Consider the following 144,179-nt stretch of genomic DNA (forward strand, 5'->3'; position numbering starts at 1 on the left):
CCAGCACCCCTGCCGTCACTGGTGAGCGTGACAGTTTAACCGAACCGGACAATGAATTAGCTGATGCCCCGCCTCCCCGCAGTAAATGCAAAGTCTCAGAGAAAACCGTCTGTTTCTCTCCGCCGGAGACAAACGATTTCGCCCCAACTGCATGGGCTCCTCACTCTGAGCTGCGGTGTGAGACCTAGTACTGAGAGTACATGACGGTGACTGCTGCCCGACCGCAACGGGTGGACCCAAAAACTCTCTCTGGTCCGCTACCCGAGACACACTCCTGCTTCGCTCCCGTTGCCTCTCCCGGAAGCGGTTGTCGAGGCGGATAGCCATGGTTATTAACTCCTGGAGCGAGTTAACTTCAAGACGCCCCACTAACCCGTCCTTAACTGCCTCACTTAACCCCTTAAGAAAAATCCCCTGTAGCGCCTGGTCGTCCCAACCCAACTCTATGGCTAGAGTTTGAAACTCGATAGAGTACTCTGCAACACTGAGCGCTCCCTGCCGTAGGCTGAGTAGCCGGTTACCGGAATCCTTGTTAGCAACCGGGTGGTCAAACACAGACGTCATAATGTCAGCAAACACTTTAAACTGAACATTATCATTACCAGGGTTATTCCAAAACGCAGTTCCCCATGTCCGTGCTCTGCCCGAGAGCAAACCCAAAACATACGCAATCTTAGCTCTGTCAGCGGCATATGTAAGAGGTTGCGTTTCAAACACGAGAGTGCACTGGAATAAAAAAGACTTACAGTCTCCAAGTTTACCACAAAACCTTTCGGGTGCCGGGACAAAGGGCTCACGAGGCTGAGTGGCGCTGGGGGTAGAAATCACAGGGTTAGAGGGCATAACCGGAGCTGCTTGGGCAGTGAGCAGCTGATTTTCCACGCGATTCAGGCTAGCGTAAATGACGTGGAGTGATTCTGAAAAACCCCGGAGAGTCTGGTCATGATGACCGAGCATAATTCCCTGCGAGGCTATCGCGTGACGCAACGTATTATTTTCAGTCTCTGACTCGGCTGGTTCCATGTTTTGGCCAGATTATTCTGTTAGGTTTAGAATAATGTAGAACCAAAAGCACAAGACAGAAACCGAAAATGAAAACGAAGGAACAATTTATTATACACGAGTGATCAAGAATACAAGAAATATAAGTGACTCTAAAGTGTAACATGAAACTATGTGACTCGAAGAATGTGTACAAGTTATTTAATGTGACAATCAACTGTGTAAGCAAAAACAATGTGACACTCAACTATGTGTGCATGAAATCTAAGTGACTCTAAATGTGCAACAACAAACTATGTGACACGAGGTGTACAAGGCACGCGTGAAGAAGCCAGATCAGACGAACAAGACGACGACGGAGTCAGGGACAGGAACGCAGGATTGGGAACACACAATGGAACAACAATAATCTGGCGCTGGCCTCCTGGCAGAAGCCAGCTTAAGTAACCCGGTTGATTGGATGAGCCACACCTGTGGACACTGATTGATAGTTAGTAGACACAGAGGGAGTGACAGACAGGAAAACAAAACACACACACGTGGGGAAGAGACACAAAACACCCAAACATGACATTATTTACCCACAACAAGACAGACAGACAGACAGACAGACAGACACTTTATTGATTCCGAGGGAAATTGAAGTTTAAAAATATATAATTTCCAGTAATAATATTTATTATTAGGCAAGCATAACATCTCTACCAATTCATACACACATTTGGAGAAGATGGGAACAATTTACGTCTTTTAATCATGTGACTGTCGGGAAGGCCTGGAAGACAAAAAAAAAACATAAGAAAGTAGCGGCCACCATGAACACTGTGGCGCTGCAGCACAGGCTTTTTAATTCACCATCTCTTCAAAATGAGACATTTTCCTCCCCTGGTCACTGCTGACAAACAGAGATAGATACAGTCGGGTTCACGTTAGACTTGGGGAAAATAATCCTTTCCCTAAACTGAATGAAATGAAATGAAAAAGTGCGTAATTTCCGACATTTGCGTTTGACAAGTTAATGTAATTAATCAGTACTAAACCTGCCTTTAAACTATTAATCCAACCTTTATGATTGCCCTTAAACAGTCTTACATTGTTTGGATTAAATGAGCAGAACCTCAAAGTAAGCTGTAGTCTACTGAAGTGCTGACGACAGACTAGTGTGGACTCACAGGTAACTAATCTCTGGGTGTATGACTTGCAGCCACAGTGTTCTCGTACTCAACTCTTTGCCTCTGTTGGGTAAAATATAAAACTTTAGATTTGTTTTTTATTTAGTTTATTTGTACACCCCTCTTTGATGTTATGGCAAGCAGAGTCAAAATGATACTTCAATACTGAGACTTTTATTAACAACCTGCTGCATGGTGTCAAAATGCAGACAAACTTAAGTAAATGGTTCCCAAACAAAGGCAAATAAGAGACATTTTACTGAGGGAAAAAGACAAGTTTCACAAAACATTTATACAATGATCTATAAAATCAATAATACAAAAATGACTCTAACCTTTCCAAAATGGAATACAAATATATACAACCAAGGACAGGACAGGATCAAGATCAGGACGGGCCTTTTGGCATCCAAGAGAGGGCTTAAATTGCCTGAGCTTAAAAATAATGACGTGACCTTGTTGTCCATGAAATAGTTATTGATCTGAGCTTAAAACTGACACAGACAGACCTTACTGACAAGAGACCAATAACAAAAAGGAATTGTTCTTATTAAAATTGAGCATTCAACTGTGATAGTACCGTTTTGTTTTCATGCATGTATTTCTTCTTGACTTCCTTTTTTTTTTCTTTGTATCCTTGTGTATTATATCGAGCCTTACTTCCTGCCATTTTTCAGTTACCACAATCTTTCTGTCAGATTGTCTTTGACTCTGTCTGTGTGTTCATGCTTTCAAGACTTGTTTTCCTGCACTGTTTGAACTTAGTTTGGATTTGTGGATTTGTCCAATAGGGCATCGATACCCACACCCCCATGTCTGACCTGTGCCACGGGTTCCACATAGACCACCACACCATGTTTGCCTATGGATTTTTTATTTCCCACATCTCCCCTCCCACTCTCCTAAACATAACCATCTCAAACCACCTGTCCACCCCTGCAGGACAAACCATCGGTACTGGGGAGACAGGGCCTTCTCCATTGCTTCTGGAACTCTGTCCCAAAAAACATTCTGAACTCCCTGACACTCATCTCCCTCAAGAAATCTTTAAAAGCTCACCTCTTCAACATTGCCTACAATGTCCCATCCCCAAACATTATCAGTTTGTTTAATGGTTTGTGATTGTTGTTTGCTTTCTGTCAAAATGTTTTTGGGTATTTAGAAAAGCACTATATAAAATGAATGTATTGTTATTATCGCCTTCATTATTCCCCAACTCCATCCATGCAGCCTCCCCCCTTAGAGCTCTTTTCAGTGATGAGGTTGGCACTAAGAGGACCTGTCGGGTTGGATCAGCCCTCATTGCCCAAACGCAACCTCAGACTGTGAGTTACAGTTGAAATCCATCATCTATCGGCGAGTGCCCTTCACCGTCTTGAGCTTGTGTGAGCTGAGACCTCTGCCTTCCCTTTGTTGGAAGATTTAGCAGATGGCTGTTCCGTCATGAGCCCGGGTCTGCTGAAGATTTCTGCCTGTTAAAAGGAAGTTTTTTCTTGCCACGCTATGACGGATTCAGCTGGGCTCTTGTAATATAGCCATCAGTAAGGTCCTTTACCTGCTTTTTGTAAACATAACAATGAGCATGGTCTTGTTACCTGCTCTTTTGTTAATGTTAACAGACAAACAGTAAGGTCCTTTACCTGCTTTTGTAAAGTGTCTCGAGATAACGCCTGTTATGAATTGACGCTATATAAATAAAGATTGATTGATAAAGATTGATTGATTGTTGCCTACTTAGCATCGCACACAGTCAATAACTGCACAGAGCACACACAGACATATTGCTTTACCCTGGGGATACACCATTTCATACTCTCCATCTCCAGTTTCACCACACTACCTGCAGTGGGATCTAGAGCGCCCTGCTGCAGAGCTTTGAGGCAATCACAAGCACTGGGGTGGAAAAACTTGACCATTAAGAATGGAGAATTGAAAGCAAAGCTGGAGCTCCTACTCCTCCAAGGCCTCTGTGACAGCACAGACCTCCAAGGGTCGCCCAAAACCACACAAACACCCACGTCCATTTCGGAAAAAAATGACTGGCTGCTGGAGGTAGAAAACACAAGCCAAAAGTGACTTTAACCTTTAGCCTCCCTTGATTCAAAGACTGGCTCAAACATGTTAAAAATTATCACATGAAAGATATACTCCAAAAACTCTCCCCACACCTTTTTTTGTTATTTAATCTATTTTTATTTTATCTTTAAAATTTAGAACATAAGCCTTTCGTTTGATTGGGTTTATAATATATGGTTTGGAATAAGTTCTGACCACAATAAAGCATAATATAGCAAGTACTTTTTTGGCTCACACATCTCACAGTGAACAATAGGGCTGGGGCGAGCATGAGTCAGGCAAACCCCTCTCCAGGCAGCCCGACCCCCAACCGGCAGTCTGTGGGCTGCTGCTGCGGCTGAAGCCACTGGAAAATGTATTGATAAAGCCTACCATCTAGTGGGCGATTGTTGTAACTGCGGGCACTTTCAGCCACAGTCATATTTTAAGGTTCATTTATTGCATGTACACAAATGAAGGGAAAGATGTAAAACTGTATTTGAGGCATCAGTTCCTTTTATTTAAATGTGTTTCCGCCTTTTATGTTTTTTGATTTTTTTTTCTTTTAATCGTTACATCAGTTGTTTTTTTTTTTATCGACAGTATTTCTGTTTGTTATTTAAACATGTTGAAAAGGAGGATAACGTGAACTTTAGCTGTGCGTGTAACCTGTTGTCCTGTTACCTGTCATTTAAGTTTGAAGGTTCAAGGTGTGTCCACTATTACCTACAAAGGTACATTTGTTTTGCAGACTGGAGGATCGTCATTCCAAAAACAAATAAAAACAATGACACATTTCCATTGATACAAATTCAGAGCACAACATAGAATAAATAAAGCGCATCATCTAACACTGTGGAATTTAGTTACATAGCAGCATACGTAAAAGCTCATTTCCCAGCTCAGGTCCCCATTTCATGTCTCCATGTCCGTCTGTTGTTTTTGTCTACAACTGCCGACTTTCACTTTTCTCTGCAAAGTTGTTGTTTTTATTAAGTCTGGCTATGAGCCACTTCTGATCATTAAATCATTAAGAGTAGAAATAAATGTACACACAGTGATGAATGTTTTTTATGACTCTGAGTCAGTGTTGTTCGACACTCACATTGTTAAGAAACCATGTCGTGAGATCCAGGTCCGCCAAAGTAGAGGTACAGGAACCTATATTTGACCTGTCAGCGATGTCTTTATCTGCTGTCGTCTGTTTGGGCTGAGTGATAAAATGTGAAGGATTTGTTTCTGGATAACATGAATGATTCTTTGCGTTCGGGGAAGGAGTCTGTTTATGCATCGATTTATTCAGTGTTATTTCTTCCACCTCTTTTTTAATGCCTCCTCAGGGTTATGTCTGATTGCAGGCATTTAAAGCTGCTCCATAAGCATTTTCACTTCAATACATCAGGGAGGGCAAAGTCTCTCGACCGCTACGACTGTAGCCAATATCGAGAACTACTGACGGGAATTGTGCAAGTTTGCTGTCACATAATTTACAGCTTTAAGAAGAGTCAGTAGCAATGAGAGGGAACTGCTGAGAAAACAAACGTGGACCATTAGAAGGTAATGAAATATTGAACTAAAGATACACTTCCCCAAGAAGAGCAAAAAACGATAGCCCTATTCAGGCTGCCCTTACAAGCCGTATTTGCCATATTTACCCCTTACTTCTGATGGATCGCCTTCAATCTGAATGTAGTTACAGAGGCTGGATGGTATCAGCTGAGCCCTCAGGGGAAGGCAGCACTGCGTCAGTGTGCATGTCCGACTGTGTGTGTATGTGGAGCGCTTGCTGTGACACAGGAAACCAACGAGCAGTCATGCAGCTTACAGTTCTTGTATTGTCCAAGCTTTTGAACAAAACAAAGAGAGTTGTCTGAGAGGTCCTGTGTTCGTGTCCATACTGCTGTGTAATAGAAGCCTCTGTATTTGGGTAGTGATGTGCGTTTTTGCTGGATGGGCTCAGGTTTTTCTGGGTTAGATCCTGGGGTCGGCCTGTGTGGCTCGAGTTCTACTTGAAAATCAGGTACTGTAACAAGCTGTTTTGGTTGGCTTGGTGTCATTTTAGTGACAAACTATGCTGTCATTGCACTGACTCTGTCCATGGTGCTGAATAACAGCCTTGCTCAACACACTATTCATTGTGGAGACGATCTCCAATTAACTCTGTGAACTCCTTTACATGAGGCTCCCTGCTATTCTCTGTTCGACTCTAACTACAATGATCTCACTTAGTAGACAGAAATGGATGAACAATGGTGTCAGGGCCTTGTTATTTTCCTTCTGTCAAACACAGATTCAGGTTGGTTTCAATCATCCCTGGTAGGGGTTCATTTTTTTGTGCTCTAACTCATTAATCATGAATCAAAACAGCAGGGGGTAGGATCTGAATTTGAGGCAAAGTCCACCTCCGTGCTTCTTCGGGGAGTTTGGACAGCAAAATGAGGAATATTTAACACAGTTTTTGCTTGAACCTGAAAGTGAGGGCTTTAAATTGATGATGTCATCTAAATGACAGCTCTGTGCTCCCCGCTGTGAGGACAAAATGAACCATGGCTGCAGCTGCAGCTGTCAGAGTGTCTTTTCATAATATTTTTTAAATGTCAAAAGATGTAATATGTTTTATTGCACATGTGTAAATCCCAGAGTAATTATCAGTCATCATACTTATTTGGATTTGTTTTTTTTCTTTGTAGCACAAAGTGTAAATTCGTTTGGATTATTTCCCAACCTTTTCATTTTATTCAATTAATCCAAATAAGAATCAAATCCTGGCAGCATATACTGTACGATTACACCAATAACAACGCGTCAGGTAAAAAAAAACGTTTTTTCTCAGCTTCTCATGTGTAAGAATAATGTGCCCTCTGTATTTTCTTAAGGTTTCTAAGTACTCTTCATCTGCTGATTATCATTGAAAACACACGTCTCTGTTCCACCTACGCTGTTTTTCTCAAACCAAGCTGGCTGATGATTCAACATCACTGATTTCTTTAAGGAGACACTTTTAACCAGATAAAAGTAGGGGACATGGTGTGATAGACAGTAGACATTACACAATACCAAAAGGGCATGAACATATAATCGCTTTTACAACTTTGCTTGCACGGATGAGAGTGCTTCTGCATTGGAAATCCAGAAAACCACCAAAAGTATCTATGTGGTTAAGTGACTTCATGCAGTTCATACAGTTGGAAAAGATAAAATACTCTCTCAGAGGTTCTAGAGATAAATTCTTCTCCACCTGGGATCCGGTGTTAACATATCTGGATAGACTTAAAGTTCTGCCTAATACAACCTAGCAGCAACTCCTGTACTCTTCCTCGTGCAAGTCTCAGAACACTGGGTATGAAATAAATTTTGTTCTCTTTTATTATTCCATATTTATGTTTTTTTCACCTTAATGGATTTTATGTTTGTTGGATATGCAAGTGTCAGATTTTGTATTCGCTATATGCTAATCTAGGTGAGTGTTCTCCATATTTATTTTTTTATTTTTTTCCAGGTAGGTACGAGGGTGGGATGGGTGGGCGGTTAAGTTCAATGTGTGTGTGTATATGTATAAAAAAAAGAAAATGGAAAGGTCAGGGACGGTACATACTTGTTATACTCTCATCTCTGTAATCATTTCTAAATAAAAACAATATTAAAAAAAAAAAAGTAGGGGACATGTATTTAAAAAAAAAATAGTTATCACAGGAGGGTTGGATTTGTTGGAACTACAGTTTTCAGAAGATAGACTACAAAAAGCTCATCTAAAAATGTTTCCCCTGTGCCTTCTTAGCGGCGAATAATCATAATAACCACGAGGTATGAATGAAAATAGAAGGTAGGATATAAGATACCAGGATCCTTCACTTTGATGGTTTTACAATCAATTGTGGGGCGGCACTTTCTTATCTCCTTTCGTAAAGGATGGTCCAGTGTTTCCTATGCTAAAGGAGGTTATAAAGGGAGCATTGAACCACCTTTCCTTAACTTTTAGAGAATTCAAACGGCTCTTATCATCGCCTTCTTCTGGAGTTAAGGAAAAAACTTGTGAAAGTGGATAGGAGGGACAATCTGAATGTACCCTCAGTCTTCCCCCCTCATTACCTTCCCTCCCCTTCACCTTGATGTAGTTGTGGTTGCCCTTCGACCTGTCCCCTCCCCCACACACTCATCAGAAACAACTTGTTTAATGCACCTGAGGTCATGTGCAGGTCTCTTGCTCCTGCATGTTGCAGTCATGTTTGGCGTTTCTGCTGGTATGTTCAACTTCAATGTTAGTTGTAACGTGCTTGTTTTAATGTTTAATAAGACTTTCCGGTTGAGATACGACTAGCTCGACCACTAAGCCATGGCCACGCCAAGAAGATTACAAGAAGTGAAGATTTTCAGCTTCTGGCATGGAGTCTTGACCTTATATGGAAACTCATCCCTCTGCTGCTGCTGATTGGCTCCAGTGCACCTGCAGCCTCGTTACACAAACCTTTGCACAAGGCATCCACTTCTGCATAAATATTTGAATGTATTGGTTTGTACATCTCAAGGTTGAAGTGAGTCAAAATGTATCTGAAGTGTCAGGGAGAAGGAGAGGCATGCTGATGTGTTTTCTGGGATGGTAAAAGACTTTGAGGTTTAATGTCAGAGATAGACTCTCTGACTCTCTCTCCGTCGTTGAGACAGAATTAGGCCTACGTGAAAATCCTGACAAAAAAGTTCTTTAAAACAAAAAAAAAGTCGAATGTTTGTTCAGATCAGAATCAAATGGTGAAACTCAGATTTTACACCCTTTATTAAACAATTAAAAGTCCTCACCCTTATAAGTATCAGAATACTCTTCTACTGTACCACAGTAGGTGAATGGCATCTCGTAACACCGAGCAGTTTGGCAGTATGTTGATCTACACTTTAGGGATATTGTTGTTTGTAGTCTGTGTCAGGTTAAACTGGCATCTCATCACTCGACTAGAGTGACGCATAACCAGCACAGGTGTGTGGACGTTAACATGAAAGAGCACCAAAGGCTTATGGAGCTGTTACTGCTAACACACTGTTTTCTTAACTTTAGCCTAGTACTGTAATATAGTCTGAACATTTGACTTGTATTTAACCTGTTTTGAAGTCAGTCACCTCGGAACACCCTTATTTTTATATAAGATTCCTTTCACAGCTCAGTAGGGGGGAAAAGCCTCAAAGGGATATGTACGGTGGGAATGTGAGAAATATGTTTTAGCCTCAGGCAGAGTCAGCAGGGCCTGTTGGCTGGAGGATTTAAAACACCATCATCTCGACCAGATGTATGAAATAATGGGAGACAGGAGAGAAGGACAGCAGACAGACAGACAATACGTTTTTTTGTTGTTGTTTTTTTTCTTTTCCAACATTTCTGGTAAAAACCATCAGCTGAAATGTTAAAGAGCAGCAGAATCTCTAACATGATAACTGACGTGTGATACGGCACATCCTATGCCCCGCCCACAGCATAGCAAAACAAACCTTTAACGAATGGATCATGCCGTATTGCCCAATTTCATATGAATGATGAGCATGCATACGTTTTCTGAGACTTTATTCTCGTTTTACACTCTGTTATCAAGAGCTGTGCCTCTCACACGTACAAACATACAGGAGGACTTACAGACATGCATTAATGGAGGTGCTGTCACAGCTGGCCTCTCGTGAGGATCTGATATTGGAAAAGAATGTAAAGTCTTAACATTTAATTTAGACTGTTGACATTTTAACGTTGTCATGTAGTGCTCTAATGAAATATGGATGCATGGTATGTGTCCCTGTTCTTGTTCAGCCTCCTGTACAGCCTCTTAAGTCCTCCATTATTAATATCAACATTGAAGAATCTCCCACTCTCGTGTGAGATCACGTCTCTCCCATACGCCAGCTCTCTCTGCTCTCTGCCATGTTAGATTAATCTTTTCCAAAACCTCATTCAACATCTGACATTTGACTATTGTCACTGAAGATGAGATCTTCAATAGAAGGTTCAACATTTCAAGGATGCCTTTGAAGTTATTGATATGAAACAATTTAAACATGTCTATCTTTCATTCCAGTTATTGTAGTGAGATCAGATCTGAGATGGGCTGCGAGACACCAGAGGATCTGACAGATAACATGTCGTTGTTCTGTAGCTACAAACCTGAAGAACCTCTAGAATAGTAATTTTAATATACAGTAAAACTGAATGAACCAGAGTACAGATAAATATGTATGTGAGATCATATAACCTCTTTGGAAGCTAATGGATGTGTCATGCTAGTAAATTGATTCAACAAATCTTCTCACCATTTACAGCGCATTCACACTCACACATGCATTCAAGAATACTGATGGCAGGGACGTCTGTACAGGATCATAAACACACACATGCACACGTGGTATTATAGAGCAATCATTTGAACTATGTTAGCAACTTTAAGAAGAAACTTCAGTCAACATTGCATAGTATTTATGTCTGTTTTTTCTGCTCTACAGAAACCAAAACGTTGTGTCACTCACCGTTCAGTGAATAAGTTATTCTATTTCCTCCCCTGATTCTGAATCAGACAGCTGAAACCGGTGCTGCTCAACTTTGTGACGTTTCGGGAGGGAGGAAGATGTCAATCAAATGATGGAAGATGTCAATCAAAGGAGGGAGGTGCCTTTGGTCTGGGATCGAATTTCAACTGGGTTTTCTTAAAGTAAAACACTTTGATTCCCTCAGATGTATGTATCAGATTACCTTCAACTGCACATCTCTGCATTTAAGGCTCGCTTGATGGAGCCTTGAAAAGCATTAACGGTTGCTTTTGCTCCCATAAGGTAACCCAGGAGGAGCAGGAGGCGCTTTTTTTTTTCCTTTGTTACTTTTCTATACCAATCGGGAGCTGTAGGATGCAGAGTGGAACCCTTTTTTTTTTTTTTGATCTTTGTAACTTTTTCAACTTATAAAAATTGCTAATTGAAATCACGCTGTAGCTGGCAGTAGTGATTTTGTTCAAGCAGGGAGCAAAATTGCTACCCCTGTGCTCACATTCACTTCTCAGACATCACTTACACTTTGCATTTATATTTAGGCTTTTGTCTGGATATCATTTACAACCTTGATGGTGGATGTTTCAGAATTGACTTCATTTTCACCAGGTCAGGTCAGACAGGATAATGTCCAAACAGTTTAGACCCAGACAACCTCAGGACTGCTAAACTGTCTATTCATACCAATCCATTGACATTAGAACAGACATTACAGAAAGTCAGATGCTGTGAAGTATCTGGGGTGGTGTCCTCCTCCTGAAATCAGACGGCTCCTTTAACCTCTGTGTGAAACCAGATGTATGTGCAGAAACAGCTCGTTTGCTGTAGGTCCACCAAACCACAACAGAGCCCTTGCTTTTTTGTATGAAATGAGTGGATTGAAGATTAAAGAGGACCATAAAGCCATACTGCTGCTGAGCAAACAAAGAATCCTGAAAGAGCAGCAATTCTCCACTGTCATTGATTGCGGTCAATCTAAAAAAAAATCAGTCATTAACAGCAGCCAATGAACTCCTCTGGAGCTGAATTCAGAAATAATCAACAATGAACAAAATATTCATGGTCAAATTTTTTCTCAGTGCTGAATTGGATTGTTGATGATTCTGAGAGTTTGATATCAATCCCTAACATGAATCATGTCAAAGCTGAAAATATACATTCAAGGATTAATCAAAACACGTCAGCTCAGTCATTCAACCAGTAAAAATTAATAATTTATTCCAGCTCCATGTGATTCATTTTGATCCATTTTTTATTTTTTTATTTACATGACATCTTGTCTGGTCACTGTGATCCTTTTAATGTACAATAACAGTGATGGGTTCCTCTTCCAGTCTGATAAAAAAGTGACGCCCTGAAGAAAGAAGGTGACGCTCACTTAAGCTGAGAGTCCTGTGTCCTGTGTTTGTGTGTAGTCATCTCAGGGATCTACATTATAGAAGCAGATATTCCCAGTGAGCAAAGATGTCCCTTGGTACAGAGGAAACTCCAACAGTGTCTGACAAGTTTTTAGTTATTTTTTACTTCAAATATTTTTGAGCGATTTTGTCTGTAATGGATAGAAGATCTAAAGAGAGATGGGAAATATTGCGTGGAGAGAGTTCTGACATGTAGCAAATGGCCAAGGCCGTACTATAGCCGTGGTAGATTGGGAGTGTAACGCAACAGTTAAGCCATGCAGTGACAGTGTGTCCAAAGGAGGTTCAAGATGGCAGGAGCGCTCACTCGAACTGAGCAAAAACAGTTAGTTAGTGGTGGAGTAACTCTTTGTGGGACTTTGAAAGCATAACCTGATCAGAGCACCAGCAACAAACAGCTTAATGGGAAATGCATTGCGAAAGATCAAGCAAACTGTTGTTTCAGACTCAAAGGCAGCATCCAGCAGCCTGAGGGCTTCTCATGTTATTGCTTTAGTAATAAAGGGAAAAAGATGTCAATATAAAGGCTTAAACTCTGCCGCTAAAAAATGTGCAAAAGTCCCATAGAGCACAGTTATATTTGTGGGTATTCATTTGATGCAGAGGCCTTTTGTTTCTGCTCTTACTGTTTAGTCACATTTAGGAATTCTTTATTATCAGATTAAGATCAGATTAAGATTAAGATTGTGGGGGGGGGGGGGGGGGGGGGGGTTCTGAGACAGACAGAAAACCATCTCCTCCTCAGGTTCTGATGTGTTGTGTGTCTGTGTAGCTGACCCTGCAGGGAGTTATTGAGATCAAACCATGAGACTCCACAGTGACAGGTCTGAGGACACCGTGTGTGTTCAACCCAAGGTTCACTCTCCTCATGTTGTTTGGCATCAGGCTCTGTTGTAATAAAGTCATGGAGTCAGGAGAGGCTCAAGAAGAGGATGTGTCCCCACAAAGAGGGGAAAAGAGGCCCAGCAGGCAGGAGGCCAGGAGAGAGCAATTGTTCAGGCAGGAAATATTTTTTGAGAGGCGTTTTAGCTTTTCGTCATTAGAGTGTGAAAAAGCACATGCAAAACAAAATGCTCAACATCTCTCAGCAACCCCTGCAGCTTTTGCTAACTCTGTACTCATTGTTGAACTTACATATTTATTCATTTGCCTACAGCAGGCCTTCAAAATGAGGCAGGGCTGTTGATCATGTTGTGAATAAGTGTTTACTCACAAGTATTTCCTTTGAGTGAGGACTTCACGGTCAAGTTTTTTTCTTAGTTGACCTTCAAGTATTCATGAAGATTAGTAATTTCTCAAGATGCTCAAGACAATTCTACAGTTACAGTTCTTTTACCTACAGTGGGACAGTGCATATTAATAAACAGCTGAAACAATTACAGCAGTAAAACATGCCAGATTATAGCAGAAATTTCCATCTGTTGTCCATAGGCAGGTAACAGAGAAAGACACTTTACAATTAAAATACAAACACAAAGGCACAAGTGACATGAGACAATAACAGAGGGTAAAGGTTAAAAGTGGTGTTCTTATATCCACTATTTGAGGTATGTTTTGAAGGTTGCACATGTTTGTGAGTCTCTTATTGTGAGTGGATGAGTATTCCAATATTTAGTTCCTTTGACTGACCGAACAGATTGTCCGAAGGTCGTGTGTCTGTGTCTGTGTGGGACCTCACCGTCTCCAGTTGAATCTTCTCAGAGGCTTCTCTCCAAAGTGATGCACATTTGAGAGGGAGAAGAACAAAAGCAAGAACACAGATGCCCACAGGCGGAGCACAGTGTAGAATAGAGGTTTTTCTTCATCATCAACATCATGAACAGCTTCATCACCGCTATCATCATCATATTCATAATCATCATCAATCTCACTGAGGTCGTGGGTGTTCATGAAAGAGCTAGGTCAATGCCTTTTCATAAAGATGGGACTCTGCAGATTGGAGGAAGGTTGGTATTTCATTCTACCACTTGGGGGCGACAGAGGAGAGGAGTCCAGCTCACCACTAAGGGCCCTGCTGTGAGGTTTGGTCCAGGCATCTTTACTTGGCAGAACGCAGTAGGTGGGAGGAACCTGATGAGGGAGTTCATGTTTGTTGCTGCATGCAGAGTTTTGACTTGATGGGAGGAGTAACTGGGAGCCAGTGGAGGGATACGAAGAGTGGAGTGATGTGCTGTTTCCAGAACAACGTCATTTTCGTCTTTCCATTGGAAGGCCAACAACGATTGATAAGTGGTCAGCAGCTGGACCAAAATCTTCTATTGCTGCTTGATGAAGCGTTTTGTCACAATTTCTGTTCTCTCAAGAACAAAGTAGGATGTAGCCTCTGTCACAATTTAAGTGGGTCTTTCTTCTACTTTTGTGTTTTACAAAGGGAATAACAACATTTCCTTCTCCATAATTCAGCTTGATTGTACTCATTAAAGGGATTTACTGAACTGCATGGCCTAAAAGCATACAAAATCAGGCTACATGAATCACTTCACTAAATAATAGTATTATGAATTTCTGCATTTACAGGGTAAATAAGTCTTTGTGTTTGACATTTTAAAGCAACACAAAATATCAGCTGTCAGATATTCCCAGAAAACTTGAGCGCTGAAAATGAAAAAGAATCGCTTCATTAGCAGCTTCGGTATTTCCTGAGAGTTTCATCAGTCTTCATTTCTTTCAGGCTGTTTCCATATCTGTGCTCTAATCACTCACTAACTCGATTTTCTCTACCTAAAGGTGGGGAACACATCTCACGACATGCCCATGTGACCTCAGAAATAAGAACGACAGCAAACATTTTTTATTGTATAAGCCAATGTGTTTTTCTTCTTTCCCTTCTTTCACTTGAATCAGAAAGGACAATAGCAGATCTGCCAGGACAGGAACTCAAACTCGTTTATGTTGGTCCTGTCATCAGCGGCATGTCTAGAGTCTAAATGGGAGGCCTTCCAACCAGCGTTCATCACCATTCCTCTCGGTCAGTGTCCCGATGCATAATCCTCTTAACTCTTTTTTTCCTCTTTGGAATAATAATTCCAATTTGTTTTTCTCTGTTGACTTTTATTGACGAACAGAAATAAAACATGCAGTGCTCAGCAGGGCAATAAGAATTTGGACTGTCAGATGAGGCCCCCTAAGGAAGGTATTTCAGAAGCAAAATGTGCATATTATTTTGTTAGTTTGTCAGCTGTCAGGGGTTTCTGATTGGTTTGAGGCTGCAAGCAGTTGCCTGCCAGGCCTGTTGACACGACCTAGTTGTTGTTCTTAACAAGTTTAAATGGACAAAATGTTCTGACCTTGTTGGAGCCAAAATGTTTCTTTTTATTGATCATTAAAAGAAACTCAGCACAACACTATCACATTGTATTTTAGACAGTGGGAGGAGTCAAAGCTTATTCTGTGCATAAAGCCAAGACTCCAGGTCATTAAATTCGTGTGTTTGGAAGCAGATTTTTGGACGATGTTAGGTCGTTGACTTGAGTTTAACCGTTTACATTTTATAACGTATAAGATGCAATGACACATTTACACACAGCATTGAATACTGATCATTAAATAAGCTCTTGTAAATAAACTCTTAAGACTATAGTTTGTTTCAACGCCAAGAGCAAACGTCAGGAAATAACTCCACACCTCAGTGGTGGCTATTATGGACAATAGTGGGTCTGTTTTAGAACTCAATTGTTAATTTTTATTATTCTGACTTTAACTTTGTACATTATGTTTGTTTTGTTCACTGTCTTATTTTTCTGATGTGTCATGTTTGTTTAATCATTATGTATAAGTCTTGCATTGTTTAACTTTCATTCCAGTCTGGTTTTCAGTATTTCATGTATTCCCTGTGTTTATTTTCATTTTATTGCCAAGTCTAATTTTCTAAATTTTCCTGTTTTATTTTGTACTTCTTTCCCCAGTGTTTCACACCTACTTTGACTTCCTGCCCTTGTGTGTTCTCCTTTCAGTTTGATTGCACCTCGTCACTTTCACCTGTACATTGTCTGCCACACCTGGTTTTGATTAGCCTATTAAGTCTCTGTGCTGCTTCACTTCCTGTTTGTTCTTTGACCTCCAGTCATGCTATTTCTTTGAATATATCTGTTTCTGCTTGTTTTGTTTTTTTTCTCTGTCGGAGTTTTTATTGGACATTTATTGATTTGTTGGACACCTGAACAAGTTTTGTTTTTCCTTTTACCTTTGTCTCAACACTCAGATCTGTGACAGATTGTCTCCATCCTCAACCTTCTTCTGTGCATCTTGAAATACAGGTAAATCACACAAGTTGTTACTGTGACTTTTCTTTAAATGATGCTCATGGAATAAAAAGGGTTGAGGGTTAATGTTAGTCTGAGGGTTACTCTTAAAACCGGAACCAAAAGATAAAGCCAGACTTTGAGATCACCTGAATGCTACTAAGGTTGGTGTAGGTATGCATTTGTGTTTTAAAGAATCTCTTCTATGAAACCTTGTAAACTTTACATGGCTTAGCATTCTCAAATCAGGTATAAGCAGGCAGCAGCTTTGGAGCAGGTCGTCATTATTCATGCACGCGGGTCAGATTTGGCCCTGATGTCACTATTTAAATGCTGGATAAGCAGCAGATTTAATTCTTCACAACAGTGTAGCTCATGCAGAACAGGCTGCTGTTGTGAGTGCAGAGAATTCTGTTGTGGGAGACAATGGTGCTATGAAATAACATTCTCCACCCAAGTGAAAATTCAGTTTTGTATTTTGGTTTTAATGTGCCCCCTGTGTGGTTGCCACTGGGGGAGTGTTATCTCAGTGTGAAAAGCTGTTATTTGTTTCTGACATGGATGTTGATTGTATCCCAGCCAGGTCGCTTCATTCTTAAACACTGCAGATAATTGTAAAACCGTTGCTTTCTGTGTTGTCGTCTTGAGTTAACATTTAGTACCCAAGTTTAAAATAAACTTTGCATTTAGATTCATTGGAAGATTTTTTTTTTTCTTTACTTTATTCTAATATTTATAGGCAGGGTTTCACAATTACACTGTACATCAGTGCTGGTTTTAAGCCTCTTGACAAACCGTTACATCGCGCCCACCTGTCAATCATGTCAGCTACACACCTAATTATGGTTAACACGTATAACTCATAAATCAAGACAGATGCATTATAAAAAGAGTGGAACTGATGAGACCAATAGTGTGTATCTGTGTATGTAAAAATGTAGGTATTGTGCAGCGAGCCTCTAGTGGTCCCTTGAAGAACTGCAGGCTGTTGCTTCTTGGTCAGAGTGTGGTATTTAACGCTTGAATAATGAAGGGCTCTGAGTGTCTTTATTAAATTAATGATATCCATTGATATTGCATTTTCAAAATAGTTAAGGTATCAGTTTAAAGTGTGAACAAAAAAAACACCAAGAAAAATGAAAACATCAGAATAAAAAAAGACAAGCAAAACCATGAAAGGAAGAGATTAAGTCCTGTAAGCTCCATGTTAGAGTCCTGGATGTCTGCGAGCTGCATGAAGAATGGAGCTGTGACAGTTTAATATAGTTAAAAGGTTTTTGCTGCAGAGCCTCAGATCTACACTACAGGCTGTCATGGTCAGACATCTATCAGAGCTTTACAAGACAGAAATGAGAGGGAGGAGGAGGAGAAGAGTGGACTGTAGGAGAGTCTGCCTGAGAGGAGGAAGATGGTTTTTCCACTTTAAACATGGTTGTAACTTTGTAGCGCTAACGTCAAGGGTATATACAAATGGCCAGGATAGTGAGCGACCAGAGAAAAGAAAAATAACATACTGTACTCACTGCTTATTTCAACATCACGGAAGCATTTTTAGATCATGGTCATTCTGTGTAAACTGACATGTACTGTGAAGCTACAAACAAAGTAAAGAGTGTTACCGTTAGCATGCTACCACAACAAAGAAGTTTGAGAAAAAGGATCTTGCGCTTAGCTGTTATTCAATTCAATTTAACTTTCTTTGTAAGGGACAATGCACAATTAAAACAGTTAATTAGTGACGGTCCAATTTGATAAGTCCTTTTTGCGACCCGAGTAGAAAGCGGTTGGAGGTTTGTCTCTGCAGGAGAGCAGAGGCTTCAGAATAGCGGAGTCAAACAGCGGTTGGTTTTGGTTTCATGCTGATGGTGACAGCCACTGGATCAAAAAGTCACACATTCTGCCTTTAAAGTGAAAGCATAATCAAACCTATTTGGTTCAGACTGAACATGGAGGCGACCCAGCACAGATCATGGTGTTCTGGCCTGAATATGGAGCCTCTCCAGTCTGGTAGACATCCTGTCATCAGTTTGAAATGACAGTTTTGATGCTGGGAAGGCTTGTTTGTGTCCATCAGGTTTTTCTCCACATGCAACTGGCATTTATTTTTAAGCATTAGCAGTCCACTAACATAAAATGTTCTCTTGAAGCAAATGTCTTTTGAGTTCTGTTTTAAAAATAAATGACATGGTTTTTTGATGTCCATTATTGCTTTTCCAATAACTGAAGACAAATAAAAAGTCCTAATTTAAGACTCAAACTTTCTGCTTCAGCTCTTTAGGAAGAGAAATGAAAAGTGGCTGATTTATTTTTGTTGGCAGACAATCTTCTCTTCTCTGAGCTCTGCTTGTACTTCAAATACGATCATCCCAGACTTTAATTGATTCACTCTGCTGTCGTCTTTTGTTCTCATCACTCACCAAAGTCCACGTAACATTTCCACAGGGTGTTTTGAGATGAACTCGAGGCTCAATCAATTATTCTGTTGTCTGAAGAGATGATGATGATGATTCAGTGGCTCTGACATCTCCACTGTTAGACTTCTGAATATAAAATAATAATGTGTGAATGCACCAAAATCTTTTTTTTTTTTCTGTGCTCTGGTTAAAAAAACATGTTCTCATGGAAAAACAGGGAGCAATGCTTTTGTTTAGTTTTACATGAATTCTTTTCAAGATTTATTCCGTTTATTAACATGTGGTTACGCGTTTCTCGCCATCTTCATTAGTGAAGAGTTGAACAGTTAGACCACCAGTAAAGACATATGCAATAAGTTTAATCCTCTAACATTTATTTAAGGCTGTCCTCAAATGAAATGGAACAGTACTCAAGTTTGGGCTTCAAAGTCAAACAGGATTATTTCTTGGTTTGAATCTCCACTGACTTGCCTCTGCCTTGCACACGCTAGCACGCACACACACACACACACGCATTCCACAGCAGGCTGTCCTTTGGGATGTCTCCCCATTGGGACACGCTTGTTCCACGATGCCACAGAGCTCTCAGAAGTGAGTCAGGCGTTGCTTGTCTCTGGAGTCCACGGTCCTTGTGGAGCTCATTTACCATCAAAGCAGAGCTCAGATGTGAAGTCCCTTTTCACATAAAGCAGACACATTCACACAAACATCGAAAGCTATGAATGTTACTATGGTAAGAAAGCCTTATGTTTGATCTGAAGTTTTCCTGAATTAGTTTGGGTCTGAATATAAAACAAGAAGATTGTGTTCTCCAAAGTTGTTACTGGCTGTTCTTTTGATTGGAAACATTTCAGAAAGTCTTTTGCAAAAGGATAAGAAGGGTCGTTGACATGCATACAAAAATCACAGGCTAAAAATATTCTCACATGCAAGAACTAAAGATGATGGACAATATGAGAGCTCAGGTTAAAAGTTTGATGGGTGTCGAGGAGGGCGATAAATAGTCACGCAGAGTGGGCGGCTCGATCTAAGACTCCATCCACTCTGAAGAGAAATAACCAAATAAAGTGAATCAACTCAACACGTGAGGTTCCCTGATGATTTTCTCAGATAGATTGGGACTCAAATATCCCTCAATGCTGGTCCCTGTCCCAAATAAAGCTTTTGTCGTCCCTATCACTGGACACACAGCTGATTATTCATGACTTTGCAGGATTTATGCACATATAGGGCCGGAGGACTTTTCTCAGCTCACCTCTGATGCATGCTAAGAGTTCAAAGCAGGTAGTTAGCGCAGACAGTCACCCTTTGCAAAACTCCTTTCATTTTTCTCATGCAATAGGAGGAAATCCACTTATTAGCAGTCTGAGCTGCTTGTGTGGTTATGTGATGTACATTTGTCAGTCATCTTTTGATGTAATAACCTGTCTGTCCGTCTGTCTGTCCGTCCATTCTGTCAACCATTTGTTCTCTACCATGTGTTGAGAGCGCTGTGTAACCTTGAGTGCATAAGCAAGAGCTACTTTCCTATTCTGAGTGTGTGCCGCAGTAATGTCTGTCACATTTCATTTCCCTCTAGAATAGAAAATGCCAGCTGACACACAGCTCACGATTAACCACGTTTTGTGTCCGTGTGTGTGTCCTCTCCCCAGCACACATACCCCACATCCAGCCATTAACATGTTTGTGTTCCTGGCACATTGAAAACTGGATAAATTATTTTGCCATCCTTCACAGAAATAAAATAACCATGGCAACTGCTACAATACCCATATGTAACATTTAGGCATAACCTTGAACACATTGCTCTGACTTTGAAGCCCATAATGTAAAAATCTGAAACAACAACCCTCTGACATATTTTGGAATTGACAAATAAAGAACCTTGAACCTTGAACCTTGAACCTCCAATATAGACTCCCCCATCAAGGGGTCTCAGTTTCATGGCTTTACATCAGCTTGTTCTTAAATTTGAGCAGAAATACCACACTGTAAAAAGCTCACAACAAGTCTGCTGATACCTTAAGTTCAGACCTGTTGCAGGCAAAATGTAAAAAAAAAATGCTGAAGTAATGTTTTGAACAATCAGTGTTTTCCTCCTATAATACTGTGGGAAGGGTGTTGTTTGCTGATTTTTGGATGATGCTACATAAATATAGAAGTTAGATCAATGTACTAAACTAAGTGAAGCTCCAGCAAAACCAGCATATGTAATAAGGTTGAGTCAGGGTGCAGGCAGTTACACTTTTTGTGACTGATAAAAAGCTTGGGCTCTGAAATTGGAGGGGTTGTTTAATTTTTTTGCAGATGTTCCTTAGATTGGTATGCAATTTGTTTCTGTTTTCATACACTTTTTTTCTGTGACCTAATCACACTTCTATTGCACAAAAGATTGAAATAAACCCCTCAGCAGGCAGTGCTGCAGGGTCCCGATAAGCTGTAGGCACAGACCAGGTGAAAGTCTTGGGAGTGTGCCTATAGAGGCTCAAAAGAGTTCTGCCAGGAGGAGCGGAGAAGTTTGATACGCTCTGCTGACTCCACTCTGGCTCAATTGAAGAAATTGATCTCCATGGTTTGAACAGGCTGATAGCACTGCCAATGTGGGGCCATCTGGTCTTTGAGAAATCCCAGAGTAAACCTGGCTAGAATGATTCTCTAAGGCTGCAAGTCACCAATGTTAAATAGTGACTTTTTGATCAGATTCTTTTGTTTGGCCGCTCACATTGTTTTTAAAAGATGTGGATTGTATCAGTATCTACATGGGAAAGTAGCCCACATCTTATTTGAAAAGATCAGTGATTAAAAGGAAAATGCATTTTTTCTAAACAAAACAACTCCTTGATTATCTAATTCATGAGATGAGATTTTTATCTCCGCGTTATGGCTGCAACCGTCCTGTTGTTCTGGTCTAAGTGATTGAAACGCCCTCTGCACACGAGACGATGATTTGTCATTATTTATGTTCTTGGTCTTGTCTCGGTCAGTGTCTTGGTGAATGTGGTGTTGACTTCAACACTACCAAAAGCCGTAAGCTAGATATTCCATTTTTACTGAACTACTGTTTTGAAAAAACAGCCTGTAGTACTTTAAAAATATTACCCTTGATGGCAATAATTCTGTAATATTTCATTCTTTATGACTACTCTCGGGCCATATGTTACACTTTAGTTTTTACTTTGGAATTTACACTGATTAGCCATATCATTAAGACCTCTGACAGGTGCAGTGAACCATGGGAGATTTTGGAGTCTGTTGGGGCCCAATGGAAAAAAAAAAAAACCTGGGAAGCAACAGCGCTCATCCCCATTACATCATAACAAATCTGACACCACCATGTTTTTCTGTTTCTTTTCTCTCGTTCATATTGCGGGCGAGACGAGCATCATTCCCGAGTACATGAGTGAGTAATGTAAGGTGGGGCCCTTTTAAGGAGGATTTCTGCTGTCAGTGCAAACATTGTACATTTTGAGCCACTGCTGTGGTTAAAGTTTATCAGCAGTTGTCTCCCCTTGGTTGGGTTATGTTGGTTCAGCTGCTGACTGTCATGTCATGAACAACATAATTGCCATCGCTCACTTATGCACAGCCTTAACTCCATTAAAGAAACTTAGCCTTTGCTTGAAAGCACGACTGCTTTTAGTATAAAGAGAAAACTCTTTAAGCAGAAACATCGAACAGATAGTCTTGCTCTTACGAGTCCAGCTGAAAACAGCATGATTCTACCGTAGTTTAGCTTCTTAACAAGTCCTGGAATAATATTTAGAACATGTTCAAAGGTAAGTACACTGACTGAGGATGTAAGTGCTTTATGACATTATCATTCACTCCCTCTCTGTCTCAGCCTGTAGATATAGAAAGCATATATAATCTGGACTCACCACTGCTCCTCCACTCATGACATGAGCTCTCCATTAAAGCTTTTTGCATATTGCAAACCTCACTAACATTCATGCCGTGTGGCAGAGTCCCTGTGTGTTACTATCACCAAAAGGAAACGCCTCAGTCATCTCATGCAGGATTAGGAGGATACTTTCCCCTTCTTTACTGAGAGGGGAACAGCAGTTTTGAGTCATGTTTTCTTCAATAGAAGCTGCTTGAAATTCTAATTGTCGCCCATTAATGTCTCCTTAAAATGATTAATTATGAGATTGAACAAATGGGATTCAAATGCTACACGTACGGCAGAGCCTGCACTGAACGATTCTTTCATTAGTTTGCCAAATCTCATCATTGCTCATCTTTGAAATACGATCCATATGAAACTTCTTATTCACTGTTATCTCGAAGAACACAACTTTGTCACCACCAATTTGTGCAGGTTTGTCATGTTGTGTTGTTTATGTTTCTCGTAAGTTTATCATTGTAAGGAGCAATAAGAAGTTGGTCTCACACACAAAGAAAGCTGGGTTTATGACATGCCTTGTGTTTTGAATGTCTATGATTAAAATATCAAATTTAACAAAGGGTTTTTTCTTTGTTTTCTTTCATATTTTTGACATTTTGTGACCCTTAACCATTCTTCATTTGAACTGCTGAGCATTCCAGGCTCCCGTTTTTATTGTTGCTCCAAACCTATTATTAATCAGCGCATGACAAAAAGCTCTCTCAATAATTCAAACACCTGGCTGTTAAAGGGGACAACTTTTACTGTATACTGTATTATACTTTTCAAATCCACCCCTTTTAAAAACATAAAAAGGCAGAATCATTCTTTCATGTTATTCTTATCTGACCTCCCACCTGACATAAACAGAGTAATGCATGACTCCATATCCATACCCGCTGCAATCCCCATTAGACAACAGAGAGCATGCCTGCACACACACGGACACACTCATAAGTATGCAGCACGTACACCAACTTGACATCAAACTCCCTCACTCGGGCTTCATCTATGGGGAATACAGCGGCTGAATTAGCATAATGAATGAATATCAAACGCAGCTTTATCCGGCCTGTGCAGCCTCACAGCTCCAAAGCTCTGACCAACTCTTTCTCTTTAATGTCTCCCCTGCTAACAGCTTTAGCACAGCTGACCAGTCTGAGCACAACGGGATTCATCTCAGCATTGTTTTTAACAACGTTTCACTGGGTTAAGATATCGGTACACAGGAAGCACACTGAACTCTGCCAAGGAGAAAAACCGAACAACCTTTTTGTCAGACATAATCTAAAATAATTTCCCTTCCAAGTAATGCCTGATGTTTTGTTTCCAGACGCACAATTAAGTCTTTCAATGAATGTGTGGGAAAAAGAAAGTCCATCAGATGATATTTTGTACAGAACCATGAATTATAAAAAGCAAAACAAGAGGAAAGTGTCTGCTTCTCCCTCTCAGAGATCAATGTCTTGCCCTCTTAGGGTCAAACTCTGAATTGATTTCCCTCGGTCCACTTTCCTGAAGTGAGAGCCCGCTAAGCAGTAAATCATTTCTGGGAGAACATTTGTCAGAACAGATACTTACTGTCTGAGATCTTTACTGGCCGCTTCACTTGCCAAAATAATTCCTAAACTTGGTCTCAAACCTCTTCATGCTTTACAGCTGTCTGCTTTTACATGAAATCAATATGGGAACAGCTCTTTCAACTCTTGCTGCTGAATTCAAATGAGAAAAGTTGAATTTTATATTCTAACATGTTTAATGATGTATTTGAAATGTCTCAATAAAAAGTGAATATTCACTTTGTCATAGTTAAAGGCAGAGTCCGTATCTTTTTGCAGAACATCATGAGTACTGTCTGAAGCTGTGTTACAGGCTACCACTGGACATTTGGCCGATGGTTGTGTCGATGTGTTTCAAGCTAAAATAAAGCCACTCTTGTTTATTGTTGCATATGAGTCATGATTTGTCTTGAGATGTTTTTGAAAATATTTAAAATATTTGTGTATTTTTAATGAGCTATATATGCATGTGATTAATAGTGATTCAAGAATGTTTTACACGATGGCAGAGATGACTTACCTGAATCATCATCTCTTTACACCTTTATACTGTGTGTGGCTTTAAGCTGCACAATGTTTTATTTGCATGCTGGCCTTGTTAACCATCGATCTCCTCTTCCTGTTGTCCAGGGCAGGTTGAGGTCTTGAACTTGGGCTGACCGTGTGTGAGCCTGTCTGCTGATGCTGTTCTTGTCTGCCAGTGAGGTAAGAAAAACACACACACACACACATATACACACACACACACACACACACACACACACACACACACACACACACACACACACACACACACACACACACACACACACACACAGCTTCTTAGACCTTGTACCTGCTTATAATTCTTTGAACAACGCATCCATAACAAACAGTCTTTGATTTAATTTCAGCTTCACTTTCAGCCTTTTCAGGAGTCTTGATTACAATTTCCAAATGAATCGGCAGGATCTGAAGGAAATGCAATGTCAGAATCATTGAATAGTATTTGGTTGAATTAGTTCTTTTTTCTTCTGTTGTTTGAAACACCGGGAATGATGCAGAACATGCAGATATGGAATGATCTCCTGTGCTGTTCACGTTATCACACAGACATGCCTGAAATATTCATTAAATATGACGGCTATGACGAGTATATTAGAATTCACTTTAAGACATCATGTTAAAACTTAACATTTGTAATCAAATCTGAGTCTTCACATTGATGATTGTCCCATCTTAGTGAAGGTGAGCTGATGAACTCAAGCTTAAACCCTGTTCAGTTACCATCTTCGTGTGTTTAAAGTTGTCATGGAGGAGGCGTCCAGTGTGGATGGCTTTATGGCTTTCCTCTTGTAATTGATGGTTATTTCATTAATGCTGAAGTTACACCTGCGGCTACTAGAATAGCCAGAACGCCTGGAGCGAGTCCACCCAGCTGCTGACATGATTCTCTGCCCACGCCATTAATTGTCCTGCATCGTTTTCAGTCATTTTAAACTACCCAGAGATTACATTTGTTTGTGGCATCCGTTTGCTTCAACTTCTGTTTATAAATTAATGGTTCCTAGAGGCATTCAGCAGAAAGACTAATACAGTAGGTATTTTGGAGGGACGTCCTCAGCATGTCATATTCTTTTATTTATTACTTGGATAGGAAGAAAATGTTTTGTTTTTAGTCACTGTTTTGAGAATAAAAGAGTTCAGCTCTTTCTCTGTAGTTTGGAAGAGTTTTCAGATACCTTCAATACTTAAAGAGTGACATTAAATTAGTAATTGCAGTTGTGCTAAAGCGCTAATGAAACACTCAGCACCCTAGTAAACAGAGAGTGGAGATAAGGACGGTCGTGGTTATAACCACATTATGGTCTTCTTAAAGTTGAGGTAAAAGGAATTGGAAATAACAAGAAAACATAAAGGTACAATGGCACCGGATTCCACAGCTCTCTCTTTGATATCCCCTTGACATGCTCTCTATTTATCCGCTTGATTAAGTTGTGTGATGGAGCAAAAAGAGTCCTTCACTACAAGGGAAATGTCTGCTGAACGTTGCTTTTTATTTTCCACGGCATGCTTTAATAGCATGCTACAGAAGAGGATTATGGCCAGGCATTAGAATGATTAATACAAGAGGAAGATGAGTTTTTTTCATTATGCACTTTGAAAATAAAGTTGACGTGTCCAGAGCAAAATTAAAATCTTTCCAAAACTGTATTTCAACTTTATTCTCGACTTATCAACTCTTTTTTTTCTTGCATCATGAATTACTTCCCTTTTCTTTATTTTTCATGTCTGGCCTTCAGCATCTTTGGTTTTACAGAAGGATCTGTTGTTAAAAAAGCAAAAAAGGATGGACTCTGTAAGTCTCTCTTCAATGTTTTTGTCAGTTTGTTCTGTTGATGTAATAATACGGTACAGATGGATTGCAGATTGGCTGTGTAAATCTTTTGTCATCTGAACTCCACATAAAAGAGAGTACCTGGGCAAATCAATGCATCACTTTCAAAAGTCCCATATTTGGGGAAGTAACAGTCTTCAGTACATCCCAGCATCTCTCTGAAACATACAAAACAAAGCTGCAGTAAAAGCTGAGTACCTTTGTCTAACAGCAGAGTTAAGGCTGTCTGCCTTTCCATGCTGCTGTCATGTTTCTCTTCCTCTAAATGGAGTCCTGCTGATGGATTCTACATTTGTTTTTTCAGGTCAGATCAGTCCTGAATGAATCTTCCATAGCAGAGAACAAAAACACACTTTAGCATGCCCTGTGGTTCAGATGTACATGGGTCTGTTGTATTTATAAGGGTCATGCTCACTGTGGTGTGGACACAGTGAGAGGCTTCAGGAGTGGGTGTGATGCACATAGAGGTTAAGAGAATTAAAGCAGAAAGGGGGAGAGAGAGGCAGGCAGGCAACACTAATGTTTCCCTAGTGTGTCTATGAACCCCCAAATGATCAGAAAAGTTCATCCTCTCCATTTTTAGCCTGCTCTACTGTTCGGAGATGTTCCCTTCATGACTTTACAAAGTGACAGCTCGGGGTTTGTTCTGTCCTCTGAGTCAGCCTTCTCACTGTAAACAATAGGACATGGAGCGAGAAAGCCTGGGACACCCGAGCTCTTCCAGACACAGCTCATTTACATATTTAAAGCTACAGACACAGAAACAGCCTGTTCTGAGCAGGGCTGAAATTGAGGGGTTTATAGGCATGATCAAATACAGGATCAGAGTGGATTTACAACAAGACACATCACACACATTTAGAGGAGCTCTGACATTTATTTACACTGGCTGTCTCCAGCTCTGTCTCTATTGTTGTGTTGTCCAATCGTCAAACTCCACCTGCGTCCTGTCCATGTTTCTCTCCGTGCACAGTTTCCCTGTCACCGTCTTCGTCCATCTTCCTCCATCCGTGTCCTGTCGTCTCCCACTGCGTGCCCCCTGCTTCCTTCCTCGTTTTGCTTTAAACACCCTCCTCGGCCGCCAATTGGACAAGGGGTCTATGTCCTTTCCCTCTTATTGGCCGAATGAATGTCAATCACAATCTACACAGGTGTGTTTGATCTGTAATCTGTCTTTCAAGGCAAAGGTTAAATTACATATATTAAAAACAACATAAAAAACAAGGTATTAATAAAAACATATATATAGCATAATATAAATGAAACCAAAGTATAAATACATGTTTAAAAGAATATGCACTAAATTGAAACCTTCTGCCTTGCAACATACTGCTGTTGAAATAAAAAATACTGAAAGCTGATGAGGGTATCTGATTATTTGCTGGTTTGAAGTGTTTCAATAAAACCTCATCCAGTGTGTAACACTATTCTTAAATGCAGTTGGTGTTGAGCCTGGAAGTAGAACTCCCACAAAGCAACGAGCTGTCAGAGGCATATTGATCGTTTCCAACGCAATGATGCAGAAGTCAAATGGATGATTCAAAAGCCACAGGATGTGTTCATGATGGTCAATACTGTAGCTGAGACGGGGCTGTGATACACTTATGATCTTGCAGATAGTTGTATTGCAATCAGACATGAAATATGAAACTCTTCTGCTCTTTTTGGAAAGGCAACAAACAGTTTGGCAAAAATACATACAGAGCAGTCATTGATTCAGAAAGTCATCTGCAAGTTCTACATTGTTCACAGTTGATCAGGAGGAATTATGCGTTATATTATATTATATTTTTCTTCACAAGCAACATAAATCTTCCAGTGATTTACCAAAAACCTATGAATAGTTACTGAGCTTACACTGGAATGAAAACATCAGGTTTCTGCCTCTGATGATTCTTTGCTCCATAATTTTAAAGAATTCTTCCCCAAAAACATCAATAACAAGAAAACATTTCAACTGATGTGCATTCATTTCTCCCTCAATTAGGACATCCAGCAGTGTTTGCTCTTACTCATGAATATAGACCTCTTACTTTGAACGACATGTTTCTCTTCAATCTCATAAAGCAATTCCTGCCAAATAGTCTGATTCACCGTTTACAATTGGACTAATTCAGCTCTGAATATTTGTTTGGAGAACACTCAAACAGGTGCAAATATTTCTGTCTTTGTTTTTAGAAACACTGAGCACTGATCAACTTTAGTAAGGTAATCAGGCTGATTTGGGGCCTGATTCAATAGTCAGCAAAGGCCATACAATCTGATGGTTCTAAAGATTACCATCAGATTTGTCAGACCATCAGGTTTGTTTTTTTAATGTGAGGTGTGACCAGGGATTTGAGGCTCCCAGACCTGCTCAGAGGTCTCCCTATTTAGAAATTGCTACCGCAATGTCAGTAACAGGAAGTTCACAACTGCCTGCTTCAATAGAATCTCGTGGTTATTCATTTTGAGATTCAAGACTCTGGTTGTTGGTGAATTAATCTGTTAGTTTGGTATGCTGAGTATGTCCTCTCATTACACACCACATATATATTTGATCTGTCACATTTTCATAATCGTTTAAGAATTTGAAAATCTCGTAGTAGGTTCCAGGGCTTTAGATAACCCACACAAACCCAAGGGCTTTGTGTACATAACAGCATGTTTTTTTTTGTTTTTTTTTGTTTGACTATCAAGGGATTTTTGACCATGTAGGTTGTCATGACATTGTGATTTGTTTAGCTGTAAGGCTATGTAGCATTTAACGTAAAGTCAGAGGTAGCCTGCAACATGTACATTTGTGAATAATTTACACATTGAGACGATGGATTTAAAACTAGCTGTAAGTAATTGAGATGAGAACATGGTTGTAAAATGTGGGTGAATGCTAATTAAAGAAACATCTGCTGCATACTCTCTCCCTATCTCCCTTGCTTCTTCCCTCATTGCAGTAAAACAAATGATGCATTACAAATGTCCACGAGAAGAGATGTGGGAGTAGAAACTGACCTCCATCAGATCCTGCTCCATCTTCGAACCCTTATAAATATTAATGTAGACATTTGAATAATGTGAACTGAAATGACAAAACATCATTTTGAGAAGAAGACGTGCAGAAGTAGCAGAGGAGGGTGAATCTTTAAGACCTGAAATGTGTGTCCTCTCGGGGTCAAGCCTTTCGGAAAAGTGATGTGAAAATTATGCAAACTAATTTTAAAATCAAAGTATGACACAGTTCAAATGTCATTCAGAGGCAGATTGACCAATATGCATTTAAATTCAAAAACTTTTAGCATCACATTATCAGGATGTTTTTTGTCAAAGCATCAAAGTGCAAAATCACCAAATATCTGGAAAATGTAAGTAAAAGAAATACAAGTGTTAAAAAAGCTTACAAAAACACAAGATAGTTGTGTCCGTATGAAAGAACAAGTGCTCCAGTCATGCCACTATATCCTATTGATAAGTTACATACATGAGCAACCTGATAGCCATTTGTTTCCTCGGCAACCACAACAGCAATGCCCCTTCAAAATAATGTATGGAAAAAGACTAATGTATGGAAACACATTATATCAGTAGAAATATTTCTGATGTGACGTAATTCATCACCATTTGCCTTTAGTAGTTATGATTTATATACCTTGGGTTTTTTTTTTTTACAACAACATAAAGCCTGTCGCTATAAAAACATCTGAGGTCAAAGAGGAAGAAAGCTGCTCTAAGTGACAGGGAGTAAATCAAATGACATTAGGTGGTTTTGCTTCTCAGACTGTCGTCTCAGTTGTGCGGAGCGCTGCCTGGATGTCTCCCATGGGGAGTGAGACCTCCAGGAACCAGAAACACAATCTTTCCGAGATTGCAGCTACCTCCCCTCTATCTGACGCGAACAGATTGAAGTCATGAACTATTGGAAAAATAGTAAAAAAAAAAAAAAAAGAATGAAAATATTGGTGCAATGCTTTGGTCAGGTGTCACCTTTAACAAATAGAAATGTAGCAGCACCTGTTGACACACTGCAGTATTTCTACCTATGTTATTTAATACATTCTCTACATACAGCTAGTGGTGAGAAGGATTGTTAAAGGCTTGCTTCCAGAGCACAAATCAGTAAATAAACGACAGTGCATGTTCTCAGATCAAAACAAACGCTCTCTTAATATACACCTCCCTTCTCCCCTCTCGTACACACACTGCCCTCATACTGTTTCAGGGTTCTGTGAAGCAGAGAGAGCAGCGGATGTGTGCTAATAACATCTGAAAACAAGATTTCAATTTTACGATATGCATCCCAAACTTGATTTGGTTGTTGATGGGTTGAATAATATCAATGTCCCTAAAGCTGAATCTATCAACAGACTGGATAATATTAACGCAGCATATCACGGCCGTGGTTCTAATCTAACAGACAACACTGAGACTCTGTGCAGGCTGAAAGATAGACAATTTAATGGTCAGTGTGGAGACATTATATACAGTTCAACAGGTGTCATAAATTCCTTCCCACTTCGGATGTTTCTATACATGGTCTGGAGCAGGGTTTCTTAACCTTTTTGACCTTGGGGCCCAACATTTTCAGGGCAAGGTAGTCTGGGGCCCAATCGAGTGAACGGTTCTGATTTAACTTTTGTGGTCATTTTTATTTAATAGCTATTTGTGTCACTATGTTGTAATAATGAATCCTGTTCTTCATTTGTATGTTTTTTAATCAATATATCAACCTATACATAGGCTAATTATGCATAAAACCTTGCACAAGTTAACAAGATCATTTTATTAATTTTGCTCATATAAAACCATGTTTTAGTGCATGTTTGTCAAATAAGTAACCCAATATAAACTTAGCAACAAAAGCAATAAAATTAGGTGCTCAATGAAGTTCGGTAGATTTGTTGAAATTAAAAAGAGCATTCTGTTTTGTGTAGCGCTGCCCCCGTTGCTGTCATTATTTTTTCGTTTTAAGAACCTCTCCATCACGTTTCCATTCAGATTCAGGCGCCGTTTCCACGGAGACGCTGTGACAGTAAGACGAAACATTTGGACATGCGCAGTAGTCGAGAACAAACAACAATGGCGGCGGCTATGTGCTTCGGCAGCTATTGGCGTTATATCGTCTTTTAAAACAGAACCTTGATATGAGACATTGAGTATGTCGCCACCGAAAGCGCAACGAATACTTGCGGCAAATAGTTCAACCTTTACCCGAGCACAGGGCGACCATACGCAGCATTTAGGTAAGACTTGGGAGAACTCGCCGTTGAGGAGGATGTTGTGGAGGAAGTGGTTATACTGCTGAGTGTCGCGCTGTAAAGTTCCACTGCCCACTACTGGCCGGGCGTGACAACTACATCGTTTTCACTCAGACCTGCTGTGTAGACGGTCTGTAGTTTGAATCCGGAGTGCGGTCGTTTCGATACGTTTCTGTCAGAGCGTCTCCGTGTAAAGGGGGCCGCAGGGTTTAGCAGAGTTGAGACTTCTCCATAGACGTTAAGCTAAATATTCTTCTCCTTCTCGTGATGTAGGCCTACTTCTAACTGATGATACTGCCTCTGGTGGTCGGAGAGTATATTGCAGGCCAACGATCACGGCCCTTACGGCCCACAGATGCAAACATATTATCCCCTCGCGGCCCTGCAGGTGGCGCTCGCGGCCCTTCGAAGGGCCGCGGCCCCATGGTTAAGAAACCCTGGTCTGGAGAATCACATCACCTTTACTCTTTCAATGTCAAACCTCTATTTGAAGAACAATCCCTCATTCTACTGTCAACTGAGGCCATACATTATGCTTTTGGAACACCTCAAATGACATGCTTCTCTTCAAATATGGTCATAGCTTCTCAGAATAGATCGTAGTCTGCAAACAGCAAAGTCACCTCTACAAAGTGTAACCAAACTTAACGTATTCACAGAAACTCGTACTATCAGTTGTTATATATTTGCCTCTTCGTCTGTATGTCATTTTAAAGTTTTACATTCAAATATTGTGGTGGTATAATCCGAAGACAGCAGCGACTCTTAAAATGAGCTTTAGCTCAGGAGGTAAAGCAAGTTGTCTTCTATATATTTAAGTTTACCTCCGCTAGTGTTCATGGGCGCTAAATTATTTGAGGGCTGTGCCATCGATGTTTGAGTGAGATGAGATTTTTGAGAGACAATTTCATTTTTATTGTCTGTAAAATTTTAACACTAAAGTATTCCTATGTGAACTGTCACATGAGCTGATTTAAGACATTTTAAGAGAGGTTTGAAAACAGGTCAGTTTGACAAATCACATAACTTGCCAACTGGTGAAACCTATAAACCTACCTTTGCACAGTTCATTTCAGCTGATGTGGCCCCCCTCCATAAGTGCCGACTTTCATCTGATTGGTCAGCTCTCCGGAAGTCTTACAGGGGGCAGAGCTCGTCAGGGATGCCACTGCTCGTGTGCAGGCGTTACAGCCTCTACTTGCATACGTAGAGCTTTAAAGATGTCCCATGAGCACCTTGCTTTCATCTCGTCTACAGCAAGTTTTGCATTAGCTGTTTAGCGCTCTCTGTAGACAAATTATTTTTCCCACTTTTAGTATGGACATCCAGCATTGTGATCAGCACTATGAGTCAACTTCAACCAGACAATGAAGGCTGCTTAATGACAAAGGTATACAATCTTTTCCTCTGTTGTTGATGAACAGCATGCAAATTGCCTATCAATCATTTTGTGGGAGGGAAGGTGTGTGGCGTTTCTGTCCATATGTTAAGAGATGGAGAAAGGACTGATGCGACAGGTTATTCTCTCTCTCTGCAGGACGGTCTCAACGCCATTCTTGTCCATTCCTCTTCTTCCACAGTTGTCGTCTTTATTTGGCTTTCACCTTGGAAGATCAACATCATTTGTGTTTAGTCTGACAACATTGTCTGTCAGTCCACATCAGGGCCAACACTTGAATATCAAGTGTCTTCGTCCTTACTCGCTCCATCTGTGGTTTCAAGGAGTTTTTGATGTCAGCAGATCCTCCTCTCATTGGAATTTATAGTAACTGCAGTAAATCAAAGGAGGGTGTTTTGTTTCTCTGTTGCTCACATGATATGTTATTCCCCTTAGAGTATCCTTGAGGAGAGGATATACATTATGTATGACTATACATTTCAGTTTATATGACTGTATATGTTGATGTTTATAGTATCTGAATACTCTGTACACAAATGATATACTAGACCAGTCTACTGGAAGAACCAATCATGAATACATATTTTTAACATTTGTTCTAATGAAAATAGCAAAGAGCTCGAAATGTTCTTTTACAGTGGTGGGATGAGTGTCTGAGTGTGACTGTATTTAGGGTTACTTAAAGGTCAAAGGTTCAAAGCTGTCCACGGCCAAAGGTTTTTTTGTCGTCATGTGAATAGTCCAGTTAGTAAGTGGTTGGTGCACACGCCCTATGCTCAGAGGCTAAACTGCCGGGGTTCAAATCTGACCTGTGGTTCCCTTCCCGCGTGTCATTCCCTGATTTCTGACTCTATCCACTATCCTATCTCTCAGATGAAGCCATAAAAAGCCCACAAATAAATCTATAAAAAAAAGCGCCTTGGGCAAAACGCTGATCCCAAAATTTCCACTGAAGGCTGTGCCAACTGAGTGTGAATGTGTGCTTGATTTATAACCTGGTAAGTCTTCATCCATATTTTTAGAAAGTCTCAAGTCTGTAAAGGCTCCTATAACCTGTTTTCCACTAATCCATTTCGGTTCATTTCAGTACTAATTTGTTGGTGTTTCCACTCACAAAAGTTGGAAGTGTTAACAAAAAAAACAAACGATCCTTCCTGTCTCATATTTTTTCTACACTTCTGTTGACGTGCAAACTGTACCGATGAGAACCTGAAGGTTGGAGCTGTAAACGCAGCAGTCCTTTGATTGGTTAAAGGAAACGTCAATTACTGTGTGACAGCTGTGATACAGGTCAAACATAAAATGCCCAATTCATAAATATCTTGTGGATTTGGAGAAGAGTAATTTCAAATCTGTTGGTTCCTTTGCCATGCGTGGATGACCTTGGAGATGCAGACCTTTCTCGGAATCATTGATCTTCGTTTACTGTGTCATGTTCTTCTTTGTTGAATGTATCGGCTGTTTACACTATGACACACTGTGGTGTTTTCGCGATGAGTAAGGGTGTGGTTGACTGTGAAAAGGCAAGCAATCTTGGGGTTTACCACACCAAACTGAACCACTTGGTGAAAACAAGGCTTATGAATAACTCTAAAATAAGTAGTTTATGTTAAAACTTGCAGCCCTGAGGTTGACATACAGACAATGTTCACAACTCACAGGATTTAAATGCTTACCCTGCATGTCTTTACATGATAGCAAATGTATTGTTTTAAGTTCTGCTTAAATCTGCAAAAAGCAGTGAGCACAGTACATCTGAGGATTTGCAATGGGATTTTGGGGAAACCTGAAAGGTGGAGGATCAGTGACCATATTTCACAGAAAGCCCTTAAAAAAAAGCTGTTTTCACGGTTTATCTGCACAAACGATGGTTAGCACTAACAAATGGACAGCCCCAAATACTCACAGAGAAAAAGTCAGATTACTTTATATCCATACACGTTTATAGTCAATCTTAAGGCCTTCATTTTATTCTTGAACCTTGTCTTGCAATTTCATGCTTGAGCTGAATCTAAATTAAAAGTCCAAAACTCTGATTACTTCGGAAGACTTAGCTGCTTTTTGTTATTCTCAGTTGGAATGGTGACAATTATAAAATATCTTCCTCTGTATAAACCAACCCGCTTTACCAAGTACCACATACAAGAGCGTGCTTATCCTTAGCTCGACCCTCTTCAACTCGAGCTTTCATTATGGGTGATTATCTTGGAGAGTGTGAGGTGAAAACTGATTTATCTGTGTCATGGGTGTTGACAGGATTCACATTAGGTTTCTCTGTCAACATCAGACCTTCTATTGTCCCCGTGAAAGCCTCTGGGTCAACTTTCGCTCTATAGCAGCACTCATTGAAAGAGTTCAGGGACGTCAGAATTACTTTGTGGGTTTTTTTTCTTCTCTTTGTCCATTCACTGAAATAGCTCGAGATAGCTAACAGGCTTTTATGCTGTACTGCTGAACATGCTCACAGCGCTGTGAGGCCGGCTGGCGGGGTGAGCAGGGATTGTTGAAAGTGCAGGTTTTGGGTGAATGTCATCAAGTCTTGTCGGTCTTCAATCACCCTCAGCATTGGACAGCTCCTACAGCAGAATAGATTAAGTCCTTTTGAGGAGCAAGACTGCATCACATTTCCAGGAGACACCCAACAAATGAGGACATTTGTTCTTTCCGTGCATCTCATTCTTCACAGAAACACTGTTGGCTTGTCAAAGTAATTAGTGAAACAATCGATCAGTTCCACAATCAATCATTTGGTCTCTTTCAATAAATTAAATTAATGTCCATCACTGTTCTACAGTACCTGTGGCGACTGCACAGTTTTGATGAACTATGAGTCCAACAGCTCTGTCTGCATCAGATGAACCATTGCTTGGAGGTAATGAAGAACTATATAAGCTGTGAAATTAATGCTTTAACTTCCATTCTCCAGATGCACTGAGCTGAGAAATGATTCAGAATGATTAACTTATTGGGTCAGGGATAGTATAAACCAGAGTGAGTCTAAATAATTTCCTTATCTTGCCTTTATTACTTTCAGTTGTTTGAATATTAAAATGATTATTTAACCTTGACTTTTACAATTTACCCATTCATATGTATTTATTATGACATTTAAAATTTCCAGCTTTTATTTTCTTTATCTCGGAGTTTGCACACCAGTCTTCTGAAAGGCAACAAAAGTTAATGGTCACATAACGTGTACAATACACTTCTCCATTTTTCTTTAACTCTAACATGTCTGTAGGCCATCTGCAAATCCCCCAATGACGAGAAAATCCTTTTTCTTTTGTCTGCTCCATTCAGAAAATGTGTGCTCAAAAAGGCCGTTTGGAGATTTTTCTCTTCATAACGTCACAAAGCGCAGTAGCCCCTCCCCCAGACGAGTCTGCCTTCTCACTGTAAACAATAAGACGTGAAAGCCTGAGACCCCCGAGCCCTTCCAGAGAGGGGGTGTGGTCAGACAGCTCATTAACATATTTAAAGCTACAGCCACAGAAACGGCCTGTTGTGAGCAGGGCTGAAATAAAGGGGTTTATAGACAGGACCAGAGTGGATTTACAACAATACACTTCACAGACGTGTTTTGAGGAGCTCTGAGGCATATTTAAAATGATTGAAACAAAGTACAATATGTGACGTTTAAGTCTAATTTGTCTAATAATAATCTACACAGCATGATGTTCAACTTAATTTATTAAGTTTGGTGTGTGGCTTTAGGGAACAACAGCAGGAGTCCTTCATATGTCATTCAAAAAAAAAAAACAGATCCAAAGATCTGCTGCATTGAGTACATTTGATTCACAGTTTGTGGGGGGAGGATTTCACCTATCAGCACTACATCTGACAGCTTGAGTACCATTTCAATCAATCACTGTTTAAACCTTTCAACCTGCCGCCCCTTCTGACGTTTGATAAGATGTGTTTAACAGTAGATAAATTAAAGCTCATGTTTACCACAGGCAGCATTGAGTGAATAATGATAATGATCAGTTTGTGTTGCTGCAGAGTCCACACAGAGGCCAAGTTCACAGTGATCTCCCCACAGAGGTGCTGCTTGTAAACAGGCAAGGCAGTCAACTGCTTGGTGCAGTTTCCTCAACTTGTTGATGATTTATCATGATTCTCTTTGTGCTGTACATTGTCTTGGCAAAAATAGCTTGAACATTTCGCTTTGCAAAAACATGTGCAGCAGTTCTGTTAGATGTAAATTTAATTCAGGACATTGACTTGGAGCATTCTGCTGCTTTGTTTTGATTCTTTGATGCAGAACGGATATTGTTATGTTTGAATAATTTATTCAGATTGATCCAGTTTTCTCCAATTTCTTCTTTCTTCAGATTGTTCAGTTTGTAGGAGCATGATGTCTTCATAGTCAGTGAGAGTCAATGAATGGGAATAAAGTTTACTTCATTCAAGAGAGGCTAGGCATGGATATTTATCTGAATATGACTATTTTTTGTTGTCACAGATGGATGGAGGTCAGAAATTATAACAATATACTATTAGACCTCATAGGCCTGATGTTTATGAAGAACCTTACAATTTCCCTTCCATTATACAGTAGGTACACGTTTCGATGCATACTGTATGTATACATTTTAAAAGTGTTGGTAAGATACCCTCCTTTTCTATGTTTCACTTTAGACATTGCTCGCGGGCTCTTGCAGGAGACGATGTCAAGTCAGAAAGAGAGATCTTCATCTGCAAAGCATTTATAACTGGAGGTAGAGAAAAGGGGGGAAATGCCTGACACCTTAAAGGAAGGGGAAAACATCCTCGATGTCTGTAAACCAAACGACTGAATGGTTTAATGGATGGTTTTGATTAGGGCTGAACAATATTGGAAAGCATTATTTTCCTTTTTAATGATACATATTGCCAGAAAATATGAACAAGATAAATGTGTATTTTATTTATGCTATACATACATTTAAATATTACTCAATTATACTTTTTTTTTTACTTGTGCTTTTAAGTAATTTTCTCATTTTAAATCTAACCCCACTCCTGCTTTAATTTCACTCTGGATTCTGCTGTCTGACAACTCTGACAAACACACGGAGGTGGAGCGAGAGAGGGAACAGATGGAGCAACATGTGTCTTCAGATACGATTTCTAACAGTTTCTGTTTACATGAGCAGCTCTGTGATCGTGACTTCTAACAGAAGCTCAGGGTGCTGCTGCCTGTGACTCACTTCAGGTACACACTGCTGGTTTCACCAATGACAGTAAGGAATCCACACTGGCTTTTGAAAAGTCCATAAATGTGGCGGCAGCATTAACAGGCACTGGACGGAGGAGCTGCTGCAGATGGAGAGGACACACTCATCAGCATCATGGTTGCATATCTGGGAGAGCAGCTCCCCTCCATGTCGCCTGAACATTTTTACCTGCAGAGGACACACACTCTGTATGCACAGTGGTCAGTTCTCTGACTGTCATTGATGACATCAGACACACTTATTGTGTCGTTTCATGTTCTGTGAATGATTATTGTGCGCACACACATCACAGCCATGACGTCTCGTTCAAACCTGGTGTTAATACTGAACAGGTGCACATCTTTTTAATACTGTCTTATGTTCACCAATAAGTACAATATGTCCTCCATCATGGACTTGTTGACTCCCTTATTCAGAACAGAGGTGTTATGACCCTGCATGTCTTCACACCTGTCTGATCTCATTAGATCACAACACATCTGCTGAGCTGATCAGCTCTGTAGCCCTGCAGATGGTGAGCTGATGACTGGTCATAATGCAGAAAATGAACATCAAATCAGCTGATCATGTGAATTAGATTTTATTAGAATGGAGGGAGTCTGTAAATTCTGTTAGAAGTCTGGACGTGTTTGCTTTGACTTGAGGAAAGCAGTGAGGTCCTATTCAAATGGAAACCAGTGCCCTGCAGTCCTCAGTTTAAATGAAAGCTACACATGAAGTGAGTTTCACATTGGGAGTTTGTGTGTCCTGTCAGCGTCCAGTCCTTGGTCCTGTCCTCTTCTGTCTTTCTATTTTCTCCTCCACCTGAACCTCTTTCTGTCGTCTGTCAGAGCCTGAGGGCTGGAGCTGCTCTCTCTTGTCCTGTTAGCTCTTCTATCGATCCAGTTGCCTTAATAAATGCCATTTTTTGTAATCTCCTGCCCCACTGCTTTCCTAATAATTCATCAATTATTCTATATTATCAGCTGATGTTCCTGTGCAGCACCTGCTATTCACAAGCTAACCTGTCAGTTTTCTCTCCGTGATTTCAAACATAAAATGTCTCCAATCTCATATTTCTCTTTTTATATGATGCAGCTGAGGCATTACAAGTCAACAAGCCATTGTCCTCCAGAAGGATTGAATAGCTGTAAACGATAATAGAAAAGAGAGGGGAGGAGAATAGGAGAGGCTTGGAGTTTTTGAAAGTGTTGTCTGCAATGGACTGGTTGTGAATTGGATTCGGACCAGACTGAAGGGGCTGCGTCTTAAATCATTAAAGAATAAGCGACTGCAGCATTGTGTGGGGATGTATAGGGTTGGATTTAAGATGTATGGAGTTCTTGCAAGATAAAACACTGCACAGTGATGTGATTAAATACTGGCCATCTCCTGTTCTTTAGATGTAACAGAGTGTGAAGCAGAACAGAAAGGAGTATAAGGATGGATGGAGGACATGGCAGAGAAACAGGGACTTAAAGTGGGGAAGAAACAGGGCTGAGAGAGATAAAAACAGATTAGAGGCAAACAGCAGGGAGAGGAGTCGTGCTGTGCTGTCCCACCAGAGAGAGAAGTACTGACTGTTCATCACATTGTGTAGATGTTCTGCAGGAGATGGTGTCTGTAATAATGTGTTTGTGTTTGATTTCTGACCTCACATCTGCAGGACACAAAAAAAGCATTTCTCACTGTGTTTGTTTGCATGCTGGGATCTCAACTGGCCTCGCTATAGACTTATCTGTCTTTGCTTCTTAGTCTGCGCTCTGCATGTATATACAGAGTTAACAGAAATAAAAAAAATCAAACAATTATTTCAATCATGAGGTAATAATCAAACATAAAACACCTTACATAAACACTCTCCTGCACTGGTATCACTCAACTACCACCTGCTGTGCATGAAGTAAAGAGGGGGAATTAAAGGCTTTCAGATGGGAGTGCTGCTCCTCTCTTGACGGGTTTTAAAAGGATACGTTTGCTCTGCTTCCTGTGTGCACAGTGTGTTTATGTTTGTATTCCTTATTCTCCTCTGCATCTGCTTTGCTACTTAAAGCATTTCCTGGAGAGATTTATAAAAGCCTTTTTGTCAGACTCCTTGAATGCAAAGTCGTCGACCGGCTCATTAGGGGCACTTTCCGGGATTTATTCTCGTCACCGCAGATTCATGGATTCTTTCTGTGTACAAGTCATGCTTTGAATATCTGTCTTAAATGATGCACACAATGTATTGCACCAAATCCTAGCTTTAAGGAGATATATTTACTTACAAACTATGAGCAAAAAGAGACTTGTCACATACCGATCATTTACCGCTTTGCAGCCTCTTTTTGAAACGTATAATTGTGAACTTATAACTCATTCTAAAAGTGAAAATGCTCAATGCAGCTGATGTTAGGGATCAGATATTCAACGATAAGTGACGGACATGTTGTTCTCCCTCTCTGAATATCTTCTGCTTGTGTTGTTGAATCATCTTTCCTGCTGTTGTGATGAGACGGGATTTGTGGCCTGTGACGACAGAGTGTCGTGTCGAAGAGAATCAACGCAATGCCTCATCAATTTCACCTGTTATTTCACTTATTTCTTGTAGTCTTTGTAATGTTGCTGCAGCTTTTTCAGTGGCAGCCATATGGTCAGTGTGTTTGTCACACAATGACCTTTGGCTCGGGTTATTTCCTCCTGAGCAGTGAATAGTGAGCGAGGAGGGCGAGACACATACAGTCAGTGTGTCAGTTTGTGTCACTCACAGAGAGGAGACTGACGAGCAGATCAGATGCTGCCTCTCGTTAGGCTTCAGTCGAGCTGCTGGGCCCGCCTTCAGCAGTCTCTTGATATAACCTGTGACAACAACATGTTAGACATTCACCTTCCGTTCTAATAAAGAGTCTGACGGAAAATGTGTCTTTTCAAAAGACGTCGGCATCAGTTTTCTGAACTTGCTGTTTGCCCTGGAGAAATACGAGAAATGTTCAGGATCTTAGAGCTCTTGTTGTACACAGCGCTTTTAAAACACCTCACCAAAGGATCACACATTTACTCACCTCGGCATTCTGAGCAGCAGATGAAACATGACTCCTGCTGTGGTTTAGTATTTTACACAGACCTGAGCAGATATTGTACACTCAACCTGCAGTATTATAAGTTACATTGCCTCTGATACTCTCCTTTAAAGCATCCCCTCGATGTTAAAACACACACACACACACACACACACACTTCAATTCACATCAATTTCTCTTTCACTGCAAATTGTATAGTTTGAATTCAAACTGTGCCTCGCACTGACAGCGAACATGTTCTCCTCTCCGTGCATGTCATCGAGGCGCTGATGCAACAGAGTGGTTTTAACCCTCCTATTCAAATTGCCCTTTGCAATGCAGTTTCTCCAAGCTGTGACCGAGGAACCTAAAGAAACTCATTTGAATTGCAAAGTGATTCCAGTGTTGCACGGTGAGTTTGCATGCATGCATGTTTATGCATTTAGAATGTAATCTACACGTCTGTTTCTCTCTATGAAACCTTCTTCTCCTCTCATTCTTACAGAGGAAAGGTCATAAACATACTTGTGTAGGATGGGATGTGTGTGGGTGAATGTAAGAGGTACAGTTGATGTCCAAGCTCATGCCGTCCGAGCCCTGCAGCCCTCGGACCTCTTCTGAAAACAGTCATCTGCTTATATAAATAAATACAAACCTTTTTATGTGTTGATGTTGCTCACCTTTTGTACCATATGTCGTGGTCGGCAGTCACAGCTTTTTTGAAGCTGCAGCGCCGAACATGAACAGACTGAAAGATGCAGATCTGTCCACAGCAGCATGTTATCTGTTCTGCATGTTTCGCTGTCTGACAAATGTTCCTGGCTGTTATTCTGCAGACGATGAGTTACGCCAACGTACACCTGCTACCCTGCACACCTGCTCATGCATATAATCTTCACTCTGTTTTCTCTAATAGTGATGGCTATAGATGATGTTATTTTCCATATAATTAAGGGTCCTGTCAGTATGATGATTCTATATTAATAGGACTGAGACGTCATACCACACATTCACTTTTCATATAAAAATAGACAATTTGTTGCTCAGGACAGTGTTGGGGAGCGAATACCTGACCAACGGTTATGTTGGGTTTTATGACGTAAAATTTGATTGTCAAAATAAATTTAATAATTAAGTTTCTAAATCAATAATTGTTATTAAACTGTGTTTAATAAACCTGGGGCACCACCCTGTAAACAGGGAACAACCAAAATATTACAAAATATCAGTCTCAAAATTAGTTAATTAAATACTAATATCATTAATAATTAATAATCTGTATTTAATTGAAGGTGTGAAATCCGAACACAAAGCCCTTTCACCCAGCCTAAGTCACAAAGCAAATTCACAGTGATCACAAACAACGACTTTTAAAGTATAATAGAATTTATTTAACAAAGCAACATCAAGTAAATCAATGAAACTCAATCAAACAAACAACTATTATAAACCAAACTACAGGTAACAAACAAAACAAACAAGCGTGGCACATGTGTGTGTGTGTGTGTGAGAGTGAGAGAGAGGGAGAGGGACAGACAGAGACAGATCAAAAATGGCGGCGACCACGTGTGGTCACGTGATGGCGGACACAGAACGTGATCTACGTTTCAGCAGCGTCTGGAAAGCCACAGATCTCTATGTGTGTGCGTCTACCGAAAGGTGCGTGTGTGAGAGCGAGAGAGAAAACAACGCACCTCGAAAGCTCAATCTCGGCCTGGAGCTACAACTCAGAGCATAGTTAACTTCACTTACCAGAAGCCAGCGGCCGGATTATCGGATCAGACGGCGTTCACACTAGTCTTTCTGATAGTGAGTCTATTACCCGGTTATGACGCGGGAGCTCACAGATAAACACACGGGACACAGCGGCACAAATAAAGAAAACAAAAGAGATTTTACTCTCATAAAACCTAAGACACAGTGGTCTAACACCAAGCAAATATTATCACCGTTTCACAATAATAACTCAGTTATTAAACACACTCTCTATATCTAACTGCCCAGACCTAGCTAAGCCTCACTTGTAACCGTTTTGTCCACGGTTGATGAAGGAAGAAAAGAGGTCCTGGAGCGGCCTTTCTGCAGTTGTTTTGGTGATGGCGGTGCGTCCAAGGTGTTGAGCAAAGGGCCGTAGTGTCCTCCGTCGAGCGAGGTGATCTCCGTGGATGTCCTTTCTTTAAAGGACGGAACGAGACGTAATCCTTACAGTCTCTCTCTAAACCGTTTTACTACGGGAGAAATAAGACGCTCTTCTTTGAGATACGTTCAAGTGGATGATCTAGGCTTGGAAATTAGGACGTCGGTATGCTTCAAGGCCTTTGGATCAGCTGCGCGCCAAAACTTTTAAACAAAGAGAATCGTGTTGTGAAACAGGAAGCAGATGGGGTATCCTCGGACGTCGCCAGACGACGTTTGAAAGAGAACAATGAGGCATGGCCGGCTTTATACCTCCCAGACTTCACACCTATGTGTTAGGTGTGGCAAAGCATTCTGGGAGTACCTGCAAGGCATGCTGGGATAAAGAGTCTTTTGTCGTAGTTCTCCAAACGTACCCAGCCTGAACTTTGCCATCCTGGCTGGCCCCCAACAACACCATTTGAATATGTTCATGTTTTTACCCCTATATTCAGTGTAGATGGACATCATGGTGTCTGGTTGCAGGTCAGAGTTTGCTTTAATATTGCATTGATGCATTTACAAACTAAGTGTTAATCAGTAACTTTTTTTTCAGCCAGCTTTGTTTAACCATTACTAATTATAAACTGATCAGTTTAGTCACAATACAGATTCCAGTCTTTGTCAGGGCTGGTGTTGGAGGCCATGTTTTTTCCTACATAAATACTGTAATAAGCTGTAAGAAAATATTGCTACTGTTGTGTTCCTCTCCCTCCTTCCCTGCAGAAAGCTTTGTCTGTGCTGACATCGAGCTCTCCACAATGTTCCACTCCACTGATATTCAGACAGCCAACATGTCCTGCAATCCCCCTCTGATCTCACCTGCTCTGTGAGCTGAGCTTTCACAGTCCATGTCAGTGAAAAGATGTTTGAGTAAACAGCAGTGTTGTTTTTAGAGAACAAAGAGCATGAATTAGTTATTTATTGAATATCAGTGTAGATTTAGGTCTTTTTTAAATACACACATACACACCCAGTTGTCCCGTGTTTGTTTACAGATGTTACATGGGTATGGAAACTTCCTGACACAAGGGGATGATGAGAATGCCTTTGATAATAAAATAGCATGGGATGCCAACCGCAGGTTTATTTCAGTTGTCTCTACAAAGTCTTTTGGTATTCTATGGTTGATTTAGTGTCAGTTTTCATGCTATGAGATGGTCGAGTGCATGTGAATATATATTTATGAAGAGGTAGAGACAGAAAGAGTCATTTGAGCACACAAATGGAAAACAAGAGGAGTAAAGTCCAGGAAATGGTCTGCCGATTGGCACCTCACATCCCCAATGCCAATATATTAGCTTGTGTATTTGTGTGTAGCTGTTGCCTTAGTCTTTGTGTTGTTGTGTGCATGGCATGAGACATGCGGTCCATGTTTGCTCATATTTCAGAGGATTGACTGGTCATCTTTTGCAGCTAAATATCCTGATAATCTACTATTTCCTGTCCACAGCCGGTCTGTATGTGCACCTCCAAATGATTACCATAAAGACAAAGCAGCTGGCATTAACAGCCTCTAAGCCAGGGACAAGGAGCATCTAGTCACAGCAGGACAGACCAGGACTGGAAGAGTACGATAAAAAACCCTCCATAATCTCTCCCTTAAGTGAGATACAAGGCTGACGCAGGCAGTGATGGAGGTTTTATATGACCACTTGGCACTATGCAGCTGAAAAACAAGAAGCTGGTGATCTGAGGACACTCTGAGGTCATGTGGTATCTTTTTTTATCGAGCACTCAACTGTGGGAGAACAGAAAGGGCATAATCCTTGGTTATCCTTCCGCCGCTCCTTTTTACACACAAACCAGTGAGCGAGGACTACATTTTGACCTCCACTGTGGCATCTCCTCTGAGATCTGAACTGAATCTGAAGTCTTGGGCTTCAAGACCTTAATCACTGTCATACTTCTTTGTGTTCCTATCGCTTAAAGTAGGAAAGGGGAAGGGAACTGTGGCCTGCTGTTTCTGCCTGATGATATCTTCCACTCTCTACCTGTTAGGGTGAAATGTCTCCCAGAGGAAGACACAGCTGAAAGTCTATGAAGAATACAATATTTGCTCTGGAGTAATGCTGCACCACAGTCATGATACATTGCACTCTTGAAAGTTTTCCTTCCTACAGTTCCTCTGACATCATAATGACTGGTTTTATTTCTGATTATGTAAAAGTAACACTAACTTCTCCCTACTGATTTACCTTGAACACAAAAGTTGTCAGGTGTTAAAGCACTTCAACAGCACACTGCTTCCTGTGTTGGACTTTGCAGGGGCTTTACTCAGTGGACCATGTAATGAGAAAATGTACAAAAAGTACATAATTAGTAGAACTATGTTTTAATTAATGTATTGACTGGTTTTTGTTGGTCCAGGTTCTCCCTCGCTGACTCATACGTTAGCTCTGTTAGCCTTTGACTGATTAATGTGAGACTGTTACAGCCTTGGCTGCTACTGTACATCAGCCTTTCCTGCGTTTCCCTACCCCAATGGCGTTATTATTGTGCCACATTAGCGAGAGGCCGAGGAGACGGTTCTGAGAGCTCAAAACAGAGGTTTTCCTTTTGCAGCTCAAACAGCACGAAAAACAAAAAGTATATTGCTCAGAATATCAACAGTCTGTCAAAAGAAGAGGAAGCAAGTGAAAGAAAAGAATAATAAATCTCTTCACAGCTTGCATGTTAAAATTTGTTTTACAGAATTGTCCCTCCATACTCACTCCTCCAACAGGGGCAAATCTTCAGGCATTCGCCTTGGCTGCCGTCACAGCAGTGAGCACGTAACGAGAAACATGCGGATGCATCCTGTGGAGATTTAAACTCCTGTCTGACTCCGTTGAAGGAGAAGCGTGGGGTGGGCGAGTGAAAACTACACGGCAGCCATCTTACCACATACAGCTGACGTCCTGCGCTCTATTTGAGCAGATAGAAGGGGAGTGATCGGCTTAAACACACTCCAGCTCAGGGGTGCTGGTTTGATTCCTCCTCCAGGGGGACACAGAAATTAGTAGGTTTTTCTCTGAAATGCTAAAATATTATTCTGTTACACTTCTAAAATGTCACATTTTAAAAAAGAGGTCAAGGACCACTGACATTGGCTCTACTACGGGCTGACTTGGATGTTTAAGCTCATTATCGTATTTTTAAGACAGGGACAAACAATTACTCTGCCTCAATATATGTTAGGAGTTTGAGAGTGTTCTAACTCTCCTCCTTGCTGCTCACCTGTTTTCAATGCCACTGTGTTGAAGGACAAGCTGAGTGTACCGATAGCTCGAGTGACTTTGCAAGAGGCAGCCAGCAGGTGACAGCGCTGTGCCCCCCATGCAGTGTCGAGCTACACTTTATGACAGTGAAGGATGAGGAGAGGAGTCGGGGAACATAAAATGTCATCAAGATGCGACCACAACAATCCTGGCGCGTCTATGGGCGCGGAATGAATATACACAACAGTTTAATGATGTTTAATGTCTGTGACAACCACTGTAGTTTCAGTTAGCTACTCGTTAGCAACCGCCGTTAAAAGTTCGCGTAAAAACTTAAATCACAAGTGGGGTCTTAGGTAACGTAGTTTTTCTTGTCTAACAAAACGTCAACATCTCTTCAGCTTGTGTTAACCACAAACCTTATTTCAGGCGTCTAAACACAAACCCATTCAAAATCCCCATTGACTTTTAGAGTTAGGAACCCCTAAAATGCTAACTCACTTCCTGGTTTTAGGACTCAAAACTACACCAGTCTATACAGTCCTTATTATCCACCAAAACAGCCACTACCAAGCCTGCAGTGGTCATAAGCCCGGTTTTCCCTCCACTCTCTGCCAGATCGTCTGCTCACCACCAGTGGTAGATCGAGTCGGCTCCTTTGAGAACTAGTCGGATCTTTGATGGTTTCAAAAGAATTGTTCCTGTCATCTAATACTTGTTTTCTTTTTGCTTTAGTTGTCTGCCTGCCGACCTCAACCTCTCTTCTTGGATTCTTTTTGGACAATAAACACCCCTTACGCCAACCACTGTGTTTGTCTGTTGCGCTTGGGTACCTAAGTAGAAATCGTAACAAAGACTTTGAATCATTGTTTTTGTGAGGCCATGACTCTTGTTTTAATGAGTTTTTCACATGTCCAGTATTTACAATGTTTTTATACTAGGAGTTGGAGACCCGTGTCGACGTTGTCAGCCTCAGTTCAGCTGACCATAATAATAGTCAGACCTACACAGACCTGCTATATTTGTGTGTGTGTACATATATCTATATCTATATCTATATATATATATATATATATCCGCCCTCTGCCCACACCTGGCTGTTGAACACTATAATCAACCTTGGGTAGTTTTATCACACACACACACACACAAACGCACAGTTTTCCAATCTAAATGCAACAAACGTGTGAATTGAATATTTGACTGAAGTCATAAACAAACCTGTGTCTGTGTTTTCAGTACACGATGTGTTCACCACTATCTTCATTGTCGAGGTCTTGCTAAAGCTCGTGGCATTTGGTGCTTTGAGGTTCGTAAAAGACAAGTAAGATGCTTCATTAATAAATGAAGTGCATGTTGGATATTATTTGTTTCTAGAGTGTAACCCTTCTGCATGTTTGTGCTTAGATGGAATCTGCTCGATGTCACGATAGTCTTGGTTTCCATCAGAAGCATCCTTTTGAGCGAGGTTGAAATGGCTGCAAATTTTGAGCGCAGGAGGCAAAAAATGTACAGGGGTTGGACGGGTAAAGTGTTTCATTCTAAATTTGATTCCAAAGCTTGATGCACAGCAAAACTAATTCATGAAGAAATTCCCTTTGAAAGTACCTCAACTATTGCAGATCTGCATGGTAGATTTTTTCCAGGCTGCTCTTTAACAAACATGTCAAGCTGGCCAGCATTTATGCACCCAACTGGGACAATGAGGAACTTCATTCGTTTTAGCAGGGCTTATTCCTTTTTTTACCCCGGTGCACCAAACATTTTCTCGAATTAACCAGGTACAGAGCCCCTAAAGGGACATCGGAAGAAAAAATATAAATATATCTTTCTCGTGCAAAACTATCTGGTAAGCACGCGAAAGTTTCACGTCCGCGTGCCAATTCAAGGACACTTGTTGTTGGCATTACTAATAATCAGGGCCTGGCACTAGGATGCCAGAGATTCATTTTGCAATTTGTGTAGCCTATGGTTGATTTGCTGCACTCTTGTTGGCTGCAATTTGCAAAACCCTACTTTTTTATCTATCATTTCTATGTGGTTATTTGATGCCGATATGAAGCTCTGGGTTTGTTTTCTTTTGCATGTGTTAAGATTTTTGGGTTTGCACGGGTGTCTGGCAATTTCGTGGTTTGGGCGGGTTTTAATTGGAATGGGCGGGTTCTAAGATGTGATTGGGCTGGAAACTGTCAATCTGATCTGGCAACACTGAGCACAGCATAAAGCTGCAGATCTGTCTGTTTGGCCAGCTAGTTGAAGTTGTCACCCTTCTGCAGGGTTGTGTCAGCATATAAGGGGCTTTGGTTTATTTGTCCTCTTGAATTTTACCAACTTTAAACAATATAAACAAAAAAAAAAGTATATATTTTTTAATTCAGTTATTTTGATTTAGTCCAGACCACTGCTGCTCTGTGGAAGAGCAAACTTGTCGTTGGTCTCCCCATTATATTTTGTGAGCTTTGACATCATTGTGCTGGTTAACCTGGTGGTGGCAACCATTATGATGGCGCTTGAAGAAAGCAACCAGGTACTACACACCAAGGGAAACTCAAACTTAAAGCCAACTTCTTTGTAAAGAAGTTAGAACACTCTCAAACTCCTAACATATATTGAGGCAGAGTAATTGTTTGTCCCTGTCTTAAAAATACGATAATGAGCTTAAACATCCAAGTCAGCCCATAGTAGAGCCAATGTCAGTGGTCCTTGACCTCTTTTTTAAAATGTGACATGTTAGAACGACATAGAAGGGTAACAGAATAATATTTTAGCATTTTAGAGAAAAACCTACTAATTTCTGTGTCCCCCTGGAGGAGGAATCAAACCAGCACCCCCGAGCTGGAGTCCAAGTTTTTATGTGTGTTTAAGCCGATCACTCCCCTTCTATCTGCTCAAATAGAGCGCAGGACGTCAGCTGTATGTGGTAAGATGGCTGCCGTGTAGTTTTCACTCGCCCACCCCACGCTTCTCCTTCAACGGAGTCAGACAGGAGTTTAAATCTCCACAGGATGCATCCGCATGTTTCTCGTTACGTGCTCACTGCTGCCAAGGTGAATGCCGAGCCTGAAGATTTGCCCCTGTTGGAGGAGTGAGTATGGAGGGACAATTCTGTAAAACAATTTTTAACATGCAAGCTGTGAAAAGATTTATTATTCTTTTCTCTTTCACTTGCTTCCTCTTCTTTTGACAGACTGTTGATATTCTGAGCAATATACTTTTTGTTTTTCGTGCTGTTTGAGCTGCAAAAGGAAAACCTCTGTTTTGAGTTGAAAAGGTGTGCAGGTTTGTGAATGGTGCTAACCATTCTCGTAAACAAAACCAAATTCTTGCTCATCTGTTGCAGCTTAACGTAATTATATTTATTATTATTATTATTTTATTTTGTCCAGACCACTGCTGCTCTGTGGAAGAGCAAACTTGTCGTGGGTCTCCCCATTATATTTCGTGAGTGTTGTCATCATCGTGCTGGTTGACCTGGTGGTGGCAGCCATTATGATGGCATATTGTCCACACTTCCTCACCAGGTCATCAATGTGTGTGCACATTATGTGTTCATGTTATTTATAACTACTGCTATGTCTCTTTAGTGCTGAGGGCAAAAAAGTTCTTCTAGAGTTCTTCTAAAAAGTAATGAAAAAAAACAAATGAACAAATAAAAATATATCTTTCTCGTGTGCATGCAAAACTATCTGGTAAGCACGCGGAAGTTTCACGTGCGCACGAGTCCACACGCCAATTCAAGGACACTTTCTTTACCAGAAACTGAACATCACGCCATTTCTGCTAAAACTTTCGCTGACAGCATACAAATATTCTAGAGTAGTGATGTGTCGGTCGCGAACGTAACGGCTCTAAGACTCGGCTCTTTGAAACAGTCAATGTGTTACACATAAAATAAAGTATTTATTGATTTAAACCTTTTCTCTCCTGTTTTAAGCTGTAAAAACATAGAATGTCTCATGTTCTTGTAGGGCGATAACTCACAAGAAAGTAAAACGCACATGCCACAATATGATTCCTATTCACCTTGTAGTCTGCACATGCCTCATGCAGCCGCAGCGCTCGGTGGTTCTTGTGCGAGCCCAACAGCACACACAGACAGCACACAGGGACTCTCTTCTGTGCAGAAGAGTTTGAGTTCATCACGATGCTCCCTGCACTTCAGAGACAGAAGATCCCCCGTCACCTCCACCACCGTGTGCTCCCTCAGAGCAGACCTCTGCTGGTGCTGCAGGGCGTGGGCCTGACACAGCGAGGCGTCACAGGTGAGACAGGTCTGGATGGCTACAGATGGAGTCTCGATGCAGTGATCGCAGAGGATCGTGAGGAGGATTTGGTCCCCCTGCTCTCTCTGTCTGCTGTTGGCGTCCTGTTAGAGGTGAAGTCCTTCACTCTGGTCTGAAGGTTGCTGTTCACCTGCAGATACTGTCAACATCTTTCATACCACGTGCTGTGTTAATGACTGACAGTATCACAAAGTACTCAAACTTCTTTTTCACAAGACAGGTGAAAAGAAGAGAAATAAGGCAAGAAAACTACTGCACAATGTCTCAGTTTACAAACTCACATAAGGTCTGATCAGACCTATGCAGAGCTGGCTAAACACTGAAGCTACAGTGTCACCCACATGGTGACCGGTGATAGAATATTAGGCCTCTTTCTGCTTACATTCAATGTGCTTACTGCAATAAAGTTTCATCACCCGGTCCAAAGTAAAGGTTTGATATTTACAGTTTGAATGATGTTCATTCACATTTATATTATATCAGTTATTATATCATGTTTTACTCTAAGTGTTTTAATCTAGTTGTTTGAGATTTCAGTTCAGAGGTTAAAGGTATTCTATGACGAGGACTTGCAGAAGTGAGTGCACATTTGATGTTTGATGTGGCCCTTTAAAATAAATCACTCACCACCAAATCAAACATAGGTTTAGTTTAAGGCCCTGAATAGTTAATCACTCATCCACAATGATAGGTTCAGTGGACCTTGATAGATAATCACTCAAATGGTTTGTTGCTTAAAAGGAAATGATGACTAGACTAGACATCTTCCTGTGATAAGAAACATGCCAGGCAGGATGTGTCTTCCCCTACAGAAGGTGAAAGGATTCGGGAGTTTCTGATGCACCAATGAGAGAAGCAGAACCAAACATCAGGAGGCGCACAATCTGGAAAGCTGCCCAATCGGAGGAAGGACACCGCACATTCTCAAATGCATAATTTGCATAGATAATCTCTGTCTAGTGTATAAAAGGGTTCAGGGAAAGATAGTCGTGGTTCAGACTTTGTGAACTGATCCAGCATCTGTCTGTAGTCAGGGACGCGTGGTTTGAACCCAGAGACTCTGAAACTTATATTCTTGATTCATCGGGTTAATAAACTCTGTTAACCTGAAAGAGACGCCTCCAGTCATTCCTCTCATCCCATCAAAAGAATGCGCAGAGATTTGAGGTAATTATTTAAAGGAGTCAGATTTCTATTAACAACATAGGAAAAGGATTATATAGCAACTTTTATCCTTCACCGGCCACATGGCAAAAATCAGACTGCAGTTGACCTGTATTACACACTCGGTGTCAAGTGTGAAATGGAAACAGTCTGCAGGAGTTTGCTTGTAATTTTTGATCATGTAAAGCAACAAAAGTTCCAAACATTGATTTTTCCTTTACTTCCATTTTAGTTTCCTGCTATTAATCCAGGCATCTTTATCTTCTGATTTCTACTAGAATCATATCACAGTTGAACGTTGTGGCACCATGACGACCCTACCTGCAGAGTGAGGTCAGAGGGCAGGAAGATCTGACACTCTGGACAGAAGCAGGGACCCTGGGCAGACTCGTCTGTCTCCCACACAGCCTGGATGCAGGTGAGACAGAAGTCATGTCCACACGGTAGCGTCACAGGATCTGTGAAGAATTCCTGGCAGACGGGACACTTTAAAGATTCCTCCACGGTTACATAAAATAATCACAAGAAATTCAAACAAACATATGCTGTATTTCTAAAAATTCCTTCACAAATGATGGAGACTGATCCAGACTGGGCACCTTCTCTACATCTGGGCCCTATACACAGAAAATACGCAGACAAACAATGCGAGCTCTGAGAGGCAGGGTAAATGCAAACAAGACTTTATTTAATGTTTGGAACAAAATAGAAATTGGAATTGGAACAATGATGTTGAGAACAATCATTTTTTAAGAATATGGACAACTCAATGGATTCTCTCATGTGTGAACTGCCAGGTGGCGTTTTAGAGTTTCATTTTGTGTAAGAGTCAATATCACCAAAAGGTGCCTTTGAGACCTCCCCATTTCCCCCACAAAAAGCTGAGATTTCCCATTGAACTTCATATTCATTGCATTAAGTATATGTTATTGTAACCCAGGTGGAAAACCTGCATTTATTTATTTATTTCTTTTATAATGTTGTGCGTTGTACGTCGCGCCGTCACGCCCTCCTAATTACAAATAGATACCCAGCTGCGGCTGGAAAAGTTGCTGCAGGTACGCATCGTTTAATTCGCTTGATATTAACTCAATATCTCAAACTAAAACACCATAAATATCAAACTGTAGGAGCCGACTACCGCCGCCGAGCATGTGAAACAGAGCCGTGACTGATTGAACCGCGGAATTGGTGAGTCGTGCTATTGCCATGCATTTAATGGGTTAGCTTAGCCTCGTTGCTGCTATCGGCTATTTGTTTGGTGCAGTTAACGGCATCTTCTATGCCTGGTCTTTAAGTGTGATCTACTGAATGAGCCACTAGCATTGTAACTTGGTTTTATGACTGTATTCTGGTGACTGATAAATTGAAGTGAATTGATGTTGGTGTTTAGCATCTTATGCATTTTAGCACAGTCCAGTTAGCCACTGGGCTGCAAGGCACTTTATTTTGTGGATGCTGGTTGATGGATTTATTATATTGTACAATGAGAAGTATTGAAAAGAAATACTGCTAATTATAATTCAACTTGTATTATAAGCTTTCGTATTTCTGTATGAGTTTTGATAGTGTGCACACCTGATTTGTAAATCGACCTGTTTTTAATACAGGCCAAGTCGATGGCGAGCTAGAACCAAATCTTTGCACAAGGCCCAAAGATTGTGCTGAACCTAACCGACTGAACCTCCACTGCTCAGGCCGGGCTGGTAGGAGGCTCTTTTGTGCAGCCACCCTCTTCCTGCTTCTTGGTTTGTCCCCCTCGCAGCTCACCAACGGCCCACAACTCACTTCATTCACTCACTCACATATGGACTTTTCCCTCATTGGACACTCAGTCGTGGAGCCGTTGAGCTGTGGTAGCGCTTACCATACAGGCCAAATCTTGAACTCTTTTTTTGGGGGGTATTTTTGTGGACCAGCCTCTGTGCCATAATTATTCATCAATGTTTACATATTTACTTGTACATACTGTTTGACGAATGGCCATTCGTATTCTTATTTTTGTATTGCTTAATGTTGTTCACAATTATAATATATATCACTAAAAAGCTAACCTGTGTTCAGTGTTTTCCTCTCCACTCCTAGAGACAAACCTAGCCTTCTGAACCTAGCCCAAATAATAGTCTGCTATCTGTTAGTACTTAAACCGTATTCTTATAAATTAATAGTTAGCATACATGTTACATTATGCTGTTAGAAATGCACATTGGTCAAGCTCCCACACTTTTTTTTAAATTAATTACAAGCAGACAATTTACATGCAAACCGCAAGATATGTCCACCCTGTCATGGACAATTTTAAAGCAGAGTAAATACATTGTAATGACATAGTGATTATAAAATGTACATTTTCAGAAAGGTATTTAGTCACTTTCTCAACAATATCTTTTAGTTATTGGGAAAAGTATTTGGATAAGAATGAAATTATGGCTATTAACCTGGTGGTGGCGTCCATTATGATGGCGCTTGACGAAAGCAACCAGGTACTACACACCAAGGGAAACACAAACTTAAAGCCAACTTCTTTGACAAGAAGTGAGAACACTCTCAAACTCCTAACATATATCATGGCAGAGGAATTGTTTGTCCCTGCCTTAAAAATAGGATAAAGAGCTGAAACATCCAAGTCAGCCCGTAGTAGAGCCAATGTCAGTGGTCCTTGACCTCTTTTTTTAAATGTGACATTTTAGAACGACATAGAAGGGTAACAGAATAATATTTTAGCATTTCAGAGAAAAACCTACTAATTTCTGTGTCCCCCTGGAGGAGGAATCACACCAGCACCCCAAGCTGGAGTCGACGTTGACGGGGGAGAATGGTTCACAGGGTCCAGCCACGACATCGCAGAGGAGTCTGACGTCAGAGACGCTTTGTGAATGTAAAGTCCAGATAATTTGAAGAAAACAGTGTTATATAATTATCATGTATAATGTTATATATGTAATATAACTATATATAATTATATATATATAATATATAATGTTAAATAATTTTCCTCCATGTCTATTTTAAGTTTTTTTGTGGTTCTTTTTACTTATTACTCTTTTTGTTTATTATTAAACTTTTTATGTGCTGCCCTCCCTGCTGCACTCACCTCTAAAAAAAATGTGCTTCTGTCACCCCAGGTCAGTACGGCTGACAAACTTTAAACCACAAGTTTGCCTCAAAATGCAGATTTTGCGAAGACAGTCGGAAACCCCTCTAATAGGGCCACATCTGACAGCACTTACTCTCAAAGCCCTGCTAAGTGCCGTGTGCATTATTGCTTTAAAAATGTTTTTAATAATAATAATAATGGATGCTGGTTGGAGGGGCCCCCAATGAATGTTTGCCTAGGGCCCCAACAGACCCTAGAAGGGCCCCTGTCTCCCCATCAGTGTTGAGCTGACCTGAATTAAACTGTATTAAATTACTATTCCTGAATTGTACTTTTTCCACCTCAGACTCTTGATGTAGCTTCAAAAGCAGCAGAGACGCTTGAAGGTGTGAAGCCTGTGAAGACACAGAGCTTTGGGGAGGATTCCCTGAAAACATTTAAATTCTTCAAACGACCTCTGCCTGAGCACATGCATTCAAATGAAACAAGTGCATAGACCACGTTTCAGTGAAGGAATGTAAAATCCCGAGATGTAACAACGACCCGGCATGTCAAAAAAAAGAGAGAAAAAGGAAGCAGACTCAATGTCACTTTATTGTCCCCTCCTTAATACTCCAAGCCTCTCATCATCACCATAGACTCCAACAGGAGGCGTTCTGTACTACTCTCAGCTTCTACAGCTCTTTGAAATTACAGTATGTTTAGAGTTCATGCCTGTGCTGACCACCAAATACTCATCTTAAGTATTCAAATGTCCATGAAACATGTGTTCACTTACAACTGACATGAAGTCCGTTGAGAATGGTGAGCATTAACTTTAGCGTCAGAGCCTGAATGTTGGGCTATCTTATTTTATTATCATCGAGCAACTGGAATTTGACTGTTAAAATGAGGAAATGTGGCATCTGCAATTAGGCCAATTAAAGTGATTAATTTCTGATCCAAATTTGAATCTGCACCCTGAAAAGAACGGATCATTAAAGACTATTTTTAACATCCAGTGCCATGATCTGCACATCTGCCTGTGAAGCTTGAAGAGAGGCTTGGAGACACTTCAAGTCAACTCCAGCTCTTTGGAAAGCAGGGCTTGCTGCGCACAGAGGCCCATTTTCTTTCTTTTCTGTGCTTATCAGCAGGACAGAGACAACACAGATATGAAGCTTGCTTTTTTTTATTTCTTGTACTTTATTGTCTAAGTAAGTGGTGAGTAAGTAAAGTTGATTTATATAGCACCTTTCAAGAAGAGACGTCACAAAGTGCTTCACAATAAAGAAATGAGCAGAGATGTAACAAACAGACAGTTACATATAATCTAGACGGATCAAACATAGTCTGAACAGAGCTTTTTAAAAAGTGTTCGTAGAGTTCATTACGGCTCTCGGATCCAGTGGAAGACGGTTGCAAAATGTAGGTGCCACAACCTCAAAGGAACAGTCTCCTTTTGTCTACAGACTCTAATCAGAGGACCACCGGGACGTGCTGGTGTTATACGGCCTCAGCAGCTCAGCGATGTAAGCTGCAGCTCAGATGTGCAAGGCTCTAAACTCAAGCTAAATAAAGAATAAAAAAATAAATAAATACATCCTCACATTGGGAAATTCAGCCTATCACTATTTCTAGTGTATGTTAAACAATAAATGTGAGAGCTGAAAAGGAAATCTGGTTTGACACTCATTTTTGCTCATACATTGAAGTTGTAGTGATAAATATGTGAGAGGTCACTTTCTAAAAGCAATCTCTAATTTTCTCTACAAAGGCTGCAGCTGATTTTTTTTTTCTTTGAGTGTTCATTCTGTGGCTGTCAGCTGTCTCACCTGTTGGTAAGTTGACTGACGTTCAGCCATTTCACCGGCTGTCTGTGTACTGTGACATCCTTATAAGATCTAAATCCTTCCAGTTGAAAATCAGCCAGCTGCTGACAGGAAGTGCTGCAGCAGTGCGATCCATCTGTCTCCTCAGTTTAGTTACATTTGTGGCAGAGCTCTTACAGGCTACGTTTCTGAGATTTTCTTGTCCGGATGCCTGATTGTGCTGCCCATCTTTTGTTAAATCCTGCACTAAAAGGCTATGAGTCCACAAGCATCAAAATTGAATTGAATTAACATTGAGAGCAGGGAGTAAGGACCCTCCTAAAAGGTAAATCTTGACATTCCCAGAATACAATGACAAAAGGCGAGGTCACAAAAAGGAAAAAAAAACTCCTATAACGTAACATTGTTAGGGAACTTACAGCTGTTGCATGTAATGTGAAATGAATGGTGGCAATTGTCATCTGATAGATCTCTCTCTCGCTCTAAGTGAGAGCTACACAGTTCTGGAAAGCAATGGTGCTCAACCAGTGTGTTGGGACCAAGAGGTGGGTCGTGGAAGTTATTTTTAGTGGGTCATAACTGTGTGCCTGAACGTGTCGCAAAACACTTTTTAATCCTGTTAGTTTTGTCCAGTTTTTTTGCGTCTTTCATGTTTCTTACAGAGGTCCAAAATGCAACATTTTCCTGAGATAAACCTGATTGCCAGAAAAATGTAAGGTCGTAATTTTTCACTAAGGAGCTGGTGGCCCAAGACAGTGGCTGGCTTATGAGATACTTCATATAGCCAAGTGCAATCATGCAGGAGCTCTGTGCTGAACTTGGTTCAGCTTTGGAGAGGGATACTGTGAGCTTTTCAGTCAGATACAGTGTAAGCCATCATTTAATATAAAAGCTGTGCTGTCTTTATTAAATGAGGTCCCTGCTCTTTCTGTTCAACATATATTCTTCATGCGCACAGTCAGTCTTCATCTCCTCTCTGGCCTCATCTCGGTTTTTTTGTAACATGCAAGGCAAGTTTATTGATATAGCGCTGTTCAGACACAAGGCAATGCCCAGTGCTTTACAAACAGAAATACTTCAAAACAAAGCTGTTGTAGTGTCCTCACATCCAGCTTTTTCGGTTGAAATGCTCTCCCCTTCTTTGCCCAGTCTTAAGTGCTGCCAGGCACTATTACTAATGAGCGAACACCCAGAGACTCCCACGTTATAAAACACAACCCTTACTGAGCTTCCTCGTGTGACGCAGACCTCTCCAGTGGCAGTCAAGCTTTGTGTCAGAGCTCTTTTGTATTATTACTCACTCACCAAAGGGAAATGTATTTAGCAAATTACACAAGCAGGATCATGTCTTCATTTACATTTGTAATTCAGGAGGTAAACATTGGCTAAAGCTTTGTCGATGGATTCTTCTAGAAAATGTAATAAGGGTTTATTATTGTCTTCATGAATTCATTGTCCTTACAGGAGAGGATTAAAGTGATTGAAGTGCTCTGGGCTTTGCTATGGTTTTCTAAATCTCATTACTTCATTTCTGTTGTTTGAGGCTTGTGTTACTGTGTCTTTCTTCCAGCTCACACTTCTTCTTCTTTGCTGCTTTTTTTAAGGAAACCTCAGTTAGGTTTGTGGATAATTTATTTGAAAAGAATACCACAGGACGTGTCTGTCTTTTTTCAGTGATTCTGTTATCTTTAAATTGTGATTTCCTCCAAAAATTACTTAAAATCTCCACATATGTGAGGTCCATTTCTGGAGCGCGCCACTACCCTCTGCTTTGTTTTAAATACGCTAACGGAGTACGCTGCAGGCATGTGTCAGGGTAGAAAGAATATGACAACCCAGACAGGAAACCACACAAGTAAACGCACACAGCGTCTGGTAAATGTAAAATTAAAACGCAATTTACGGATTCAGGAAAGTCAAAACAGGCACCAAACGAAGAGCAAACCAACCTCAGAAAGAAAAAGCAATGTTTTTCTGTTTATTCCGATGTGATCTTAAAGTTCTCCTTTTAAAATGTGGACAAATCAAAATGGATCCAGTTGGGCAGGGGCGGACGATGTGGGAAATATTTTTTTTTACGGTATATATTCTCAGTACTCAGAACAGTAGTTCATGTTTTTAATTTAAGTTTGTGCCTTTACAGATTCTGAGTTGTCTCTGAAACAAGCGTTAACGTCACTGCCATGTTGAAGATATTTAGCTGAAATGTTTTATTTCTTCAAATCATTTTTGAGCAATGAACCTGAGTTCCCTTACTAACTTTCTTATGCCTTTTCTTATTCAACAGAACAGGACAGAGAAGGAAACCAGGGATATAGACAGAGTGAGGATGACGTGGGAAAGGAGCCACAGGCAGGACTTGAACCAAGGTTCAGTCCGCATGGTGGACTACAGCCTCCCACATGGGGCGCCAAATAAACACAAGGCCATCTGTACCCTGGGAGGAAGATTTTCTTTCCTTGAAGAAACAATCTAAGTTGATGTATTTTCTGTGAATTCTGGTTTAAATTAGCTGTCTATTAAGATATATCATGTTGTTGGGTTTAAACATGTTTAAAGATGCTCTGTTATATTTAATTATTTTTAGGGATAACAAGTCCTCCAGACGTCATCATGTATTCATATCTATGATGCAAAACACCATTTGGACAGAGTATTGTACATTTGACATTTACTGTGTTGAGTTACAGTTGTAGGGTTTCTCTTCATTATTCATGCTGATCTATATTCCTCATAGGGCCAGATGAGAGTTTTTGGCGCCGGGCTGTTTGCTCATTTTGTAGACAAATGTGAATCATTTTATGTATCAAACAGAACTGTTTGGATTGGGTTTCTATCCTGGGAAAAGTACTGAGACCAACTGTTTTAGTTATTTGAATAATTTTGAATAATAATCTCTGAAGCCACTGGATAATACTCTGATGTCGTGTTTGAGCACAGTGAGATTCCCACTAACACAAAGGGTGGCACTTAAAGAGAGAAGTTCTTCTTAAACGATATGAAGTGTTTCATCATCACATTTTTTATTTGAGCTGGATAAACTTTGTTTTCAGTTCTGATATACAAGAGTCTACGTTAAGCAGCTGAGTTTTATTTATAACTCTAGAATTACAGAGAACAATACATGAATTAATTTTCAGAACACAATACATTTAGTAATTTTCAGAAAACAATACATTCGTCCAATTCACAGCTGATTGTTTGTAAAACTGTGACTACTACAACACCTGGAAATGATCAACAAATCATGCTCCACTGAGACAACAGATGGGTTCAGTTTGATTTGTCACAGTTCAGAGACGATCGTTTCATGGGTAGCTCTGTGTGTGTGTGTGAGTGTGTGTGTTTATCTGCTTGTCTCAGATGCTGCTGCATAATACCGGTCAGATGTAAAAATGAAATTGCAAATACAGGAAAATAAGATGGTTAAAGGTCACATATTCTCTTCCTTTTCAACAAGTCTCAGAGCTCCTCAAAACGTCCGTGAAGTGTGTTGTTGTAAATCCACTCTGATCCTGTATCTGATCATGTCTATAAACGCCTCGATTTCAGCTCTGCTCAGAACAGGCTGTTTCTGTGTCTGTAGCTTTAAATATGTAAATGAGCTGTGTCTGACCACGCCCCCTCTCTGGAAGGGCCTGGATGTCTTAGGCTTTCTCACTCCATGTCCTATTGTTTACGGTGAGAAGGCAGACTCAGAGGGCAGAACAAACACCTAGCTGTGGGAGTGTCACCCACCTGGGGGAGGGGCTACTGCCCTTTGTGATGTCATGAAGGAAAAATCTCCAAATGGCCTGTTTGAGCACACATTTTCTGAAAAATGGAGCAGGCAGAAGACGGAGAGGATGGACTTTTCTCATCAATGGGGGGTTTGTAGACAGATTAGAGACAAATATTTGTGTTAAAAAAACATAATATGGGACATTTAACAGTTGATCAATAAATCGGGTTGCTGGCAGTTTTGTGGCAATACAAAACATTTACTTAATGAATTGTTAAACTGTTATAGTGCAGGTTTGAAATCGATTTGTTGTGGTGAGATTTCACAGGTGTAACCTTTCTCCTCATGATCATAAATAATAGAATATGTATTGCTTTATATGTACGTGTCATGTTGAACTGTGTTTGTCGAGTGTGTTTAAGCTTTCGATCCTGTTCTAACACTGTTATCGCTGTCCTCTGTCACTGTGCTCAGCCAGTAGAAACAGCCACAACATTCTGATTAGATACTGTTCATGAGTTGGCCACTGGTCTGTGAGGAGATAATTGCTTCCCTGATGAAACCAGGGGGTTGTGGGTAATCGGATAAGTTTAATCAAAAGGCTTGAAAAGCTAAACACCCAATTACATGCCAAGTTCTCACTGTATTGATGTCATTTAGGTAATATGAGATTGCATACTGAATAACAAGATGCTTCAGCGATGGTGGATACAAAGATGTTGCATACAGAGATGCTGGATATACTATAGATATGTTGCATACAGAGATGTTGGATACAGAGAAGCTGGTTAAAGAAGCGTTTGTTTCAGCGCAGCATCAACACCATCAACTGTCTTGTGACGCAGAATAATACCGAACAGAATGGTTTGTTGCACTCATCTTAAACAGAGGCCTCTTCTTTTGATCAGTAATGAATGGGTGACAGTAGTTACTTCTGATGGTCACTTTACAAAGAAGCGTCTACCATCAGTGTGTTGATGAGATTGAATGTGTGTGACCCGCTGTATAAATGCGCTTTGAGTCCAGCTTTGTAAATGAGCCTCTGCTAGAAACCTGTATGTTGGGCATCTACTTAGCATTTTACTCATGAGGCAATGTTCTGCAAGTGTCCTTGTGAAATAAAAATGTCAAATAAGTAATAAAAAGTTTAAAGCCTTCTCATAGTCATTTAAAACCTACAGTAAAATAATTGCATAAATACAGTTGCAGTCTAATAACTGCTTTTATTTTTCCTGAAGGTTCAGAATGAAACCAGACATTCAGCCACACTTAAATCTCTCTGAGATTTGCTTACACAACAGTAGACATCACAACAAGACAGGTTTTTTTTTGTTTACATCCACATTTAATGACTTGTTGTTTTTTTATGTCCATGTTTCGTGACTTTCATCATCTCCATTCTTCATTTCAAAGTTGTTTTTTATGGAGTCTGGCTGTGAGTGCTGTCTGAGAAATCATTTAGAGTCAGTCAGTGAGACCAAGCTCTGTGGGAAGCCTTCAGTATGACACCAGTCTGTGGACCATGAAATAAATGTACACAAGTTAAACATAAAGTGATGAAAACTTCTGCAACTCAGTGCCGGTGCCGTTTGTTTATGCAGACTGTGTTGATGCATATATTATAAATGGTTGTTAACCTTACTTCTCTCATGTTGCAAACTTACTGTGCTCTGTTGGCTTATCTGCATTTAAAGATGCTAAAAGAGTACAAAGAGGACCGATGGAGCCAATCCAAGACAGATCGGGCACCTAAAATATTCTCAGCTCGCACAGTTTCGCTTTGAGGACATATGACAACGTTAAAAAAAGGATGCAACCGCTTATATTATATATTATACTATATAATTATAATTTATATTAGCTGGCTCTTACAATAGGAAATAAAAGGCCAGGTTTATTTCATTTAACTTTTATTTACCTTTATTATAGGGAGAATAAAAAATCACTGAAATTAAAAATCTCTTTTTTAAGAGTGTCCTGGTTTACAGAACAGGTCTCAGAACTTAAAAAAGCAGAACCTCACCTATACTTTATCTAGTTGCCAATTTAGCTGTCAAACTTCCGTAGCTATGAGAGTAAACTGCTGTGTAAACAGCAGTGATTGTGTACCATTGTCATCCCCCTCCACCTGGTCAGGGGAGAGCTCAGAGAGTCAGGGAGGGAGCAGTGTGCATGGACCCATACCGATGTGTATTTATTATTTCCCGTGGTTGTCCTGGTCCTCAGGGAGTTACTGAGAGATCATCGGCAGTGTGTTGATGTTATTCTGCATCTGTTGCACTCTGAGTCAACAGCTGCTTGACTTGCTAAAAGCCTTTTATTTAGCTGAATACCCCCCACAATTCCCACATGCAAACTAACAAGGGCACACAGAGAATACTGCACTGGTGGAAATACAGTATGAGCTCCTCTCTCTGTTTCAGTGTGTGAGTCCAGTCTCAGATTCCCCATGGCTGCAGATGAGCATGCGTGATAAGCACAGCTGAGAAGCAAAGCAGCTGTTTATGTGGCATACTATGCACACTGCTGAATCCAGTTATTTGTTAAAGTGTGAAAGAACATGTTACATTTCTTACTAAACACAGCTGAGACATGATACAGATTGCCAGTGTGACCACGCCCTGAGTGGTCTGTTGCAGCTTGTAAACACATCGGCCTGAAAAGCGCACACTACCCGAGCAATAACAACTTTACAACCAAATGTATTGTTATAGCTGGATAATTCAGGAGTTACAAGTCAGCGTGTTCTTTTATTATTAAAGGTTTGTTGTTAAGTCAGGCAGGTGGAGTTTGCTGTCTGTTTGCAGGTCAGGATGTCCAGATGTGGTGTTGGGTCCAGACCAGGGTTGGGCCCCAGGAGTTCATTCATTATTTCTGAAGCAGTTCCACTGCCCGCTTCCATCGCTGCAACACCAGTTGCTTTGACCTGATAACTGCTCTCATATCTGGCAAACCGAGGCACGCCCAAAATGATTGCGTTGGGGAGCCTTAAAACCACCTGCAGTACCTTCTCTGGCCAAAACAAATCCAGAGCATTCAGGAGCAGAATCTAAAGTTAGAAGGAGGACATACTGGCTGCTGCTTTGTTGTCAGAGAAGCTTCAACACAGCAGGTTTCCTTCATGTCTGATCACAGAGGAAGAGAACTGTATCATTTAATACAGATTAGTTCTTTAAAGGTAGAGTTGATAAGTCTCCCAATGCTCAGTCAACTCCCACCTCCTCCCCTCTGTGCTCCCTCAATAGCAACGTGATTGGTTCATCAGATTGGTACCTTGTGGCGGACATTGGTCAAAGTTTTCACATTCACATGTTTTCTTTTTCAGAGCACATCAGTTATTAATTTCTGTCAGGACTTTCAACCAAAACCTAAAGGAGAAAACCAAACCTGCCTTTAAGTGTATGTGGGAGAGTATCTTTAATGCTATTTTTTGTTCTATGAGTTGATGTCAGATTGAATTTTTTCAGAAATAACGAGGGTCACAAATCTGTTCTGGCAAAACGTCCCAGTGCTAATAAGTTTTGGCTCTTGTGTTGGTCTTTTTGTTGTCGTGAGCCAACACTGATGGAAGCTCAGTCTTTATGTTCATGATGCCAACTAAGTTTCTAAATCTACTCTCTCCTCAGTGAATAACTTATAATACATTTGAACTTATTAACCCATTGAAATATTAGGTCCTAAATCACTTAAATTAAAAGTCTGTGCTCATAGTTATGACGCTCAAACACAGTCCAATCATGCCCTGAATTTCCCTCGGGATCAATAAAGTATCTATCTATCTATCTATCTATCAACAAGGCTGCAAGACACTGCTGTGTCTTAGTATAACTAAATATTAGATATATATATTATTTAAATCCTCAAAAGATAAAGTATATTAAAATAACTACTTAACTATTGGACAGCTCAGTAAATGGTGTCCCACCTGTGTATTCTTTTTATAAATGAGGCTCCCTGCTGCTCTCTGTAAGACTCTTCTGTGCAGCAGACAGAAAGGCATGAACGATGATGTGAAGGCCTTGTTATTCTCCGACTGTCAATCACAGCACAAAGGAATCCAACCATGGCCTGATTCAGGCTGGTTTCAATCAGCCCTTGGTCAGGGTCCAATTTTGCCTTGCGAATGTGGGATTTTTTGGCTGAACTTGACTCATTAATTATGAATGAAAACAGCAAGTGGTTGGGATTGAAAGTCCACATCAGTGCTTCTCCGGTGATTTTGGACTGTTTCAATGAAAAGTAGTGAACTTGTTTTTGCCCTGACCTTGAAATAAGGACGTCACAACTTCAAACGGAGGATGTCATCAGGTAGCACATGGTACATTACATCAAAAAGAGTGTCAATTACAGATCTCTGCACAGAATAAAACCAACATGGCTGCTGTCAGTTTTCTTTTAAAACTTCCTCAAAAGATGCATTATAATGATTTGGGTTTAGAGGAAGCATGTGCAGCATTTTTCACAGAAAACAACAGAACTCCACTCTCCTGTGTAAATGTCTCTCTTTGTCCTGACCGTCTACAATGAGTGAGAAGCGTGAGTCCCACCAGCTGTACGCTTTTCACAGCCGTGTTTATATCATGTACTGTATACATGGACGGTCTTTAGATCACGATCATTCTGTGTTTGAGCAAACTAAAGCGTGCTAACATTAGCCTGCTAACAAATCAATGCAAGCTTAATGGTGCTTAATTATGGTGTGTCTGGAGAGGGGTTGGAGGTGTGTCGCTGGAGGAGAGCGGAGGCTTCAGTATGCCGGAGGTGTCGTCGAACACCAGTTTGTTTTGGTTTTTAAATGCCGGTGCTCAAGGGCGACATCTTCTGGATCAAAAAGTCGCACATTCTTCCTTCAATTGCAAAGTATTAAATCCCAGAGTAAATGTCTGTAATTATACTCAATAGTATTCTTATGTTTCCATTGTGCCTGGCAACAGTATCATGTAATTAAATGCAGATTTTTGCACAATGTTTTATTTTTAAAAGACTATTCCAATGCCACATAACAATGACTCCAGTTCTAGGCACAAATAACAATGTGTAGCATGAGAATCTGTATTTTACTTCTTACATGAACGATGAAAGAGCTCTCATTATTTTCTCACAGTCTTTAATTACTGAGTATGATCACAGGTCTCTGTTCCACCTCCTCCGTCTTCCTCAAGCGAGGCGGGCTGCAGCTTTCTCTCCACTGATGTTTAAAGAACAGGCTTTTTGAGGGTGAGGGAGGGAAATACATTCAAAAACAACATCATTAAAGGTAAATCTAATTATTTTTAGAATCACAGGAGGGTTCGGGGCAAGGAAAGGGTGTTTGAAAACATCGCCCATTATTTGCTGACGACAATAGAAGCTGGTTATTTATCCTGCATATATGTATGTATGCATATGTCCTGCTGTTTGTCTCTGAGCATAGCGTGTATCAACATACTGTTGTCAGCTGGAGGTGAAGAGCTGCAGTGAAATATAAATATTTGAATGTAAGGCGTGCATGTGTCAATGGGAAGGAGAAGCATAACGATGTGTTTTTGGGACTGTAAAAAACAGCTTAGAGGTTTATCAGAGAGTAAGTTTTCTGGTACAACTGAACCAACTCCCCAGGAGCATGGAGAATGAGCGGCTTGAAGAGGTCAAAAAGCTCCAGCAGAACTTTTTTCTTGATGACCCTGATGAAGGCCACAAGCCCAAAGGAGTCAGTCTGATGAGGTTTGTCAGTGACATATTCACATCAATCTTCCTCTCCTTATCTGTTAAAGCATGCTGCGATAAATGTTGGTTTCAGACAAAGTAAAAAGCTAAAGATCACATTTGAATCATTACACTACGGTCAAGAATGAACATCCGTTTAAGATATGATGAGAGACGGTTCATTTCTTACTTTCATCGATGTCAAATTCACATCAGCTCTTTTTTATTTGAAGCTGTCGCATCAAAGGTCGGCAGAGCTGAATGTCATCACATTGAAGATTAAATCAGTCCACAGTTTTTTTTTATTATTATTTTTCTCTGATCTTTGTCCTTAAGGTGATATTAACCAGCTGCAATTATCATTGGGCTCAGACATGCCTTAGTGTATAAAATGGGAAATCAGGATTGAGAGGGGGGAATGGCGTGTGGGAACGTCTGTCGGTCTTGAACTCTGGCTGTTAGCTGAAAGTATATTAGCCTTCGTATACGGGGCACAACTTGACTTCAAGGTCATCTGTGCCCTGATTTCATGTTTTTTTCTAAATAGAATATGAATTGGGATCAATATATAAAAATGCATTGATGAATCAATTGATATAAACGCAACATCAGCAGAAACACTTTTTTTAAACATCCATCTATCAGATTCCAACAAGTCCGTTTGAGATAACCTGGATTAGAAACTTTTTTTGACATTTAAGAATGAAATATCAGAACACCAGACAAAAAAACTAACATTTTTATTATTGTAATCAAAATATGATCTCATCCTGGTCACTTATTTTCACTCTTTAATTTGATTATGAAGAGAGATCAAATCTGAGAGCGTAAGCCCCAATTTTCTGTGAGCGCTGCAGTCTGTCATAGTCTTTGCAGTTCGCTGCCACTAGTTAACCAATCAATCATTATAGCAGCAATTCATAACAAGCGTTCTTTCAAGACAAAAGAGCATATGGGATAATATGCAGGAAGGATTTCTTCATTGTTTTCCTCGTGTTCTTCTTGCCGCTGAGGTGGAGGTCAGAGGTTGTTGTGGTCCACTGTGTTAGCACACTGACCTTGAACCACAGTGTCCCTATTGAAGTTTTCTCTTTCTCTTCTGGGGTTCACTGAGAAGTGGAGACTCTGCTTTGATCTGGACGGTGAGAGGATGGTGAGATTCCTCCTCTTCTGTTGATTTACACTCTTACAACAATCCCAGTGAGGCAGCAGGGATGCTATCGAGTGTTTTTCTCTCTCAGATAAATCTCCATCACTGCGATGATAATAATATTTGTATTCCGCTCAGTGTGTTTTGGTGTGTTTTTCAGGCTTTGTGAGAATCTTTGTTTTTCCTCCATGCAGTGCAGATGGGAGGACATAAGCTCACACACACACAACTCTGTGTTTGACTGAAAAACTGAAGGATAAAATCTGACATTTGACTCATCGTTTTAAGTCGCGTATAGAGTCCTATGATCTTTATTTAAACACATCAGTGCTGACCTCCACTTTTTGACAGGAGGTGGTAAACCAAGTGTCAACTGAACTCTCACAATGTTGCCGTTATTTGAACATCCTTGTTACTCACAATCTGTCAAATCTAATTTTGACCAAGCAGCAACTTGATTTAATTTTTCCAACAGGGTCCTGAACCTTCAAACTGTAATCCGACATTAATTAGCTCATAATTAGGCGACTCAGATGTTCAGTCTCATAATCATGGAGAGGACTTTGTTGGTGAGGTCCCCACTGAGAAGAGTAATGGACACAATCAACACATACACGCAGATATCTGTTCATTCTAACAACCCCTGAGGTGACCCTGTATATTTTCATCAGTTTGAAAGGTACTTTGGCTTCTTCTCAGTTGTTGTCTCTGCTGCTTTCTGTTGTGTGATCGATGAAGCTGTTAGTCTGTGATAAACTTCATCATTACAGCGCACCTCCTGGTGTCTTTATGTCTTGCTCTTTAATGGATAAGACATTATCATTATCCTGCAGGCCTACACAGTTGATATCATCCAGCACAAAGAATACACAAAAAGTCTTTGGTATGGTTTTCCCTGTTTGTACAGATGTTCATAAACTGATCTATCAAGGATGCTTTTTTTCTATTTGCAGAGTCTACAAAGAAAAGTAGAATCTGTAGAGGGGGTCTGGATTTTCAGCATGGGAAGTGTTCCTTGTTTCTGTAGTACAGTAAGGGGTGGCTATAGATCCGTTGGTTGAGTCAGTCGTCGCTCAACCACATGTCCAGTGTGTCCTTCAGGCAACACACTTAACTCCAAGTTGCTTCGTCCGCTGCATGTGAATGTGTATAAAGGGAATTAGTTCTGATGGCTCAGTGTGTGAATGTGTAGGTGCAACCTGCAGTGTAAAAGCACTTTGAGTAATCAGAAGACTAGGAAAGTGCTTTTCAAGCTCAAGCTTATTTTTATTCCAAGCTGTATTGACCAATCACATATCAGCAGGCTTTAGAGTATCAAAAAAAAGTCTGTGTTGACACCAGTATACAGGAGGAACATTATCTGTGCAAATGACATACCAAGACCCCTCTGATGGTAGTATGATGATGATTTATTTGTCTTAATAAAACACACACGTCTCTCACCCACCTGTATTATTGTCCACTGCAACTTAATCTGAATGGTATGTTCAGATTACCTCAATAAATTATCAACCTGCGCAATTTGTCCACAGTCTGTATCTGTTATCTAGCAGAGCAAGGTTACTTCACCTTCATCTGCATATCGTAATCTGTAGAATGTACTTATATTTATAGCATTTATTTAATTCACATCATCTGTAAATTCTGTAGTTACTCTGGACATAGCATAGCTTCTGGTGAGATGCCAAACCCCATTTCGTTGCAGTATTCTTGTATGTATGTGTAATGACAATAAAGTTCAGTGTCAATTCATCTCACAGACGTGAAGCTCAATATCTATACTGGATCAATCATCTGCTCGTTGCCGGGACACTAAAGCCAATCTGCGTTTAGACAACCTAAAAAACATCAGAAGTGATTGATCTCACCTCTGTTCAACTAACAAGCAAAACACAACCTTGATGACTTTGAGGGAAATTTGTCGGCAAAGTTTGTACACAGGTATGCATGTTAATAAATGTACCTCATGGCTATTTCTTCTCTTGCGGACAGACCTCACAAAGCTAAACTTTTTACTTCAATGTAAAGCGTGCCATGCTTTAACAGAACTCTTACTGTATTAGGTCATTATTTTTATCAAGAAGAATATATTTGGCTTCTTCACCTTACGTTATATTTACAGTATTAAGTGAGTGAAGCTCAGAGAGCTTCTTTGTGTTTTGGGTGTTTTTGTTCTTTGTGTAAATGAGAAGCCAAAGAAAGAGTAATAGCGGGATGTTTGATGTGACGCTCAGGTCTTTATATGAGCCAGCCTTAAGTGGAGACAAAATATACTGCGTTTTTTTTTTCCCCACTTCTGCATTGACTTAATCTTTCACCTACAGACACTGCAGCTTGGACTTTCCCATCACCCTGACAAGCTCCTCTGACAGATTTTTATACTGATCTTTTTTTACCCCAACATGTGAAAGCCTGAAGCTATAGTAGAAGAAGTGAGGTTTCTGTGTAGCAAAGTGTCATTAAATATGAAAAAATAACATGTAACTCCCGCTGCAGGGCGAAATGCAGATAGAAACCGATTAAACCACTTTGCAGCAGCTCTGTTTCTTTAAAACTGCACAAAGGAGGCAACACAGTGTCCTCACTTCTCAGAACTCATGTTGAATACTGATGTGCTTTTTTTAATGCAGCTCTTTGCCAAATAGTGCAAAGCTATCTGCAGTGATGATTGTGAAACATAGGATATTTTGCTGTTGTGTTGTTCTGGTCAGGTGTCAGTATTCTACTGAGACGGTTTCATCGAGAGGGAAAACAAGTTCAGTTTGTGTTTCGATTTCTCTTTTGATTTTTATTTAATTGTGCAAATGTGTTCTTGTAGTCTTTGTTTGTTTTCTGAGGCAGTGGAGTCAGCAGCTTTTGTGAGTTTTATTATACGATGGAGGTGGTCAAGAATAAGAAACAAGATGCTTGTTAAAGGAAATGGATTTGATACCTGCACTGTGCACAGTTTAATTATTAAGACCTCTGCTTCCCTGAGGCTCCTTTATGTTGCTTTGCTTCTCTTCAAGCTCAACAAAGCTTATAGTTCTGTATTTCAGCAGGCTGCACCATTGTGTACAGCAAGATGGTTATAGGTTTAAATCCCCCATCTGACAGGGCCTTTCTGTGCAGAGTTTGTAAGTTCTCCCAGAGCATGTGTGGGCTCCCTCCTGTACTCCAGCTCGCACCGGGGTCCACAGACACACTGGTTAGGTCATTTGGTGACTCTAAATTGCCCGTCAGTGTGAATGTGGCTGGTTGTCCATCTCTGTATGTTATCCCTTTGATTGACTGACAACCATTCCATGGTGTAACCCCTTATACCCAATGACAATTGGGATTGGCTCCAGCCTCCCTACAACACATGGCAGTATAGATAATGGATAGATCGACTGCTCAGCAGGACAGCACGGTGCTCTATCTTGAGAGATTAATCCAATTCATTTGTCCCAATGTACACTTTGTAATTTTAATGAGTGATTTGTTTGCTTCTCAGAGAGACATGTAGGCAATAATGGACGGACTGATTGTGTTATAGTTGTGATCCTTAATCTCATCACATCCCCTTTAATGAACACACGGTCTCAAAGCACTAATGAGATGTTGTGAATGCTCTGTTGGAGTGGTTGGATGTGGCGGACCCCTCAGATCACCAATAAAAAAAGCTCTTCTATACTTTGATGAACGTAATTGCTGGGCTGTTTTAGTCATGTTGTTGCTCTCCACACATGACGGGAACAGGCTTTATTTAGCTTCTGAAGATAAACTCCTGGGTGTGTTTATGTTGTTGGTGCCTCTTGGGGATTTTTTTAAAAGGAAAATATTGGACATGTATCATGGAAGTGTTCTCAGGGTTTCAGTGCCATTAATCTTACCAACGGACCACTATTTTATTCACATGGATTTTTTCTCTTTCAATTCCAATATCTGTGATCTCTGAAGCTGCTGAGCTCATCCAGAGTTTTTAAACACTGATTGATTTGAATTTTTATTATTGGATTTTGCCCCAACAAATATGTCCAATGGCAATAATGATTGGAAGAGTAGCTTTTTTTTGTAGCCTTGTTGTTCTGCCCAACCCGCGTTTTTCTTGCTGTACAGAGGCGTGAATTCAGTAGAAGCTGCAGCTTCTGTGTTGTTGTGTTTTTTCTACTCTGCAGGGAGCAGTTCATGTGTACCTTATCCTGTACATAGTTTAAATGAAGCCATGAGTAATCAATCATGAATTAGTCATCTTATCAGCAGGATTAATAGACTGTTATTCTAACTGCATGCTGCGATCTGACTCCGTTATCACAAATTAATTTACAGGATGTGTTTTGAATATATTAATGGCTGCATAGAGAAAAGAGGGATCAAGCTGAGACACAGGTGAATTGCAGGAATACTGCATCTCTAATGAACGAGTGGCATAGCTCATGAAGCTCACACACTGAACTGAGTTAACCTTTTGATCAGACATTAATATTAATAGAAGAGCAGAGAGCTCTGACCGGCTTCTGAGAGTGTCAGCTGACATTAACTGAAACCAAATGACATTTCCTCCGTGATCAGAGACAGGAATGTACACAAATGTAAAATCTACTGGAGAGTAAAGTTCACCAACAGGTCTGGTCCACATGGCCTGAGGCACTTTTTAAAAGCCCAGCTTTCTAAAATATTTTGAAAACTTTTCAAAAAGTGTCTCAAAAAAGGCTACACAGAAAGACATGCTGAACATGTTCTCTGTGACTTTGTAGTTTGTGTCTTGCCTGCCTGATATTCCTCTAAAATAGAGGTCAAATGGAGTTGTTGATCTTTTTTACTATTAAAGGTCAATTTATTCTCCCCTTTAACAGGTTTAAATTCTCAGAGCTCCTCAAAACGTTTGTGAAGTGTTCTTGTTGTAAATCCACTCTGATCCTGTATCTGATCATGTCAATAAACCCCTCTATTTCAGCCCTGCTCAGAACAGGCTGTTTTTGTGTCCGTAGCTTTAAATATGTAAATGAGCTGCGTCTCATCACGCCCCTTGGATGGCTCTGGCTTTCTCGCTCCATGTCCTATTGTTTACGGTGAGAAGGCAGACTCAGAGGGCAGAACAAACACCTAGCTGTGGGAGTGTCACCCACCTGGGGGAGGGGCTACTGCCCTTTGTGATGTCTTAAAGAAAATCTCCAAATGGCCTGTTTGAGCACTCATTTATTGAAAAGTGGAGCCGGCAGAAGATGGAGAGGATGGACTTTTCTCATAATTGTGGGGTTTGTCGACAGACTAGAGACACATAGGGCCTGATTTACTAAGATCTCAATTAAAGAGTACTAAATTGCGTGTGCATTGCAAAAGTTTGCACGTTTGGCTCGTGGGCGTTTTGCGGGTGATTTACTAAGAACATTTGCGTGAATGATGTCAGGTGCAAACCTTGTGGAGGCGGTAGTATTTCTGTCAGGCTTTTGCGCGTTCTACTGGTTTACGTCACAGAGAGTTTGGACGGAAAGCTGGACGACTGCAAGCGCAACATAGGTATTAGTGAGAGGCAAATGAACGTCCAGTATCAAGTAATGGCAGATAAATCTGAATATAACAAAAGGAAAAAAGTGGCTTATAATAAAACCTCGGTATTAAACACGGCCCTCTGTGGCAGTGTGTGTGCCACTCGTGCCATCGTTGCGCACCAGAAGCTGGTCAGCGCTGTGTCTGGCAACAGGTACTGAAGTTGGGGGTACAAGCATGGTGAGCCCCCCATTCAAGCGTCCCACAGCGCAGCAGCAGGGGAGGGGGCTGTAGAGTGAAGAGACGAGCGTGCTCTGGAGCGCACCAGGGACACGCAACCCGAGAAAATGAAATGTCCAGTTTAAAATGTAATGTTGGTGAGAAGAGGGAAATAGGACGACATTAGTGTCAATGTTGAAATTCTTTAGAATGCAGACGCTGTGAATGTCTTTTATTGTGCCTATGTCTCCTCCTAACTGCTGCCTGCAGTGCATAACACTGGGGCTCTTGGATTAGCACGTTCTTTTCAAAGGTGTTAAATTCAGACATTCAGACATTCTTTACATTTTCTCCTCCCAGTATTTTGCAAGCTGAGGCAGAAACGCCTCGTTTTGCATATTCATTAAGGCAAACGTACTATTTGGACAATACGTGTTGTTTTGCTCATATGAAAGATGCAATCCTCACTGCACACTGTTAGTAGATCAGATAGCAAATTTTTTGCTGGTGGTATCAAGTTTGCACACGTTTTAATACACGCAAACCTTTAGTAAATCAGGCCCATAGAGTTAGAGAAACATGGTGAAGTGTATTGGGTATAATATGGGATCTTTAATGTTGTGTTGTGATATTCAATCAAGAGTGTGTATAATGTAATATAATTTGGGTTGTGCACATCAATCATGATCAATTAAGTTCTGAAATGAATGCATATTTTTTTAAATTGCAGCGGCTAAATTCCTGCTTAATGTTTGCATTGAGGTAAAAAGAAAATCGTCACTGTGTGCTTCATGCTAGTTAGTTTCTGTCTTTTATTTTTCTAAGTGTTGCCCAATACATTACACTTAACCCATTTCCTTCTCTGGGTAATTTCTTTCCTTCATCTCAGGTGCTTCATGTCTGTGAGCAGTAACAAGCTCTTACCTCAGTTACTTCCAATTTTAATGAGGACTTTTGAAACTATCTGTGCGATTCAGAGAGACACTGAAAGTTTAAATGGCCCTTTGCAAACAAAAGACAACTTTTAAATAAATGATTCCTGTTTTTTTTAAAGTGTTTCCACAGTGTTTCTGTAAATCCTTCCCTCAGACACAGAACATTTACATTTAAATGAACACACCGTGCTGTGAAGATACTTCATCTGAGTATAATGTTACATCTTCCTTATTTATCGATAGAAAATATAACTTTGAAGGAGCTGATCAGAAGGTGAGGTGGGAATGTAATCATATATATATAGATAGATAGATAGATAGATAGATAGATAGATAGATAGATAGATAGATAGATAGATAGATAGATAGATATAAATAAAATAGATATACATAAAACAAGAGTAAGTTTTAGATCACCAAGAACAAAAGTTTCAGACATTTGTGCAGTCGATTCAACTTGTTTTCTTTTTTTTCCCCTATTATGATGAATCAGATTGTTTACTGAGATACAGTTATAACACTCATCCATCCATCCATCATTTATAGCATTCAGGGTCATGGGGGGCTTGAGCTGATCCCAGCTGTCGTTGGTTGAGAGCTGGGATGCAGCCTGGGCTGTTCGTCAGTCGGTCACAGGGCCGACCAATTAACCTGACGAGCATGTCTTTGGACAGTGGGAGGATGCTGGAGTACACGGAGAGAACCCACGTGTACGAAATAAATAAGGTACTATAAAAAGAACAAGTAAAAATACAAGAAAAAAACATTCAAAAACAAACTAAAAATACATTTATGTCTGTGTGATGTTTGTTTTTGCTGTAGCCTTTCCTTTTTGTCTGCCTTTTGGTTATTTAACAAACTTTTAGGTTTAGTAGCTTATAAACCAATAATGTGTCAGAGGTAACACCACATGCTCCCTCTGTCTGTTTGTCTCCAGGGAGCGTCTCTCTCCAGCTCTGTAATGGTTTCATGAGTCTCATGAAAGGGTCGCTGCCCTCCACAATGACCTTTGACCTTATTATAAACTAGCAGAGGAGTTAAAGCATCTTGAACAAACAGCTGAGCTCTTCCAGCTCCTCTTATTTCTCCTGAACTCTTCAGCCTCTCCTCACTTCCTGCGAGTTAGTCAGACTGCTGCTGTGCTGCAGGACTCTGCAGACTAACTGACACAGACAGCTCAACTACAGCTCTAATTGGTCGGCTAAACTCAACTGTCTGACTAGTGATTTCAAGATCTTGTACAGTTCAGCAGCACTGAGGAGAGAAAGTGAATTAATGTTTGCATGTTGAATAAATAGAAACTGTAAGAGAGCTTATCACAGAGTCTTTACAGATATTAAATGTTTTTAAGATCTGCAGACAATGTCTCTCAAATCTACAAATCAGTGAAAGAGATGCATTATGATGTACAAAAGGAAATATATGGAGATTATTGTGGCAAAACTATTTGAAAATAAGAACACAGATCCATAAATGCTTTTTACACATTTGTCAATCCATGTATGTATGCTCAAATAGTTTAACCACAGTAATAGTTCCATAGAAATACTAATATGAATATCTATAACTCAATCTAAAGAAAATGAACCCAAAAAATGTTCGACCTTTTTTTTTGTAAGATGTTTTACTTTTTTTTCGTTGAAGCTTTTAATATAGAGACAGTACAGTGGATAGAGTAGGACATCAGTGGGAGAGAGAAAGAGAAGGGCTTCCTGCCTCTTTGCATTGGGCGCGCAAACAAACCACGAGGCCCCGAGCGCCCCACAGAGATGACATTTAAACGTTTCCAGTGCAGCTTTTCTTTCCAGGAGCACTCAGGCTGCAGATTTCTCTTGTTTGTTTCTCTTCTGTCTCCTGTCAGAGAGGTTGAGAATAATGTTCAGCGTTCAGCTCTTGAGACATACTTCAATCCTCGACACTGAATTCAACTTTAATTAGTTTCATACTGAGAACATAAACAAAATAAACCACTCACTCCTGGCTGTGCATAGAGTGAGGAGAGACATCAGGCTGTGATTTCATGAAGGTACAGAGAGGCACAGCAGGCAATGAGTGACAAGCAGATCATCATCACCTGCTCATGGACCTCTCACATACACAGCTGTTCATACAGGGGAGTCACGTGACTACATGTGAAGAATATATTTAAGCATTAAAATACAGAGTTGCTAAAGTAGACGTCTTAATCCGATATTATAATAAAACTAAAGAGATTTTTAAAAAGCTTTCTTTTAGCCTTTTCTGTCTCCGATCAGGGAGTGTTTGTGCTCGGCTATCACTTTTTGAGTTTAGCTAACACGCAGGTTTTCCAAATGACAGAATACTGATCTCTATTGAAGTCGTTACCCTGACAGGTTGAGGGGTTTTATAGCTACTGGAGGAGCCATAGATGACTTTATTTGTTTGGCTATGTGTACATGTCAATTAGCCTTTTTGGATGGCTGGACGGATGACTGGAGATTGTACAGGACAACACAACTCATAGGGCGCAGAACATGAAAAGAGATAAAGATAAATACATTACAACAATAATAAAATAACAAATTAAAAACACATTATCACACATTTTCACACTCATAACACATACTGTATTTTTGCACAGGAACAGTAACATGTGCAACATTATCATACTGAACAGAGTTCATGTTAATTGCAACTATGGCTTTGGTTTAGGAACTGTTGGTCAGTTTGCCCTGTAACACCTTCCAGAGGGCAACAAGCAGGCAGTGTGCAGGTCGGGATTAGTCCTCCAGAATGCTGCACGCTCTTCTGAGGAAGTGTGTATTTTACATTTCCTCAAGGGAGGGGACAAGGCATCTGGTGTTTTGTTTTTTTTTAGCTGTGGTTATGACCCTAAGAGGTGTCTTCTTGCATGCTGCGCCGCAAAACCAAGCAGATATACAGTAACTCAGGACGAGCACGGAGATGTCAGCATTTAAAAACAGAGCAGTCTTAAAGCACCTGAGAGGCTGTGGCGAAGCTTCGTACAACACTGAACGGTTATAGACGTTGAATTCTCCTGGAACGATTTTTTAAAATCAGTTTTGTTGTCATGCAAGAAAGTACAGTGAGGTGTGTGTGTGTGTGTGTGTGTGTGTGTGTGAGTGTGTGTGAAAGCCATCATTTTGCAAACAACAGGTTGTGAACCATCTGCTGCCTCCTACGGTTTGCTTCTTTTTCTGACAATATAGGTCACACTCATCCATGGAAAACTGACAAAGGGAGAATAGACATCTGGTTTGTTTGTCTTAGGACACCACATCATGATGATTTCTTTGTGTGTGTGGGTTTACAAAGAGAGTTGAGAGCTGTGTGAGATGTCTCTACACAAACCAAATTATGCATGTGAAAAAAAGGTTGATAAGATCAGCATTATGCCTATTTGGTATGAAGCCAATCTGCCTCGTTGACTTACGACTCTAAAATAAATCATCTGTGTAGTCACTTGCCAATGTTACACACATACACAGATACACAACCACACACTGACACGTTGCCAAATGTTACTCGGCTGGCTGCTGTTATCAGCCTCGAGTCATGGCAAAGGACAATGAGCAGACTCTCAGAGCAGCAGAAGGAGAGAGACTGAGCGAGCACGGAGACATAATGTGTCCCAAAGGTGAGAGACAAGAACGACACAGGCAGTGATGGAGGTTTAATATGACATCCTGAGAGAGAGAGAGAGAGAGAGAGAGAGCCAGCTGAGAGAGGCTGAATAAGAGAGGCAAGGGAACTTTACAAGAAGTAAAGATGATCTCCCAAAAGCTGTGCTGTGATCACTTGCATCTGTAAAGAAATATTGCTTTGATTTACCTCTGGCATCCTGCCCAGTACTGGGATACACACGTCTTTGATAACATTTCAAGGCTTCTGATGTTTAATTTCCTGTACATGACATCTACGTTCCTTTAGTTTGAACAGACTTTTACTCAGATGTAATTAAAAAAGAAAAGAAGCTTCATTTAAGGCTGTGACATGAAGGATGACACATTCTTGTTCAATTTTGTGTTTGTAGTCTCTCAACACAAACTCACACATGTGATGTCATGTGATGCTACTAATGAAAAGCAGCTCCCGACACATACGTGCTGGGTGTATTCCTCTCGTTGAAGTTTCGAGTTGAGCCTCACATGGACGAAGGAGCCTTTTAGTGTCGGCTCATGCTTGCTTTTCAATCTGAACCATCTCACACTGTGTCCAGTGTTCTTCTGCTGATGTAAAGTGGTTAGTTATGCAGAGGTTGTATGGATGTTGTTCAGACTTTCTCAGAGTTTGGAGTTTAGCTCTCTGAGGAGTGTTTGTCCGCTGGTAATAATGTCAGCCCAAAACATAAACATACAGCTCTTAGGCATTCACAGAAACGTCCAAACCTTCTGAAGGACACAAATCTGAGTGTAAGAGCCTCACAGTTCAGTCTGTCCTGAGTTTAAAGAGTCAGGCTGATAACCTTGGCGCTCCCCTTCAAGCTGTACAGTTTCACTGCTTGTCATAATGCAGGCGGTTAAAAGCTTCAGTGTCGGTAACTGTGACTCGCAGCTCTTTGCTTCGGAGAGTCAGCTGAGTGGAACCAAGCAGAGAGAAGTGAGCCATTGTGATGGCCGCCTCCACACTTCACACACTCCTTACACTGCCATCAAGCAAGTAAAGAATACGTTGTGCATGTGAGTGTCATTTTTCAAACAAATCATTATAAATTATCCCTTGTATATGTAGAAACAAAGAAGGGATAATGGTTTTCACAGAGTGCAGCCGTGGGCCCTGTTTGGTGGTGTGTGTCAGAGTCTGGTCCAGTTACTTTGATAACGTTTAGCAGTCAGTCACTGTACTAAAAAGCCAGTTTAACAAATCAGGAAATATCTCAGTCATGCGTGCATGTTTGCACATACTACCTTTATGTTTATCTGTGACGTCATGCTTTGTGATTTTCTTATTTTTTAAGTATTTAAACCAGTTCTGTCATCACAGCAACAGTATTAGAATATTAGATTCAATATTAAATTACATGTGAAATATTAGACACAGAATCACCCAGATGTGCCAATTACAGGAGCAAGACAAAGGGAAACAGGTGTCCCACACCTTAACGTACACGAGCGCTGATTTAGAACCTGCTGTTCACTAACCACAGATGGATGAAGCTTCCCTACTGGACCACATATTTTACATTGTATTTACATGATATATTCAAATGAGGAGATGTGTTTCCACTTGTGTTGATTTTATTTTTGCATTGTTTTGTTTAGTTTTTCTATCTGTGTTGCTTAATGTTTAATTAACCACAAGCTGTACCATCCATCACAGGAAGGTCTTAACGACACGAGATGGAACAATCTGGATCGGTCACGACCGCTGCTTTTTTTTTCCTGTTGAACAAAACTTCAAAGTGTTCCTCCGCTTGTCTCTTGGTCTAACATCAGAGGTGGATTCAGTGAACATGAAAGCTACTGTTGCAGTAACATAAACCTGTCTCTGTCTCACTGCAGCTTTTCTCCTGATACTTGGAGAGGAGATGTAATCGTTCATGATGGCCGAGTTATCGACAGTCAGAAGGTCAGACAGGCCGTAAATGAGACGCACAGGATGACTCCACAGTACTCGGCTCCTCTGTGCTGCTCAGTTGAATACTGACACATAAAGTGATGCCAGTTAATTTTACAGGAAAACTCCCTGAGGTGTTGGAGAAATGTCTTCTGTACATGTGAGATAAGGACATGGCGATGTGTGGCAGAGGCAGATCTTCCTTTGTGGCCTGCTGTCAGCTGTGTAAACTGGCAGCATTTGTTCAACTTGTTTGACACGATTTGTCAGGTTAGCTGCTTACCAAACAAGAGAATATTAACAGAGATCGTAAAGTCATGTTTACTGACAGGAAACAACGCAGCTTGATTTATCAACCTGGCTTGCAGCTTCTGAGAATCAACACGGGGGAAAATGTATTTTGTTCCTGAGCTCTGTTAGTTACTGAGAGGAGCTGACAATTATTTAAATGTGTGTGAAACGATGTGTTCGCTGTTGTGACGAGACACCTCGTTTCCTGCTCCTATACTGTGACAAGAGAGAATATACTGTGCTGCCTCGCACACTACAATGCCATCCCAATGATACATTGCATTGTGCGAAACACTTTGCGTTTTTCGACCTCTGAACACTTAGCATCATACGATTCATATTTGTTTGAAGATTGAATCCATGCCTCTGTTCCAACTATTTAAAAAAAATTAAAAATTCTACCCACGATAACAATGCTGATTGTTGTCATGACACATATTATTCCTACCCTCACCTATGATCATGAGCTGTGGGTAATGGCCAAAAGTACAAGATCCCACATACTGTATAAGTGACCAAAATGATATTCCTCAGAAGAGTGGCTGGGCTCATACTTGGAGTAGAGCCGCTTCTCTTTCACAACAAGAGGAGCATGTTTGGAGGATTCAGGCATTAGATTAGGACGCCTCCTGGATGCCTTTCTTTGGAGGTTTTTTCTGGCCACGCCCAACTGGGAGGTGACCTCAGGGTAGACCTAGAGTTCATGAATGGGCTTTTGTAGGTTGGTGTTTCTGTCATTGACGGTAAGTACTCACTTCTGATTGGATAATACGATTGTATAAACACCTCAATCACAGAGTAGTAATTAAAGTTGAGATGCATACTTTCTGAACAGTTGAGAGGATTGAAGTGTTTGACAGAATTCAATCAAGTTCATTGTTATCCATCCGCAGTGAGACGAGTTCTGTGATCTTCCTCCAGAGAGTTTTTGTTTCTGGCAGGATTTGAGGAAGTGAACAAGCTAACACGTCTGCAGAGTCTCGACCAGAGGTCAGCTGAGCTCTCTGCTTGGCTGTGCAACTTCCATAAGAGCCATGCATTTCTCGTCATGATGTTCACACTTTAAAGACAAGGTTAACATGCATTTTGTTAGAAAACACTCTTTAAACTTTATTTTTGCTTTAAAACTACCATGTTGTTGCACATCCATTGAAAAGGAACAATCATGAGTCTTTTGGCCTTAAAATCTTTTCTTGATTAATGTGTTATTCTTCATTTGTTATTGTTTCAGACACTTGATCTCTGGCACCAGCCGTCACAAAATAAACATTATTTATTTTTTAATTTTATTTTTTAATATAGCTGTCAATCATCTTCTTTCCGTGTCTCAACAATCTTTGAAGAGACACTTCAGCTGGTGGTTCTCTGTTTACAGCACAGTAATGAAGAAGTGCTGAAGTGGAAATTAATTACTGTTTTTCTGCTAAATCCTTATGTGTTTCTTTTCAAAGACATCATCTACCTGCTGTTCCCGTGGGTGGGTGATGTAAATACCTTTTTAGCGTCTAGTGTGTTTAGTGGACAAACACACTTTCAATTGGATGTAAAGCTGCAAGCTCCTCTTTACAATGTTCAACTTTGAGGTTGTCTTTATTATCCCTGTGAGAGGGCAAGTCGGGTTGCACTTGTGTGCAGTGGTTCGTGCTGTCTCTGTCCCGTTGGACCGGGCCTTTTACTGTGTGGAGTTAGCGTGCTCTCCCTGTGCATGTGTGGGTTTTCTCTGGGTTCCTCCCACAGTCCAAAGACATGCTCGTTACGTTAATTGGTGACTTTAAATCGCCTGTGTGAGTGTGGCTGGTGGTCTGTCTCTTTATGTCAGCCAGTCAAACAGTTCAAGGTGTACCCTGCCTTTCACCCAGCTTTAAAAAAGTAATAGCATCAGGGACAAATTAATTCCTCAACCAGCCCTACGACACACCTCTCTGTCAGAGGGAAACTGAGACCACAGCGAAGTCTGAAGGGAACTTTCACACGTTTGTAAGACGACTCAAAGCTGAACAGTTGCAGCAGAAAACTTTTCCATGATTAGAGTCATAAATCAATGCTCTCCACAGAGTCCCAGGTAATCAGCTGGGGGTCTATTGTGATGGAAACAACTGGGATGGAGTCACCAGAAATAGACAGAGGAGCTCTTTATTCAGGACAGAGACAACAGCAGAGGAAACTAGAGCTCCAAGAGTCATTAACGCCAGAGAACAAGAAGCACAGAGTGTGTGCAACTTTACTGTAAATGATTCTGCAGGTCACAGCTCAGAGAGGAGAGAGTGCTGTGTGATCAGGTGTCACGTTCAGAAGTCAGATCAATACAGAACTTTAGGAGCTGTTTCCTGATACCTGATGAATGAAGACTGAAGCAGATAACGTTTATTTACAGGCTAAATACATCTTGCTGTAACTGGCAGGAGTGAGACCTGCTGACTGTCTGGGTTTGGCAGATTGTCTAAGAACTAAAAGGGTAAATCATTCTGACTTTTTCAGTGTATGTATTTAGACACATGTCGCTCACATGTGAAGTGTGAGCTGTGTGTGAAAGGAGGAGAGGAACCTCCCCAAAGAGTGAATACAATGAACAGAGGGAAGACACAGAGGTAAAAAAAAAACAAAAAAAACCCAACAACAAAGCTTTACTTTCTTTAGGAAGCATCCACGTTGATAAGAGCAAACACAAATGCAAGTACAAGGAATTCCTTATCTGCACCTCACAAGTGTCTTTATTAATCTTGACTGAATAATTTGAAGCAATCTCATGATGTTATGATGTTGTTGAGTTATAGACTGAGAGCAGCAGTGTGCTCTGCAGAGCTCTGTCGCTGTCCATGGTGCTGAAAGAGAGGACGGACACTTTCAGGACTCAGTGTGACAGAAGTGTTCAAGATGTAACTCACAAATGTTTCCATATTTGATCTACAGAGCGTTCATTACTTAACATTCACCTTAACATTCAGTTTAAGTCTTTCACTCTGATGTTTAAAGGTTGTCTAGAAGACAGACACAATGTGGGCGGGAAATTAATCCTGAACAGGCCTGCCCAGAGAAAAGGTTATGTAGTGCATAGGCCCTCCCCAAATCTGATTTAGTAATATGTGCATATGTTCATTGGACCAGTAACGTTAGCCTGGCTTACATTGGCTTCCTCATCCTGGCTTCAATAAGCTTTTGAAATAAATTCTATTAAAGCCTTGCATAACATTACAACATTGGATTAAAATTAAGTTAAAGGCGTCCATGCAGTATGTTAAACTTGCAGAATAAAAGGCTCATAACATTTTTACATGTTGAAACAGGCAACAAGAAGTGAAGAGTGTAAAAGGAGTAATGATGAGTTACAGTAGCTTTAGCTTTAGCTCTTTGCAAGCCTCTCCATGCAGCCAGGCCCCCGAAAGCTTTCCCAATTGTCCCTCAACTTTGACTATGAATCACGATCCTTCGAGGTCAGGAGATTTGAACTCAGTGTTCGGTTTGACGAGCGCGCTGTGAAAATAAATGTGTTATAATGAGGAGGATGTGTCTCCAGCAGCTGTTACTCACTGCTCTGAGTAAAGAACTGTACATGATGGAGAAACCAGTCGACGACACAGGCTGATATGTGTTTGATCATTTTCCTGATTTCTTTATTATTATTTAATTTTTTTTTTAAACGTTGGCAGGGTTTCTGTGATTTTTAAACATTTTAACAACACTTGTCAGTATGAAATTGTTTTCTGCTTCCTGCCTACACAAAATGAATAATTACAAACAGCCCTCTGATATTTATGCAGTCTGTTACATGAAGCCATCATCAAAACATACTTTGATTTACTTTTTTTTTTTTAATTTTACATTCTGTGTTCATTCCTGAAGGAATTTAATGAAAGACATGCTTCTCACACACATAAGCTCGAAATACACACACATGCACAAACAGGGCCTGTGGTCATGCATAGTGGACAGATGTCAAAGTGGTTCTGCTACACACTGCTACACAGACCTCAGCTGTTGGGGGTTCGGTGCCTTGCTCAACGACACCTTGACAGTCCTCAGGAAGTGATCTGGCACCTCTCCAGGTACAAGACAACTTTCATAGTCTGGTCCGCATCGGGACTTGTTCCGGCAACCGTCCAGTTATATGGCGTATATGTGCCGTGTACGTAATTCACTGCATTTGCTGTAAAACGGTCTTCGATTAAAACGTGTGAGCAGATGAAGCTCAGACTGAAGATTGTCTAAACATGAAGAGAAAACTGCCAGTGCTCTTTTGACCGGGCATGCTTTTTGCTTGTGCACATTAACAATGTATGACAGCACAGTGTCTGAAAACATTGACTGTAAACTATATTTTTCATTTGATTGTTTTGATGGGATTACATCCGACTTCTGCTTTGTTCCTCTCGCTGCTGGCAATTTACAATGAAACAATTTTCATCTCCCCTGTGCCTAAAATACAAATGAGTAGTGTGAAGGAAACAGGTGTGGAAATAAACCATCAAACACAGCACAGCTGAGCCACACAGTCTTCTGTAGGAAGGTCTCATGTGGATGGAAACAAAACGGAAGCAAAATTAAGAACATAATCATAAAGGAAAGAAGAAGACGATATGTTTTATTGATCTCATATGGCAAAGTTACTTTTACACATGGACATGCACATGTGAGGAGCTGCATATTAAAGAGCAGCTGAGAAGTTTGGGGGTTGGTGTCTTTGAGCAATCAAAGAAGCCCCAGCAGTGCTCAAGAAGTAAACAGGCACCTCTCCAGGACCTGAACCGGGGACCTTCTGGTTCCCGACCTCAGTCAAAATCTATTAATTCACTCAGCTGACAGAGGTATCTTTCTTAATTGACGTCACATACTTGGAGGGCACAAGGTAAATTAACTAAGGGCATTTTAATTATCAGATATCTCCCTTGTTTTAAAAGTGTCACTTCAAAGAACAGTCAGACGTTTGAAGAAGGGACTCTTGCGAACCCTGGGGGGGTTATGTGTATTTTGAGGATAAAGGATACTCTCGTTTCTCTGAGTGAAACTACTCATCCCCCCCCCACACACACACACACACTTTTTTTCCCCTTCTGCCTCGCCCTCATGCTCCACACTGCAGCCTGCGTTGGTCTAATTATGAAAACCAAAGCAAGCTCCTGTGAGACTGTGAGAGCTGTAATAAATCTGCTGTCAAGATTTCTGCAGAGTAAAACACCACACATGTATGCACACAGATAACTAACCTCCAGTGTGGCCAGCTTGGCTCTACTTAGTACATCAATCAACACAAGGGGGACTCTGCACTTCTTTAATTAGAAGTACGTCATCCTGACCTGGAACACTTCTTTCTGTATAAATTAAACAGCTTCACTGTAAACTTTGTTATTGTAAATTAAGTTAATTACTAGTGTAGACACTCAGAGAGTTAAAGTATTAATATAAAAGTTTGATCCCCCATGTATATAAAAGTTGTGTCCATAATTCCTGTTACTGCTTTTGTAGAGTGAGTTGTGTGTTGTTTTCCTCATCTTGTGTCATAATGGCTGTCCTGCAGCTATCTAGCAATGGAGTTTATTGAATTTGTTTTAATGGTCCGACTGTCACTTCTGAGCCAATAACAGACTGCTATAGGCTATACATGTCATGCTGATGTCCACGCGCTCACGGTGTGTGCTTCCTGTAGGGGTCGCTCGTGTCCGCGTGCAGCAGCAGCAGCAGCAGCAGCAGGTGGAGCAGTGACAGAGTCTGCAGCTCTTGTGTTCATCAGCTCCGGTCAGACTGGGATTTCTTCCTCCGCTCGGCTTCACTTTCAGCGCTTTCTCTTCTGGAAATTACCCGCTGGAGACGGAGCTTGGTCGGGAGGAGCGCGGAGCTTTTCCACCTGCTTACAGGACACCATGCATTACTTCTGGATACACACCGTGTGGATCCCCGGCGTCGCTCTCCTCTTTGGATTTCAAGGCAAGGGATCGTTTCATTGCTTTTTTTTCTTCTCCTCATTTCATGTCGTGACGTTTTCCACTAGGAAACACTGGAGATGAGAGACCGTGGAGGTTTCATGTGCTGCTGACTCGAGTTGTGAAGGTATGTGAAGTGACTTCCCTTCCTGGAAACACTGACGTGACTCCGAGATCTCCTCATGGGGACTTTGTGCTGTAGAGCTCTGTTTGCTCTGAATAAAGTGAGTGATGAGCTGAGCTCAGCTGGCAGCTCTCTTTATGTTCAGTAGCAGTGTGTAACACAGAGAGGATGAAGGTCCAGCTGACAGCTTCAGCAGAGAGTCTCCTCTCAGCACACACACACACACACACACCTACACACACACACACACACACACACACACAGAAAGTGTTAGAGTGGAGCTGAGAGTTGAAAAGCCTCAAAGTGTGTGTGTGTAGGTGTGTGTGTGTGTGTGTGTAAGTCTATTTTCGAATTATTCAAATATATTTGGCTTATCTTTTTTCAAGTCATTAGTCTCTATCTATAGAGTCACTTCTTTTGTGCTGACATGGAGTCACGTTTATAGATGTTAACACGAATAAACGAGTTAATGGAAACTTAAAGGAAGGAACATTTTTCTTCACTGAAACTGAAATAAAAAGTGACTGTCCTAAAAAAACGAAAAGCCCCTGAAACTATGGACTGCGACAAACACTGAGTTTCATTGATATGGAGACCAGGTTAATTAAGCACTAAGGATGCGCAGATGCATCGGTTGAACATTGATATTGGCTCTGCTGACCAACATCGGTGTCAGCAGCTGATGTTTATTTGTTGTGCCAAATCAATTGACTGCTGACATCCAGTGCTCCTAACTGATTCACAGCAGAGGTTTGTGATGAAGTCACCTGATGACTCCACCAGTTTGAATAAGCTCCAGCAGCAGAAAGCTGCTCAAACTAGGATCAATAATGGAGATGCTTTTGAAACATGGAGAGAGGTTAGAACGCAGAAAGGTTTACAGAGCCATGCAGAGCTGGCTAAACACTGAAGTTACAGTGTCCATGTACATAAAGATGGAGAGCGCTCTCTTCAATGTGTTGAATTTTGATCGTAGTACACATTTTAAACACTAGGTGTCAGGGTTACATATTGCTCCTTTAAAAGTCAGTACATATCAGGCATCAGAGAGAATTAGCAGATTAAAGCTTGTTGCTTGGTGTCAGTGTTCAGCCGTTAATACATCTACATGCTTTTGTTAATCCTTCATTCTGAATGAAAAGTGTGTCTGCTGCTGGAGTCCACATTTCAGTGAAATTATTATGGAAAGATTTGGTTCTTTCCTCGCTGATCTGTGGACTAAATTATTTTTAGGGGCAAACAGAAGTTTTTGGATGACAGCATATTTCCACTCTGTTGACCTTTAATTGAATATGTGTTACTTTGATAAATCGAGGCCTGTTGACTTTATTTAAACAGGACAGTGGACCAGATATGGAGTTACAATGAGAGGCAGTCGCATGTGTTAGTCCCCGTAGAAAAAAGTCCATTAAAGTTAACAAACCAAATAATTACAACATAACATACCAGCTTTGATTTTGATTGGACTAAAGTGAGCACAGCATGGACTGGACCAACAGAGCTTTTCTAACAGCTTTATGTTGATGTCCAGCACCAGAGTCAGCACACGTTTAGAGAGACTTCTAACGGAAACACAGAAGAAGAGGGGGGCAGGTGTCTGAAGTGCAGACTCAACCAATACATCAACAGATCTGTCAGAGGCAGCTAATCCTCTCCTTTATAGGGAGGAGGGAGATGGAGAGGATGAATCTAACATGGCTGAGTCAGGCTGTTTGTTGGTGAAAGAAGTAGAAGAAGCAGAGGAGTGAAGAGCTGTGTTTGAGTCGCTCCATGGTACACTGAGTGAAAGTTAAGAGGTGAATGTTTCAGCCCTCCCATATCTAGTATCCCATAAGAACATATTGATGCTGACGGACAACTTAATGATGTCTGTCTGCTGGAGCTGCAGCCTGCATGCTGACAAACACAGCAGCTATAGTCTAGCTGGAACTCTCTCTCTCTCTCTATCTCCACACACACACACACACACACACACACACACACACACACACACACACACACAGGGCTGCTCGATTATGGCACAACTTATTGAGGTTTGATTTAAACCACAATTAATGCCTTGTTAATGTCGAGTGCATTTTGTGCAGCAAATCCATGAAGTTTGATCTGTTTGTCCTTGATGCATGTTCAGTTCTCCTTCCCGACTGTTCGGTTTGAAGCCGTGTGTGGTTTCTGTGCGGAAAGCAACATCCACTTTGAGTGAGTCATTTGCTTATAGCTGGAGTGGGAAGCTCTGATTTGGGGCGTCTTTGCATCATAATGAAACAGCAGCAAGCAGCCTCATGGGTATATGTCTCTGCTCACCGAGGGGAACAGTGTGTCAGTGAGCAGGGCTTGTTTCAGTCAGCACTGGCTGGATGGCTGGAGGGCTTACAATTCAACCTCTTCTTGCAGCAGATGTATGAAATACTTGAACTAAAGAGGGATGGACAGAGTTAGACAGCAGACAGACACTGAAGTTATTTTCCCCATCTCTCATTTCCTCTTAAAAAACCCAGCAGCTGAAATGTGTCAGAGCAGCCTGCAGGCATGAACACACCTGTAGTCCCACAGCCTCGGGGAGGATTGTCTGAACACCAGAGAATGACCTCTTCTTCACCCTCCTGTGTGTCTGTCAGTGTCACAGGGCTGGAGGCTGTCTTCCTTTTAAAATCCCAACATTTTCATACAATTCAGCTTTGTAATTTATCTTTACTTCACACTTCTTTCACATCATTTGGAAGTACTAATCACGGTTATCAGTTTTCTTTTGCATAAAATCTGTAAAACCTATAACTGCTTTGCTGATATTGAAAGTGTAAGTCATAGTGTCAGTCTTTGATCATAATTACCACCGTTGGAAATCATAAGTCTGGCTTTAGATCCGTAACATTTTCATTCAAATGGTGAATAAAGCTTAATTTATGCTTCCCTTCATTTCTGTCTTAATGACGGTGGTTCCTGCCAGGTTGAAGTCACAGTCCCCCCGGAGGCTTAGTGATGATGGCACATTATAGCTGACTTAGCTTTGCATAGCCCTGTTCCTACACACTAAGCCTGACATGCAAGTCCTTAAAAAATGTGAAAAGTGCCAAAATGATGCAACAACAAGCCCTGTGATTGGTCCACTGGTTCCTGCATTTACATCTTTTCTGGTATCACCACCCAAAATTAAGCATGAGGAAGAATGCTCCAAACCATTATGATCAACTGCTGCTCATCATTTATCTGCTCCAACGCCAACTTTGGTTTCCAGTACAAAAAAACAAGCCGAGCATGTGGCGAAACTGGCAGTATGAGTGAGATAGAAATCACACTTCCAACTGTGGTCCTTAGGCGGAGTATTGCAGAGCTACACAGACACACCGATGGACTCGAGCTTAGATAGCGCTTTCTAGTCCTCTGGCAGCTCTGTACTTTCACCCTTCACACAGTGATTGTAGTGATTTACATGTAGTGCGACCATCAGAAGTAACTAATCCCATTCATCAGCCGCCGATGAAGCAGCGGGAACAATTCAGGGTTAAGTGTCTTGCCCAAGGACACATCGGACATGTTGCTGCAGGAGCTGGGGAGACGACGACTCTACCAACTGAGCCACGCCTGCCAAAATACACAAGTAGGCAGTGCTCACGACGGCATACGGTACGTCACTACTGCAGCTCAGGCAGATGGGTTTAGAACCGGAGGGTTGCTGGTTCAAGTCCTTGTGCGAACTAATGGAAGTTCATCTGGTAGCTGGAGGGGTGCCAGGTCACTTCTGGAGAACAGCTGAGGCACCAAACCAAGTTTCAGAGTTTTCACCTACACACGATGATGATGATGTTCATGTTCTAGCATTGACTGTCACTGCGATCACATGCACAGTTAGTGATAAATCCAACAAAGTCGGTCTTCTGTTGGAAATGACATTGTTTTATCTGGTGCAGTGATTGAAAATAAAAACAGAGGGAAAGAAAGTAAAAAAGAAAGTTTTTTTGTATAGATCAGCAAATAAGTCTAAGCTTTGTGTTCTTACTCGAGGCGACGTGAAGACACAACTCAGCAGAGTTTGAAATGCTGACACTGAAAGTTTTTCACGCTGACAAACAAATCCTATATGTTGCATCTGAGAAACATTATTAAAGTGCATTCAGAAGCATAAAACACACAGACCATAAAGTTTAGTCTTTGGAGTTAGCTCTTTTATTCCCGTGTATAATGTAGAAATGGCCGGGGTAGCGTGGGCGTGTGGAGAAGAGCTCCACCTCCTGACCTGTCAGCTGGATTGTTAAAGAGACAGTAACACTCCACATTCAGCCACACACACAACGTCTGGCTATCACAGCGTGGCTCTATCAGTACTTAACAGAGCTGGGTGAGTGAACCTTAACCTCTCTGCTATTGGCAGAGTGCTTTGCTCTGCTGGAGTGATATAATACTATATGGCATGCACTGGCACCTCGTGTGGGCTTAATGTTCTGAATGTGCTGATGTTTGCAAAAAAAAATCTAAAAGCCCTTCTCTCCACTCGCCTTTTTATTTGTGACGCCGTGCTTTCATCTCCTGTACTTCTGGTCACTCATGATGGAGAAGCACTGAATGCAGCTCGATGCTCCAGAGACAGTAGAACAGATGAGAGTCTCACTGATTGCTCTCTGATAACACCGTGATAAGAGTTGTCTTACCGTTAGAGATAGTCTGCTAAACAAAAAACCCCCCAAAAAATTCCCTTTAAATGAGTCCTCTGCCAACATCTCCATCCTCTCCACCTTTTGTTTTGACAAAACACGGAAACCTTCAACTGTGATGTCGACCTAATCGGACTTCTTCTCACGCGTCACAGTCACGTGTGCTGGGAGATGTAAGTAAGTCACTCATGTCACCTCAGGAAGAGTGCAGCTAAAGGGCTCGACATGTCTGAGGGAGAGACACACGTTAAAGGGTTCACCTTTATGAGTGTGCTTACGAGCCTCCTGATTGGTTTCGTAGCTGTGGAAACATTTTAAACTGGTTCATACTTAATGCAAAGAGAGAGTGTTTAAAAGTGTCCCTCAGAGCAGCTTTATTTCAGACTGTAGAGTTTGAAGGATATTAATAACAGGATATTATCGCTTCATTGATTCTAACCCTTTACTCTTTCTCTCTGCTCTTTCTCAGGCATGTCTGCGTTCATGAAATAATTCACAATCATCACATCCTAAAAAAAACAACAACTAACAGTTCACTCTGCAGGCTGTCAAAACATTGTGTGTGTTGTTTTTGGACAGACGTGAACAGCTCCTATCAGCAGCCACATCTCGTCAATATTCCTGTAGTGTAGTCGGATTAGTTCGACTATGTTTGTGTTATTTGCGTTAACGTCACTTCTCAGTGACATGTAATTGGTCCGTTGTGTTTATGGTGCTCGTAGTGGAGAATCAGTGAGTTTGACAGGGTCTCTCATGTGAAGCTGTTTGGATTCATTTAGAGAGATTTCCGGATCATCTTTTCTTGAACTAAACTGTTGACCTCTTGTCGCTAAATGTTGTCAATAGACTCCTCCGACTCATTCCTTTATGTCCTCTATGAAGAGGAAAATGTTGGACAGCTGATCATCAGGCACATCAGGGAACAACCACAACTTGTTCAGTCTGTAAGTAAAGTGAAATAACCAACAGAGATGACATACTGTTTTAAATCTAGCATTAGCCTTTACGTACTGTTACAGCCGATTCATTTTCTCCGACACATCAAGTTTTCTTTCTTAAATTAAGATTCAATGAACCGTCAGAGGGTCAAAGTGTGTGAGCTTCCTCTGCTGTTCATTCATCCCAGTTGATCTAATGTGTTGTGGAAATGATCAGTGAAACATCAGAGCAAAGTCACCGACGGTCACAGCAGCTATTTGCTAACATGATGTAAGTGGGAGATGATGTTGTTGCACAGTAATGGATTTACTGTCACATAATGAACAGTGTTCCCTGAACGACCTCATGTTTCCTCTCTTCTCTGTGACTGTGGAGCAGACGAACAGTGAGGCTCTGCACACTGATGTGGTCTCCTCTTCAGCAGGACCGTTCGGGTCCTTACACCTGACAGTCGATTTCTGCAGCCTCCGTGCTGTCAATCATGTCTCACACCTCCGTCCATCAGGAGATTGAGCTGTCTCCACACCACTGACAGTCAGAAAATAAACCCTAATGGAAATATTTACAGTCCGACTGCAGCAAGTGTTCACCTCTAAACTCTGCAAACTCTTTCAGCTCTGCAAAACTAATATTCCAGTGAGCACACGCACAACAATCGATTCACTTTTGCTCTTCTATGTGAATAGTAGAGATGCAGCACTAAAGTTAGCCCACAGTTCAATACCTACCTCCCTCTTTTGATCACCATTTTCAGTTCTGTTCTCACGGCCCGAGTCATATACGAGTGTTTCTTTTTTCAGTTTTCCGTTCTGAGACGTTCTTTTACTTTAAAGCAGAACAACTCCTCCATTTCCACACATTGCTGGTGTGTGCTGTATCGTTTCAGTGAAAAGAAAGCAGCGTTTAGGCCGTGCCACGTCGACCCACTGGACTTTCTCTCGAATGCTGTTTGCTCTATTCTCCGTTCACTGCATCATGCTGGTGTTGTTGTCTGTTGTTGTAAACTCCGTCAGAGTCTCCATTGGAGTGGACAGCGTGTATAACGATGTCTGCAGACAGTCTAATATGGTTTACCGTTCTCTCGTCCTTGTCTTTGCACTTGATGCTCAAACTGAAATATCCCCCACACCGACGATTTAAAAGATGGCGGTTCTTCCTCACACTGCAGCCACAGCTTCCCCCTTACTTTATCACATTATGATTGGATATAAACTGATGGGAAGAAGAGTTCTTAACCCAGCCCGTTGACTCACAGGCACACACACAACCAATTCAGAGATTTATTAAATACATGGAAGCTTGTGGAACACAATACCACAACTCACAAGTGTATGTTGAATCGTGGATTTGGTTCTGATGGTTCAATATTATATGAGAAATGTTGCATCCTCAGTAATACAACAGCTACTATACTGACTTCACACACCTCATCCAGCCTGGACCGCCTCATCTACATCAAGCAGCTTCAATGCTTGAACGTTGTTTTTGAAGGACTTTATTTCTGCTTCCATTTGCTTCTGTCAGTGTGTGGGAAGGACAAATCTGGAATGTTCTGCACGTTTCTGACAAAGTCCTCGAAATCGACAGAGAAGGCGTCGATCAACAGGATCAGTGAAGTTTGAGAGATTCAAAGGTTTCTTCTGGTTATTAAACAGTCTGAGAAGGATCAGAGCCCGGGGAGTTCAGACCTGCAGCAGGTGGAGCCGTGCTCTCACAGGAAGTTCTTCATACCATGAGTCCAGAAACTTCTGCAGCCAGCTGACAGGAGCTCATTATCCAAACCCAGCGGATCAGTTTGTGTGAACAAGAGAGCGATACAGAACACTGGATATGTAGGATTTATTCAACGTGACCAACATGATCAAAGGGTTTGCACAGCTCTCTGACAGCATGCAGCTCTACAGAAGACATTTCACATTCAGCAGTCTGACGTGTCAGTCGACGGAGCTTTTGTGGAGGACAGATGCTTCAGTTGTAGTTTCAGGTTTTATTTTGTATCTTCATGTTGGGGATAGAGACAGAGGGAGAGTGGGGACTGACATGAGCAGCAGGTGTCAGTGCTGACTGTCACCTCAAGGCCAGCTTTTATTTAGGTGTTGTTTGTTTAGTGTGTGTGTGTGTGTGTGTGTCATATTCACACCAGCATTGAAGGAGTAGAAAAGAGACATGAAGTTGTTGTTCCTCTAGAAGGAGGATCAGTCTTCTGATATTTGATGGGTATTTAAAGTCTTAACCTTTCATTTAGATTGCTGATATTTTAACGATGTCCCTGGAAAGCAGCAGTATCTTCATGTAGTGCTCTCATGAAATATGGATGGTATGTGTCCACTGTCTTTTGCAGACTCCTACACAGCCTCTTAAATCCTCCATTCTTGATATCATTGTCAGCTCTTTCTGCTCTCTCCCTCATGTGAGATGAATCTTTTTCCCTGCATCATCATTTAGCACTGACCATACACTCGTGATTGACAGCAGTGGAGCTCTCAGTACTTCTCTGAACTTATCGTCAGTATCAACATAGTGTTTAAGGGTTAACTGCTAACCCTGTTGTGTTGTGTCAAGACGCAATAACTGCTCTGAACGGTGTGAAACTAAAAGGCCAGAATTGGCACCTGCAGATATATGAGAGAGAGAGAGAGAGAGAGAGAGAGAGAGAGAGAGAAAGAGAGAGAGAGCACCCTGAGGGCTTCATATATTATTACTTTAGCAAGGGGGGGATTTAAATGCTGAAAGGACAGTTACCTATCTTTAAAGCTATTCTTATGATACACAGGTCTTCTGTTTCTGCTGTTACTGTTCGAAATGCCACATTTAGGAACTCTTTTACAAATTATGTTGTTCTTTAGAAAGAAGAAAAGTAAAACCATCTCCTCCTCAGGTTCTGATGTGTTGTGTGTCTGTGTAGCTGACCCTGCAGGGAGTTATTGAGAGCAAACAATGAGACTCCACAGTGACAGGTCTGAGGACACCGTGTGTGTGTTCAACCCAAGGTTCACTCTCCTCATGTTGTTTGGCATCAGGCTCTGTTGTAATAAAGTCATGGAGTCAGGAGAGGCTCAAGAAGAGGATGTGTCCCCACAAAGAGGGGAAAAGACACCCAGGAGAGACACACTCAGCTACACACAGGGCGGCGTGGTGCCAGAGGTCAGTCGGCTGGCTGCCTGGAGTCAGGACAGAGGACAGGGAGCAGTGTGTCACAGCAGGAGAGAGCAGGATGGGATCAGTGAGGGAGAGCAGAGACACGATGTGTCCCAAAGGTGAGATAACAGTGATGGAGGTTTAAACATGGTGTCGTGGAGTTGAGTACAGCTGAGCAGTTTACTGAAGATGAGAAATGGAGAAAAGAGATGCAACAATAAATGGTTATCTCTAGTGGGAATCCTCAGAGGAGAGCTGTTGCTTGATCATTCTGTGCAGGGTTCAAGGTTGTCTTATTATCCCTGCACCAGGGCCGTTTGATAATTGCACACATGCATACAGCCTCCAGTCAACATACAACTTAACATGGACAATAAATGAATACAGTAGAAACAGAGTTAGTGATTTAGAACGGTTCTGGCAGCAGGGACAAATGAGATTCTCATTCTCTTTGTGTTACTGCACACTGACTGATTACAAGATGGGACCAGCAGAAAGAGGGAGGAAAGAAGGAAGGAAACTTTGACTTAATAAATACGAGGACGATCTGAAGGGAAGAAACAACAGGAGGATTCTCACTCAACATAGACATGATTAAAAGTCACACCGCAGCACAAAGACCACCTCATGTCACAGTCAGTGTGTCTGCTGCGACCACTTCAAAGGTTCTTCTGTCACTTTGTCATGAACACTTGCTCAGATCCTTTCCTCTTAATCATCGTCTCTCGAGTCTTTACCTCCTTTCAACCTTTTTTGTCCACACCCATGTGTGTGTCACGCTTCTTTTTACCTTCAGTAGTCTTTCTATCTGTACACAGCGTGAAGTATTCAGCTCCAGAGGGAACTGTACTCTTTTTTTTCACTCATGATATACTATATGTCCCATTGGTATAAGTATCTTCCATGTCATTTACGGTTTGTTTGTGCAATGCACTGCTGTGAGTATCGTCCATGCTGCTGTTTCCTCGCTTCTCTCACTACAGAGGCGAACGCAGTCTTGGTCTGCGCTGTCGTACGCAGCCTAACCACCGTACAGACGGATAAACTATGCGGACGTTGCGAGTTGCTCCTAAGTTTTACCCGATGTGTGTTCAGTTCAGTCTTCTCCGCCGCGGCAGCAGAGTTGGTTTTAACTCCAGCAGTCCAGATTCCGTAAGGCTTCTGTTTTTGCCAGATACTGAAGCAGGGCACATCAATTTACCCCAGATCAGATCGAGAAAGGTCAAAACACACGGAAAAGAAACGTCTGCTTTATTTTCAGAACGTTGGGAAGGTTCAGAAAGGTTCAGTGTGTGTTGTTGCGAGAGCGCGGGGATCTCGGCTAAGTAGTAGTTGGTTTTTTTAGGAATTATTTTAATATCCTATTTTGTTGCTCCTATGTACTACTTGACCTTGAAACCTCTACTCTGCCTCACTTTGGTTGCTTGGTCTGGGCCGAGTGTGAATCTCGTCAGGAGGACCAATAATAATATCGCTGCTGCCTTGAACTAGAACATCACTATTGGTTATTAGGAGCGGTTAAAGAAATACATAGTTTATTCAGCTTCTATACCTTTAAAGTTATTACAGTTTTAAAGTCATTCCCCTCTATGGTCAGATCATAGGCTGTTAATACTGGAAAGGCCTCCTTCGCAGCCGTTACCTGGAGGGGACTCTCCTTGGGTCTCTCACACCCTAGTGGGTCCTAACCACTTTAAAGCGGAGTGTCCCTCCCCAGTCTATGTTTCCTCTCTGGTATTGGAACAATAGGGACAAAAAGCTTCTTACCTGTGTCTTCTATCCCTTTGGTCCGTCGTGGTCCAACAAGAGAAAAATACAAGATCTAAAAGGAAAAGGGTTTTTGTTGGAAAGTCCTTACAATGGAAGGTTTCCTTTTTATTTTATAATACCACAATTGATGAAAAACAGAGCTTACAAAATAATGCAAATCCTACAAGAGTGCTATTCTCACAGTTAGTGACTAGGGCTAAGTAATTATTAAAAAAAATCTAGTGCATTTGATCACAGGTGCAGAACAAGTGTAAATCACTAAGACAAGAGAGAGAGAAGCCTGTGCGTCCCTCTTATATACTGTGGCAGACTTGCAAGTTAAAATAAGACTTTTGTCATTAGCTAAGTTCAGCCTGAACTCAGCTTGAGTGGAAATTCTCCTGTGAGGGGGTAAAAGTGTCAGCCGAGCTTTCAGCTGTTGACAATGAGCAGTCTCACTTGCTTCTGGCCGGTGTGGTGAGGTGAATTGTCTGGGATCTTTCAACAGTGTGTGTTTCGTTGTTGGCTTTTATACCACATGCATCGTTCATGATTCTGTGCTGCCGTGAGTTCATCTGTAATAATCTGTAGTTTTCGGTGGTGCTGTCTCCTGCTTGATTGAAACCCTCGTCTGTTGGATCTTGTCATGCAGGTAAAGCACAACCACTTCTTTTGTAAAAGACTTTACAGGCTGCAAATGTAGTTGAGCTTGTTCCAACATTTGGTCCGCCTGTCGGTGTGTGTCGTGTACCTCAGCGTGACATCTTTATAAACAGAGACCGCTAACTGCTCTTCACCACACAGTCTTAGAAAAGTCCATCCTTCCTGCTTCCTCCTGCGTTATTTGGTTTGAGCATTTGGCTCTTGTTGGTATAATGTGACCTCGTGCAGGGACAGCCATGTGGTTAATGTGTGTTTGTGTGATGAAATGCATTAGTCAGGTTTTGCTTCTTTGGAGGCTGAACCGCTCAGGGCCTTAACCTCAAGATTATGATAACGGCTACACATCCGAGCTCATTTTAGGAATGCTTTAAAATAATCTGTGTGTGTGTGTGTGTGGGGGGGGGGGGGTTCTCGTGCTTCCTACTGTCGGTAGTTTTAGTATTCAAAAAGAGACGCAGGCGGCAGCTCTGCAGCAGGTCGTCATTATTCATGAGAGGAGGTCAGATTTGGCCCTGCTGTCACTTTTTAAATGTTGGTTCAGCAGTCGATTTAATGCCTCACAACAGTGTAGCTGATGCAGAACGGGCTGCTGTGTGAGTGCAGAGCAGTCTGTACCCGGCGAGTCATTGCATAGAAAAAGAGTGATGTGTGTTTTAGCTGAAAAGGGTAAACACATTAGAACAAAAAACATATGAAAACATAAGAAGACAAGTCGAACATTGAAACGGAGAGATTAAGTCCTGTAAACACCGTGTTCGTCCTGGATGTCTGCGAGCTGCATGAAGAATGGAGCTGTGACAGTTTAATACAGTTAAAAGGTTTTTGCTGCAGAGCTTCAGATCTACACTACAGGCTGTCATGGTCAGACATCTATCAGAGCTTTAAGAGAGGAGGAGGATGAGGAAGGGAAGAGAGGACTGGAGGAGAGTCGCTCTGAGGAAAACAAGCCATTTTCTTCCCTTGAAACATGACCAGTGTTTCATACTTCACTGTAATCAGTCGTGGGATATTAAGAAACAAACCAGAGTTCAATCTCTGTAAAGTTCATGTTTCCAGGAGCGCTGGTAGAATGACAAGTTTCAACAAAGAAGACGGGCAGAATGAAGCAGCTGCATTGTAAAAATGTGAGCAACGTCTGAAACATCGATACAGTTCGCTATGACATGAATGATTTTCTGAGAGCGCTCTGCTCGGCCTCTACAAGACGGCAAGACAACATTTAATGAAGTCAAAGCAATGCTCTTCACAGACGTTACATCACGGTGCAGTGCCACACAGGCTAAAAACCTCACCCACCAGGGACTCAGTTTCAACTGCCATACATTGAATGCATTTATCAGTGGGATCAGATCGTCAGATACTCGAAGCCAACGTATCCGTGTTAAGAGTTGGACCGGAGCATCCCGAGGAATTCATATGTTCTCTGGTTTAGACACTCAGGTTTCTCAGTGAACAGGGATTGGAATTGGATGTCTTAAAGCAAGTGTTGTGTCGTGATTGTGAAACCACACACACACACACACACACACACACACACACACACACACACACAGAAGAAGAATATTTGCATTTTAACTGTGCTGCTTGTCAAGAAGCATCCTATGCTCGTCCTCACACACGTCTTTAATTCATGTGAATGTGAGATCGGTTTACTGCTCATTTAAGGATGATAAGATTTAAGTCTCTTTGATATCTTACGGATATGAAAGAGACAATTCGATTGTTTTAGAAGATTTGTGCATTACGATCTAAGACACACCAGAAAGTGGGGGAAAACATTTAGGCTGTCTGATAAAATCCACACTTCACATGTTCAGTATGGATATTCACTGAACTGTATGCTTTGTTGATCTCCTTACTTGTCCTTGAGCACTTCACTTTCCATGTGTTATTCACTGAATTGCAACTTAATCAGGTACAGCTGCTCGTTAAAGCAAATCCCTAATCAGCCAATCACGTAGCAGCAGATCAGCCCATTAAAACTGCTGTATTTAATTAGCTGTTTATCACTGTTTGCTTTAAATGACCTCGTGACAGAGAAAAGACTGTCCGAGCCTCGCTTCGTCTCACACACTGGATTTTACTGTAACTGTCCAGTGTTATTCGTGAAGGGACACAAAGAACTTGTTTCAGGATGTTGACGTTCAGCTGGAAAATATAAACCAATCAAGTGGAAGGATGGATCATTGTCAGACAGTCGGTACATTCTGTACACTATGTCAGGAGCAGCTTCATGGAGTGTAAGAGTTTCTGTGTCAGAGCAAGCTGGAGGAGCAGAAATGAGCTGAACGACTTCTGAAACAGCAACAAACATTCAATCACAGCCAGCACTCTGACTGCCACTCGCCTCCTCTGACCACTCTTGGCTGCTTTTCCTCCATTTTTCAGCCAAACGTGAAATCTGGATGAGAATCAAATGTGAGATTTTCACAAGGCGAGCGAAACATGAAGCACAGAAGCATTGATATGTTTGAATGAAATGGACAGGTGGCTTTATTCTCCTGTGATGTGATGCAAGTCATCATCAAAATACACCTGGAGGGTTTGTATGTTGCAGAATTCTGCAGCTGAATCAAACAGTCTGTGCTGTAGGTGGAGAGACAGTCTGTGCTAATAAGTCCACAGGAGGCTTCCAGCCTATAGTTTGCTTGCAGCTTGTCATCAGGACCGCGGGGCTCTGAAATAAACAGCCTGAGGAAAGCAGCAAAACTACTGTAAGTCAGGGAGCTGTCTTCATCGTTCCCTATCATATCTGAAAGTCAACTTTCAACTTTTTTTGTACAGTAGAATGGAGGGTGCTGGTGTAATGGAGCAGAGTTCATGTCTTTATATATCTAGCCAGTAATCAAAATTAAAGGAGTACAGTGACTCCACTGTACCACTGAGCATCGTTTTATGTGTGCAGAACCCAGAATGTAAAGGCTCTGAATACGATTGGGAATCATATTCAGATCAGTGCAGCATCATGAATCACGTAGACACCCATGAGTCAGTACTGAAATCTTTTACATTGAGCCAATTGGGACTGATGGCTGCGGCAGGTTTGGCTCCAACATGTAGCTGGACACGACATCTGTCTGGAGAGTCTTCTGGCTCCGTTCGCCTGCGTTTTTTCTTTTGCATATTTTTCAGCTCATATAAGGAATGCCTTCTGGTGTTTATAATCTTCCAAGAAATGCTTTATTTGCATTGCGTCCAAAGTGCGATGAGCAGTGTGATGGAATATGCAGCGACAGTGAATTTACTTTCCACACGCATTCAGATCTCAAGGTACACACAGAAATGTCAACATCATACAAATGGAATTAGCAGAGCATATGCTCTTCAAAGCTGCTGTTGCTTTGAATAAACTGGAGGAAAGTTTGTGAACCCATACTCCAAAGTTAGTTCACTTGTTTGTTTCAGACTGTGCCCACAGAGTGAGTCACAGACACAGGATGGTGTGGTGTGCTGCTCTTCTGGATGTTTTGGTAAAAAAAAAGAAGTAACTTTTATTGAGAGCATCTTTTTACGACCTCAAACTACTTTAACAGAAACTTGAACTTTGAAGACACATTATAAAGACAAAAAAAACATGTCCATGATTATTTTCCCCTCATTGTTGTTACTGGGCATAAAAAAATAAGATAAAATAAAACTAATTCAGTTGCCTTTGTTCATGTCTAGTTCTTGACATCATTGTCAGATTGACAGATTATCTCTATCCCGATGCTCCCAGAGAGAATATCTCTCCATCTTTCCAAGTTTGCCTTTGGACCCGACGTGCTATTTTACAGTGAGAATTTGGCAGAGATTGTTTTCAAGGGTCGGGAATCTTTGGAAACTTCCTGAAACTGAATAAACTGAATAACCTGAAACTGAATCCATTCAATGATGTACTGTTATCATGGAGCAGTGCGTTGTCTGTTGCCAGGTTCAGTGCACAAAGAGTGGCGAGCTGATGACAGACTGATGCTTCATTATGCTTCCCAAACTTGAAGAACTTCAAGTATTAATCTTTACAAGAACTCCAAACATCAGGACATGTTTTGGTCCAATGCTATGTCTTGTGTTGATGTTGTGACAACAGGCAACAAATAGAAACGTAGATAAGTCAATATGACAAACTGGCTTCATTCCTGTCAGATTATTAACCAAATTGCAGCACTGAGTCTGATAAGACTCTACAGACAGCCAACATCAATACCATCAGGCTGACGGGTAGTGCTGTCCTCTCTCTTTTTGACATGATCATATTATGGTGTATAGCAGGAAGTCTGAATCAAAGATTGGTTCGACTGAACAGCAAAGACAGACGGTCACCTCCTGCTTAAAGCTACTTTCAAACAGTCCTGGGATAACAACAACACAGGCTGAGTTTTTCACAGTGTGCAGGGTGGGAGTCCGTCATATTTCTGTTGCTTGATGTTGGTTTGGCAGTTAAAGTCTTTGTCAGTGTTGGACTGAATGTGAGGATCTAAGTTGTGCTGGAAATTAGGGATGCGAGTGATGTGGGTTGATCCGATGTTGTAGCAGATGTTTATATGTTGTTTCAAATCAATTTAAAGCTGAGCAGATGAAGTCACCTGTCTTTGACTTTTTAATGACTTTTCGTCATCGTGAAACACGAGATAAAATGTTGGCATTGTGGGACTCTTACTAACAGTTAGGTCATAAAATCATTTGAGTCCTCAGTGTCTGCGCTGATTTTCCCCATCGATGCATCTGAAAATGTATTTAAAGGGTTGAACATTTAAAATCTGAAGATTGAAAAATGAGTGCATGTTCAATGAGCCGTATTTTAAAACCACTGAGACAGAAGGCTAACAGAGGTGTTTGCCTCCTGGCCCTCAGCACTGACCTGGTTAACCCAGCTCCACTCCACTGACCGCAGCACAGACATGAACTGTTCGTCTCCCTGACCTTTAAATCACCTGCCCTCCTTCTTGTTCTTATTCTGACAGAGAGCAGGCTTGGTTTAGCTTTTCTGCATCTGTTGTTACGTGTGCCCCATGTACAGTGGCAGAGCGGGTGGCCCGGGTTAGAATCTGACCTCTGGCTCCTTTTCTGCACGTCGTTCCCCATTCTCTCTCTCTCCCCTGTCTCCGACTGTCCACTGTGCGATCTCTCAAATAAAGACATAAAAAGCCTCAACATAAAGAAGTTACGTGTATGTGTGCAAATGATCAGGAGGAGCTGCATGTGTGAACACAAAGGACCCATTCTCTCCCACTGACTTCAATTGAGCCCATGTGTGAACGCAGCATTCAATTCGACGAAAACATGATTCATGCTTCATGCAGACGGCGCGGTCAGAGTGGGTCTGAGTGCCCAGCCGCGCACCTCCAAGAGTTTATAACAATGATTTACAACAGAGCCTGAGAGTACTTTATGCCATTCAACATTTTTGGTGCTTTAAAAAAATAGAGGGGTTCCAAGAGATTACCGAGGAGGTCGGTTCTGGCCGCTCTGATCGCATTCAGTATGAAACAACTTAACGTTTTGCAAGGACCGCGCGCTGTGACACGAAAAATCTCCTTTTGTGAGGAGCATATATGAACGGGCAAAGGCAGGAAGATGTCAAGGGGCGGCCTGTCCTGGAACTTCCAGGAAATGTTCAGTATTAAATATGTTAAGAAAAAGTCTCAATTGAAGCATTTAAGGTCAGTTGGAAACATGTGTTTGGATTGAACCTGGGTACAGATGGTTCAGAGAGAGGCAGGCTCAACACTCACACACGCACACACACACACACACACACACACTTTGAAAGTCACAGTCAATGAACCTGACTGTATGGTGATATTTGCCATCCCTGAACAATTCATTCATGATGATTTGAGCAACTTTTAGAGGACGCTCTGCCTGTGACTCTGACCTGCACTGGGCAGCTAAATGCTAACTATCACCATGTCGCAGCATCAGAAACATTTAATGTTGTCCTTTTCAGAAAACACATGCCTTTCTGCTGCAGGCTGCATCAGATCAGCGCTAAGCTTGCTACTCGAAAGGACGACGAGACAAATATCAGCTTTCAAATGAATGACTAGTTATTTTCTTTATCAGGATGCTAAACCCAATGACTAGTTATTTTCTTTATCAGGATGCTAAACCCAATGACTAGCTATTTTCTTTATCAGGATGCTAAACCCAATGACTAGCTATTTTCTTTATCAGGATGCTAAACCCAATGACTAGCTATTTTCTTTATCAGGATGCTAAACCCAATGACTAGCTATTTTCTTTATCAGGATGCTAAACCCAATGACTAGCTATTTTCTTTATCAGGATGCTAAACCCAATGACTAGCTATTTTCTTTATCAGGATGCTAAACCCAATGACTAGCTATTTTCTTTATCAGGATGCTAAACCCAATGACTAGCTATTTTCTTTATCAGGATGCTAAACCCCTCTTTGTTAAACAGCACACAATCAACCTGCTGTTTAGTGTTTTCTTCTTGAGATAATTTTGCCTGCAGCTAATGGATTGGGAAAAACAAACCATGAATACGCTCTGCTTTTATTCACGGTGTGATAACAAGAGTGTTTACTCTGACTCGTGCAGACAACAATATCAATACCATTAACCCTTGCATACTCATACGGGTCATATTTGACTTTTTTTGACATTTATCTGTATATTCCTGTTTGGCTCAGGCTGCACCGTCTGAAAGATGTCGAGTAGAAAACCTTTCAGAGATGTCAGGAGGATTCCTCCTCACATAAATCTATACAATGCAGTCACAGGCACCTTTTGAACGAGTCCGATCTTTAAATGACCAACATTACTGTGAATTATCTTCACATAAAGTAGGTGTAGTTGTTCTTGGCACAAAAGGGTGCATATACTATTTGGGAGTATGGGCGAGAATTGATCCCTCTGAAGCCCTATTTAACTGCCCCTTAAAGTGACAGCACATTTAACCTGTTTGATTTATGTCAAAGCTGATGCTATCACAGAGACCCAGCCTGCATATGGAAGCTCTCCAGTCACTCTGATGAGAGAGTGGAGCGCAGTCTGAATGTGGTTAAATAGATTTATGATAGATGATGTTTATGGTCTGTCCCAACAGTGACAGAAATTCTCCTTTTAAAAAAAACAACTTGCATTAAAAAAATAAAATAAAAAAGTACAGACGTGGGGTTAGTGCAGAATGACTGACTGACTTACTGATTACTTGACCACTATTTGAAGGTCTCTTGTCAGAATCAGAAGCAGTTTTACTTGGTCTTGTTGCACTCTCAGACTGGACGGACTCCGTACCAGTCTAGAGCACCACTGATGGGTATTTTCCCCGTCAGTACTGTGATTGGAAGGAGAAGGTCCCTCTGTGAAATAACTAATAGCTTCAATTCAATTGTAGTTTTTTTTTACCCCTGATTTCAACCCCAACCTTCCTGCTGTTAACGTCCAAGTGAGTGACACGCAAGATTGGTTTCCAATAGCTCTTTGTTCAATATAATTAGGATTTTTTGTAATATCTATGGTCTTGGTCATGATTGGGTCTTGCCCTGCCTTGGTCTTGGTCTAGGAGTGCCCCAGTTTTAAGCATGTCCTGGTCTCGGTTAGTTTGGTCTTGACACAAAACTAGCAGCCCATATTGAAGCTTTCATTAAATAATATCAACATTAAGCTGAATTCTATGTCCTAAAAAAAAACTTTAGACATGAAATGATCTTCCACTTGGTTGGGCATGCTCGTGTTAGGAGCAGACTAAACCCACTAAGACGTCCCTCTTCCAAGCATGTTATCCAGCTCCTCGAGGGGGAGCCCAAGGCGTCACAAGCCAGAAGGGATATACATTCCCTTCAGCGCGTTCAGGGTCTTCTGCTAATTGGATGCACCCAGAATACCTCCAAAGGGAGGCGACCAGGAGGCATCCTCATCAGATGTCTGAACCACCTCAACTGACTCCTTTTCAGTGTGCAAGTATCGGCTCTACTCCGAGCTCCCTCTGGATGTCTGAGCTCCTTTCTTCAAGGCTGAGCCCAGACACCCTGCGGTGAAAAGCCATTTTAGCAGCTTGTAAGTGTGATCTTACTCTTTATGTCACTGCCCAAAGCTCATGACCGGAGTTGAGGGTAGGGACGTATCTTGACTGGGAAATTGAAAGTGTTGCCTTTTGGCTCAGCTCCCTATTCACCACAGCGATCTGACACGAAGCTTACAATACTGCTGATGCTGCACTAAACCGTCTGTCAATCTCACGATCCATTTTATACTCACTCGTGAACAAGACAGAGATGCCTGAACTCCTCCACCTGAGGCACAGAATCACTCCCCGCCCAGAGGGAACAATCCACAGTTTTCCGGCTGTGAGCCAAGGCTGGTGAGCTCCATCATTAGTTACAGTGGAGAGTCTGCGGGAGCACCGGCCTGCAGAGCATGGGCGAGGCAGAGAGAGGGTAGAGAAAACAGGACAGCAACACAGACTGTAACATTTACCACCTCTATTGAGAGAACAGTGGACAGAGAAAGGAAATTGTGGAAAGAGAGAGGATGGACTCAGGATTTAGAGGATGAAAGCCTCAGTACCCAAGGTGTGTGTGCTAACCTCTTAGCCAAACAGCGCCTGCTGCTTTTGTTTCACTCAATTTCTCATGGGAATAATGGCATACTACAATATGAGCAAACAACCAGTGCTTTCTTTGGATCCCAAATATTAATTAACACGTGGTCTTGGTCAACTTGAGATCCCAGGTGTGGGATAATGATGTGGTGATAATGACTTCAGATTTCTCCTGAGTGACTCGAGTCTTTAAAGACTGATTGAAAGATTTGAACTGAAGCTGGTGCTGCAGTGAATTCATGCTTTTTCATGGACGCTTGACTGCGACAGTGTTTGCTCGGTAAAGGTTTTATCAGATCTAAATTTAAAACAATTATAATAATAATTCTGGGAACACAAACATCTACATTTTCTTCTGGACTTTACCCAGAGTTTCTCCTCCAACACCCTTAGTTTTTTTTTTTTTTTTTTCTGCAGTTTGTCCAAGTGGGCGTTCAGTGATGCAGCAGGATGTTCTCCTGCTGACTGCTGCACGGTGCGTACAGTAAACCAACAGAATATTGTGATTCTGTTGGTTTTTTGTCTTCTTTTGCACATCTTGCCTTAGGAGACCTCCCACCATCCCCCCAGTCTGAAAGGGAATCCCCCCCCCCAAAAAATAAAAATAATCCAGAGCAGCCCTTCTGAAATTCTCAAGATATCTTTAGGCGTGCATAAAAGAAAACTGTTTACTGATTGTGTGTTTTGCTCGTGGTCTTCTTTTCCTTCAGGGCTCATAAATAGATTTTTTTTATCAACTATCAACAACATATCATTATCTGCAGGATGCAACTAGTTTTACAATGTCCCACTGAAACTGCTGCATCTAAAGTATGTAAATGTGCAGTATAGGGCCGTGACAATGATCGATTAAATCACTAATATTAGAAGTAAAGAGTGAAACATTTGATTTCATGAGCGACACTCATCAATACTTTTGGTTGTTGAACTCAGCTGCTTTTTTAAAAGTAAAATGAAACTTTCAAAGTTGCAGAGCCGCCGTAATACCCACCACTGTAGTGTCGGTGGACTTGCTTACCTGTGGGATCAATAAAGTTTATCCTTATCCGTATAGCAATTAACGTGTTAATGCTGAGAGCTTCAATGGAAAGTAAAGAGTGCTGACGCAGGACAAAATAAATTCAACACACACGGTTTAAAGGAAGAATGTGTAACTTTTTTAAAAGAACAAAACCAAAACAAACTGCTGTTTTATGACACCTTCGCTGTTTTGAAGTAGGGCTGGGAACCTTTGGGTGTCTCATGATTTGATTCACTATCAACTCTAGGATTCAAATCTTATTCTATTATATATTCTTTGCTCCATGTATACGAATCTATGATTTAGTCCACACTTCAGGATCGACTTTTCAATCGATTTTTGGAAGTTATGAATCAAGAATCTTGATTTTTACATTTTCCCACCTCTGTTCTCACTCCTCCACTTCTGTACTCCAGCGACACGCCTCCAGCCTACCCGCCGCTCACGTTTTAATAAAAGAGTTAAGCACAAGGGGTGGACAAACCTTTCCTTGGCCCGAGCTGTAATTGACTGTAGTCTGCATTGTTGTGTTAGCAGGCTAATGTTAGCACAATTTATTTAGCTTGTAGCTACATGTTGTGTCTCACTTTACATGAAATGACGAGATCTAAAAACACAACAATGTGACATTCAAATAAGCAGTGTGTTCACTGTTTTCTCTGGTCCTCCAGTCCTAAGGGGAGGAGCCAGCCGTCCCGTCCTTGTAAACACGACTCTGACAACAACACAGCAGGCGGGACTCGAGCTTCTTGCTCATAGAAGATAGTCATGACTCAGAGAAACATTTACACAGGATATACTGGATTTATGATATATTAATGGTTTGCACATGCTTCCTTTTTAAATAAGTGAAGTATCCAAAAGACTAACCATTCAAAATCCAAATCTTCTCCTAATATTCTGTACAATCATTTATTAAAATGTAGGCAACTCGGTACACCTATAAGAAAGACCAACCTGGTTCAGGCAGTTCTTGCTTCCGTTGTTCAGTCACATACCATGGTCCTTGAAAGACTTGTTTGCATCAACAGTTAAATAGACATGATTCTTTTCCATCTCCACTTTCAAACGATTTTTGTCATCACTGAGAAACTCTTTTAATTAATTTGTGTCATTAAAAATGAGCCGTTTCTCTTTGACGTCCATTATTGCTTCTCTAAGCCTTTAGAACAGATTTCGACATGAAACGACTCAAACTTTCCGCTTCAGCTCAGAGGGAGAAAAAAGTTTCAAAACAGACATTTTCTCTCCTCTGGAATACTTTCAGTGAGATGATCACAGACTTTAATAGAGTCAGTCTGCTGTCTTCTTTTTCCTATCTGTCACAAAAATAATTTAAATGCTTCCACTGTGTTTTTTTATATGAGCTCATGGCGGGAGGCTGAATAATTTAGTCTGATGTTTGGAGATAAATGATGATGATTGTGTGGCTGTGACATTGGGACTGTCGAACTTCTGAATCCACGCTGTGAAGCAGACAAACTGAGTGAATTATCCCGCTCTTTCATCTTGCTGAAAACTTTTTCTCTTTGCATACAGTAATTGGCATCAAGGCTTTGTGTTTGATTTTGTTCTACTGTTCCTTTGAGTTCAACATGAATTCTTCTCCTCCGTTTAGACATTTCTCGTCTGTTTAGTGTTATGAGCATGCTGAAAGTTTCTGATGATCTTTGTTGTAACGCTCCAGTCTAGATTATAGCAACACATCTATCTTCCTTTTATTCACTCATTTATTCTGTGAAATTCACTTCATTAGACTGAAGCGTTCCATCTTGTGGCCTTTGTCGGGGTCATCGAGTGGGTCAAGGTCATCTACAGTAAATTAGCCTGAATAGCCTAGCATTTGAGTCCAGCCCATCACAGCTGAGCTCCTCGGCCGCAAAGACACAGAGCTGTTGTTGTTTGTAGACAGTTTAAAGGTCAAAGCACACTGACAGGATACGTTTGTGATAAGTTCATGACCTCATCATGGTTCTGTTATGGCTCTCCTCTCCCTGCCTCCCTCTCTCTGTTTCAGTTTGTTGAATAATGATACCACCTCAGGGCTCAGCGGTGCTGTTCGTCTTGTAAAACGGGCCTTCTTAAAAGCTACTTTACATAATAAAAACCTCTCCTGTGGCATGTTTGCTCTGTATCAAAGCCTCTTAATAAAAGGATGGAAAAGTGGCTGATGGCTCAGTCAACATGGGCAGGATTAGAGGGAATTATTTTAAATTATTTGTAAAGGGAGGAATCAAGTGTTTAGCAAAAGTCTATGGGGGTCCTCTTGAAATAACAGTCATTATGAGAATGAGCTTTTATGAGTGTGGGGGGTTTCAGAACCCAGACTTGAGTTTGTGTTTAGATTGTCTGGCTTAAACGTGTAAAAGTTTTTTGTATTTTTATGAGGAGATTACACCAAATCAATGCTGTGTTTAATTAAAAGTTTAGACAAACAATCATAGGGTACTTATTATTTGTATTTTCATTTTCTGATTTAAAATCTAATCCCACTCTTACTTTGATCCCAGTCTGCATGCAGAACTCTGAAACACGCACGTGGAGGAGCTGTCAGAGTGAGAGGCCATCTCATCTGTGTGCTCGAGAACAGCAAAACCACACTGACATTACGTATACATACTGACATTATAACTGTTATTATGAATTAGTTCAGTTTGGTAATTTATCTTTTAATTGTGTCAACCATGTCAGAGTAATTCCTCTTTTGGTTTTGTGAAGCTGTGCATCTGTTCTCATCATAGCAGCAGACTAAGATTTGGTTTGGCGGTCTGAGAAAAGCTTGCAAAGGATGAAATGCATATGGGCCAAGAGGACGTCCTCTTCATGCCTTGGACAGATTTACCCAAAGTGGAAAGGAATTTACCCAGGATATCAGCAGTGTTTTCATGGAATAAACTTTGTCAGTTGTCAATGTTTATGTTACAGTCTTTCCTGACCCTGGCCCGAAATATGGCGTGTAAAAATCCACAGTCTGAACCTGGGATCTCTTCATTAAATGTATTTATAGAGACAGCAATAAACCTAACAATAACATAGTTTCTCTGGAGGTATGAATCTGCAAGGGAAATGAATGAAAGTCTCATATTTTAGTTTTAAAAGATGTCCTTACTTTTATATTCCTGTAGCCCAAACATAGTGTTTTTTATGTAATGTCTGCTGCTGTGTTTCCTGAAGCACGCTTGAGTCTCTTTCTAGAGATATAGAACAAGAGGAACGTGTCTGCTTCTCCCTCTCAGAGATCAATGTCTTTGACCTCTTAGGGTCAAACTGTGAATTGATTTCCCTCAGTCCACTTTCCCACAGTGAGAGATCTCTAAGCAGTACATCATTTCCATAAGGACGGCTGTCTGAGCTCTTTACTGCCTTTCATTATTAAACTGTTGTGGTCAATCAAACGTGAAGCGTCCGACAGGTTAGAGGACATCAAGCCTGCCCTGAAATAACAGTGATGGCATTTATGCTTCGCTATTGATCCATATTTGGTTTGTGTAACAGCCGAGCAGCAAACCATGCAAGCCAGCGTCGGCGACAAAATCCGCCTGAATCTTTTGCTTCCTTTTGCAGTGTCCTGACTGTCCACGAGCGACGTAGCACGAAGTTTTTACCCCACTCGTGTAGATGGACGAAGAACGAGGAAGGAGGGAGCTCTACTACAACATTTTATTTTGTTTATTGACGACCTCACAGTGTTGTGGTTTGAGCCAACAGCTTCGAAATACAAAGCACCAAACTTCAGTTTGTCCACCTTCAAAACAAAAGTACTACATGTCATATTGTTTGCAAGGGGAAACTGAAACTCACAGAGCAAAGAATGACATTTTTAATGGATCCAGTGGACAGCATGCAATCACACACATCATGTGATGTGATGTATTCCAGTGTGCCAGAATGGAAGAAGTATTATCAAAGTATTTCACTTCAACACACATGAAGAAAAGTGCTCTTCAGTAAAAGTTAATTGCCGCCTGCTCGTCTTTCTCACCGCTCTTCCATCCTGTTGGTTCTCTGATATGATTCCAGCTTCACTCTGTGTCTTTCCGAGCTGTTTGATTTCTCCTTTAATAAGCAGGATGTGAAGGAAATCGAAGCTGCTGTATTCATGTTGGGTGAAAAAGACATTTTGTTTTCTTGAGAATAAATCTCATTCAGATGCAGAGGGAACTGGCAGAACATGCAGATGGTGGATGAGCGCCTGTGCAGATCGCATTTTCAATGAACAGATGTGCCGTACATATCTACTTCTGTCTGATGAAGCTTCACTCAGATAATGATTTTACTTAAACAAATTAAAATGATGTGTGTTTTTTTTTAAATTGGATTGTGTTGAGCAGTGACAAAAGCATGAAGGGAACGTCTTATTATACAAAATAATTAGAATTAATTACAGATTAATTAGAAGAGAAGAACACTGCATGCTGTGGCCTTAAATTATCTTTAATGAGCACATGTAGTTCCAAGGACGTGCAGAACAACATGTGATCGAGTAAGGTTGAGTGTTTGCAGTTTGAGTAGAGTTTTGACACTGAGCAGGAATATTTGAAGCAGTCAGATAAATATTTATTGAGCACACAAGTCGTCTTTTGATGAATGCAGTTTGTGCAAAGTTCGGCATTAAGATGGAAATAAAGACAGACGCTCTGACATTTGAAGAACTTGGAATTGAAATCTTCTCTTCTGTGTATCTGTGTGTCGCGATATCTCTCTTCAGGTCCTGACCCTGCTCAGCTTCACCGGACAGATTATACTCTGGCAAGACCGCCAAAAGTTGAATATTTATTCAGAGATGCATTACCACAGTTCTTCAGAATGTCCAAATTAAGTCTTTGTGCTGAACAGTGCAAGATGTTCCTGTGAACATGGAAGAAAGTGAGCTGATAAGTTTGAACCTGGAGCTAAAGTCTCATACAGAGGGGGGGGGGGGGGTGCTACACTACAGAGATGTTCTGTACCTCACTTTGTCTCCCTCTTCCCTTTCATCAAACTCGTTCCTCAACCAAATCTGTGACAATCTCTCACAACCTTAATTATCCAGCTGCTCTTCGTTCCCAGCCTCTCTTTCACTTCACAACATGGGAACACACGGTTCTACCGTTTTTTGGGGGATTTTTTGAACAGTTCCATTTGTATGTGACAATAAGAAGGACACTGCTATCATTTCATTGCATAAATTAAACGTCACATATTCTCCTGCTTTTCAACCAGCTTAATTAAGTCTCAGAACTCATCTAAACAGGTGTGTGAAGTGTGTTGTTGGAAATCCACTGTGATCCTGTGTTTGATCATGCATAGAAACCCCTATTTCAAAACAGGCTGTTTCTGTGTCTGTAGCTTTAAATGCACATGAGCTGTGTCTGACCACCTTTATCCCTTTTTTGTTCATAATATGAAAATGTCAAACATTGTTCTTGCCTGTCTTCTTGGCATGTCCTTTTGATGTCACGTCTTACCACCACTGTGCCTGTCGAGCATTTTCAAGATTGCTCATGTATTTTTGACCCAACCCTTACCCCACTTTGGCAGCCAGGCAGAGATACAGAGAAGGCGAGGACCAAATGAATATTAAATGGTTCAAATTTGAAATCTTACGTTATAGATGTGTGCCATGAAGTCGAGTAAACCACAGACAGAAGAAACATGTTTCCCAACTTCAAAGCATTCGCGTTTTATTAATGTTCAAGATTTTATTCATAGCTCTTATCCCATCAATAATTAGTTTTCTGTACTTTCCTGCAGTATAGCCTCTTTTATTGAGTGATTTATTAAAATATTCTAAGATATAAGTAAGTTAATTTATTTATTCATGAACATTCATGATGAGTCAGAGGCAGACAATATGAATAATGCTGATCGGGCAGAAAAGTTCCCAAAGCTGCCAAACAGTTCTTCTTTAATTCATTCAATACATCTCTGCATCCGTGACATAGCAGTGAAGGGTTTTAATCACTCGGGCAGGATTAAAGAGAATTTGAGGTCCATTTTAAAGATGGCTGCTGTCTTAGATTTGCTCTGGGTCCAGATTGCTGCTGTGTTTTCAGGCCTAGAAATCAAACACACTTGAGTCTATCTGAACAAGCGCACTCTCTCCATTCGCTGAAGAAGAAGCCTCACACGTTTGAGTAGCGTCTGTACTCAAGCGTGTGAGGTTGTGAAATCTCTCAGTTGATCAATATTTCCAGAGCATGTCGGAAATCATTTCTCTTGATTCATAATGTTTTGACATCTGCTGGCAGAATTTAAGCAACACACTGAGGATGTTGTTGGCTGATAAAGAGTCATCTTTGACCTTTCTGGTTTATGTATCTTCGGATGGGATCAGGGTTTTGGGCATGACACTTCATCTTTTGTAAAACTATTTGTTAATGACATGATTAAAGATACAGTATGTAGTTTCCACCACCAGGGGGCTCTCAATCAATACTACAAGTGGGGATAGTGGGCTATCATGGTAGTTTTCTGTGGTATATATTAATGAAATCATTGTCATAAAATTCAACATGTACGCTTACGGGCTCTGCTCTACTGGAGGTAGAAAGTCATCGAACATAATTTCTGTCTTAAGGTTGGCAAATAAATAAATTCATTGTACGCTGAAAAGTTGTCCCTTTGATTATTGCTCTGTTACGTTTACAGTTTAAATGTTTTTAGTTTTAGGAGAGTCAGTTTTGGTAGATGGCAGGTCAACATGAGTCTGGTTCTGCTCGCGTTTTTTACTTGCCAGTGTAACTCTGCTGAAGTATTGGATCTTTGTAAAATAACGTGGGAGAGTTCAGTCAAGACCTGCTCTATACGATGGTGCTATACCAAACCTAGTCAGTTTGTAACCTCACAAACTAGCATGTAATAAAATAACACCACCCATAGTCATGTGAACGTGTGAATACACATACTCCACATGCTGTGGAGACACTGGCAGAGTCATATTTGCTAAACGTCCTGTCATATTTCTTCACTTGTCAGTCGACATGGTTATTTGTGGCTCACTCACATATGCACTCTTCACTTCAGCGTGAAGTTTTCAGATCACATTTAACACTGATAAGATAGATCATGGAGTCAGGCAGAGCACCTTTATGTGTTTTGAGAAGTTGTTTAAGCCTTTACGCTTTGATTGCAAACTAATAATTTAACATGAGACGGTCACTCCAAGGCCCTTCTCTCGCATGATGACAGCTGGGATTGTCTCCGGGGCCCCGTAACGGCCTCAGCCTTATAGATAGTGGATGGATGGATAGTCTCTCCGAAGGTTCCTAACACAGCTTGAAGCGAGAGTACTTTTCAAATTCAGATTAATCATGTCTATATGGTAACAAAGTCATGAATATTTAACACATATACAAACAAAGACATTGTCAGTGTTAGCATGTCAGCATGTGGACTGTAGCATTGATTTACTCTGTGAGTCTTTTTGGAGCCTTATGAATGACTGTAGACTCTCCCTTCTTTCAACTTGATCTAATATTAACTAAGAGAACTAGAGACCGTTACAGGGAACACAGAGACAAAGTGTTGTGGGCAGTCGTGGCTTTAATCACAAATTGGAACTTTGAAGACCAGAGGTTTTCTGCCGCGGCGTGGTACACTACCTCGCTCTGTTACAGGCCTGCAGGTTTAACAGCTTTCTCTTTGCTTTCACCTTGACATGATTTTCATTTATCTGCTTCATTAACTTTTGTGATGGAGCAGGAAGAGTCCTCAACTATAACCGACTCTAATGACTCTGCAAAATGTTTCTTTTAATGAAAAATACTGTCTGTCGTATTCGGGCATATGTCCATGCAGGATGGTTTTTTTTGGGTTTTTTTCCTTCTTTGCCATAAAAGTGATTGCCGGCCACATTAATGGTAAGGCCAGTGTTTAAAAGTCAGAGGTCATAATCGATTGGATTCTGCAGGGCTCCTCCTTCACTAATGTCCTCTCTGATTTATGTAAGTAGAGACATGCTGTCGATGACTGCTCAGTAATCCTGACTGCAAACAAAAATGAGACTTGGTCTGTTATCATTTGAGCTCGGCAGGGAAAAAAACGGACTCATTGCATCACTATAAAATGGCTCTTATTTACTGTTGAGTCGTTCTGTTGAGATCATCCCATTATCTCTGTAAAACACATAAACACGGCTGGTGTGAGAGGAGAGTACCGTTTTCAGTCGCTGATTTGGGGCTGCCTGTGTTTCCGCGCTGTTGTCCTGACCCTCTTCCTCTAAATGGAAACACTAACGCTGGATAATGGATTTGCTTTTTGGGATCAGTGTTCCTGCCCTGAATGAATACTCCATACTGAAAACCAAAAGCACATGATGTAGACAGGGTCAGCTTTTGCTTCGATAAGGGTCATGCTCACAGTGCTGTGCTGTTTGCTTTAAAGGAGCAATATCTAGACACCTAGTGTTTAAAATGGGTACTGCAGTTCACATTCTAAACATTACAGAGAGCTGTCTCCCTCCGTCTCCTCTCTAGAGTGGATGCTCACGCAGGTCACCATGTGGTGAACACTGAAGCTAATAAGCTCCACGAGCTTATTAGAAACATGCAGAGGCTTTTTAGCTCGGGTACAATCACTTCAGTTCCACTGCCCGCTTCCATCGCTGCAACACCTGTTGCTTTGACCTGATACCTGCTCTCATATCTGGCAAACCCATGGGCGTCCAAAACAGCCGTGGGTGGGGTGGGGGGGATCTTATCTTGAGCCAAATGTTAACTTTAAAGTTTTCGTTATTCTTTGATCGGATGAAAAATGAAGCTTAAATTCGACTAGATGAGTGTTCGTCTTCGCTCTTTGAACCTGCATATTTCTGGGTTCACTTAACACTGCAAGGTCTGTCTTCGTCCTTGGATTTCACAATTTGTTCTGATTCAGCATTAGGATGAAGATGAACTTAACTTCACATTCTCCATAAGGCATATAAATGACAGGCTCGGGATGTTTTTGTTTCCACTTGTGACTCCTAATGCTTTTTAAAGTAGCATTGTGTTATGATGTTTTTTTTGGGAAATGTGCTTCTTCCTTTTTGCTCCATCTGCTCCCTCGTTATTAAAAAGTGAGGTGGAATATTCTTCATAGTCATGAAGATCAGGCCTTACCTGGTACAAGCTCTTGCTATATCACATATTTACTATTTCAACTCCTTGTGGGCAGATCTCTGTGCGTGCACAACCAAACCCCTGCAGACGCATCACACTTTATATTGCAGTAACAAAAGCATGTCACATTGTTGTTTCATCCTCCAATAAAGTTCATCCAGAGAGAACATAGAACATGTGATCATCCTTAAATCTATTTTGATGAATGTATTAAGATTGTTTAGTGTTAGGGTGGCTCCTGAAAGACGTCGGCTCTTTGAGGTCCTTAAGGAACATGTTCGCTCTGAGAAAGAGCAAAAACGTTTACCAACTACAACCTAATGAAACGGATGTTGTTTGGCTCCCATGTGTTCAAATGCTGCAAAGGTGATGTCCACATTTGTGTGTGTGTGTGTGTAAAGGAAGTCCATGAGGAGGAGCGAGGCATGTAGTCCTCTGGGGGAGAGCTGGATCCCTCTATAATGGAAGGGATGAAGGAGCGTTTTTCTTCATGTCTCATTCTGTGGAGGATCTTTTGATGTTTTATGAGATATAAAAGGGGATAATGATTACTTAGACCGAGGGAGCCAAAGTTTCTCTTGAGCCAACTGAGCTCAGTAATGGAGTCAGAGACTGAAGTGTTGAACAAAGTGCTGCTTGGACAGAGAGGAGATGGTTGTTCTCTCCTACAGGGAACGTATCAAGCTTGAAAGGAAACTCCCGCGGGCCTGCTGGTCGGCTGCGCGGGGTGCGCTTTCTCATTATCCTGATCATTTACACAGCTGCTGTTTATAAATGTGACTCATTTATGCCATTACATCATTAGAAAGCTACAGTTTCTGTGATTTCAGCCATGTTGACAATTTCATGACTCAGCCTCAGCCACAAAAGCCACAATCTACACATCTGTCAGAGTGCCGACAAAGAAACAAGGATTATTATTGTTGGCACATTCCTGATCATATTATTAAAATAAATAAACTTCAGCTGCTGTTTTAACAAGGAGCCCTACAATCCAAATAATAATAGAAATGTAATCCACATACATTACCTCCATAAAGACAAATGAAATTGCTTCAGATTTGTCACTGCTTTTCCAGATATCAAACTGTATTTTCTGTCGTAATATGAATGAAATTATGTAATTATGAATGAAATTTTCGAATGCAACACTTCAAAATGGCAGCCACTCTCTAACGTTTCATTTGACACCACATTTGGCCCACTTGCATGTGACTGCCAATGTCTGGTGCCTCCTGTCAGCCATTGAAATTTTGAACATGAGGATCCTGAGAGTGTTTTGAAGGGTTAAGAGACAGTCATCTGTGATGACGTTTCGGGGCATCCTGAATCCTCTGTGTCCATTTACTGTCCACCTTCACCTGTTTGCAACTTCACACACTTTAATTCTCAATCTTCGTTGCTTGGCGACAAATTTAAATTGCAGAGTGGCTGACTACTTAACAAAAGTGTTCCTCGCTAAATGGCTCCAGCTCATTTTTTCATGCAGATGGCATTAAGCAGACTAGCAGAAATGTTAAAGCTCAGCTGAAGCTTCAGCAGCGTCCAAGGAATAAATCACATCCAGACAAACAGGTTTTAACCACTGATTTCAAAATGAAGAACATTTTGGATTAATGGAGAAGCCATTGTGGGATGTTTTATTGGCCTCGAAGTGTTTCTGACTCAGAATGAGGAAGGTTAGCTGAATAATTTCATACGGGAAAGAGAGCAAGGCTGACAGAGAGAGAGATAGATAGAGAGAGAGAGAGAGAGAGAGAGAGAGAGAGAGAGAGAGACCCGACCAAATCATTTAATAAACGTGTTACTATGTAAAACAGAATATTTAATCATCAGTGCTTTAATAATTTTTAATGGCATTGGCTCATGATCTCGTTTGGCTTTTGGTGCCAGATGTACATACTATCAGAGTGTTTCACTAGTAGTGTGTCATCAACCATTTTTCTTTTTTTAATGCCCTTGACCTTTGATCTCTCATCCTGATATTGAGCACCAGATTAACATGTCAGACTATGATGCGTATAACCTGTTGTATCTAATTTGAAGAAGGGGCAAAGACTTTGACGATACAGAGGACTGTTACATCCAACCTTAACGTTAACATCTGATCTCTTTTACGATATTGAAATGTTTCTTAAACTTACTTTACCGGGATGCTGTCTGAAATTTAAAGGTCACATATTATTCTTATTTTGAACAACTTTAAATCAGCCTCAGAGCTCTCTAAAACGCGTGTGAAGTATTCTGTTGTAAATCCACTCTGATCCTGTATTTGATCATGTCTATAAAGCCCTCTATTTCAGCCCTGCTCAGAACAGGCTGTTTCTGTGTCTGTAGCTTTAAATATGTAAATGAGCTGTGTCTGACCACGCCCCCTCTCTGGAAGGTCTCAGGTGTATTCGGGCTTTCTCGCTACATGTCCTATTGTTTACAGTGAGAAGGCAGACTCAGAGGGCAGATCAAACAGCTCTGTGAGTGTCACCCACCTGGGGGAGGGGCTACTGCCCTTTGTGATGTCATGAAGGAAAACTCTCCAAACAGCCTGTTTGAGCACACATTTTGTGAAAAGTGGAGCAGTCTAAAGACAGAGAGGATGGAGTTTTCTCCTCAATGGAGGGTTTGTAGACAGACTTGGGACACACACATGAGTTAGAGAAACATGGTGAAGTGTGTTTTGCATAAAGAGTTGCCTTTAAAGAAGCTTGTGGCAAAGATCATAAAACAATAAAGCAAGAATACTCATTTTTGTAAGTGGTGTTTAGTATTCAGCCACAAAACGACGTGAAGAAAACAACAACAACAATCTATCCAGGCCTCTAAGAAGGCCTCTCCAAGCATACTGCTGGTGTTGATGTGATGGCGTTTATCCAGCTGGCTTTACTTTTCTGATAAAGCTGGCGTGGTTAAGTAGAACTCCCACAAAGCAATGTTAGAGGAATATTGATCTTCTCAGAGGTAATGATACAGAAGTCAGATGGACGAGTTAAGAGACAGTGTGTGGGCATAATACTTAGTGACAGCTAATACTTTAATGTAGACAGAGGCTCTGATACCATTGTTGTGTGGATTGTTGTTTTTGTTCTCATGCCTTGAAAAAATGAAACACCTGTGCTCTATGACAAGACGCACAGAAAAAGAGTTTTGCAAATAAATAAAACATTCAATTCAGATATTTTGTCCCTCAAAGAAACTAAATATTGTCACTGATTTAACAAAAAGCTTTTTAATATAATAAAATTTGAACACAAACAGAGTTTTCTGCAGGTTTTAGCATCTTCTTCCACACTAAAAATCATCAGAACCACAGGTTTCTTCTGATATACATTCATCTCTGAATCAGGACATCAAGCTGTTCATGGCTCAAAAATATAGATCTCTAACTGCGTACTCCACTTTTCTCTTCAAGTCTCAGTCAGTTATAATGACTGTATTTTAGAGCACTTTAGTTAAAAATGGGCTCTAAATACGAGTTATTTAAAGCACTGAAGATTAACTCTTAAACTCACAGGTGCCTCTAAGAGGAAGCAGGGACAATTCTCTTGTTTCACGCTGTAAATCTGCACAACACGTGTACGTACCTTAAGTGAAAAAAAGTGCTTCTCAAAACATTCAGTGGCGTTTTCTCTCAATCAACAAAAGTGAAAGAACTCTGAAGATGGATATTAGAGTAAAGTGACTTTGACTGCCAAAAATCTACCTGCAGGCACAAAAAGTTTGATCTTTTGTAGACAAGCCAAACTGTTATCTCATGGAGCTCCAAGATTGTTGGTCAGGTTTTGGGCTGAGGAAACGCTGAGTGTCGGATCCACAATGGATTGGAGCATCATGGAGCAACCAGCAATGTGCCGAGTGTTAGCACCCGATCCACAAAACAATTTGCACTATGCTAGCACACAATCACCCAGTTGTCCTGCTCTGTGCAGTTTGCTTTTATTTTGCATGCTCGTCATGGTGACGTCTCCACAGATGTTGGAAGAAGTAACGCTGACAGCCCTGGGATGATTTAACCCCTGATCATATGTATTATTACGCAGAGAGAGAGAAAACCAACTGCATTGATTTCAAACAGCATTAGTTTGCAACTCTGTGACCGCCTGAGGCAGTTGCTCTTTTTGGATGAGATAGTATTTACAAAAAGGTTTATTTGCAGCAAATCTTTGAATACTCCCTGGTTAACATGCTTGTAAAAAGACCCAGGACGCGATCTGCTTGGCAGTGCAGTTTCACCCTTTGCACATGCTTTGTGGATTATTTTTCTCTCACGCTCAGATTTAGCGTCAGCAAAAGCAGCACAACCATTTTTGGGGCCCCCGAATGACAGGATCCACATTTCATGGTCTGATCCTGGTCAGTGCCGTGCGTGGCTGGCCTGCTGGAGGACTTTTGAAAGTGCAGGTTGTGGGTGATTCATCCACTCTTGTAGCTCCTCAATAAATAGCTCTTACAACAGATTGGATTTCCTCGTGTTAAGCTTTTATTTTAAAAAAACGTTGGCATGCTAAATGTGGTTTAGCCCTGATAAAAGACAGGCGGGGGTTAGATGGAGACGTCGTTCTTCAGATTTAAATGACCAACTTAGAGCAGAGTCAGATAAGTCTCCTCTCTTTTTGTAACGTCCTTCAAATTCGTTGCAGCAAAGTGCAGTTAACATTCATTTACGACCGATGGAATACAAACTGATGGAGCAGAGAGCAGACGATCAGCTGTGCATCTGGTCCTTCTATACAATAATCTGCTTTATGGCTAATACTGATTGTATGCACAGATGTCCTGATCCCATTTTAACTTTTATGTGCATACATTGAGCTCATTTAGTCCATCCTTCTCTACGTAGGAGCATGTTCCCTTTTATCTGCCGGGCTGATAATGATAGACTGGCTGTGCTATGATTAGCTCGCTGCTAAATGTGACCGTCTCCTCTGAAAGTAATGACAAGTTCTCGTCTTCTTTTTTTTTTTTTTTTTTGAAATCCTTCTTCTGCACCTTTGAAGGACAGGCACTGCATGTTCTCTTTGCCTCATCACTCGTGAAGATCTGGATTTCAGGATCTTTTATTCAGAACATAATGTTCACTGTCACCACGCCATTTCCGTTTTCTAACATACACGTGTGTCAATATTCAGCCGCCAACGGGTTTTGCGATGTCCTCTAGCTCAGGAGCAGAGTGGGTTGTCCATCTATGTGGAAAAAATATATCTATAATAATGATGATGAGTTGAAATGGGACCTGGCTCCTCCACCATCTTCAAGTGTCCTTGGGCGACGAATTGAACCTGATTTTGCTTCGTCTGGCTGTTTAATGGTGTCTGTGTGATGAGATTAGATCATGAAGAGCCGGTTGACAGCTTCTGCCATCAATGTGTGTGTGTGTGTGTGTGTGTGTGTGTGTGTGTGTGTGTGTGTGTGTGTAAATGGGAGAATGCAGGCATGTAATGTTCAGCACTTTGAGAAGGCTATAAAACATCTTTAGATTCAGTCCGTTTACCATTTAGAAAAAGTGTGTGTGTGTGTGTGTGTGTGTGTGTGTGTGTGTGTGTGTGTGTGAAATAATTGCATCATTATTTAGATGTACTGTAACATGTTAACCCCGATCCTTCATTATTTCACAGGTCCATTCATCAGACACACTGTTAGTTCGTTAGCTGCTTTTATTGTCTCCATAATGAGAAATTCACTTTGGACACACGATAATGTCACACATAGCACAAAACAAAAACAAAAAAATACTGCCCAACAATTTGCAATTCTGCAAGACATTTCTCCCAGGAGTTTGAGACCTGACGAAGGCCGATGTCTGAAACAACGTTAGTTTCCTTCAGCTGCTTTTTATGAGACAGTGCTGGGAAGAGGAATGTCTCCATGGGAACAATAAAGTGTAAAGTCTAACTGCATTGTGAATCCAGACAGTCTTTTGTTTAAGACGTTTGTTTTGGAGTTAACACAGGTTGTGTTTGAGGAGCATGCCTTCGATTTGATTTGAAGATTATAAACTGAACTCATAACTTACAGATCAAACGGTCACTTTGTCATTCCATGAAATACTGCTGAAGATATGAATAGGAAATATTCAATCATCTGTCTTCTGCTCACGCCAAGTTGAGCTATAACATCAAGTCTGTTGTCCGAAAAAAAAATAAAAAAAACATAAATGAAACTTTTTTTATTTCACATATCTTATTGCATTGTTTGTGAATTCTGAACTTTACAAAAGGAAGCACGGTGTCAGTGCATTAAATGGTGGAGAGAGATGGAGAATGAATTGATGGATCAGGTTATTGTCTCTCTCTGCAGGATGATTGTATCAATTTCTCTTCTGATCAGACTCAGACGTCTTCTTATCCATTCCTCTTCTATTCAAGTTGTCTTTTCACATTCGGCGTTCCCCTTTAGCCAGTGAAATCTGCTGTCAGTCTAACAACATTTTCTACATTGGTCCATTCAGAGGCCACTCTTGAATATCAATGGCCTGTGTCCTTTCTCGCCCCGTCTCTCTCCTTCAGTCTCCGGTTTTTAAGGAGCTGATGATGATGATGACGTCAGCTTTTAATCTCGCCACTCCGATCATTTCAATCTGCGGCAACTCAGAGGATTCTGACCATTTTGAGGCAACACTTGAATCCTAAATGTGTAAAGTGGTGTTGTTATTCAGAGAGAGCTCGGTGTCAGGACGTCAGCGGGGATCACCAAAGCTCCCTGTGGTGATGCAGGCGGAGGAGCAGGGAAAGGTGAGGGTGACGTTGTCTTTTGGCTCCAGACTGATAAACAAAGCAAATGATGCATAATAATGTCAGGAGACACACACACACACAAACATGTACACTGCTGTCTCTGTCCCATCCACTATATTCAACAATATGCAGTAGTATTATTTTTAACCAAAACCTGCAGGTCACATGAGGTGACTTAAATCACCAATAAGGCCTTAATGTCAAAGATTAGTATTTACTTTTCCATGCACAAATGAAATCTGAATGAAACTATACAAAGTCAATTATGGATATAATATGTGTCCATTATGTTTCAACTACAACAAATCCTTCAATCTTTAATGTCAATCTTTTTGATGAAACCGTTTTTCATACCCACTCTAAGTTGGCCATCATTATCTGCTGAAACTTCCTGCTTCAGCTCATTCTGAATGAAGTTCAACCAGAGTTTGGTTCAATGGGAAGCTACCTTTTGAAGGTAATGTTGCATCTTTCTCTGCAGAAGTCCTGCAGCTTTTCAAAGTACGTCTTAGGTCCCACTTAGCGTTTTTTTCTCAGCGCCAGCATCTTTTTTTTTTTTTCAATTATTTTCAATGGGGTAGAGGGCGTTTGCAGCAGAAAGCGGCAGCCTGGATAAGAAGCACTCAGCATCTTTTGAACAAGCGCTCTGCTGTTTTTGTGAGGCCACTCGGGTTAAAAATCTTTCACCTTTTCAGAGAGGCGCTGTTGACATCACTGGCGCTCTTTTTAACGTGTATGATAGTCCCCTTATTTTAGCTACCTAAGGGTCGTGTCTTGTACCTGCATCCTCTTTGCTCCGTGTCTGCTGGGGTAAGACATGATCTCAAAGCATGTAGCGCTTTCATTCTGAGCGAATAAAATGCTTCATGCAAACCCTCAAGGAGCGAGGCCATCGCTTTTCTGCCCGGAGAAAACACCATGTAGACACGGGGCCTTACTGCAGCCCGCTGATCATCCATGACCCTTCATCTTTACGTTGACCTCCTCCCTCTTTGGTTTTCATTTCAACAAGTTGAAAGCCTTGATCATTATGTGTCATTATGTTGGAGAGTGTGTGAGGTGAAAACAGATTTCTCTGTCCTGGCTGGTGACAGACTCCACAGATGAGTGGAGTTGACCATCTATCCTCCCGGTCTAACCCTCCTGGTGAACACTTCATGGTGCGTGTCAGAGTTCACGAGATGAAATGGCTCATGGCTTTTTTTCCCTGTGAAGACAGTCAGCCACAAAGTTTTATTATATGCAAAAGTGCTGCACAGTCTGATCACGGTCACTGCACTGTGAGGGGGGGGGGCAATGAACAGCTCTTCCAGCAGAATGGATGTCCTCATCTAAAAGTCTGAGCGACTGTCCTCTAGAAATTATGATTTCAAACTGTTTCAAGGCAACTGTTCTGTCTGTTGCTGAAGCGTTCTCGTTCCTCACAGAAACACTGCTGGCCGGTCAGAGTAATTACTGAAACTATCGATCAGCTCCACAATAAATCATTTACAAAGAGTTATAACAAAGAGGATATTTCCACTGTTGCACCGTCTGTTGTCTCTTTGAAGGAAATAAACGGACCTCCATCGCTGTTCGAACTGCTTTGATAAACTGACTCTGAATCGTTTTAATGATCAGATCAAAGTCCAACAGCTCTGTCTGCGTCAGATGAAGCGTTCTGTCTGAAAGTGCCACAGAAAGACTATGAGCTGTGAAATGAAGGCTCTGTGAGCCTCCCCGGGCACTGAGCTGAGAAATATCACATATTGCTAATGTATCAAGTTGTTTCAGAGTGTTCCTCTGCTCTGGTCCCATTTTGAACTCCAATGAAGCCAGTATCTACTCTTGTCTTTCCTGCATTCCTTTAAGTTGTTTGAATTATGACATGACACTTTTTATTCTTTATTTTCAAAACCTGCCTCGGCATCTCAGTTGTTCCAAGTTGATTTCAAATTTGCAAAATCTAGCTAATGCTTCCAAACCAAACAGTAACCTTTGGTGTTAAAAAATGAAGCTGATGCAAAATCCTGCAGAGTGTCCTCTGGAGGCTGGCTGCAGAAGTACTGGAAGTCACATACACACCCCATTTGTTTTTTTACAGCAGAAAAGAACACGTGTACAAGCTGGTTCGAAAACACAAAATAGGTCTGATTAGCTCCTGGATCGATCAGTGAGAAGAGCTCGGGCTCTCAGCCTGTCATCAGGTTGATTGAACATCAAGCAGCAAGATCACCATCGACAGGATGCAAAGCCCCCTGCAGGAACGGACGGGTGACGTCACTCAGCTTCGTCCTTTAATATCTCCAGTCGATGTTGTAGACACAAAGTGAATTTATGAAACATATAACCCCTTTTAAATATTTAAACACACGCAAACGTCTCTGGATCTGGAATATTCCGATTCCCACGGTAACTTCAATAAATGCATTTTAGCGGCGCGTCACTTGGGAGCTTGCGTGGGAACAAAGTACACTTTAAAGAAGCGGCTAATGATGCTCATTACCCTGCAAGTAAAAGCTCGAGGTGCGGATCCAAAACACATTGGACTGCATATTTTACTTTATTTTTATCTGTGTGAAATAGTATTTTCCTCTCTGTGTATTTTCTGCGACTTCGGGGACATTCAGCTGCTCAGCATAAAAAGAACAGAAATGTATTTTTAACCTTTTAATGATAAACACAGGGTCATTTTTTCCGTCAAGCTTTGTGATTCATTTCTGATTAACTATTTCTATTTATTTATTTTTAACTTGAATCCAGCCATTATATATACTGCTTCTCCTGTTTGGGGTCACGGCGGGCTGCAGCCGATCCCAGTCTCAAATAAACCTACCAACTGTGTGGGAGGAAGTCACAGTGCAGGGAGAGAACCCGCTCATGCGCACAGTGAACATGCAGACAGAAAAAACTCAACAGAGATTCAAACCAGGAACCCTCTCACATCTGCACGAGCTGCTACACCACAGTGCAGCCTTTTATCAGACTTAAAGTTTTTAATTTTCAAATGTCGGCGTTATGTGATTTTTTTTAAAGCCCCTGGGTCCACTTATATCACCAAAGGCAATTTATCCCTCTGGATTGCTCACCTTCATAATTGCAGCTTCACCTTGCTCCCTCTCTTTGTCGGAGCGAGGTGAAGAGGACCTCCGAGGAGTGTTTGTCTGCTGGTAGAAATGACAGTGGAGTGTCTTTGACTTCCCATCAGTCCATAATAGGTCCTCTCTGATTCGTTGAAGCTTTCAGAAACATTTAAGGACACAGATTCAAGTGGAAGAGAGCTTCATTACTCAGCCTGTGGACTGATTTCACTCAGAGAGCTTTGCAGAATCTGAGGGATAGCTTGTTGTACAGCTTGTTGACACTCTTTATATCATCTGTTGTTGTCATAATGTGGACTGTTAAAAGCTCCAGCTTCAGTAAACAGATTTGTAACCTCCAACACGTCTTTACGAAGAGTCGATCGGAGGCAAACTGTGAGTAGAAATCGGTCATTGGGATGCCTGCTTTCTCAACTCCAGAACAGGGCGTACCGGAGTGGTAGCGTACTTTTCATGTCAGACCGGTGAGATGTGTCTGTTCAGGACTTCAGCACACAGTGTTTGCTGAAGCCCTCGCTACAGCTCAGAACATTCGCTGTCCATCACTGTCTCCAAAGTCAACTGCACTACATTCTGTTACATGAGATGAATGTTGACATTGTGTTCAGGCGCAGCATTGTCTGACTGGGCTCCAAACGTTGTGTTCTTTAATGCATAAAGCAAATCAATGAGTACATCTTTGGGAACATCGTGTTCTGATCGTATCTAGTGATTTGTTAACACTCAGCACCTTTAAGTCACATGTGTGCGTTTGCTCATTTAATGTTCAGGCTTCAAACGGGTCTTGTCTGTAGGGTTAGTATTGTTAAGTTAGTGTGTGGCCATTTTGAAACAAGCCAACCGAGCTGTTTTAAATCGCATCAATCTGAACATTTCTTAGAGTAAACTGTGCGAGCTGTTTTGCAGTTTTGGTGAAAGAAACAATGGATCCATTTTTTGGTATAATCACTCAGTTTAGGGGTCAAAGGTTATTTATTTACTTGATTTTTTTTGTATTTGATCTATTTATTTATTTAAATATATGCTTGTTTAATAAAATAGTTGCAGTAATCCTACATATCCTGCTTGTGCACCACAGTCACATCATACTACACTGACGAGTTGGCAACCTGAAAGTAACGTGTTGTTTAACGGAGGCTGAACTGGCTGCATGTGTTTCTTCACATCGAGGTGAAGAGACCCTCTGATGCGTGCTTGTCTCCTGGCTGCCGGCTGAAAAACCACAAAGAAGTGTCATTGCAATCCCTTCAGTCCAAATGATGCCCTCAACTTTTCTCTCAAAGGAGAGCGTGCAGTACTCAACGTCTATACTACACAGTAATCCTACAGTGTATGACACAGTGTTTGTGACAAATCTCTGTTGTGCATAAAAACAGCACCATGAGAAGGTCTTGGGTCTGAGATGCTCTGCAGGTGACTCACCGTCAGGAAGGATGGAGAACATCTGACTCAGCAGGCTCCCTTCATCTTTGCCTGTACAGTCCGAAATATGTTTTTTTATCATGTCAACAGAGCTTTGAATCTGCAAGTGTTTCTGAATAGTGCTCAAGATGTCGTTGATTTGATAATTACATTCGTTCTTTTCTCTTGTCTCTGTTTCAGGTAAGATGGCTGACTATGTGAGTGTGTGCGTGTGTGTGTGTGTGTGTAAGTGTGAGTGTATGTGTGTGCCAGCTGAACGACAAAGACATCCTCCAGAGTCACAGTGGGCGTCACACAGTAAGAAAATCTGATTTAATTCATCAATCATGAATGTTTCTGATCAGCCAATGGGGTCACGATGACTTTGGTGTCCTGCCAAATTCACTCTTAATGACTTTGAATCTCCGTCTCCCTATCCTCTGTGAAACTGAGTTTGAGCTGAATCATTGAATTCTCCATGGGAGAAAAAGGTGTAAAATGTGGAAGCAGTGTTATACCACCACAGCGCTCCTGGGTGGGGTCTGCAGGGCACTTTATGCACGGCAGAGAAGGAGCAAACTGTGAGCCTTCAGATCTTAGTTTTGAACATACTATATTCAGCGGACAATATAAATGCATCACAAAAACTGGATTGAAATGCAAAACATTAAGCAAGTGATTAAAAACGTTTTAAATTGAGATTCACTTAAAAAAAAAAATAATAATAATTGCAACTTTAAAAAACATGTCTGACAGCTGAAATGATCTTGTTAGCGTTTCACAAATGTAGTGTCAAATCTTTTATGACGTTTCAGTGGAAGTGGCGGACGAACTAACAGAGTCTACTACATGAAGCTATAATGACAGTATCTGTATCAATGCTCCGTGTCGTCCAATGGAATGACAACATCACCTAAAGAGGAGAGAAGAACATCACAAAACAAACAGAATACAGCCGTTTAACTACGAGCACTGAGATCGTAGTGGACGTGTGTATAGACACTCCAGTCACAGCATATAAAGGTCACTCCCCCCTCCTATTGGCTGGAGGTGAATTCTCCAGAGAATACACTACGGCGTCCTTACATTAGCTTGTTACTATAGGACTGATGATGGCAGAACGTTTGACAGAGAAAATAACAACATTTAATGTTGAACTCTTTTTGTATCCTGTTCGGTTACAAAGTGAGCATTCGCTCCACTTTTTAGCAGAAGTCCTTCTCACGGACTGACTAGTTCCTGGCTAACCTTGAAAGGCTGACTTTCAAATGAAAATACTTCCTGTCAATACTCAATTTTCCATTATCCTCACCTCTTACCTTGAAGGATCGATACACACCCCCAGCTTTAAAGCACCACTGATTATAACCAGTGCACCTGACTTCTTCAGGTAATCATTCTAGTAATTAACTTTAATTCATCCAATTTTATACAACCAAAGAGTCATTTGAGACTTTATTTCTTTTTCTTTCTTCTTTCCTTCCAGAGTTCAATCTCACCCACCGCCTGTCTTTATAAAAAGTAATTAAAGATTTTTTTCATTTGCCTTTAACCAAGATTTACTTTGAAAAGACAAAGCAGCGTAACAGATGAGACAAATGAGATGGAACTGCAGCAGGTCTGAAAGTAATGAAGCCCTGAAGCACCATGCTATCACTGGGGAGAGAGAGAGGGAGAGAGAGAGAGAGAGAGAGAGAGAGAGATGGAGGAACGATCAAACTGAAGGACAATAAAATATTTTCCTCTTTTTTTCATTCACCTCATCCAGTCGAGCACAAATATTGTCAACACTCTGAAAGGGGGAAACTCGGACCGTTTTATTTCGGACTCAACTGATGAGGGATTTTTGGAGCCGATATCGATATTGGGGAGAGAAAAATTTTGATACTGATATATTGGCCGATACCTTTCTTAGAGCTATGACATACACAACGAAACTCGAATGAAATGGCTGATGAAGAGCTGCAGTAATACAGTCGCTGATCTGCTGATGTTTACGACTTAAACTTAGTGTTCATGACTTTCTGAAAGAATCACCTTCTTCTCAGGATTCATTCTCCAGCAGCAATCACAGTGAGGCAGCAGGGAGGCTCTTCAGTGTTTTTATCACTTACAAATCTCTGTGTTAAAAACACGAGTTTGTGTTTTTCAGGCTTTGTGGGAAGGATTAGTCTTTCCTTCCTGCTGTGACTGATGGTGAAATATGGAATCTAACGTTTGACTCCTTGTAAACAGAGTGTCATGATCTTTTTTTAAAACAAGTGCTGACCTCCACCATGATGATGGCAGATGTACATAAGATGGTAATGAATAGCTGTTAGTGTGAGCTTGCTCTCATCGAGGTTTGCCCTCATCTCTCAGGTTCTGAAACATCCAGTTTCATCAACGCATCAGCTTTCATTAATTATCCCAACATTTTTAATCAGGGTACTGAACCTTCACACTGTAATCTGACAGTCATTAGCTCGTGATTAGCCGGATCACACACTCTGTCTAAACATCACAGAGGACACTTTCACTCGTTGAGTCTTTAGCAAATATATACAGACCGATCTACAATCTGAAACTTCAGTGTGTTTAACGATCTGCTGCTGCTGTCTGCTGTGTGAGTGATGAAGCTGTTAGTCCATGAGGCTTAAACATCACATTCCCCTCCTGGTCTCTGTGTGTCAGTGCAGCACATGTTTATTATGGTGACTCAGCAGTCTTACAAAGTGCATGTCATCCAACACGATGTAATGTGAGCGTCCACTTCACGAACGAAAGGGTGTCGATACCGTCGTCGACCTGTCACAGTAAGACGTGAAACAGAACACGTCTTTGTTTCAGCCACAGTGGAGCAGAGCGGAGTGGGAACTACAGTGACCATCATGCACCTCCATCATCCTTCAAGCACCACGAACTGCCTCCTCATATGGCTTCAATGGCGTGCTTGCAGCGTGCGCCGTCGTAAAACACGAGTATTAACGAGAGAGGGGGCAATCAGCTCGTGAGTGACAGGCCGCATGCACACATGGATCCTGCTGAAGAAAACTACAGGAGAGGGATTCTGATGAACACAAGATGACGAGGAAATGAAACGATTAAAAACACATCACATCCTCCATTTTGTCATCCGGTCCTGCTGACGATGAGCTAAACTGCAGCTGTGTTGACTCGCACAGTAAAAAAAAAAAAGGAAAAAAGAAGTCTCGAGTCATTTTGGAAAAGCTTGAATAAAGTTGACATTTACTAATTGAAGTTACATTTTCGACGGTAAGGTCACAGACCTTTCGAGTGAACTTTAAATGAGGCAGACTGAATGCTTCATGTGGTGCGAGGTGTTTTGAATCTTTACTGAATGTTAATGAGAAGTCAAATGAAGTGTGACCGAGAGATTAGAAAATTCTCCTCCAGGTATCATCACCTCCAAGAAACACAGGCAATGTTTTCCACAAATGCTAATAGCTCTTGATGAATATTCATTTGAATTCTATTACACATACATGTTTTGTTGATTTTGTTCTGTGCCCATGATGATTCGAAGATCTCATATTTACATAAAAGCCTTTTTATTCATAGACACAAGTAGAAAAAATACTAAAGGCTTCAATCTCAAAGTGATGCTCTGACTTTTCGAGTCTCACAGATGAAGCTACACAACAATCTTTTTTAACATTTTTCTGGAAGAGTAGAGTTACAAGATGTGAAAAATGTAGCATGACTCCTGCTGCAGGGTGTGATTTGGATAACAACCAATGAAACATTCTGTCAGATAGCCAGGACATGTTTGATGTTGTTGCATAAAGAAGCCTGATGGACCCTTCAGGCCTGACTCAAACTTAAGGAAAAAATATTTTGACGTTTGCTTCCTCCTTCCCGACAATCGGGGAGGTGTTCCCAACTCGAGGCTGCTCTGAACCAATCATCTGCCCAGATTATTTGGTAGTGTGAGAGGTAGAAAGATCCAATCCTAACCTCCCTGATCTGCTCAGGTCTGAATTCTCAGGATTTCAAATCTTGACAATTTTGTTCTGAAAGGGTGTGGCAGAAGCCGGGCGTGTCTACCACAGGACACAAGGGAGGGCGGTAGTAATCGGTGTATGACTGGCATGTTGTTGTATATCACAGTTAAAATCTTACATCCAGCTCTTGTTGAAGAGCATACAGTCCATGCTGTCCAAGTCTCCCCAGTTATATTTTCACAGAAACTCGCTTTTACGTTCCTTCCTCTTCGCAGTCTGAAACTTTTCGTTATAAAAACAAACTTTGTATGTCCGGTGATTTTTGGAAACTTACAGTTCTGTCAGTAAGATAGCCGAACAGGATCTTTTCTTTCAGAGGCCCCAATCACACATTACAACACATTAAACGTAGAGTAATAATTTTCTCTCAGCCGCAGAGCTCATGTGAATATTCCTGGACTACAAAGCGAGATCACTTGTCAGGACGCCGTGCTCAGAGTTATCTGTCATCAGGAAGCGAAGAGAAGCTGGATGAAGCTCTCTTCCCGAGCTCAGTGCGCACACGAAGAACAGTTTAAACACATCACAGGAACACAAGGCGTATTTGCTTCTGGGTCTTTCACCATTCACCGTTTTCTAGCCAATAATACCATCCAGTAAATGTGATATTCATTGCAGCATTATTGTCACTATTGTCAGATAAACAGTGTAATCCAGTTCTCTGCACCTCTTCTGTCTCACTCTGCTGTTGTGAGGAAAACTCTGCATAAATGACCTATTACCCTCTCTGTGTGAAACAGACCACACACACAAGTCAAGTTTGTGTGTGTTTTGTTGTGTTGTGGTTGACGCACAGCAGCAGCATCCTACTCACTTCAACACACAGACAAATGTGTCGCTCCACAGAGACGCCTGAGCAACGCAATTGGATTTCATGGTTCTCCAAATCTCGAGTTAGTCGACCTGTAGAGCGTGTTTGTGTCCGCTGAGCTCTGGATGACGATACGCCTGCCTCACTGTAACCGTGTCTCAAAGTATTCCTTATCACAGCCTTTTTTTTGGTTGAGAAAACACATGTCTATTTTTGTAAGATGCAGAATTGTGAACTGAATGAGTCCGCAGGGTTTCAAAACTGAGGGTCTGTGACGTGAGACAATAGAATCCAGAATCACCCAGGTTTGAGGTTTTAGGACCTTCTTGCTTTTGAATGCTATTACATAGTTATCTTCCATTTGATCTGAAGCAGTTCTCTTAGCCGCGTCCATCGCTGCAACACCTGTTGGTCTGACGTTTGCCGAAGAAAACCCAGGGGCGTCCAAAAAGGCCGTGTGGGGGTGCCTAAAAACCGCCTACCTTCTCTGGTCCAAACAAATCCAGAGCATTCAGGAGCAGAATCTAAAGTTAGAAGGAGGACATACTGGCTGCTGCATCGTTGTCAGAGAAGCTTCAACACAGCAGGTTTCCTTCATGACTGATCAGAGAGAAAGGTCATTTAAAGATGTAATTCAGTAGATATCTTACAGATTGCTCCTTTAAAGGCCCTACTCTCACAAGTGGGGAAGAGAAAAACTCATATTACTTAAAGTGGTCTGAGGTGCTGAAGTCTTTCGTGCTAAATCAGAGTTTTAAACCTGCGCAGCTCATGAATTAAGAACATTAAATACAGTCTGTAGATCAGAGGCTGAAGGCCTTCTTACTGACCGCTGAAGTACAGAAACGCCGTGGGCTGAAAACAGCCAGGGCACACACGCTTTAGTTATGAAGGTCAGTGGACTGGACTTCACATGGTGAGAATGATTTTAGAAAAGAGCAAGTCAGTGTTGGGGAAACAGTTTGTTAAAGTAGATGGTAGACACTCATGGGAGGATTGTGTCAGCTGGGAGCAGAAGGCAGCAAGTTGTTTCTGTGTGGTTACTAATCTGATGTATTATTTCATATTTATGGCTTCAGTGGTTTGCAACGTTGCCTCACAGCGAGGAGGTTGGTGGTTCGGATCCCCTTTGGACTGAGCCCGTCTGTGTTGAGTTTCCACCCTGCATGTGTGGCTCCTCCCACAGTCCGAGCACACGCTCATTATGCAAGTTTGGCTGGTTGTCTGTCTCTATGGCTTTGTTCACCTCCAAATCAGATTTTTTGCACATCCAGATGTGCATGTGGTTTGTTTTTTTTGCCCGTCTGGACACAAAAAGGAACATGAGATTTGATTTTTCCAAATCTGATTCAAACCATATACGTACAGTAGGTGGTTTCAAATGAGATTCATATCTGATTCCTTCAGATCCGTTTGAATCTGAACGATTCAGTCACTTCAACATGTCTTCTGCGTCACTCGCAACGCAACACCATCGATAATGACGACGTCGATCTGGCAAGCCGGAAGTTAATTCAGTGCGCGTTATACAAACCGGCTGGTGGAAGAAAACAGTGAGGATAAAAACTAACATGGAGCAAAACGATCCCAGAGAGACTGTTCCACAAGACTGTATGTGTCAGAAATAGACACACTTCTCTGTCATCCATTTTGCTGTTGCATTTGCTGGGCGTAACCTGTTACCATAGAAATCAATGTGGATTAGACCATGTCAGTATGGACGGGCAGATCAGATCATCTGGTCACCTGCAATTTACAATGTGGACAGTCAGTCAGATCGGATCTATATTTATGTGTATATATATATATATGTATATATATGACCTCTTTTAATGACTGTCGAACAAATGACAGCTGGGATCAGCTCTGACGTGATCCCGTGCAGAAGTGGTATAGATAATGTTCTGGTTGGATTTCATTTGTTTGTTTCGTTTGTTTTCTGAGGAGTCAGCAGCCCTTTACGAGACTTGGCAGCAAGAATAAGAAACAAGATGCTTGTTAAAAGAAATGAGTTTGATACCTGCAGTGTGCACAGTTTAATTATTAAGACCTCTGCTTCCCTGAGGCTCCTTTATGTTGCTCTGCTGCTGACTGAAGCTTGTAGTGAGGTGTTTCTCTGTTCAGCAGGATAGGGACCTTTCTGTGGGATTAATCCAATTAATTAGGACAACTTACACTTTGTAAATTTAATGAGTGATTTGTTTGCTTCTTAGGTTCTCAGGCATAAAGCCGACGGAGAATGGTTGTGTGTTGTGATCCTTAATCTCATCACATCCCCTTTAGTGAACACGCCATCCCAAAGCACTAATGAGATGTTGTTACTGCTCTGTTGGAGTAGTGTGATGTGGGAGACCCCTCAAGTTGTCCGATTAAAAAAAAAAAAAACACAGCCCATTAACACTGTCATGAATGTTTTTATGTATCTGCTCAACTCCCCAGAAAATGTCACGTCGTGTACAGTTAAGTACATGACGTGATCTGCTGTCAGTATTTTAATCACTTTGTTTTACCTGTAGTGTTGTTGTAAAGTTTCGAGTTTTTTGGCTTTCTGTGCCTTTATTGGAAAGATATAAGACAGTGACTAGAGATGGAAATCAGGGAGAGAGCCCACCTGTCAATCATGTCAGCTAAGCAAAATACTATGGATAAAAAGTTTCTTTTATCAAACCAATAGGGAACCGTATTTAAAAGAAATCCCCCTGTGCAGTGTTTGCTTCCATGATGACAACTAATCAAACCTATTTAGTGTTTTGTACCAGGCTGTAAACATGTTAAGTAATGCAGTAAAAACAGCTCTTTCACCTGTGGTGTGTATGTGACTTCTGGCTAGTGCAGCTAGCCTCTAGTGGACACTCGATGAACTGCAGGATTTTGTACTTCGCATTAGTTTCATTTTTCAAGTAATAACTCAAAAGCGTTCATCATGTCTCCTACTTCTATAGGCGTGTTGTGAGACATTCGCCAAAACTGTCAGGTAAAGAGCTACATCTACTCTTGTATCTTATGTCTGAACAAAGAAACAAAACACACCTAACGTTCATTTTTCAAGAACGGAGGTTGCTGCTTGGTGTCGCCTCAATTCTATTGAATGACTGAATTTAACCTCTTCTCTGTGTTTGTGTTGTTTGTACCTTTTGGAGTTTGTATGACAATATCAGACAAGTAAGGGCTCGCTGTGTGTATATATATATATATATATATATATATATATATATATATATATATATATATATATATATATATTTAGCAGATCAGGTGTTATATATATACATATATACTGTGTTCTGTGATCCTGCCTCATCCACTGTTGAGGACGTCAGGAACACTTTTTTCCCCGTCGTGTAAATATGACTGAGTGCAATAACGATTAGAAGACCAGTTAGTTTAAATGGCCTGGTTTTCCATTTCACTCTCCTGAATGCTGCTGTTTGTGGTTGATGTACACACTCAAGCTCTTCATTATAAAGTATGATAATTGCGTCTGATGAAGCCATGAGATTGAGAGTAATCAGTCATGAATTAGTCATCTTATCAGCAGGATTAATAGACTGTTATTCTAACTGCATGCTGCGATCTGACTCCGTTATCACAAATTAATTTACAGGATGTGTTTTGAATATATAAATGGCTGCATGGAGAAAAGAGGGATCAAGCTGAGACACAGGTGAATTGTAGGAATACTGCATCTCTAATGAACGAGTGGCATAGCTCATGAAGCTCACACACTGAACTGAGTTAACCTTTTGATCAGACATTAATATTAATAGAAGAGCAGAGAGCTCTGACCGGCCTCTGAGAGTGTCAGCTGACATTAACTGAAACCAAATGACATTTCCTCCGTGATCAGAGACAGGAATGTACACAAATACAAAATCTACTGGAGAGTAAAGTTCACCAACAGGCCCGGTCGAACATCAACACGAGTCTTCTCCTGGCAGCAGAGGTCAGGCTCTCGAGTAGACGCAGCTCCCGTACCCTTCATCGAGGTGATCTAGCACTTCTATCACCTGACGCCCAGCCACCTGTTAAACACCTCAAGATAAAACCTGCTATAAATCGGCAAATAAAGATTGATTGATGTTTGAAGACATCCCCAGTTTATCCCCAGTGTGTTCAGCATCGAGCCTGTAGCATATTTGGACAGAGTTATGATGAATAGGAAGCTGCAGTTTTCTCCCGGTGTCTATGATGAATCTGGTGGGAGGCACAGCTAACACGGGTTTTCTATTAATTGGTTTCTTCAGGATATATTATTCAGTATAAAGGTTATCATCAATTCTGTTAAATAAAAATAAACTGCATGTCGTCAGATCACTAAACGAGCGACTCGGGTGGTTTTCAGGTATTTGAACGTGTTGTCTTTGTTGATGCCACATGGAGCTGATATTGTGGTTTCTGACATGTTAAAGAACACATGGAGGAGGATTTCATACATACTCAGTCATGTCAGCCCTCCTGCTGCTCGTTTGAGAACTGAGGTGGAAACACATAAGAGACAAAGAAGATATCCAGGAAGTGACATAAAGCTTTAAATCCATAAGGAACTGACGTCAGTACAAACACAAACACCTCGTCACCGATGATGCCAGAGGGAGAGGATAATCTTCCAACAGACAGCCTTGACGAGCACAAACATCCTCTTCAGTTAATCTGCTTCTTGAACTGGAAGCCTCCACTGTTGGTTACTCAACACGGACTGTGCTGCGTTTACGTGCGTGGCTTTTACAACGAACACACGGGTCCTGCACGTTGATGTTGCTGAGCATCATGAACAGAAAAATGAAGAGATCAGACTCATAATTAGTAACAGGTTTGTTCTATTCTCTCTGTGGTTTGTTGATCTGGGTTCTGCAGGACAGAACGAGAGTTGAAGCATTGCCTCATCTGCATATGAAATATGAAGCAGTGCGCCCCTATTAAATAAAAATATGAGCGACTGAATTCTGACCTTGCACCCTGTGCAGCTTTCATTAACTAATGATTTCATTGGCTAATGACCTCAGTCCAAGAAACAACCTCTGATGTGGAAAAATGAAGCCAATGCTAAAGTGAAAAATACCTGCAGTCCCTCTATTGTCCACTTTAGGCTTTAGTCTTTAAGCCCACACATCTCACACTCACCCATTCATAATCACCTGTGTTTACAGCCTGGTTCATCTCATCTGACTTTTAATGAAGGATAAGAAATATTGGTAATAAGGGGCGTGGCCGATTTGACTTTGAAAATAAATGTTTTGTTAAAGTCTGTAAATATGACTTTGATGTTACTATTTTTATTTCACCAGGGATGCCAGCGGCTCCACACTTTGAACACCTCTGTTTGAGAGGCTTGGAGCTGTTACCATGACGATGGAAGTCATTTTTGCCCCTCCCATCTTAGCTCATCATCTTTTCTGTGGACAAATCTGATCTGCCTCAGCGTACGAGCTCATCTCCGTGCAGAGTAAAGATGCAGATCGACACACAAGCAGAGCAAACTGCACAAAGCAGGACGACTTTGCCCCGGCATCGTGTAAGTTCCTCTGTACATGGGGTGATAAAACGGGGTTGATTGCAGGTGCTACTAGTCGGTGCAATCCAGTCTTAATGAATCAGGCACTTTCTGGTTTTACAGAGTGAGTTTTTTGTGTATTGGCTAAATGTGAGGACAAAGCCGAGAAATCTACAAGTTAACTACTGCTGAGATTGAATCATTTGAGAAAATTATGACTGGTTTTACAATATCAAATGTTAAATGTCCCTGCTAGTTTGCAATGAGTTGAAATGAACATGGTCACTGTGTGCTTTAAGAGAGAAAGACACATGTTATTTTCTGTCCTTCCTTTTTTCTCATCGCTTCCAAATACTATGAATGTCTTATCGGCTGTGCTGGGAAATTGGTTTCCTTCATCTACAGGTGTTGGACGTATGCGAGCATTAATGAGCTCTGTCCTGCTCACTTCAGCTACTTCCACTTTTAATGAGAAAATTGGTAACAGTCAAGGAGAAAAAAGAGAGATGCAGAGACTCACTGAAAGACAGATACAAAAAAAGAATGTCTGCCTGGAGGTAAAAAACAAAAAGAAAAAAACCCCAGAGAAAATCTTCTCCCTCTGATTGAACGTGTTACAGGGTGTTTCAGTAACAAATCCTCACCTCAGACTCTGAAAATTTACATTTAAATAGACACACCGCGCTGAGAAGATACATTCTCCCAGGCTGTGGATCGTGTAATCATATCGGCCTTACTTATGGATTTAAAACATAAACTTTTTTAAGAAGCTTATCAAAAGGATGGTGAAAGAATGTAAACAAAAAGTTATTTATGAAGTTGTGACTTACAGAGGCTTTAAAAAAACAAGTGGAGGAAGCTTTCAGGACAGACGATGCAGGTTTTATACTCCTTTGTATTGGCTGCAGTTCCTGAACTGGCAGCTAGGGGGGGGGGGACTTTACTTGCTGAAAATCAATGTCTGGTTTTAAGACGGTGGTGGAACAATGAGAAAACGTTTCCCCTCTGACCCCTATAAATGAGTTTTGGGCTCAGTTACTGGTGCCGTGTCTTTTTAAAAAAAAGCATAATGTCCATTAGGGCTGTGAAGATCAGTCGATCTGAAACTACACATCCATTGGTTGACTAAAGATCCAAATCAATGGAAAGTCAAAACATCAACATCTTCTTTAAGTTATGCCTTTATGATAGAATTCCCCCTGCACACATGTTCTGCATTTTCCACCCACCTGTGTCATCGTCAACTTTCTAACAACGCACATAGGTTTATGAAAAACACTCCACACACGAGGCTCTTCTGATGTGATAATGGGATTGTGACTTCTAAAAGAAAAACCAAAAAAAAACGGTAGTTTTGCTGTATTTATGAAAAGTATTAATGATGGAGATAGTCAAAGGAGCACACACACACACACACACACCTTTAAAGTCCTATTTAAAGGGGCCTCGGATGGCCTAACGATTGAAGTCCTCATCGCTGCGACCGTGGGTCCAAATCCGACCTCAGCCCTTCGCTGCATGCCATCCCCCACTCTCTCCTCTGAACGTTTCATGAATGTGGCACTTATGAGGCTGATTTATTAAATCGATTCGATGTTGAAATGTGGCATTCTTTATGGTACTTTCAAATATCAGTGTCCAAAGAATCATTATAATATTGTATTGTGATGCAGCTGGTGATTTACTCCGCCAAATGTTGGCCACCTGGTCATGCTGTCACAGTAACGTGTCAATAAAAAAAACGTTCACCTCGAGGTCAGTTGTTCACAGTCTTATGAATGTCGTCATCTTGATATTTTGAACACCTCTCGTCGTCAGCTGATCAGCCTCACAGTTTGTCACAGTTGAATGTTAAAGCGTTCACTGGTTTCCTGTATTAATATTCTGGATGCGTACTGTATGGTTATTTTCATGTCAGTGATAAAGCAGATGGATGCTAATCCTGCCCCTGCAGCACATGTTGGGGATTATCTCTGCACTCTATTATGCACATATCATTGTATGTTAATCCTCTTTCTTCACACAGGCACGCACACAGTTGTTTAACATTTTCTAGACTTTGTGTTATCATCGTATATTATTGGACTCACAGCCTCATTTTACTATCAATAATATTTTGCAACCAGAGATGCTCTTCTACATCCTTAGCCACGCCCTTTAGGCTTCCTCTGCTCACAGTGAACCGCTTTGACATGTTTAATGTTTTAATGAATGAAGAGTCACTTTTGTACGGTCGTATCCAAGGTTCAAAGTTTAATGTATAACGCTCATTTATCATACATCTTGTGTTAACATCAGAGTTCAAAGAGACCCTTATGTTTTCATGGTTGTTGTTCCCCTCGCCATTCTCTCCATGCTTTGTTTTCAGCTCGTTCGCCTCTTCGGTTCGTGGCGTGCTGCCTTCAGGGAAGTCCCACTCACAGTTGCCATGGACTTAAGTGTAGTGGCCCCTTCTGTTGCATCTTTAGCCAACTGAACAGCTGATACTGCAGTGCGTTCGTCCTTTGTATTTGGAAAAGTCCACATGGGAAAATGATGGTTCCTGCTTCTTCTTGGCATGTCCTTCTTTGTTACCCCTCTTAAATCTGTCTTAACAGGCTTGTTAAAATCACCAAACACCATCCGGTAAGCTCAGCTGTGTGCAGCCGAACAGAGCCAACACGTCAGTGGAGGTTGCTGTGACAAAGCTGTGATTGCTTAGGTTCAGGAGTTACAAATCTAAATATGGGCATCACCTTTTTTTATTGACAGTGACTGGCCTATCGTATTTTGTCTCTCTCCTTCAGCTAAGTGATGTTCTGTCAAGGGAGCGTCTCTCTCCAGCTCTGCAAAGGTTTCACGAGTCTCTCATATGAAAAGGTCGCTGCCCTCCACAGTGACCTTTGACCTTATTATAAACCAACAGAGGAGTTAAAGCATGTTGAACAAACAGCTGAGCTCTTCAGCCTCTCCTCATTTCCTGCGAGTTAGTCAGACTGCTGCTGTGCTGCAGGACTCTGCAGACTAACTGACACAGACAGCTCAACTCCAGCTCTAATTGGTCGGCTAAACTGAACGCTCTACTTTTCTTTAAAGCATCTGAAATAGTTCAGCTGCACTAAGGTGAGGAAGTTAATCGTTGTCCTCTTTACTGAAAATAGAGGATCCCATCTTCATCTCATTGTCATGAAGCGAGTGCAAATGTTTCTGAAAATGAGAAACTGTGACTTGTACAATCCACAAAGATAAACCAAGTGCTTCACAAAGAAATGATCAACACCAGTAAAAAAAACAAAAAACAAGTCCTTTCAGTTCACTCATAAAGCTGCAGGTTTCTCTCCTGTCAGAGAGGCTGTGAATAATGTTCAGCGTTTAGCGCTTGAATCCCACATTAGTCCTCTACACTTAATCAACCTTTGATTCGACTCATACTGAGAACATAAACATCTCTCTCTCTCTCTCTCTCTCTCTCTCTCTCTCTCTCTCTCTCTCTCTCTCCTTCTTGTTGCGTGCCCACTGCTGGTGATGAGGGTCACGCTGGCAGTGTGTCGTGTTGACCACAGCGGAAGCAGAGGCTTCAGTGTGTGGTGTTGTGTGATGCACAGAAAAGGGTCAAAAAGAGCATGCAGAACATGAACATGTCACATGGTCCACTGGCTTGATTCCTGCTGTTGCACTGCAGATTGGAGCTCCATGCTCAAAGACACAATGTGCATGGATTTATATTTCACGTTCAGAACCCAGAGTTGCAGAATGAAAAAGTATTTGGACGAGGTAGCACACATACACACAGAGCTGACAGTACGATGAAAGGCTGATCTGATCCTGTGGCTCCTGCAGGTACACAGCTGCAGTGCATGTTGCGTAGCCAGAAGGAACACCAACGTAGGCGCCTGTGTTTACGGGCTATATTTTCTGTTTTTGGAGCGAATGAGTTCTGTAACAAGTTTTTTTTGTTGTTGTCTAACTTGGAGCTACAGTCTCGGCAGGCTGGTGTGTTATTGACTATACAGACCTGATTGTTGCCAACAGTAACCACAGTCTGATAAAGTCAGACATGGTGAGATGAAACAGACAACAGTGGTGTTCCCCTGAGGGAGCGGGGAGGGTCTGATCCAAACAGAGCATCCAGCAGCATCCCGTGCTCTGCTGTTCAGCTCTATGCGTCTGCTAATAGCTCAGTGTTGTGATTGTGACAAAAATAAATGTGATCCGTCTTATCTTCACCTGGAAGGACAGAAGTGGTCTGTGTGTACGGGAAGGGATGAAATTGCTTTTCATTTTCATAGTTAAATACTGTATATAAAGGGAAGTGAAATGTATTTGCATCAGATGAGATAGAGCTCTGAATGTCTACCTCAGTCTACAGTAGCCTCGGGTGGGTTCAGTCCACCTTATTTTACAGTCATAAGAACTGTTTCCCTGTTAAAGTCAGGGTTGGTCATTTTCAAAAACAAGCATGATTTTGAAAGTTGCCTCCCCCCCGTGCTCCGTCTAGCCACGCCCCTCTCTTACATGCATGAGCCTCATTGGTCCATAAGTGGACCTCAGCTCACTGTTGAGTGGATTCACGAGGTAGAGAGCGAGCAGGGAGACAGGGAGGCTGTGATTGGTTAATCAGAGTGGGACCTCGTGGCAGACATTGGTCAAAGTTTGTAAAGACTTACAAACCAAATTTTCAAAAGTATATCTAGAAAATGAAAAATGTCAGCTCCTGTTTCTGGCCACCAGAAGATCATTTAAAAAGAGTGCAGAGGAAACCTAGTGATGTGTTCTGAATGTGTGTATGAATGTCTTGTTAGTGTTTTAAGTGTACTTGAGATAGAGTTTTTTACACTGAATGTTTGCGCTTGAGAAAGGCCTCACTGATGTGACCAATGTGGGATGTGTTTCTGTTGTTAAAGCAATTTAAAGGTTCACCAAAGAAAGCCTTACTGCCAATTTCCCACAGAGTCCAGCCGGCGAGCGCCCTGCTCCACTGGGTCTGTTTCTGGAGTCTGAGCACAGCCATTAGGAGCTGGACACACATCACAGGAGAAGTGCGAGATCACGCGGGATTAGGGAGAAAAAAAAACTGAAGACGGCATGTTGCTTGTCTTTGTGAGGAGGATTTGTTGTTGTTTTGACACGATGTTGATAAAATGATGGAAGATGCGACTGGGCGACTGCCTGGTCTGTTTTATTTTGAAATTGACCTGTGCGGTCCCTTTTCTGACTTCCTGTGAGGTCAGAAAAAGGTCATTTTATAGCGTGATTGCAGCATGGTCTGTTGAAAAGCATGGTCTGTTGAAAATGGACTCGTAGCGTATTTGAAAAGGAGCAGAGCATACTGGCACATACCTGCACACACCAGAGACGGACTGCAGTGCTCACTTTGGAAGCGGGAGCATTAACTGAAGTGGCGGTGAACGGTGGCGTCGTGCGCTGACAAACCGCGACTCGAGTGTGCGGAATTTGCAGTCACACGATTGTCACCAACCCCTCGCACTCGCTCAAGTGAACCCCCCGGATCATATCCTGCTGCGTTCTCTCATCAGCTCACTCCGACTTCCTGAAGAAAAAAATGGCAGGGCACAGGCAGGAGAAACTTCAGGGAAGATTTGGAGTGAAAACGTGGCTGCTTGTTTTTTACGCAAACAGGTCCTCCTGCAGATATCAGGACTTTTTCAGGAGTGTGAAGGCCCTGTTATAGCGACATGTAGGTCTTTGAGTAATTTGTTCTCTCTCAGCCTGTCAGACAGCAGCTCTGTGGCTCCTCTGGGAATATGAAAACAAACATCAAAAGGAAAGGTGTGGAAGATAAAACAACAGATCATTCGTTTGAGCGTCTGATGTAAAGTGTGATAAACTCAGATTACAGCTTCACAGCTTCCTCCACTCATTAACACGACTTCAGCTGTGATTAATGCGTGCATGTGGAGTTCAGTGAGCGGCTCCTCATTTCATCAGTTACTCTGCAAACATGACCGTTTGTATTATTCAGAAAAGTTGTCATTGTGTTAAAGTGAATGGATCAAAGATTACCAGATTGTCTCATTCCTGTGATCTGTAAAATAGCACTACTGTTAGATAGTGAGTCAAGGGGAGTGCACATGAGCAACAATCAAACAGGCATGTTGTAAGTGACCCAAACAGTAGTCAGGAAAAAAGCTACATTTTGGATGCAAAGTGTCTTTCTATGTTTTCAGTAGGAGGAGTCGAGCAGCAAAGAAGGAAATCCTGAGAGCTTGATTTGAGGGCGTTTAGGTTCGTCCAGGAGCAGCACCTCTATAACGACAGCGTAACAAGCATTTGCCGCTGTTTAAAACCCACCTGGTTCTCTCTCTGATGCCTGTGAATTACAGATCAGGAAAGCGTTCTGATCGGCACCAAGTAGAGCATTTTTTAACTTTGGCTCAGCTCAGCAGGGTGCAGATACACTCTTGTGCAGAGCAACACATTGAAAGCGGCGTGCAGTGTCCACCGCATCCTTTCTGAAAGGTCCTTTAGAAATGTTTTTTTTTCTTAATTTTTGCTCCACTAACAAAAAACGACATACAGGCTCAGCCTCTTTCAGTCCAGAGCCAGATACAACAACAACATTTGGCTTTTCAGATACTGATCAGGTTCACAAGCGTGTTAGTCACAGAAACTCATTTCT

General features: G+C 41.2%; 1 long non-coding RNA gene across 1 annotated transcript; it reads left to right on the plus strand.

Annotated features, from left to right (window-relative positions):
* The first annotated feature begins 16,159 nt into the window (after nt 1-16,159).
* On the plus strand, nt 16,160-60,141 carry LOC306830932. The gene is made up of 3 exons (XR_013780037.1): nt 16,160-16,413; nt 24,885-24,959; nt 59,515-60,141. It is a non-coding gene; the product is annotated as an uncharacterized lncRNA (long non-coding RNA).
* The last annotated feature ends 84,038 nt before the right edge of the window (nt 60,142-144,179 follow it).

The sequence above is a fragment of the Symphodus melops genome, assembly GCF_947650265.1.
Source record: "Symphodus melops genome assembly, chromosome: 10".
Classification (NCBI taxonomy): Eukaryota; Metazoa; Chordata; class Actinopteri; order Labriformes; family Labridae; genus Symphodus; species Symphodus melops.